The sequence below is a fragment of the Vidua macroura genome, chromosome 11 (assembly GCF_024509145.1).
Source record: "Vidua macroura isolate BioBank_ID:100142 chromosome 11, ASM2450914v1, whole genome shotgun sequence".
NCBI lineage: Eukaryota > Metazoa > Chordata > Aves > Passeriformes > Viduidae > Vidua > Vidua macroura.
The window spans coordinates 77500-212407 of record NC_071581.1 but is presented as its reverse complement, the minus strand read 5'-3'; the positions used below and the strand labels follow the sequence as shown (position 1 = coordinate 212407).

Genomic DNA, 134908 nt, shown 5'->3' with positions numbered 1-134908 from the left:
CAAGTGAATGATTGAAACCAGATTAGCATTATTATGGATCAGAACTGCTCCAAGAAAGGACAGAGGAGTTTCTCCCTATGGAATGTGGTTTGGGTTACCTTATATGGGAAGGAAGGAGAGGTTACCAGTGGCTGAAACTAATGACTTATAGATCAGAAATTATTTGCAGGCAATTGCACTTTCATTCACGGATCTTAGATGAAAAGGGTTGTTACCCCAAACATCTAGACTTTCACATGCACCAGATAAAAACAGGAGATTGGGGTCTAATAAAATCCTGGAAAGATGATACAGCAGCATGGGAAGGTCTCTTTCAGCTACTTTTAACAGCTGAAACAGTTTCCAGGAGTGCAGAAAAAGAGCGGTCTCACGCTTCTCAAAGGACCAGTGGAAGCTCCTCCCCAAACTTGGACAGTGGTATGTGGCGGTGCATTGCTTTCCCCGGCCGCACGCAGCCTCTGAGAGCCTGGCTATGGCGCTGCTCCTTGGTGTGGCCGGGGTCGCCGCTTGTTCCCGGGCACGGCTTCTGTGCACCGGGAGGGTGGGCTGGCCGCTCGCTGTAACCGGGTGCTAGGGAACCGGCGAGGAGGCGAGGAATGACCAGCTCTTCCGTGCGGGAGGCTGAAGCTGTTTATTGTTGCCGCAGGGCTCCTAGGTGGAAGCGCGGTCCGCTCCTAGCGCCCGCATGGAAGAAAACGGCGCCGAGGATCCGGCGGCGCGGGGTATTATTTGGGGCAGGTCAAGGGGAACCGGGGCCCTCCCGCCCAGTAGAGACAAACGCTGTGGCAATGACGTGGACCACAGCAACCAACAGGGATGGGACTGGGGCGGACCCCGGGTTCCGGGGCAAACGGGGTTGCGGGATCAGGGTGACTGGCAGGGAACTCTCTGGACGGGACGGGAAGTGGTTGCAGGAGTGACGGGGGGAAGCTCCAATAGCAGGCAGCCTGGAGCGAACCACCACGGGGAGGGGGAAACATGGGGTGTGCGCGGGGTTACACAAAACTCGGCTAGCTAACATAGATCAGAGCCCCTAATCTGAACCCAAACTCCGGGATGTTGCATCCCGCAACAGTGGTACGGGGAAGTGACCCTTTAATCTTCAAAAGATGATTTATTAGTGAACGGTCAAGGGCAAAACTGGACTGACCTCTGTATTTGCCACCAGAGAGACTTTTGCTGCAGTGTGGGCTGCAATCCCTCGGGTGTTGAGCAGTGGGAATACAAATCAAACCAGACCTTGACAAAAGAGGAATAGGAAATGATGTTCTAAGACTCTGGAAATTGCTGGATGGAGGATCGCAGCTTCTGTGCTTCACCTCTACATCCTTGCAGTGTGCCGTTCTAGTGCACAGAACTAGAAGAAAGAACAGGAAGCAGGTATGGGTAACACAGAAGGTAATCTTTGATGCTGCAGTTATGCTCTGAGGTTTGCATCATCCGAGCAAGCAGGGATGGAACTGCTGATGGGAGGTGAAATGAACAGGGCTAATGCCTTTATTAATGTTCAGCTCTTTATTAAAAAGATCAGCTGGGCAGGGGGCTCGACGCAGAGCTCGCCCCCGCGGTCGTAGCTTTCCCAGGCAGCCGAAAGGAAGGAGGCGTGCAGAGTCGGTCACTGGAGTCCTGAGCAGCAGCTGTCCTTTACTCCTTTCCTTGTGGCACACCAGTGGCCCGAGGATGAGGAGGCGTGAGCGTGCAGAGTCTGTTGCTGAAGTCCAGAACAACAGCTGTCCCTGCTCCTTCCGTGGTGGCAGCACCAGGGCTCTCTGTCCCTATCTCCCTGCTTCTCAGAGCCTAATATAGTCTGTTCCTTCTTAGGTGATGGCAACAGTTAAAAGCCAGTCAGGGGATGTGTTTCCCTCTTCCTCAGCTAGGGCATTTGTCTAGACTCCTCTACTGTGTTCAGTTTTTGATTTATATTCTTTTTTCCTCCTAAAAATACTCCCATGATCCTAAGGGGTTTCTATTTGCATGTTAGTCTCAGAGTGGCAGCGTGGAGTGGAGGGGTGGGAGGCCGGTTGTCCCCAGGTAGTTTAGAGAAAACAAACAGAGCAATTAGCTAATTAGCATTTCAATATCGGTACTTAGCTAGAGTTAGTAGTTTTCTTTTAGTGTTGCCATGGGAACTAGGAAAGCCCTGCCCGCGTCTCTGGGGAACACCTGGAAACTGTTCATAACAGGAGGCACTGCACACAAGTGTATCTACAACTTACTGTACTTGAGTTGGAGCAGAACTATGGACAGCAACGTGAACTGACAAATCAGGAACTTTACAATAGACTGAATTTAACACTGACCTAATAAAAAACTGATTAATCTTATTTATAACTACGTCACAAAAGGAACCAGTTTGTGCTGACCAAACAGGGTAATTAAATCAAGGGCTTCAGCAAAAAAAAGGATAATAAAAGGAAAGGGTGGATTGTGAAAGATGAGGTGATATTTTGCTGAAGCCAAAAGGTTGTTAGGTTAAAGAGTGAAAGGTATTGGTTCTATGTGGTGTTGTTTGGACTGTTTGGATTTGTTCTGGTTGGCTCAGTGTTGGTGCTGGAACACCATGACCTTCCCAGTGTGCATGTGCCTCTTTATTATATTAAGAAGAAATAGCCACTGGTGTCCCTCTGAGGGAATGAGGGAAGATGACCCTCTACTACACGGGCCAGAGAAGTCAGCACTTGGGTTTCTCTACAGAACAAGACAAATCCTCTCTGCACCCTTTGGCAGCTCCAGCTGCTTGTCTGCAGTCTATTTAATCTTAGTTTTACATGAGATGTGGTGATACATACTCTGGAGAACTGAAGACTGCTACGGGATTGAGGAGGGAGCAGGACATCTGCTACTGTGGCACATAGTCTTGGTCACACATCCCACCTCAAGCTGCTGCCACTGGAACCCTTCAGCCTCTGCTGAGTCCCAAAGGGTGACCCAGACCACCGGTCATGAGTTTCCCTGGGAAACCAACCTTCCCCAGGGGCTTGGTTTACCCTTGGTGAACACTTCCCCAGAAATGGCTTTTCCTTTAAATACTGCTGTTGGAAATTGGAGAAAGATCTCCAGTTGGGGCCTGCCTGCATCCTGCTAAGGGGTGTCCTCATGCTATGGAAACACTTCAGCAGGACAGAGGTGTCTGCTTATTAACTCCGGGATAGAAGCAGCAGTTTTTAGCCTGGATGGGTCAGCCGAGGAAGCAGGAACTGCCGCACGATGGCATTGTCTGCTGCAGAGAGAGCAGAGGCTCTTCCAACGCAGAAAACTCCGCAGGAGCCTTTTCTGGGGGCAGAGCGCAGTGTGAGCTCCTTGCACTCGTGTTCAGGATAAAGTTACACTGCCACTAGACTGGACTAACCCTCTCAAAATGGCTTTTTCCTGATGGAGGAATCTCTCTGTTCCCAGCTCCTGGCTGAGGTGTTTGAGCAGAACAATCAGAGCCTGGCAGGAACCTGCTCTTGCAATGCCAATATTGTATGAGGGGGGTGTCGCCTTACACTGAGGGAAACTGCGAGCAGCTCTTTTAGAATTAGGCGGTCAGGAATGAAATTAAGTCAACTGAGACAAACATTTATTGGTAAGGAAAAAAACAAAGAAGAGTTACTCTACTAAAGATGGCTAGAAAAGACAGAGCAAGAGGAAGAAAAATGGGAAAGGAATTGGTGGGAGAGAGAGACAGAGGCCTGGCTTGGAGGTGGGGAGGGCTGGACACAGGTGGCTCAGGGACACAGAGACGAAGCAGGCAGGACGTCAGTCAGGGATGCAGGGAGACAGGACAGATGTGAGGGCAAGCAAGATCTAGTGAGGGCCTCAGCAGGCTGGAGTCAAAGCAGAAACAAGACACAGAAGGCCCCCAGATTCAAAAAGCAAGTCTCAAAGCCCCCCCCCCCCCCCAAAAGCAAAACGCAGAGTCTCCAAAGCCCCACCCACCCCCCCCCCCCCCCCCCCCACTCAAAAAGCAAGTTTCATAAAAACCCCATGGCTTGTGTTGCAGTTATTTTTATGGCTCTGTCTCCTCCCAAAGTCTGCCTGCTGACAGGAGTGCACTGGCCCAGTCCAATGTCCCGCTGCAGTCCATCGGCAGAGACCTTTTGCCATGGCTTGCAGGGTGTCTCTGGGGTACAGTGCCTTCGGGGTTCCCCTGCTGACAGCCTGTCCCGTGTGACACATGAACCGGCTGCCAGGCAAAGTCTCCCCAGAGACAGGGCTTTCCTCCGTCCTCTCCTCATGCCTCCTGGACGGGGCACCTCTGCAGCCCCTTCCCCATGTGCCTCTGACAACCAGGGTTGAGATAAATCACAAGTAAATTGGCTCCTCACACAGGGTAATATGCTGTCACTGGTTATGACACTGGTGGATTTGTGCCACAGTTTCCCAATTCAAGGCCTCAATTTTCTCTTGTTCTAATGATTTAAGGTTACCTCCTCCCTTGTAACTTCAGTTGTTCCCTTTCTGATGTTGCTTGCCAGCAGCAGGGGATATGATCACTGTACGTGTCCATGAGAATCTTTGATAGAATTCTTGACAGCTCCCTCTAAAACTCGGCAGGACTTGGCTCTGTGTTTATCTGAGGAGGCCTGGTTCATGTCTGCCTGCTCATCCAGGGAGCAGTCTGATGGTTGTGCTGTTCAGTTGTTTCTGTAGAGCTTTTGAAGTCTCCTGCAGGCCTCAGTCTCCATAGCCCTGAAGCTGGAGCATGACTGGAGGAAGTGCGTTCTGTGTCCCTGATACTTCTCGCCCACAGTTGAACTCATCAATTCCGGGAGGCTGGACAGGACAAACGCAGATCCGCACCAATGTGGTGAAACGTACATTCTCCCTTTATTGTTTGTAAGATGGCAGTTTATATACACTTCAATATAGTTTACAATTGTGAGTACAATCTCATTGGCAAGCAAACATTGTTTGTCTTTGTCTTAAGGTGGTTAAAGTTTCACACTGCAGACCTATACTGCTTCACACCCAGAAAGCTCAATTACACTGTGATTACCTTAACATAATTTCTAACTGCGCTACAGACTGAATTTCCAACTGCGTCAGAGGCTTCAAGGCCTCACCAAGGCCTGTATCTGAGGCCTAGGCTGGGGTAGGTCAACCTTCTAAATATAAATCATGCCCTCTTTCTCTCAGAAATCCTTCTACCCACAGTACCTCAGACCACTGAACACTTCAAAGATCTCTTTCCTGTCCTAAAGGAATGTTTCATTTGGATAGGGCACACACTTTCAAAAGTAGCTCACAAACCTTTTTGAACAGCTTCACATGGATTTTCTTTTTTGATGCGCTTGCTTCCCATGAGCTGATACCAGATTCTTTTCTTTAGGGGTGTTTGTAGGGCACTGCCTTTTGTTTTCCTTTCTTCATGTTCCTACCCATGCTTCTCTCTCAAAATAGAGAAGGTTCAACGCCCCTGCCACCACCACCTTGTTAAAATAAGAGAAATAACCTGCACTGTTCACTTTCTGGAGCACTGTTTAGCTTCTTCTAGCTAATAATTGCTTCTCTTTTAACTTGATTAACCCAACGGTAAATTTAACTTTTCTAAACTGAAGAAACTAAACCCTTGAATTAAAGGTTTGAAAGTAGTATAAGCCTCTTCCGTCCTCCTCCTAAGGGGGTGCCTTCAAGGTGATTAGAGATCCAGCCTCTTAGTGCAGAAATTCCTTTTTGCACTACACATGCTTCATAATCCCACTGATTTCAAGGTCTCTGGGGAAACTTGGGTGACATTCAGCAAAAATAATTCTGATGCTGCAGCTCAACCAAGATAGTCTTGGTATTTGGAGCTGATTTAGTAACACAATCCCCCTTCTCTAGCTGAGATTCCAGATACTAGTCAGCATCTCCATGTTTAAAGAGAGATGCTGGCTTGCTACCTGCCATGAAAGGACATTGCTTAGCTCATGATTAAAATATGAAGCCAAAAGGTTTCTATATCTTTTTCTTATGTGGGGGAAAAAAATATCTCTTTTTATAGTGCAAAATACCAATACCCATACCAAACCTCAGTTTCCTTTGTCCTGACTTCAAATCCCATGTTACTTCTTCCTAACTTTTATTTTTGGCTGTATATATAAACTGCATTTTGAATTATTTCTTCAAAGACTTCAAATGCCAGCACTTGTACTGTGATTTTACAAAGACGCTCTTGCTGAATTCCAAATTCTCATCTAAAATGGTTTCCAACTTTAATTTAAATCATCTGATAAATTAACCAGCTAGATAGAGAATTACCTCAAAGTAAGAGGAAATTGTTATGAACAGTTTCCAGGTGTTCCCCAGAGACGCGGGCAGGGCTTTCCTAGTTCCCATGGCAACACTAAAAGAAAACTACTAACTCTAGCTAAGTACCGATCTTGAAATGCTAATTAGCTAATTGCTCTGTTTGTTTTCTCTAAACTACCTGGCCTCCCACCCCTCCACGCTGCCATTCTGGGACTAACATGCAAATAGAAACCCCTTAGGATCATGGGAGTATTTTTAGGAGATAGAAATGAATATAAATCAAAAACTGAACACAATAGAGGAGTCTAGACAAATGCCCTAGCTGAGGAAGAGGGAAACACATCCCCTGACTGGCTTTTAACTGTTGCCATCACCTAAGAAGGAACAGACTATATTAGGCTCTGAGAAGCAGGGAGATAGGGACAGAGAGCCCTGGTGCTGCCACCATGGAAGGAGCGGGGACAGCTGTTGTTCTGGACTTCAGCAACAGACTCTGCACACCACGCCTCCTCATCCTCGGGCCACTGGTGTGCCACAAGGAAAGGAGAAAGGACAGCTGCTGCTCGGGACTCCAGTGACCGGCTCTGCACGTCGCCTTCCTTCCGGCTGCCTGGGAAAGCTACGACCGCGGGGGCGAGCTCTGCGTTGAGCCCCCTGCCCAGCTGATCTTTTTAATAAAGAGCTGAACATTAATAAAGGCATTAGCCCTGTTCATTTCAGAAATCAAACTGCATGCTCAGGAAGTAGTTGTGGCCCTTCCATTTTACCCTGAAAGAAAAAAAGATTTATCCAGAGTGCCCAAGTTTTCTTGCAGGTTTTCTTACACTGGATAAAAAAGATCAAGCAAATGATAGTTTACATGGGTATCCAAGTGTGTTATGTCATACAGGGAGATAGCAGGTGTGATCTAAACTTCCGTAGAGGAAGATAATTTCATGAGGACTTTAAAGGCCTCTACTGATGTCTCAAAAAGACAGAAACTCTTGAAAGACACAGAGATCACAATCAGGCAGTGCCAGGGCATTGTGGCAGTAAGTTGTCCTCATTTTCACCCCTTAACTAGGACTTAAAAGTCTTATGTGGCCAAGTTCTACCATTCAAATTTAAATACCTTCTCTGATCACTTGTCTAATTCACAACTTAGCAATATTCTAATCCATCTGCACAATTTCTAGAGGGAGAAGAATAAGAGTGCTGCCCCTGTACAACAAGATGTGTTTGCCACAATGAAAGAAGTCTGAGAATGCTCTACGGGCTCTCATCTCTTGACCTTTTGCACTCAGAATTTCCAAACACACTGACAAACCCTGGAGTTTATTGGACCACATCTGATTTCTCAAAAGACTGGAGCACTGAAGAATGTTTTTTCTTGGTTGCAGCCTGGAAGGCTTGCTATGCAGCTTTTACATTAATTTTGTCTCCAGAAATCACCTTTATCTAACATTTAGCTGATTATTGATGAAAAGCACATCTGAAATTATTCTAATACTTCTTCCAAGGCCCTAAATAATGTCCAGGTGTTAGAAACATAAATTACTTGTTGGTAGAATTGCTTTAAGTCTAGAGCTTAACAGGCTTCAATGACCTCAGAGCTGGGAGAGGTTAGCCAAGCTTGGGAAGAAGAACGTGATTCTGATAGCAGCCACAGAGAATGCAGAATTTACAGGCCACAAGGACACTTTGAAGAACTCCCAAGATAAGGAGGAAACTAACAAAGTCAACTCAGCAACCATGCTAAAATCAGCTCCAGCTGGGTAGAAGGCAATTCAGCCAAGGGAATATTGCAACCACCAACTCACAGCCACCGACCCAAGAAACCCACTATCTGAAAAGAGAAAGACTGAGCATGAGACTAATTAACATGGGAAGCTAAAGAATCATTTAACCAATCAAAGGCAGAATACCAGTTAATAAGAGAACCAGGTAGCTTTTAGCCAGTGAATGCTGATGCCTTTGTTTGCTAAAAATGGGGTGAAGTTTTGATGGTCAGAGAGCCAGCCTCTTGTGGCTTACCCCCCAGCTCCCTACTTTGCACAAACAAGAGCAGAAAATAGAAATACCTCGCCTTGGGGTGTGAATTGGCACCGTGCAGTGGGCAGTGAGCCCACACTGGGGTGAGAGAAGAAACAGAATGGCACAGTCAGTCCTCTTGTGTAGTTACACTGCTGTCAGGAAATGGTCCAATTTCGGACTACAATGCCTTTTTTTCCATTATCTTCCAGTACGGTGAACTACAGCTACAGATGGAATAAGTACATAGAATCACAGAATCGTAGAATGGTTTGGGTTGGAAGGGGCTTTGAAGGTTACCTCATTCCAACCCCCTGCCATGGGCAGAGACATCTTCCAGTATCCCAGGATGCTCCAATCCCCGTCCAACCTGACCTCGGAAACTCCCAGGGTGGGGCAGCCACAGCTTCTCTGGGGAACCTGTGCCAGGGCCTCACATTCACAGGATTTATTCCTGGTATGAATTCTAAATCTACTCTCGGTCAGTATGAAGCCATTCCCCCTTGTCTTGTCACTCCAGGCCCTTGCTAACAGTCTCTCTCCATCTTTGTTGGAGCTCCTTCAGGTACTGGAAAGATCCAGTTAGGTAGCCCTGAAGCTTCTCTTCTCTGGACTGAATAATCCTAATTCTCTCAGCCTTCCCAAAGTCATAAAACTGGAACACTTATCCTAGTTTTATTATAAATATTTAGTACTGTGCCATTATCAGTAGTATAAGCTTACCCAAAGAACTTCACTAGTATGCTTAACTACAAAATAAGGAACTATTTCTCTAGGTGAACGTGGCATTAAGATTTTTTGGGCCCATTTCCTAACTTACGAGTTTACTTACTAAAATCAGTATAAAAATAAGAGAGATGTGGTTTTGGTTTTGCTGTGGGTTAACTCTGACAGGCAGATAAACCCCATGTACTTTCTCATCTCTCCTCTGCAGTGGGGTGGGGCAGAGAGTCAGAAGGACAACACTGAGAAAACTTGTGGGTGCAGATAAAGACAGATTAGTAAGTGAGGCAAAGCTTTATGTGCAAGCAAAGCAAAACAATGAATTTATTCCCTGCTTCCTAGGCAGGCAGATGTTTGGCCATTTCCAGGAAAGTAGGGCCTCAGCCATAACTCCAAATGTCCCCCTTTCCTCTCTCTTTCCCCCAGCATTGCTTGCTCAGCAAGATGCCTTGTGGAACAGGATTCACCTTCCATCTGGTGGGGTGTCCCAGCTGTGTCTTCTCCCAGCTCCCCGTGCACCTCCTTGCTGCTGGGGTGGTGGGAGAAGCAGAAAAGGCCTTGACACTGTGTAAACTCTGCTCAGCAAGAGCAAAAACACTGCTGTGTTATCAGCACCCTTGAAGTTGTAAATCCCAAACATGGCATCACACCAGCCACTGTGAAGAAAAATAACTCTATTGCAGTAAAACAGAATACAGGTTCTGAACCTTGCCTGCAAACTCAAATGCATTTATTCAGTGAAAATCCCTGTTTCTACCAGCCCAAGTGAGATGTAACCTAGAAGCTATGTAATGAACAATTCCATTAGCATCTTAAGAGTGCTCAGAGGAACCCAATCTCCGAATAATTGGTGTTTATGTTTGGTTTTACGGGTAATTTTTTTCCTCCATAGGGAGAGTAGGAAAAATACAGGGAGACTAGAAGAGAATACAGCAGCATGCTAGGTTGGTTTATTAAAATCAATGAGTTAGAAAGCAGTAAGTAGCTATGGAATTGAGGAAAAGAGAATATTAATAGACCATGATAAAACACTCCACAGAAAACACAGTAATGCTAAAGAGTATCCTTTTCTTTTCTGCAGAAGGCCCACCACAGAGGGCACAACCAGGGTGGTACAAAAAGCTGCATCAAGAGCCTGTGGGGGAAAGAGAGTTCTTTGTGTTGCAATGCCTATGGAAATTCTGTGCAGTGACACTGCTCTTGTAAGAGCTGTAAATCGGTACAATGCCTTCAGGTTTAAATTCAAGCTAGAAGCATCCCTGCTCCCAGAGCAGCAATCTTTCTGTTACTGCTCTTGGACTGCAGCTTCAGAACAGGCAAAACAGACCTCAGCTTAGAAGACTAAAAGCTCATTTTGGTTTCCCTGAGCAGATTCAGGAGCCACCTGTATTATACATGTAAATACTTAACAAGAAAAAAATAAGAGCCTCAAAAAGGCAGAACAGCTCGGTAATTTGTAGAAAGTGACTTTGATCAGAAATAAAATGTGCTAATAGATCGGTCTGAAGACGGCATTCAATTTTCCTGATGATATTGTGCACTGTACTGTAACAGTGGATAACAATTGGACATAGCCAGTAGGATAAGTGGATATGCTTTTCAAACTTATTCTTAGTATTCATTGAATTATTCACTGAATTCTCATCCTTCTGTACACTTCAGCTCTGCTGTAAACTTCAGAGACATTTTTTCACAAGCCTCTAACAAGTTACTCTGGATCCATAATTACTGAGAGCAAATTGAGTCAAAATGCCAAGTGGGATTACTCTTTCTCGAAGCCTGGAGTCACACAGAATGAAGCAGTACTTAAATCATCGTGTGCATCCCATACACATAACAGTCCACTTACTGACCATTGCACTTACAAAGGGAAATTCAACGTGTGCAATAATTTTTTACTTTTGCTACAAACTACCTTAAAGAATAAGCTACAAATAATATCTTGAATCTGTTTAAATTCAGGGATGGCATTGCAATACCCTAAAAATTTCTAGGGGTACCCAGTGCTGGTGCAGAGAACTGTAAATGTGTATTACTAGTTGTTATTCATATTAAGTAAAAATGGCTCAACTCAGCTTTACAAAGCAGGAAACGAGTCATGGAGAGTTGAAATGATGGAGTTGGGACAATGTAGCCAGTCTGCTTTTTGTGAGAGAGGCTCTTAAGCAGTGGCAGTAGTAATGTACTCATCTCCTGTAACTTTGCTCCCTGTGATCTACTATCCACCTGTGCAATTTTTTCTGACCTTTCTTTTCCTACATTTCTTCAGTTGAGTAGCGAAAGGAAACACAGAACTTCAATGTTACTACCAAAATAATGTATATTTTTTGCAAAATGAAAAGTACTCAGAGCTATTAGAAAACACAACAGAAGTGTTGGAATGTATAAACAATAGAAGATATTGAACAGTATTTTTACATTCTACTACATCGGCCAAATAAATGGATAGTAGGGCTTGAGGAACAAGGATATAAATGAAGTTTTGTTAAAAGGGCTTATTTTGGTCTCTATGTGGTAACTGTCATCACCATGATGTAAATACTTCCCAATCCATTTCAGGTTTCCTAAGTTGTATTGTTTTGTGATCAGCTATGATTTATTTAATTTCTGTTGTACTCATCACTGAATTATCTGAGCACAATCTCCAAACAAGCCAAATGGTAAAGCAGCAAAGGGCCATATATTGGCTTTGCCAAATCCTCTGTGAGTGCTTTCCTTTCTTTTCCTCTTTGGTTTAAAATGCAAGACATTTTCATTACTTCTGATGACGGCAAGGAACTCTAAACTGCATCTGCTGAAGGGAACTGTATAGCTCTTTTTAGTGCCTATGATCAGAGAATTGCTTCGTTGCTGCTATGATTCATACAGAGCTTCACCAGCAAGAGAAAGCCCCTGGCTAAGATAAATAAAATAATACTATTATCTTCATGCAATTCAACCTTAGGAAATGGAGGTCTCTTTCATTTTTAAAAAGCCCAAACAAATAAATCTAGCATCCTGTACTCTTGGAGATTCCTTTGGAAATATCTTTATAATACATTCTACACAGGGATACAGGTGGGAAAAGACACAAAACCAATTTTCCTATTGATAAGAGACGTTGTGGACTATAGGGCATCACAACAGCTTAAATAGGTGTTCTGAACATGTTTCATAATATACATCATTTCAACATAATTTCTTTCAGATTTCTTTTTGGCACTAGACAGAATTCAGTGACAATAGACTGTAAAAAAACCAATGTTTTGGAACTCAATGTGTTAAAAACTGCCTTGACTATGCATTAAAGCAGCCAGAACATATACATCACTTATGATTTTCTAATTGAATTTGTAACTACTAGAAAAATAAATAATTTAACCTAACAAAAATGTTTATAATACTTTATTCTAAAAGCAAAACATGATTTATGCTCCAGAGAAAATTACTGAGATAAAAATTGCATTCTAACTAAGGATTTGTTTTTGCCATTTATGTGTTACTTCCTTTGAGCAAAGGGATTAGCCCTTAGTCAGGTCTTCTTGTTCCTGTTAAGAATGGAAACTGATACAAAGACATCAAGTCCTTCTTGAACACAAACCTCATTGTTCTTCCAAAATGAAGTGGTGTCAAGTACGTCACGAGTATCTAGTGGGGGATATTTCTTTTGCACAATAGTCCAAGGGTTGTTTGGTTTGGTTTGGTTTGGTTTGATCTCCACACAGCATCAAACCTTGCATTTAGCTCATCTCCTTCACTTTTTGATCAACCTTCCACTGAGTCTTTGTTTCCAGTAGCAACTTCAAATGCTTCCTCTAACTTCCTCCAGAAGTATGGCAATACTACAGTCAGATTTATCCTGAATGGCTGCTCCACACCATGAAATTCAGGCATGAACCCTCAAAACAGTATCTGATGCAGTCATATATAGGTTCCTTGGCTGAATGAAGGAACTTTATGTTCTGAAAGTAAAAGATCTGAATCGGGAGGAAATGTTGACTGCAACTGGCAGCATTTATCCACAAGTACACTGCTCCATTTCCCTTCCTTTCTGCACAGCAGTTTAAACATCACTTTCTCGAAGAAGAGATATCCCCAGCTTGATCAGCAGGTACAGAAGGTGATGAAAGAACTCTTAATTCCCTTTTGCTCAGGTTCTCACAGCATGTTCATTAATATTGTCGCTGCTTGTCTATACTCATCAAATTGAGTTCTCTGTTTTCACCTTTACAGGTCCAATCACCGGCTGCTGAAGTCAGTGGAAAGCCACCACTGGAATGCTTTTACTGAAGGCTTAAGTGATATGAATGGCCATCCTGCAGCCTGTCTCTAGGGTGGTTAAATTTACAGTCCACTGTCAGAATAAATCCTGCTTTTACATCAGTGTATGCTTCTGTACTGCGTCATCAAATATTCTTAAAGAAGTGCTCAGGAATTAAATCAAACTAATGGAATCATATTATGCAAAAATATCTGCTACACATTACTTCAGTTGCCACAATTGACCTGTGCAATTACTGGTTCTACCATACGTCATGTTTCTACAAAATGGCCATCCTTCAACATTTTGACTTGCAAACAGTACACAGTTAAGGTATTTAGGATAAATTACTTTTGGTTCAGGACCAAGGGGTAATAGAGATAGCTTTAAATCAGTATGGGGAGGCTTAATCAGAAGACTCACAAACCATTGCAAAACAAATGCAGTTTGAAGGCCCAGATTCACTTCTCTGGCTCTTGCAGACTGCTGGAGTGATGCGAGTGAGCTATCCCCTAGTCTCTTCATCATTCTGGATGTCACTTAGTTGCCATATGTTATCTGCTTTACTTGCCCCAGTCACTCTCTGCTTCACCATTCATTTGAGTCAGAACTGTAACAAGATGCCAGCAGAGTGAATCTTTTGGAGACAAGTGCATGTTATTCTTTATTCAGCTGCTGCCTGCTTGGTCATGCATTCAAATGGCCAGATCTAAAGTGACAAAACCTTGTATTCCCCATTACAGCACTGAAATAGCCAAGTGCAGGGAACAGGGAAGGGATATTCATGATATTACCACGGGAGCAAGGGAGAAAAAAGCTTCCTGATCTTTAAAACAGTTGGATCTTTCGACATACTGATACTTGGACAGAAGTGAATGGCATTGCTTTAATATGTCACACATAAAATTCTTGATGGTGCTAATGAGCTGGTTCTGAGTCTTTGTCAAAACATATCTTAAGGACAACTTAAGTGGTTTTTGAGGCATCAGACTTCACTTTTGAAAACATCTGCTTGAACTTCTTGAGGTAATGGACTTATTGAAGCTTCCCCGAGGTTAGTACTATTTCTCATTTTCTCCTAACAAGTATTTATTTACTGCTTCATTTATGGCAGGCTTAGATGACAAATTCTCAGAAATGGCCTTTTAAAAATACGTTATCTAAAAGTTTTCACAGACTACAGAGGAAAAAAAAAAAAATTGCAAAGGAATAGGAAAATTCTCACCATTCTTCCGCTATCTCACTTTGTTACTTAAGGAAAATGTTTTACCCCATTATGTGTTATAGCTAAGATCCTTCCAACAGTTTTGGCTTCCTTCAAATACTTGAACACAGAATACATGACTCAAGATTAAATAAATGCACATTGTGAAATGAAGGGGTATTGATGAACTCTGACCGCTACAACTCCACAGCCTAAAGAGAGGGTGGTCATAATCCCCAACAGATGACAGAGAGGTCCTGAAGCTTCTTAGGATCTCAGTTGCCACCGGCAGGTGTGGTTTGATGGAAGAACTGTACCCACAGGGAGGTCTGCAGGATCACTCGCTACACACACAGCATGCTGCAGTGAAATTTGGAACTCCATAAATACATGCATCATTTTAGGCTGATTTACTCAAACCGTGGGGCCATCCACAAATTGGTACAGGGATCTAATACTGACATCATGGAACCACAACTAGTGATCCCCCCAAAATCCACGCTCGGCTGCCCCAGGGGAGGCTGCAGGCACTGCCCCTCATTAACACATGAGGCTTTCTGATGTCCAAGCCTCTTTAGGCACCCAAACCAAGACAGTCCCAGGGAGCTCTGGTGGATGGGTGCCTTGCAGGACACCCTGTGCTCATATTAAAGGATTTAGCTCCCCACAGGAGCCAACAAAGACCAGCATTGATCACCAGCTAAAGAGCTGTTGTATAAAGGCTTAAAAGTGCTCTACAGCAGAGTCTCAAGCTTGTGTTTCTTGCTGCAAAGGTGTGTGTCAGTCGTGAGGCAGCTGCCCGCCTGCATGGTTCTTCTGACGCTAAGAGTGCTCACTGAGCTGGGCCCAAGAAGAGCTTCAGGACAAGGAACAGGGAAGGTGTGACTCTGCACACTGGGCTCCCCAGCGAGGATCAAGACCCGGGCATCTCGAGTGAAGATTTAATCCACAGTGCCACGAGCTCTGGGGCACAGAGGGTGGCTGGTCCAATCAGACAGCCTGGCCTCACACTCAGCTCAGCGGGCTTTGGGCTCTGCGCTGGCCTAAGGTGACTGTTCAGCCTGGAGAAGAGACTCAGTCAGGGGTGATCTTATCCCTCTCTACAACTACCCGGAAGGAGGGCGGAGCCAGGTGGGGATCGGGCTGTTCTCCCACGTAACAAGTGACAGGGCTTACTAAAGCTGTACCAGGGGGAGTTGAGGCTGGACATCGGGAAGAATTTCTTCACAGAAAGACGATTAGACATTGCAATGGGCTGACCGGGGAGGTCGTGGAGTCCCCACCCCTGGAGGTGTCGAAGGACTGGACGTGGCTCTCAGCGCCGTGGTCTGGGTGACCAGGTGGATACGGGTTACAAAGTTGGACTGTGTGATCTCAGAGATCCTTTCAACCGGCCTGGTTCTGTGATTCCGTGCCGGGGGCTGCTGCGGGCGCTGCCCGGGCCGGCGGGCGCGGGCGGCGCGGGGGCGGCGCGGGGCGGAGGGCGCTGCGCAGCCGGTGCAGTGCGGCGGGCGGGCCCCGGCGGCTCCGCGGCCATTCCACACGGCGGCACCGGCCTCGCACGGCGGCGCCGCGGGAGCCGCCGCAGCCCCGCCATGGCCAAGGAGGGAGCGCAGCGAGCCGAGGAGACGGAGCAGATGATCGACAAGGAGGGCGGCAGGGAGGCGGCCGAGGGCGGCGCGGGCGGCAGCCTGCGCGCCGGGGACGCCAAGGAGATGCGAGCCGTGGTGCTCTCCGCCTTCGGGGGGCTCAACAAGCTCCGCGTGTCCAAGAAAGCCATGCCGGAGCCGCAGGAGGGCGAGCTGAAGATCCGCGTCAAAGCCTGGTCCAGTATCGCCCCTCGCCCTCTCCTTCCCCCGGGGGCGCGGGCGGGTGCGGGGTGCCCGCGCTGCCACCCCGGGCATCCCTGCGCTCGGAGCGCGCCGTACGAGCCCCGCAGCCCCCGGCTCTGGCGCCGATTTCCCTCACCTGTGGCTTCCCCGCGGGGGAGCCCCGCTCCCGGCAGCCGCCGCCCCGTCCCTTCCCCGGCGGCGCCGGGACCGCCGGCTCAGCGCTGAGCTCCGGGCTCCCGGTCCGGGGCGGGCAGCGGGGTTTGTGTGCGCTCGGCAGCAGGTGCAAAGGGAAGAAGATTGTCAGTGGTATTTCACGCTACCAGCTAGGAGAAAAGGGGGGGAAAGCCTGGCCAAGTGCCTTCGGGGTTTGGGTTTCTCTGAGAAATGTGGATGCCAGATTGTGCGTGTTGCTCAGCACCTCTTTCCCTTCTGACACACTGGCTGTTGTTTTTCTTCCGGGAATCACTTACTTAAGTCAGCATCCTTTTTCATCGGAGCTGCTGTGGCAGCGTGGCCAGAGCTTGAGATAATTTCCCAGTGTTAGTCCCTGTGTCCAGGTGACAAGTGGCTACGGTCTGGCAGCATCCTGAAACGAGCTTTCCTAGATGGCTTTTTTTTTTTTTTTTTTTTTTTTGACAATCAGAGCAGACTGTTCTTTCTAGATTGCTGGTTCTTAGTGCACATGTTCCTTTGTGAAAATAGGATTAATTTTTTTGAGTGACAGAAGCCACATTAGGATCTTACTACACAACTTGATGTTTACCAAAGAGTGAATTAATTTTGCCTAGGCAAGGATTTATCTTCTGTTGTCCTTTTCTGCTATGTGAAAACATGGTGCTTCTGGAAGATAAATTCCAAGGTGAAGGCCAAGATGTTTACTTTAGAAGGAACTTGTGTTTAAAATGTTACCGGTATGGGGGAGTGAGCTTGTTTTGAATCATGTATCAGTGGATCTGCTTCAGATTTGGAATATCCTGGTAGGTTAATGTAGCTGAGTGTCTTGATCTGTTCAGATGCTGTACTTTCCATCCTGTTCTTAATGGGGCTCATAAAGTTTGTGACCATTGTGAGTATTCCCCCTACCAAGGTGTTGCCTATGAAAAATAGTGATGTCCATTAATCTGCATGAGTACTAGTTAATAATGGACTGGGATTTTTTGCATTCACATTTGGTACTGGGGATTTTTTTCTTTTTACTAGCCACAATGGGAAATGCAAGAAATTCTGTGCTAAGTGAATAGAACTAATGGTTCTGTTTCCTGAGTGGTTTTTCTTCAGCCATTGAGTTAACAAAAGTTAACATGCAAAACTAAAAATGTTATTAGCACATGGATATATTCCTCTAAATGTGTCAGGGGTTTACAGCATTTTCCCGTACCTGTATGAATTCCACTTTCATGAAACCAGTATCTGTGTATGTATCACAAATAGCAAGCTACCTACACAAGACCACTTGGCTGTAAAATAGAATTGTGCAGGCATAGCTGCAGCTGCTCTCCAGGGCTGCAGTGTCTGTAGAGCTGTGTGAGTTGCACACGTGCTGTTTGACACCAGAAGACCGGCTCAGCTGCTCCACAGGTAACTGCCAGGTTGCACGATGCCCCGTGTGTCTTGGGAGCTTCCCTTCATGCTGGAGAAGCCTGCAGGCTGGAGAGCATCTGCTTGTCATTCCTGACTGGAAATGGCCACAGGGCTGAAATGTCACCAGGTCACCAAACTGTGCTTCCAGGCAAGGCAAAATCAATTTGCTGATCCTCTTGACCCAAGCCTGTAAATGCAGAGGATTGATTGGGATGATGATGGACATGGGAGACCGAGTGAGAAAGGGGTGGGCTTTGCCCAGGGCACATGTTGATGTGGGCAGTGCTGAACACATGCAAGATGGGTTGTTCCAGTCATCAATACTTCTTACAAAACGCGTATTCTGTTGAATCAGTTTTGTAGTTGATGACCAGTAGAGATGATGATGATGATGATGATGATGATTATTATTATTATTATTAGACTCAACAAATTGATGGAGGAAAGTAAGTTTTATTTGAAGAAGGATATGCACATGCTTGATAGATAGTATATGCCCATAGAAGAGCAAGTTCTGTGTGGTCTCTGAATTCCCCGTGGGTAAAACCAATTGAATCACATGTTTAGACCCCCTTAAGTTGTATGTATACACTGTGTAGTATGGTTCTAGAATTGGAGGAGATGGAGGAGATGTTGCTATTAGTACTAAGCCAAATGAATAATTCTTTTGAAGGTCTGGAATATCAGTGATCCAATTGAAAATGTGTCAGCTGAGATGAGTCATGTGTTAGGCTTATTCAGTGACTAAGAAATGGAACAGCCATCGATGACCAAGATGAGTCACAGCTTGTGCATATTTCTTGAAATAATTTTTGATTGATAATGATGAAGCAGTTGAAACCCCTGTGTTTGTTTGTACTGTAATTTGCAGGCAGCAGAATGTTGGGATACAGACTGTTTAAAAGATGAGACAAGTAGCTGGAGTGAATGGAAGCCATATTTCAGATAGGTTGTGTGAATAAGCAATAGTGTCCTATAATTACCTCCCTCTGTTGTTCTTTTTTCTCTTATAATTATTTCTTCCTTGTGCTGCTGTACATGTGCATTATGAGGAATGAGGCAGAAGTGACCCTTCTGACTCTGTGACTGTGAGATAAAGGCTCGTTATAAAAATGGAGCAGATAAAAGAAATCCTAACTGTAACAGAGTAGTGGAAGAGAATCAATGTTGCTCCTAAAGGCAGTCTTGTTTATATGGTGTTGGTTTCTGCATAAAAAAACATGAGACCTGATAATTTTAAACCTTTCCCTTATGTATAGATATGGCTGGGTTTGGGTTTTATTTTTTGGTTGGTTTTTTTTTTTTTAATTTTAAGATTGGGCCGTTTGCTGGCTGTGGTTAAGAGGAAGGATTTTAAGAATGCAAAACTCAGGGTCCTCTTGTTTGCTCTGTGGCATTTCATTAATTTCAGTAATTAATTTTAGTGGATTTTTACCGTGAGATAAGATCAAAAGCAGCACCTCTTCAAACCAACGTGTCATGGAGTGGTCTTCATGATTTGGGATTTTGCAGTGGAAGGTACTGGGCATCCTTGAGTATGTGGGATGGAACAAGGAGAAACAAATTGACTGTTGCCACACTTAAGAAAAGGGAAATAAAAATGCAGCAAAACTAAACCACAAGTATAGAGAATAATATTCAAGGCCCTCAAAAGGACCTGGTGTAAAGGTAGAGCATTGCAGACTGAGACAGTCAGATTCAGATTCAAGGATAATTCCATATTTGATAAAGTCAGCCTGCAGTAATGCACAGTTTGTGCAGGTTACAGAGACATCCCTGCTCTGTCACAGGGAGGTTCTTGCAGAACCCCTATGTCAATGTATTTATCTTGGTAATTCATATCCTTCCCTATCTTCATTTGCATCCAGATCTTGATTTAGGATTAAAAACATGCTCTGTACTGTTTGTCACTGGATTGCTTTGCATTTACACTTCTCCCTCTGCATCTGCCCTTACTTAAAGTTCAGGAGTCACTTTCTCTGGCTGCTCATCAGAACAGGCTATCCTGGTTTGCACTAGTACAAGAAATAAATTGTGCTTAATCTCTAAACCTACCACTCTTCATGAGACATATTTTCTTGTGATCCTCTGTGCAGTCAAACTTTTCCTGAGTGTGCTGTTGATTGAATCCCAATGAAAGAGGTGGGTATCTTCAGTGAAGTTACAAAACTTGCCATCCATCTTGGGTATAGGACCTCTTGGGTATTCAAAGGAAAGAAAAAAAAAAAAAAAAAAAAAGCTGAGTTGACCAGTACACCATAATCATGCTTTCAGATCTACTGATCTTCAAATTTCTCAGGTAAAATAAAACTTCTGTCCTTCCTTCGACGTGGAGAAGAATAGGAACAAATGCATGTATGACAGCAGCAGGGATGCCACAACATGTAAGAATAAAGGAGATGAAAGGGAATGAAGAAGAAACTCTCTATAAAGTGACTAGAAATTATTAGAAAGCTTGGTCAACACTCCATGGTTCAACTAGTAATTAAAATAATAAGAACGTGTGACTTGATTATTGTTTACCTTGTGTAGTGTTTTTTCTTCCCTTATCACACCTGTTCTAGTGTGAGGTCTTGTAAGTTCATTGTAATAGAGATGAACTCCTGATATAATGTTGCTGCCCTTTATCCCCCTTTGGGGAAAAAACAGATGGAAAAGAAATGGCACTAGGACAGAACTGAACTGCCAGTACTATGTCATTAGATGCAGAATTGAACATGTGCCTTTTCAAAACCTGACAATTGACTTCATGAGAAGGAATCTATTAGTGATCATTGTCAGCAGCAAAGAGCAATGGTCTTTGCATATCCACCTGTCTCCTTCTTGCCTACTTGTTATGACACCACGGGGTGTGTTCGTGCCCAGGTTCCCTCATCACAGTCCTGCCTCCATCTGCCTTTTCTTGCAGGAATGTCGGGAAAAGTTAACTTTTTGTAAAATGCTTGCAGTGTGGAAAGATGCATTTAAAAGACTGTTGCTGAAGTTAATGTACACAGGCAGAGGTTGCCATCATCAGTGCTGTGAGGTTTCTGGGTTTGTGGTTTGTTTTGGAATTTTTGTTGGTTTATTCCTCTTCTCCAAACTATGGTGGCCTTGCAGGCATTTTGCTATTTGGAATTTCTCTTTCATATCAGCGTCACAGTGGCAATGCAGGAGGTGGTCTTACCCACTGGATAAGAAGTGACCTTTCCAAAATAATTTCAAGTTTGCCAGCTTAACTGTGTGAAAACCCCTCTTAACCTCCCATATGGTTGATATTATAAGCTTTGTGTATGAGTATGGTGAAAGTTGTGGGTTCAGGTTGCTCTTAAACCCTCCACCACAATTACGCATGCTTACATTTGGTGGGATTTCCTTCCCCCTCCCCAGTGACCTACATCCCATGAATGCCATGCTGTCGTCGTGCTAGGGCTGGGTGTCTGTTCTGCCTATTAATTTGTTGGGTCTGTTCAGTCTGTCTGTGTCTTGATTAGTATCTGACTAAAGCTGCAGCTAATAAATCCTTGTGCCCATCAGTAATGTGACGCATCCAGGCAGTTGCTGGTATCCCATGTGTGAGTAGGACCGGCTGTGTGCTTGGCTGACCATAAAAACAGGGCTGTGTTTCGGAACAATGGATCAATGCTGAAGTGTATTTCAGCTAGTTAGGAGTTTTAAAGTTTTAACTATGTCATTAAGGCCAGCAGTAATCAATATATGCACATAGTAGATAAGTGGTGCCTTTTTTTTTTCTTTTTTTTTTTTTTTGGTAGCTGCCTAGAAAACCACAAAATTTTCTGTAATAAAATTGCATACAAAAAACAATGCAAAAGTGCTTTAGGATTTTTGCAAAGCTGAGACTGCAGGGAAAGACTTGTATTTTTTTCTGAGCATCAGACCTGAGGACTTCAAAGACCTTAATAACTTTTGAAAAAACATTCAAACGTGATCCAGGAAGGCACAGTTTTAAAACAAAAGCCTATCTGGTAACTTCGTAAGTTCATGCCAGAGTTTGGACTCCCGCCTCAGACAAACACAAGATGCATTCCTGGGGTCACATCAAAGGTTAGGAGAGTTAGATCATGTGGCTCCTAGCCCAAAATAACTATAATGTGTGAGGCTTGGGCTTTTCTTCTTAAATTGACCTGGCTTTACTTGCCAGCTAGTAGTGCATTTGTAGCAATCACAGCGTTTCACTGTCTTGAATTCTGAAATGCCCTGTGTGACTGCTGAGCAGTCTGGGGCTGCTGGCAGCTGTGGTGACCTGGCACGTGCGCTCCCTGCCCAAGGCTCAGCATCCCAAGAGTGGGAATGTCTGCTGGGTCCCATGACCCTGCAGGGCCCAGCTTTTTAATGCTGCCCTGGAGTTTTCTGGCTGTCCCATCACTCGGGTCAAGTTTTCCTTCTCTACTTTGATCTGTGGTAATAGTCTTGATTTTTTTTTTTCCCCCTGTGTTTTACAGTGGTTTGAACTTGTCGTGGTTTGACATGGAAGTGAATTTTTTCCAGGAAGTCGGGTCAAACCAATCAGTGGTCAAGTTTGGATACTGGCACCTGGAGTGACCACTGAAAGTATAGACACGCCTCTGAGAACACAGGGGGTTAAAAGCAAGAACTCCCAGGAGAATTCTCTCTTTTGGTTCCGGTCGTCAGAGAGTGCAGACTCCCCCCCTGCCCAGCCATGGGCTGGGTGGGGGAGGGGAAGCCACGCAGCCTTGTCCAGGTAGGCCGAGGGGCTGAGGGTCTGGAACCGAGCCAGCTCCTGTGGACAGAAGGGTGGAGAGAAGCGAAGATGCCTTTGCCCCCCCCCCCCAAGAGGGAAAGAGACAGAGAGCCTGGCGGCACCTAGAAATTTGCCGGCAGAGGAGAAGGAGAAGGCGGGGGGGGGGATGGCCAGCGTGGGAGGCGGAACACCGGACCGAGATATCAGCCGTCCAGGGAGTCTGAACTTTTAACCCTTTCCAGGAAATGAGGGCTTTGTAAAAGTATTACTCCTCCTTGATTTGTAGTGGAAGAGAGTAAGTCCGGGACCTGAGATGTTAGAAGAAGAAATATTTAGGTGGGAGGAGATGATGAAGTAGCTTTTGGCTGGACTTTTCTTGTTAGCCATGGACTGAACCAAACTCTCCTGCAATGGAGACTGCATTTTAGGGGGATGCAGTGGTGACCCAGGGAGACCTGTTTCAGCTTTGAACAGCACAAGAACGGCGAGAAACGAAGAAAGCTGAAGAGGGAATGGTGATACCCTCTGTCTTCGGGAAGAAGATGAGTCCTGTTTTTGGACCCCTCGGCCCCGGGGGAAAATGGGGGGGACTGTAGTCCCAGGATGAGAAACTGAACTGTTGTATCTTTGGGTCTGTGGCAAAGCATCCTTAAAGGAGCCCTATGAGCAGTCTGTCCATGCACGGTGGTGAGAGCACTGTGACATGGAATGGAGAGTGTCACACTGGCAAATTTTTTTTTCCGGGCGGTTGCCATGTGTGACAGGGAAACACAGGGGGGCAGCTGTGTTTCCTGGGGGGTCTGTGGTGCAAGAGAGACTTCTCTCTCCCTTGATAGTTTGAGTATGGATTACCTGAAGGGTGGTAATTTGATCAAGAATCCCAGGTGATGGTTCATGGCTGAGTGTTTTTAGAAATTGGGAAGAGGAGGGGTGTTTTAAAGGGTCTTCATCCTAGATTTAGTTTATGTGTTTTCTGTATTAGTAGTAGTTTAATAAAGTTTTTTTCCTTTGTTATTAAGCTTGGGCCTGCTCTGCTCTGTTCCTGATAACATCTCACAGCATTTATTTAGAGAAGGTGCATTTTCATGGGGACGCTGGCATTGCACCAGTGTCCAACCATGACAGAACTTTATTGATTTGATGGTGCGACAGGGGAATATTGACAACCCTCCTAAGACTCCTCTTGTTCCTGGGTTTGAATGTTCTGGAATTGTAGAAGCTCTTGGAGACAGCGTGAAAGGATTTGAGTTTTTTTGTTTTTTTTTTTTTCCAAAGTGAGAGTTATAAGTCTCATATAAATAATCACCAGTTCTAATCCCCTCTGCTCTGCCAGTGACAGCAGCCTTCACCACCCTGCTGAGATTTGAAAGGTCAGTTTTTCCTTGCTGCTTCCCAAGCATGAGAATGACCTCTTGCATTAGTTTCTGAATCCACCACTGTCATCTCCTTCAAATCCTTCCTGAAAGTCACTTGTGCCATGTGCACATCCTGATGGCTAAATAGGAACTGGAAAGCGTGAGTGATGTACTTTAACAAAATGAAAGAAATTAAGTTAGCTTGTTAAGTTTCCTTTCTTGGCCATGTTTCCTGTCATCACTGTTCTTTTACTCAAAGCACAGGTGCTGATGATTCTGGTTCCAGCTTTTGATCTTGCGTTAACAGAGTCCTGTTTACAGTAAGCTTTGCTTCTTAAAACTCTGTGCATTAATGAGGTGCAGATTAAATTAGAATTATGATTCTGGATATGGGACATTGCTCAGGAGAAATATCTGTTTCACCTGACAGGTTGTGATAAATCTCAAATAGTTGATGTATATAATAAAGCTTTCATAAGTGGTTATGGACTCCTTGGTATCTCTTATGGCATATAAGCAGCATTTTGTCCTGCCTCCTATTCTACTATTGATATTAAACATCTATATTCACTGCAAACTTGCATTTTATTGCCTAAGTAGGTTGAAAATTTTGGAAATAAATCCTGAGTTAATACATGTCAATTCTATCTTAGTTATTTGCAGACTCAGTCATGTCAAAAGCTAATCAAATTTTCTGAATTCCTATTAAAACTGGATCTTAAGAAGATATAAGTATTTTTATCTAAAGACAAAATTTTTTCTCTTCTCAAACAGCTAAAATTTGAAGGTAATGGCCAGTTTAGTTTCAACTACGGTTTCAGTGATGAGATCTTCTTAGGGGATTTGTCTCAGTTCCCTTCCTGCCCCATCTCTGCCTTGAAACAAGTTGTAATCTTTCGATATATTTTGTTACAAGCAACAACTGAATGAGAATTTTGCTGTTTGAAAACCTTTGCTGCTTCAGTAGTTCTGCTCTAGCATCTGTACTTCATAGCTGTGCTCCATATCGAAGAATATTCTCTGAAAGGAGTCTAAAAAGCCTCTGCTCCAGATCAGTACTCTCATTTTTAAAGTTCTTGCTATTTTTAAAGGGCATCATGGGGCTACAGCATATGGTGCTTGTTTGAATAACACTGCACCTGACTGGATATACTGTGTCTCTTTATAAAAGTGACATCTTTGTTGTGACTGTGGAGCATGTCTGTGCACGGGTGTACTCCCTGTAACCGAAACAAGCTGTCGTGTTTTATTTTTCACACGTAGCCCTCATAGCCACGGTTGTGTTTGAGTGATCTAGAAAAGGGTCCACACTCAGAGTGACAGCTGTGCATGGGTATGAATCCAGCAGCAGGAGAACATGCCATGAGGATGATGGAAGAACGTTCTGTTGGTTTCTTTATGGAATTCTTGCACAGAGTAGGGGCACACCAGATGCTTGGTGTCTCCTCGACATATGTTGTTACCTCTGTCCACAGTAATGGCAGAGATTGCACCCTGTGTCTTCTGACCTCCTTTCCCCGGGTAGATCTCTTCCAGTTCAAGCCTTTCTAAAATAGGTGTAATGCTTATTCCTTCTCCCATTAAAAGAAAAAGCTGCTTTCTGATGATGACAGCTGTATCAGCCCTGATCTCCCTCCAGTTTTGGGGATGATTCTCAAGAAATGAGGTCTCATCTGACTTGGCTCTGAATAGTGTCTGTGGTAAAATGTGGTATTTAATGTTACCAAGTGCCTTGGGAATCACCAAGAGGGACTTTTCTGCATTCTTTTTGGTAATCATTTATGATTTTTGGCAAGGATGTAGGGCATATTAACATCTGCACTAATTAATCCTAGCAGACTTTCTATTTTAGATGCTTCTCTACGAGCAAAAGGGAATCACAGAGTGATTACCAGTGAGGCATTGTTAATTTGAATGTTTTTCAAAAGGAGGAGGCATTTCAGTGAAATTGGAATGACAGCTCTGTTTCAGCATTCTCATTCTAAAAGCGACAAGCCTTCAGAACTGTCAGCAGCACCTCAGCTTCGAGCAAACCTGCAATATCCCAAAGCAAAAGTGATGACTCAGGAGACCAAAATGTGCTTGTGCTGTAAACGTTTGCCTGAAGGCAAAAGTGTTGTGCTTTACTCCATACTTGTAGTTCCTAAAGCATTAGAGAGTATTTGTAGAATGTAAGAGAGCATCAGGCAGATAAGGAAAGTTATTTTAGAGGGACAGCTGCTGTTAGTTTTAGTTAAAACATGAAGGCCTGGAGTTTGATGCTATTCCTGTCTTATCCTGTGGCTCCATTGCAGAGCTCCTTTCATGGTTCAGGTTGTTGTTTTGGTGGTGTATTCTAGAAAGGCAAAGGGTCTAAGGCAAGATAAAAGATGCCATGGGGTTGTTGGTGGTGAGGAATTATTGAGAGTTTGTAAGAGTTGTACCTGTGAAGATTTCAATACACACTGGCCAAACATTTGCTCAGTGTGGCCGTCCCTTGTAGACCCCTTGTAGACCCAGCAGCCCAGTTTCTGCTTTGAGGTGAGTGCTGCTTTCCAAGCCTGTTGTGCCCTGTTGTTACTCTTGTCCATCTGAGAAGGGTCAGTGTCTCTGCTTTAAAAATCTCAAGCTGCAATGAAGGCCATATACAAACCGTTGAGCTTGATGTGCCTGGACCTCTGAAGGGTTCCTAGGAGCAGCCAACCGTATCTAACATTTGCAGAAAGCCTTTTTTTCTCCGTAGTGAATTGTGCTTTCACTACCATATATTTTCAGAAGAAACTGAGCAGAGAAATGTTGCATTGAAAGATAATATTTCATTGCTCCTTTAAATCTTGTCAAATTCACTTTGTAGATTTAACAGTACCTTAAAATCCAAAGGTATATTTTTGTTCAGTTTTGTTTAAGTCTTGCCTTTTGTACTTTGGCTACTATTTATAAAAAGAAAGCTCTGAGGAGGATTTGGGTAGCATACCTGCACTCTAGCAAGGATGAGGGAAGGTTCCTGACAGGGCATACACTTTTCATTTGCAACTTGGAAATGCTATGGTTTTTTTTCAGCAAGTAACAGGCAGTGAAAAACCAGATGCTACATGAAGACTTTTCCCACTGAACCCACAACTTGGGAACAAAGCAAACCTCAAAGAGACAAAACCACCACTGACACCAAAGAGTCTAAAACATATTATCCTGAATCCTGTGGTTTCTTGGTAAAATCAGTTCTTAAAAGGCCTCAAAAAGTGCATGTCAAACCCTAAGATATAACAAATATTAGTGATGGGATAAATAATTAGAGATGGGATAAACTTTAAAAGAACCACTGTATGATATAGATCAGTCAAAGCCTGGAAAGTCTGTGAAGTAAACCAGAGAAGGTTTCACTGAATTTGTTGCATCTTTTCAGATTTACTCCAGCTAAAGTCTAGCTCATTTGTTTATTCAGACATCTTGATGTTTTCCGTGTCCCTCATCTCTGTCCCCCCTCTTTCATGCCAAACCAGGATGGTTTCTGCTCTCCTGACCCTGTCATTCCAGGCCTGTGACTCCCAAGTGGTTCAGAGCAAAACCATTCCAGATTTCATCCAGCCAGCAGAATTCCTTTTCCCACCACCTCAGAAACTAAGATGTGATTTTGCTGTAAAAATACAGAAGGCTGTTGATAATTCAGCATGGAACACTGCTGATACTGCTCAAAGCACAAATGCCTGCTATTGTGATTTGACATTGAAATGGACTGCCTAAGCCTTGATTCCACTGAAATCAAATCATCTTGCCACTGATTTCAGCAGAACCAGACTTGTATGTATAAAAATGCTAGTTCTTATTATCCCAAAACAGACACTTCATATGCTGTAGGAAATAAAACCATTTAGTTAAAATGCAGCTGAACAACATGTATTGCTGCACTGCAGATGAAAGACCCCTCCCTATAAAAAATAGAGGTTTTCATCCCTGAAGGCAAAGTTGACATTAGAGATTCTCATCCCATTCTAGTGGCTTGGCTGCTCACCATCTGCTGCAGAACTATGGTTAAGCACTCAAGCTCCTACACTCCTGGGAAGCAAACACTTCCAGCACAGACATTTTTATCCAGTTACTCTTCTTTCAAATATGACTCAAACATTTAATGCAGACAATACACCGACCTTTGGGGCAGAGAGGATAGCATAAATGCTGCACTACAAACCCATTTTGTACCTAATTTTATTAGGAGAAAGATAAAATTGTATTGTTTTACATGAATTATGGCAATGAGTTACTCAGCGGTGGAATCTACAGACTAGACATCTTGTACTGGGGCTTGTCACACAGCCAGCAAAAGCATTCTCATCTATTTAACAAAACTCCATTTCCAACATTATTTTTAGGATCGTATTTCCCCTGTGCTAATTAACTGCATTCACACTTATATCACTACAAAATACTGTTTAATTTATATTGCTTAATTTTCTTCTTCTACATGCACTGAAACAAAACAAACAAACAAACAAAACAAACAAACAAACAAACAAACAAACAAAAGATATGCACAAAATAGCTTCCATATTTTTTCCTGATACTTTGACAATTAGTTTCTTCCTTTGACTTGTACCCAATGCAGCACTTTTATCATCAGTTTTATCATCATGGCACAAGATCGATCACCTTCCATTAAGATCATCTGCTCACCAGCCAAAGACAGTCCCCATCTTAAGAAGCTCACTATCATCTGAGAGAAGGAAAAAGAGGCTTCCTATTAAAAAATTAAGACAGAGTAAACATTGAAAAAATATTTGCTTCTTTTTGCTTTTAAAACAAGGGAGAAATTCAATCTGCCTTTGCCACACAGTCATGTCTCTATTAACAGTCATAGATTGTTCCTCAGAGGGGATTTTCAGTCTGTCCTGTAAGCCCAGCACTGAGTCCCTGCACACATATTGTTACACAGGCAGAAGAACTCCTTCTTAAATGAGACATGGGAATGGAACTCTAGTGTCAGTTACAGCAAGGTATCACAACATGGCCCAAAGTTATCCCTAGCCATGACTAAGAGGGATTAGGTCAATCCTTGTATCACAGTTCAGGTTTGTCAGACAGGTTTGTCCTCCCTTTGGATGGCAAGTAAGGAAGTTTATCCAGAGATGTTCAATAAAACACACATATTACTATCAAGGCAGCAAATCTGGGAACCAGATATATTATTCAAAAAGGAAAAAAAAATACCCTTTTTTTACCTTCAAATAGCACTGAAGAAAACAGTAGAAAGGGAATAAAAAAATCAATGCCATACAATATATGACAATATATACAATGCCATGCAACATACAAGTTACATCTAGAACTGTCATAAAAATTGGTCACCACATAAATTATTTGTTGGATATCAATTGTTACTCCTGTCTCTTAGATACTACTTTTGAAATTCCCTTTTGCAGATCTCCCATTTCTCAGGAAGGTGCTTACATGAAGTTTCTCTTACAGGACTACTTCAGTTTTGAAGTTTTCACTGTTCCATTAAGTCCTGGGAGCTATGGGAAACCTGCCCCCTCTCTTCTCAAAGGCTGTTGTACACAGGTGCAGGATGCAAAAGTACACATAAAAGATCTGTCATGATCCAAATTAGCAGGGAAAGACATGGAAATGAAAGATTAAGTTGATCTTTTTAATTTCTTTCTGAAAAAAAAAAAGTCCACATAGAAGTATAAATTACTTCTCTGACAATGCTTGGGAGGTATGTAGCTCCACATATGTGGGAGCTATATCTGCTTTCTGTTAACTTTCTGATGATGGGCTGTCTGAACATGCCTACACAGGAATAAATGCTCTAGTGCTCTTCCAGCATATATGGGGACAAGGATCCAAACCAGCTGCCCCGTGCTACATCATGGCATTTATCTGCTCACTTCTTCTGAAGATGCAGAGCTGTCAAAGTATTTGATAGAAACAAATTAAGATTGTTAATTACCTCACTGCCTCAATGCTAAACCTGAATGGTTAATGTCATCAGATGCCAGTTTTTGGGAATTACTATTTCCTCTATGGTTGGAACAGATCTTGTGTGACCTCGTAAGTCTCTTGGTAACTTTTTGCTATTTTTTTCAGTCTTTCAGACATGTACAAGTATTATGTTAAAAACCTATCAAAGGTTTATTTGTGATTTTCTCTTCTGATTGACTACAAGTCTGACTCTTCAGGGCTTCTTTAGAGAGAAAACCTGCTGCACTTGGGTCCCCTGCGTGCCCCATCAGCCCCACTGGCCATGGCTGCTCTCACAGGGGGTGCAGTGGCTCCTTTCAAGCTCAGGACTGGGCTCCCATCCTTGTCAGAGCCCTGTCCACGTGCACCTGTCCCCATGTCCCCAACTTGGAGGAATCTGTCGTGTTGCTGTGGGCTGGCCTGGTAAGCACTGGACCTGATCTGTGGATTGACTTCCCAGCTTGAGCTTGGAGCTGTGGCATCACCATGACCCTTCCAGGTGATCTGAACTCCTGGTTGATCCCAGTCCCCTCCCCAGACCTGTTTCACTCACCTCAGCCCATGTGTTACCCTGCTTGGCTCCTTTAGGCAGCAGTTGTCCCCTGCTGGTCCCTGGCAGCCAACTCCTCAACCTTTTCTAGCTTCCAGATAGAAAACACAGCTTGAGATGATGGATTTTTTAAAAATACAGTTAAACATAACAACATACTGTGTGTTTTAAATCACAAAGCCTTTGCTTTGAGCCCATTGACACAGCTGTGATGGGTCTATTATACCCCCTAGCTGTCCAAAACTCATTTTTCTTTTAGCAGCTTGTCTTGTTTTTCCTGAGCAGACTCACTGTATGCACCATATTATCCATACAAAAACTCTGCTGCTACAGCCTCTTACTGGCAGCATGTCTGTGGAATTTTTTGAACTGGAAAAGGGAAGTTCTCAATGTCCCAGTTTCTGGCTATGACACCTGGACAGGTCTCCCTTCTGCCACTCTCACACAATTCCTGTTAGGAGATGAGAGGCAGCAAAGCTGCATATGAGGGGTTTTCAGGTCCAGTTTACTCTGTGCCTCAATCATTTGAGCTTCTTCAGCACCATGAGTGAAGCTGGACTGAAACCTTAACACAGGCCTGAAGGTTCAGCTGCCTTCAAGAGGGATAGTCCTTAATGCAGAGTTCTGTGCTTTCCCAAATTGGACCCCTACTGATTAAAAGGCATTTTTGAAAAGCCAGTCATGGTGGGTGATGTTTTACAATGGAAGCTGTTTAAAAAGATAATTAAAAGAAAAATTGCTATAATGAAAATTTAACATGTCTAAAAATAACCAAAATTATCACAGCTGTCTTCCATGACTTTAAGTTTCTTCTTTTCTTAAAAGCCAAAATATTAAAGGTTTTCCAGCTTTACCACACAGTGCTGCATTTTTAGATTTGTGGACAGACTGAGTGATCTTCAGCCAGCATCTGAACCCACGGCCTCCCATTCTGGTTTCTCTTCATTACCGCTACATCACATCTTCTACAAAGTCGGATTTTCCCAGTCAGTGCTGCATGGCCCTTTCTGAAATGCACGTTTACAGCAGCAGCAATGCACAAAGAAAGACAAGTAAATTGCCATGTCACGGGAGGGCATCGCACAGCGTTACGTAAGGGGGCTCCCTCTGAGTTATTAGCTTTATGTCAGTTTTGGCATACACTCAAATGAAACGTGCAAAAGACTAGATGAGGAGTGAAGAATGAATTGCCCTCATTAATATTCAACCATGGTTTTTAGCTTCATTATGACCTGCTCTTGTGAAGGGCTGAACAGAGCGAAAGCCAGTCGCTGTGTCCACTGTGCCGTGACAACTTACGTGGCTCTGATTAACAGGCCTGCAAGACCCTTTTGGTGACACACAAGGTCTCTGCTCTGAGCCAAGGTGCCTCAAGGAGAGCTGGAAACAAACCCAACTTGTTCTCATTGAATAACATACTCGCTGTCATCATCGGAGTGAATAGGGAATTAATTTTGCTGAGTTTGGGGCACACAAGAGCAGTGCAAGTACAGCAGTGTTTCAGACTGGAAAATGGGATAAACATTTTTAGATGAAACGAGACTGTTTATAAATTAAAAATGTGGATTTTATAAATCTCTTTCAAGCACAACAACTTGACATAAACAAGCACAAGCCTTAACTATTAGATTTTAAATATTAGTATCATTTGAGGGTTAAAATTTAGATAACTAATTAAATTAATTCTACTCTTTAAACAGTCTGTTGCATAAGTTTAACTATCAGTGAATACACATCTTAAAGTATATGTAGATTAACTACAGTAGAACTGCACTAATTTTCAACCACTCAGATTTGGGTTTTATTACTTTTCCCACAGATCAAGACCATTATATGACATAGGGGAAGCATGAAGAAATGTGTTTCATGAAGGACCTTTTATATAACCTACTTCTCTCTGCGTAATCACAAAACTACATGCTCATTTTTCAAATTGTGGTCAGATTACAGGTGATATACAAGTAATTCCAATACTTAGGCCTGAAAACCTGGGGCATACTGACTGGAGAATAGGAGCAGGCTGTCAGTGGAAGGCTAATGAATTCAGAAATGCTGAGAGGTGTGCTCTATTTGCTTAAATCCCTTAAAAACCTAACTGACGTCAATGAGATGGCTTCTAGCAAATATTTCATATGTAGTCCCATGTTAAATGTATGGGTCTACGTAGGACAAATCTGTATTTCCCATATGACCATGTGTAACAGCAAATTTAAATTGTACCCCTTTATATATTTTACATAAACAAAATTTGCCCCTTCACCAGATTAAAATGGTGGCTTCAGAAGGAAAGCAGGGGCAAACACACTTGTTACAATGATGACTGGGGTTTGCACCTTTTCTAAACACTAACAAAGTATTTTTGAAAGGACAAGTAAGTCAGTTTCAGAAATATCACCACTGAGAACTTACTCTTTTTCAGAATTACTTATTTTTTAAAAATTTGCCTAAGGGGGCTTCATGAGAAATCTCTATTATTGATTAACACCAGAGGATTTGCTTGAGAGTAATCCAAAGACAAAAGTAAGAAAACTCCATCATCTTTCCAGTTTCCTGTCCTGTTCCAGTGACAGTTGTCAACTGCCATGAAGCAGCCATGTTTAGTTTTATGTTAGCAAAATATATGTGTTAAGAAGATATAAAATCTGCCATTCTGAGATATAGGTTGTGTAAGACTGAAGAAAAGCAATGACCTAAATTTGGGTCATTGTATGCAGGATAAAAATGGGGTGCACTGCTCTGCATTTCTGGACATTTTGCTGCCGAGGACTCCAAAAGAAATGTGCATTCAGGGCATAACCCCTTCATTTCAGTTAAGGGAGGACTTTTTATTATCTCTAATGGGGATAAAAGTGATCTATGTTGAAAAAAGATATTTTGTGTCTGACAAAGGAATTGAAATCTTAAGAATCAGTTACAGAAACTTTCTCTTTGCTCCCTCCGCTGTCTTAGGAAACTGCTGCTTTTCGTTCTTTTCTTCTCTCTCCGACTTCCTTGTTTTCGCCCGGTCCGCTTTCCCGGAGCGCTGGCCAGGCGCTTCTGGGAGCCGCCGGCGAGAGAGAGAGGCAACAAACACCTTTGTGGGTTCGTCTGATACGGACAGAGCTGTTTAGAGAGCGTGATCAAGACCGGGATAAAGAGACTCAAGAGGTTGGACACTTGTTGTGCAGTCTAAAGTAGGTTGTATTTGCCCGATCGCCGCACGTACAAGTGACCACGATCAGGGGTCCAGACAAAGGTTTTATAGGGGAAAATAAGAGATAAGGTGAAACCAATAGAACAATGCCCAGTGTGAATACATTACAGGTAAAATCCAATGGGAATAACTCCAGGGGGAAGGATGAATGCACGTAAAAATACAGAATAGAAACTCCAGCTTTAGGTTTAGGAAACAGAAACTCCCATCTCAAATTCACAAAGCCTTTTTGCTCCGTTTGCGTAGCTGCACACTGCAACAGGAAACTGTGCTGAATTGGCTTTTCACATTGTGGGCAAGCCTGCACAGCCAATGGCACTGGAGGTGGGTCCCACAGCCAGGGCCTGTAAGGAACACAAGTAGCAGCAGTAAAATCTTTCTAAGCCAGTTCCTACAAAAGTGTCTCTTCAATATTCAACATCTCAACAGAAGGCATTGGCAACACTGAAATAGATGGGTTTATAAAACTGAGATCTAGAGATGAGCTATCTTCACTTGAATGCAGTAGTTGCATGGTATTGTAAAAGGAATCTTTTTTAAATCTTATTAAAATGCATAGTCCACATTTTTCTTACATGCTGTCATGGGAATATGGCACTTTGACTAAGAGTCAAACATGGCTTTGCAGAATAGAATTATGTTAAGAATTAAAAATAGTGATTATGAAGAAGAGTTTTAGAACATTTCAAAGCATGGACTCTCTGTGGTATGTATTTTTATACTGGCTTAATGTCTCAAGCAATAGAAGAATCATACTAAGGTAATACAAGCAATCTGAAATCCACTGCAAGCAGTTCTATTTTAACTCAGCAATTCACACCGAATTCTTTCACAGCACAGAGAATCAATTCAGGAAAATAAATATCCAAGGAGAAATATGGATTTAATTGTTATTGCTGTTACGTTGCTAAAATAAAACAGCCGTGATCACACACTCAGATAAAGCCATTGTTTAACAAATATTTTTATTAAACATCTCTGTAGTGGAGATGAGTCCAGCTCCCCAAGAGCAGAGCAGGCTGCTTCCCAGACCACCCATTGCTCCCGAGGTGAAAGAGCCCATCCAGCTGTAGGGGGGTGGGGGAACGGGATCAGACACACTGCACACCATGGCAGGCACGGAGCAGCTCCTGTTTGCTCACAGACGCGTTGAACTGCAACAACTGCAGCTTCACGTGCAAGGAAACAGGTCACAATCTTCTACCAAATCATGCATTTGACCACCAGTGATGGCAGCAATGGGGCTTCTTGGAAGGCGTGTCCCCAAAACTGGCAAGGACTGTGCAGCCCAGGGCAGAGAAGACTCAAGCACTGAGGTCAGCTGATTACAAGAGGCAGAGGGGGAAAGCAGGCACAGAGGGAGGTCAGAGGTACAGCAGGAGCAGTCGGGAAAATAAATTTGCCACGGGTATACAGTAAATAAACTGTGTGTCTGAGCTGGGAATAAAATCCAGAAGTCCTGATTCCTTGTCTCTGCTCTGCTGCCCCAGTCCTAATCAGATCCTCTCTCAAAATGACTTTCTAATATAAGACAGTCCAGGAGACGGAAACATTTCTCCTATCTACAAACCAAATGTAGCAAAAGGTATATAAAGGTTTCCCTTCAAACAGTCACTCCACCATTTCCGTTAGGGCCTCACAGACTTTGTTAATAAATACTGCACTTTTCCTCCATGCTGGCCATCAGATTTTCTGAGCTTGAAAAATGTATCATTCATCTCCTTCTGAACTGGTGTCAGGATATTTTCAAGAATTATTCTAATTTAAAATCCAGGTAATCTTCTACAGTTCTGACATCCAGCAGTCTGTGTTTCCTAGGGTTATTGATTGTTTGTTGTGGTTATCAGCTGAGTTGTAAAAGCAAAACATTTTCATGCACAACATTTATAAATCTCCAATACTGAATGAGATTTATATCACTTTTCTATTTCAGTAAAGTAATAAAGTCTCAGGCCAGAGAGAAAATAGATTAGGAAAGTATGAAGGCTCATATTAGTGAAATTTTCTACATTAAAAAACTACACCATCTAAAGCAGTACATAAGGAGACTGAAATTTGTGTAACTGCTTCTAGTCTTTAATTGTAAACATGCACTGTTTACCGTGGAATGTGCAGTGTGGTTTTTCCAAACATTTTTTTTTTTTTTTTTTTTTTTTTTTTTTTTTTTTTGCAAACCAATTAAGCAGCTGGTCTTATCTAAGAATTCAAAGTCCAAGAAAAAAAAAAAAATAGATTTAGGATGGGCATGGGCTTACTGAAAGCTAGCCATTGCAAAATGTGTTGATCAGTTTGTCTAATAACCCATCAGCCACTGAATACAAGTGCTGAGTTTTAATTGAAGGTTTTAGCAGGCACTAGGAACTTGGAGCCTATGGATCAGGTCTTCAGTGGTACAGATCAGAGCAGTTTTCCTGTAAACCACAATTATACAAGTTTGGAACTGGTGTAAATATTTTGCAGAATCACAGAATAGTCCGAGCTGGAAGGACCAGCAGGCATGACAGAATCACTGAATTCTGGAATGGTTCAGGTTGGAAGGGGCCACGGGCAGGGACCCCTTCCACTATCCCAGGGGGTGCTCCAAGCTGGGGCACTGCCAGGGATCCAGGGCTGCTCTGGCCACCCTGTGCCAGGGTCTCACCAAGCTTCGTTGTCACAAATTTCTTCCCAGTATCTCATCTACACCTACGCTCTGTCGGTAGGAATCCATTCCCCCGTGTCACAGGATCGCAGAATATTCTGAGTGGGAAGGGACCCACAAGGATCAGCAAGTCCAGCTCTGAAGCGAATGACCCATATAGGGTCCAAACCCACAACCTTGGCGTTATTAACGCCATGTTCCAACCAACTGAGCTAACGTCCTGCCGCTACACGCCCTTCCTTGGAAACGGCCCTTCTCCGTGTGATCATCCAGCTCCCGTCCCTGCCCCAGCAATCCCCCCTGAGCATCCCTGGCAGCGCTGTCCGAACGCTCTGGCAGCCTCGGGGCCGTGCCCATTCCCCGGGGAGCCTGGGCAGTGCCAGCACCCTCTGGGGGACGCAGGACCTCTCCCCGATGCCCGGGCTGAGCCGCAGGCGCTCGGCCGCCCGCGCCGCTCCCTTGGCCGGCGCTGCCCTCTCGCGGCACAGCCCGGGCTCGCTCGGCAGCGCCCGGGACCGAAGCGCCGCCGCACGGCACATCCAGCCGCCCGCGCCCGCCTTCCGGACGCGAAGAACTAATAGGAGATGAGTTTAGTTCAATTAAATGCGTTATCAGCGGTCATGCAGTGTTTCTGGAGGACCTTTAAAATGATCGCAGCAGTCTCAAGGCCGGCCACTCCGAACTGTAATAGAATGTAAACCTGTTTAACAACTCAGCTATGGAAACAGCAAAATCACGTCCTGAGAAAAGGAGTTACTGATTCAGTAGTTCTGGGAATAGATGCAAGGCCAGGAGCACCGTTGTTCTCTATGGACTGGCTGCTTTTACCAAGCTATCAGTGCTGATCTAATTAATTTCCAGTCTGTTTGTGTGGGCTACACTTAGTGGGTCTTTCAGCATTCCTATTATCTAGAGCAGGGCAAGAGATTGAAACCTGATTTGGTTTAAAATTAACACTTAATTTTAAAAAGATGCACTTGGGGTTCCCATATGGAACAAATACATATACACCTAAACTTTTTTGTTCTTTCCTATGGGAGTATGTTCGCATAACTTACAACAGAGAAGCCATCCAAGGATGCCAGCTGGCTACATTCTATTTTCATTATTCAGCAATGACAAACGGCTGTTGTAGCATGAACATTTTACCTGTGAGTATTTTTTTTTCTTCAGAATGTGACAATAAAACAGGTGATTGTGGTGTGTGATTACTATCATGGTTCTGTGAAATTTACTGAGAAGCCTAAATTCATTTGAACCAATATGATCTGGGAAGTAGTTTCCAAATAGAGTAGGCAGAGACTTCTTAAACCAGCTTAAAGTTTAATGAAAGAGTAAACATGGGCTCTAAGCAATAATGTCACTGCTCATTTGTCACTCTAATATTCCCCATGCAGCCAAAACACAAAAGTAAGTCAGTGAGAAGAATTTTCTACAACCCTTTTCTGAAACAGAATTAAACAGGACTTTAGAACTGGGTTCAGTTCAGGTCAGATCTAAGAGCACAGTGCCTAAAGGAGACACAAAGATTTGCAAGTTCCAATGTACAGTTTCTAGAAATGTGAGTAATAGGGAATCAAACCTTCCTCAAGTAAAAAAAATCAGGGAGTTATAAAATTTACACAGCAAACCTGGCCTTCTAATATCCAGAACCAAAGCAAATATATTCCACGTGAGAATATTTTCAAGTGGCCTGTTCAGAGAGCAGGAAGGAAAAATCCAAGAAGGAGTAATGCCAAGAAGGAGTAATCTCTAGCCAAGGTTTTCCTATACAGAGATTAAATACACCAAAAAGTCCATCATACAGAGAAGAACAGGGTATTTTGAAACAGGGCACAGCTAAGCTGTGAGCTACAGATCACATGAGATATGCATACAGTATTTATTTTTTCACTATAATTTCAGACACTGTGCTCAGTTTGACTGCTGAAAATGGTAAAGTGAGAGTAGTGTCAATAATTAATGCCTTGATTAGAAAGAGGCTTTAAACAAGTAGCTGCATTCAAGCTGTTGATTTCAGCAAAACTAGGCTAAACTCTGTTTAAATGTGGAAAACTACATGAGAATCAACCAACAAACGTGTCAGCTAGAAAGGCCCACCTTACTCTAGGAATTAGAAAAGCAAGGCTTTTCTCAGGATATGGAGCTCACAGGCGTATAGGAAATACAGTAGGGAATTCATTGAAGGAAGGTTCTGCTGACTACATCAAATAGGGGTCAGGTAGCCTCAAGGCACTAACAGTTCCCAAGAGAACTAGTATTTAATGTCTCACTTAAGATGTGGATATGCCCATTAATCCACTGGAACAGATTTTCTACATTATCCCAAGTGTCACCAGCCACAACCTGAAGAGCAACTGTGAGGCTACAAAGAAACAAGAAAAATCTCCTCTCATTAGCTACTGTGCTCCCTCACCAAGAGAACACTAAACTAGTTGAATTAATAAAATATACTCCATCTAGTAAGAACATCCTGTAATATGTTGCATGCAAGCTGGTTTTAGCTCATTTTGCAAGTAGGATTAATTTTTAGAACTTTCAGGCTTTCATGTTAATCCCAGATAATAGTGCAGCTTTGTAGATTAATCAGATTACAGGAAATGTCAGCATGATTTGATTTTAAATGATGTGAAGCATGTTACTGGAACTATCACCCTCTCGTTTTATGAAAGGATGACCTGGAAGAATGATAGACAGGGTTCACCACATCTCAACAGCTGCAGACTTCTCCTTCAAGATCCTTTTAAAAACGGGCTTTGTCTGCTTTATTTTCTGACAGCAAGTTATAACATGAATTTTTAAAAGACATGGACTTCATCACAACAATGGATTGTGTAAACACTCTGTAAGAAAATGGTATACAACCTTACCTTTTACACATACACCACTGATTTACCACCGGCTACAACCAAATATCTGATGTGTGTTTGCAGTTAAAAACCCCACCTCAGATTCTACATAGTCCTTCCCATTAATTTGACTCATGAGCTTCTCTTTTGCATCTCCCTCCTTCCCCACATCTTTATTCTCATTGGTTACAGCAAGGCTCAAACTCATTTTATTTCTGGTTAATCTGATTAGGTAAGAACCTGGGATCGTGATGTCAGTACATAAGCAGAAGGAAGTAATGCTTCCTGCAGGAAAGATGGCAGTTTTGACCTTCTAGAAGCAAGTCATGGTCTGACTGAAAGATTAAAATAGAGCAAGCCAAACTGCAGTAGTAACACCAACTCATTCTGCAAGAGCATCCTTCAAAGAGGGATTATGGCTCATGGACTGCAGGTAAGAAAGCATAAAGTCCTTGTGTTTGGTTATTTGCCTGAAGGGAGCTTTGGCTGGGGGGGGAAAGGTCAGCTTCAGCAAAAATAGCAGAACATTAGAAACACTGGCTAATGAAAGGCTTTGGTTCTTATATTTGCTCAGCAGAAAAGATGGCTTTCAGAGCAGAGGCGTCTGGATAGACTCACTTTTCTACAAAGGCATGACATTATTTGACTTTAGCATACCTATATTCACATTCTTTCATTCTGTGCTGATGGAACAATAGTTATTGATTTCTCTACTGTACAAAATTGCTCTACTTAGTTTTGTTGTTTTTTTCCACTTAAACTCAGAAACTTACATCAGTAATTGGACAGATGAGACTGAAACTAAATGAGACAACTAATTCTTCAAGTTATAAACTCATTATTTAAGAATTTAATGATTTTGTATGATAGTTGAGTAGATTGCTTTATTATTATGGGCTGTCACTGTATTATTCAGTATATGCCAAGGCAATATTCAACAATGCAAAGGCTTTAATGAGCCTGTAAGGCAGGTTGCCGTGGTGATGTGGTGCTCAAACGGATGCAATCCTTAAAGTTCTGGTTTTGAACTTTTCATTAGGCTTTAAAAAATGCTTCACACAGAGGCTATTGTTGTAGAAGATCTTGTTTGTACCCAAGATTCTCAATGAACAGAGTTGTTAAACCAAGTAACAGCTATAAAGCTGCACTGCTGGAGTAGCTTTAAGCAGTAATGACTGTGCACACCTATATGCCTCCAGATTACCTTTATTTCACAGTTACATCCACACAGACAAACTCATCCCTCACTTGAGTTGAAGCAGTTGTGCTGTCACTAATCAAGTGCAGCAGGAAGCTCAGCTTTGGCAAAAGGCTGATCTTTAACTTGCTGTGCAGAAGAAATGCTGTGCATTTATAAATGCAAAAGCAGACTGTAAAGCTGAAGTCCATTAAATACTGCAATCAGTATCACAATTAGGCAAAAGAAGCTGCTCAAATTGCAGGGGGCATTATCACTGCTTTTAAGCTGCCGTTAAGTAGAATGCAATAGACATGGGAATCTTGGAGACAAAATAAACCAAAACCCAACAACAAAACAAACAGCACCTTTTTATACTGGCGTCAGTGACTATCCTTAAAGGTGCTTTTTTTTGATACTTCAAATGATAATGATGTTTATGTGTACCAGTAGTCTCAAATAATCATTGTCTTTAACCAATGCTTCTATTTAAGTCAGAATCTCATACCCTGCCTGTGTATTCATCACTAGCAGCCTCCCAGAGGGAGAAATTCGAGCTGTACAGATGGGTTAATCGAACATCAAGCCATGAGCAGCTCTGCACTCACTAAGGCTGCTCTTGGTGCTGTGGCACAGCCCGACCCAGCCAATCCCGGTGTCACTGCCAGCGTCTCTCCACAGCCAATGAGGCAGGAACAAACCCGATCTAAAACCAATGCTGTACTTATGCTTTCACTTCACTGACTTCAGCCACGAAGAAAATAGTAACTAAACCAGGCAGAACAGAACTGCTGCCACCCACCCAGGGCTCAGCTGCGAGGTCATTCTGCATGGTCTTGGACCATTAGGGCCAATCAATTTTGAGTACTTGCAGAATATGCTTAGTCCAGCCAGGATCAGCTTCTATATCCATTGCCTTGTGCTACTACAATCTGTTTTCTGAAATTTCCTTTAACACCTGTCTCTAGTTTTATCTTTAAATGCAGGAAGCTATTTGTGGCCAATTTAAAATAAATGGCAGTAATTGGTTATTTCATTTTTGGCTGCCATGAGTTTTGCAAGTGATAACCTACTACTGTTTCATACAGTCCATTTTCTTTTCTTCCTAAGCACTTATCTCTCCTATGCCAAAGAAAAGGAGAATTAAAAACAATTCATCTGTCTAAAGAGTTTGCAGGTGTTAACTTGTGGTTAGCAATACTTTATGCTATTACTGCCGAATCCACAGCTCTGAGCTTTTAGCAAGATGCTTTACTGAGTTCTGTGGAAGGTAACTGGTATGTACATAACCTATTTTTCACCGTTGAAGCTTTGAGCCAGCTCTGAATTTTTCTTTCAGTTAATTCTGTATTTTTAACAACAGCAGGGCAGTATCAGGTGTGACAAAATCTCATGAATTTGAGGGTGTTTTCCTAATTTATTTCTAGAACTTATATATTAATCTTACTCACAATTCTTTCTACTTCCTTATATGTTGCCTTGCCTGGTTTTGTACCACCACTTAATAAATGAACAAAGCATCCATCAAGGTCTTGAAGGGAGGTAGAATCCAAAGACACCAATCTGTCTGGGGCCAGAAGAGAAACCCAAATGGAGATTATGGCTCTTCTAGACATGCAGACATCTCTGGGTGCAACAGCCTGAAACCAGCATGTTGAATAAAGAACTGTAACCCAAAATCCTGGAGGCAAAAGGGTTAAGGTCCAGATCTGTGGGATGTAGCCCTGGCCAGTCCCCAGCCATGATGAAGAACACTGCTCCAGGGCAAACAGCATAACTGCTTCCCACCTGTGGGCACCCTCTGCAGCTTCCCCTCCTCCCACTGCCATCCCAAAGCTTCTCCTTTGGGGTGAGCCATCTCCCTTGTCCTCTGAGACAGCTAATGGTTGGAATGTCAAAAGTTCAGCTGTGAATTCACTCTTAGGAGGCAGAGCTTTCTCTTTTACACAGTGGAAAATGATGATCAAGGTAGAGCAGCACCTCAAAGTCACATGCTGACCTGTAATCTCAATCTCCTTGACTTACATTTTAATTTTCACTTATCTACCACATGAGCAAGCTACTGAGCTCTGCAGAACAGCAAATGGAACAAGAGGGGGGGTTGTTATTGCTTTGGGTGGCTTTTTAAAGGAGTTGATGATGGCCAATAATTTATTTCATAATGACTGGGGCAAAGTACTTGTTTATCCATTCACAACTCCATTCACAACTCAGCCACCAGCTCCTGAGTTATCAGATTGTGAACAGTTCTAGCAGAAAGATCAAAAACTCTCAGAAATAGTTTTATTTTGACATATTATTGGGGTGGAGGAATTTTTTCTTCACACTATCAGAGACTGGAAGCTTTTCCTTGTACGGCTTTGTTGCTAGTTTTAGACTTACTTCCCTTTCCCTTGCAGATAAGAGATGAGGAAAGCGGCTACAACAAAAATCTGTTTTGCATTCCAAAGCATTATGAAGAAGATTTAGAAAGAGTCTTCATTCCTCATGGACTCATCCTGGACAGGTATGAGGGTAAACAGAAAAGATTAGGTGCCAATTTTTGTCCCTCCAAATGAAAAGACTGAGGTCCTTGCCCTGTGCAGCCCATGAGAAACATGGAAACCCTGCAGCCTAACACTTCTGTCCTGAAGTCTAGTGCAAGAGGGAGTTTATGGAGAGGATTCCTCCACAAGCCCAGTTAAGCTTCCATGTTCCCTCAAGTATCTTTAAAACTACCTATCCCGCAATATTAAGGTTTATGGGTTAAATCAGCTTGTGCTGCGCAAATATGTAACTAACTTTCCTATGACTTGCTGTGGTCACAATTTGCTAGCTATAAAAACATAACAGCAAGATGAAAATTTTTACAATTTTTACTTGAACATTGCTTAATATATGGACAAACAACTAGATATACAGAACACTTTCCAGAATTCCTTCTATTTTTTTTTTTTTTTTTTCTCACAGGACAGAACATTTGGCTAGAGATATCATGCAGGACATGGGAAGTCATCACATTGTTGCACTATGTGTCCTTAAAGGAGGCTATAAATTCTTTGCTGATTTGCTGGACCATGTAAAAGCACTAAATCAAAATGGTGATAAATCTGTGCCTGTTACCGTGGATTTTGTCAGAATAAAAAGCTACTGTGTAAGCAACTTTCTTTTCTTTGGAAAATTGACTCTCTCCATAGACTGGCATTCTAAATACTGGTAGTTTGAGTTTATGTATATAAAAATTGAGTTGATGCATACATCCTGTTCAAATTACATACTAAAAAGGAACTGATTTACTGATCTTCCCCAAAGGGTGGATATTACACATTCACTGGAACAAACATATAGCAGAACACTCAACAGGACAAAGCCAGGGGCAGATCTCATACTCCCTCCTCTTGCAAAAAGCAAGAGCAGCACACCTTTCAAACAAATACAGGATAACACTTTTGGGCATGTTTATGTGACTTCCATCTCTTCTTTCTCCTTCTAGAATGATTCACCTGCAGAAAAAAATCAGTTTTGTTGGAGAGGAACTGTCTGCACTAAATGGGAAGGTATGAATTAGCATCTTCACCTTTTAAAGGGAAACAACTGGTCTTGTGTATTTTCCAGGAAATCCATCTTTATTAAGATTTTGATACTGCATACTTCCAGCCACTTAACACTGATTTAAAATGTTGGGCTTTGAAACAGTGAATAATTCCCACTGATCTCAGTGGAAACTTGAAGTGATCAGTAATGGCTGCTCCCAAAGATCCTATTCCCCATTTAATCTCAGAATGCCCAGAAGTGAACCATCCTAAACTGACTCATTCAGTGTGGCTCTAGAATACAAGTGCTTTACATAGAGCAATATCTACATCTGACATAGCTGCATTTATCACCACATTTTAAGCTTTCATAAATACTTACAGAAAGGCTCTTCGGAAAGCGCCAAAGTAAAGTCAGTAGTAAAAATGACAATCTCCTCTGAAAATCAGTGCAACTTCCTTGTAACTGAGGGTTTTAGTGTGCTTTTCTTGTCTGTATAATGTGCTGAAAATTGGCATTTAAGTATTTTCTTTTCTTTCCTTCTTTCCCTATGTAATCTCTTCCAGAATGTGTTAGTAGTAGAGGTAAGTAATGACTGAACGAGGGGTGGAATGACATGGATTTTTTTCTCCCTTCTTTTCAAATTAATACATATGACATATAAAATAATAATTAATTATGTTACTGGGCTGCCAGGTTGTCATGCTCTAATTTAATCCACTGACAGTCTGGTTTTCCTTTCAGACTTGAAGGATAATTTTTTTTTTTTTTATCTCTTTCAGGACATTATTGAGACTGGGAGAACAATGAAAGCACTGCTTTCAAAAATAAAAGACAAGAAACCAAGGATGGTAAAAGTTGTAAGGTACAAGGATATAGCCACTAACTAACATATTCAACTCATTTGAGTGAATAGTCAATGTATGCTGACAGGTGCTTGTTTGGCTTGAAGTTTGGGGGGGAGGAAGCAAATGCAGGAAGTAATCCTTATCTAGCTGCTGAAAAATTAAGTGTTTTTTAAACTGGGAAATTTACCTGTGCACTACCATCTTCAACGCTCAAATTAATAAAAAAAGGTTTTACGGTTCTTTCCGTGTAGTCCATAAAGTCTCATGGATTCTGTTTCTTACTTTATGTTTGAAGGAAATTAATCTCTTTCCATAGGTTTTCTAACACCACCTCCAGTTCTCTCAATACTAGAATGACAACACTCAGAATATTTCTTAATATACCGTAGAAGTTTCCAGAATCTAAGAGTCTGACAGCACTTGGAAGATGACTTCATGTAGCATTTTAGATCTGCTTTTAGTCGATCTCTAAAAGGAATTTTGTGGAATATCCCTGCTTCTGTCAAGTAACCGCAATGCTTTATAAAAACAGTTGAATTAAGCATCAGTTATTCAGACAGTCCTTCTAGTGACTGTCCAGGAGGTTCTCAATTTCTTCTGAAGTGCACAGGCAAACCAAGAATAGAAATGATTTTGCAGAAGAAATTGTCCTTTTCTCCCTCCCTCCCTCCCTCCCTCCCACCCCACTAAAATCATTACCAGCCACTTGGACATGCTTCCCCCTCTGTGCTATTCTAGTGTCCTGAGACATTGCTGCATGGAAGGGGAAAGATCAGAGACACAGGATTGAAGGGAACTGAATACAAAGTCGAGCCACTTGGACATAAAGAATGAACCTAGATCAGAGCCTTTGCTTCTCCCTCCACTATGAGGCTGAACACTACTTCTTTCTGTGCAATAATCTCACTGTTTTAATTTAAGTGCATGATTTTAGAATCTTAATGGGGAGACATGGCAGAATGGAAGTTTACAACTTCGAGCGAGACATATTTTAAAAACCAACCTTCTCTGCTCTGCCTTACAGCCTGCTCGTTAAAAGGACACGTCAGAGTCCAGGTTACAGACCAGACTGTAAGTATCATGTTTTTCTAGTATTTTTTTCCTGTATTTTCCAAAGCACAGTCTTGTAATTTCACTTCAGGCAGCACATCTGACAAATGGCACATAAGTTTCATGAAGGCCAAGAGAAATGGGGAGAAACTACATAACAGCTTGTGATCTAATGACTAGCTACACCATCCTGAGGCCTCATGACCACCTTCTTTATTTCCTGAGCGCAGATTTAGTTACTTGATATACAAATTTAACTATTCAGATAGCAAAAACAGAATTAAACCTTAATTGTGTTTTGCTCTGCTTTGACCCCAGAGGGCATTTGTTTTGACATTTGGCATTATTAAACTTGCCTTGTTTCCAAACTGAAAAGTCCTACTGAATCAAAGTTCATCTCCTTTCACTCAAGTAAAATCTCACTCCTTTTCTCCTCTCCCAGGACTAACTCATAACTAGGTTTTAAACAATTATTTTGTTAATAAAAATCATTCTCTTAACACCTTAATTATATTACTGATTGACGGGAATGGTTTAGATTCTACCATCTGTCATCAATTTGCAGCTCGGATTCTTAAGGAAGCACCCTGAAAGAGATGACGCCTATTTCTCTTAGCTCAAGTATGTGTTGAATACCAACTGTGCACTTAAAAGCTATTTACACCACTGAAGTATAAAAAGAACTGTATTTTCTTACAGATACAGGCTTTGAAATTCCAGATAAATTTGTGGTTGGATACGCTCTTGACTAGAATGAATACTTCAGAGATTTAAATGTAAGTACATGCACATTCCTCCACTGCCAGGTATCAGGTACCTACCTACCACAGGTACCCAGCAAGAATATTTGCTTCTACTCAGAGCTTCTCAACAATTAAAAAACCTTCAATTCCAGCTATAAACTTCCATTAAAAGAGCAAAACCATTTTTAAGGTGACGACTTGGTAATGCAATGTAGGTGCATAAGAAATGTTTGTGCTTCACCTTTTTATAATTCTACTCCACAAGTCTCATGGCTCAGCCATGCTGCAGGACATTCTGAACCCCCAGGATGGTGAGCAGCATACAATCTGCGGCCCAAACTGAAAAGAAAATAATTTGTAATTTGACTTTAATTGGATATTTGTCTGTCTTCGTTCAATCCTATGTTGCTCTTCTGTCACCAAGTCTTTAAAGTGGCTGTGCAGGGGCTCCGTGTGAAGGTTTTCCATATACTTACAGATAACATGTCTGTAAGATCTCTCTTCCCTTATTCTAGTACAGCTTCCTTAGGCTGCACAGAGTAGTAGACTTGGAAACATCACAAACGAATAGGATTGTCAAATGTACTTCCTTAATTCTGGTTAACTCGGAAAGTTTTTCACTTCTAAGTCTTCTTACTAAGACAAGCCAATTCTGCTGAAGACACAAACAATCTGTGCTATTGCTCAGCAGCATGAAGGCAAATGCAGTAATTTAACAAACCAAGTTCTTCAGGAAATATCAAGAACTTGGCTTTCTATATGGGTTTTTATATGATGCCTTGTGTAGGCTGACCTGGAACAGAGGCTGGACAGAGCTAAAGAATAAAGTAGGGACTTGCTAAAAGGCCTCAATGGATCCACCTCGGGCAGCACAAGAGCCCAGCCAGGGCTGCACCCAAGATAGACCCAAAACAGTCACAAAACGCACGACCGGTCACAAGGTCTCTCGCTTTGATCAGTTCTGGCCCATCTGCATATTGGAGTTAATTGTCCAATTCCAGCTTTAGCCCATGAAGTCCCACCCTTCTTGTTTTTCTCTCCTCAGTCCACGTTGTTTATGCTCTTGGCCTGGGATTTGGATCAGTTGCCCTTGGTCCCCAGCTAGAGAAGGAATTGTTTTGTCTGCCTGCTCTGTGCAGAGAGCTCACCATCCCCTAATATGAAGCCCAGACCCACACACTAAAGCAGCACAGAATCTGAAAAATGTAAAACCTAAAACCTAAGAAATCATATATATTACAAACTTGGAAAGAATATTGAAATATCAAGTTTACTGTAAGCGGGAAACTTGCAACAATTCTGGTTCTAGTGTGTTTTTATTACAGTGCTAGGAATACAACTGAAAATCAGTCTTGCATTTCATTTGAAGATGGATGTTGATAAATACTGTACATTTTTCTTTTAGCACATCTGTATTGTGAAAGAGAATGCCAAAGAAAAATACAGGATGTAATAACGTCAGTCTTCTGGAGCACTGATTCCTGGCTGCAGATTAGGTGATAAACCATGACACCAGGAAATGACTTCTGCTACTTGTGTGTCCCTAAGAAGAACGAGAAGCTAAATGTCAGCGCCCGGGAGCTGCAGCTGGCAGATTGCCATGGGGCGATGCGCTGAACAGGATCTGTTCAGAGCCGGGCTTTTCCCGATGTGGAGCAGCCTGGAGCTGGGGCCGAGGCTCCGGCGATATCGAGCGCTGCCGCCGGGGCCGTCCCGTTCCGGGCCCGGGAGCGAATTGCTGCCGCTGTGCCCGGGGACCGCGGGGGCACCAGGGCTGGAACAGGCAGACCGAGGGCGGCTCGAGGGGGCACCGAGGCGGGATGGAGCGGGGACCGAGGCCCGCCCGGCCGCAGCGTCCCGGCCCCGGCCCGGCCTCACAATCGGGTGCCGCGGCTGCCGGGTAACCGCGAGCCGCCGTCTGTGACGGCGCTGCGGCCTCAGCTGCCCAGAGCTCGCTCCCGGCTGGTTGTTCGCAGCCCCGGCGCGTTCAGGCGGCTGCACTCGGCGATTCGCCACGCGAATTGTTCGCGGAGCATTGGTCTCTGCGAGCGAGTCCAGTGGATTCGCGGAGAATTGGTCTTTGCGAGGACTCCTGAATTCCGGTGGAAGGTAAAGACTGACTCAAGCTGTACTTTCTGGTTTTGCCACGTCTGTGCTCTAAAAGAGAATGTCAAAGGGAAATACAGGATGGGATAATGCCAGTCTTCAGTTCAGTGGCATGTCCAGCTGAGTGGATGAACAAGATATAGTCTACTGATGGTGCTTTTTAATCAACATTTCCTAAATATACTAGTCTATACTTTTTTTTTCCTATAATATTTACTTAAACGGTTTAAAGGTGAATGAGTTCTGTTCAAGTTTCAGTGCGTTTTTATGATCTGGTTATTAAAATTATTAAAGGAGATGCCCCTGAATTAAGGTGCAAAATGAGATCATATGTCAAAGTTGATAGTCTGGATTTTATGTAACAATAATTGTGAAGAGAGAGAGGAGAAAGAAAAGAAGAGGAAGAGAGAGAGAAAGAAATAGAAAAAGGAGTGGGGAGGGAGGGGGCTGGAAAGAGGGGAAGAAAGAGAGTGACAGAGACAGATTTAGTAGAAAACATCACCATTCCATGGATCCCACCCAACCCACGAAATCCTCTTCTGGTCTTCTCTGTGGTGAGGTCCCACAGAATGTAAGACTCCAGGGGATTAATGCAGATTTGGGCAAGGTGGGACTGCCCAGGTACCTCCCTGGGGTGGGGCAAGTTGGACTCTGTCTCTTGCTCCTTTTCAATAATATCAAATCTTGAGCACCAGTATATCCTTGGAGTCTGCCGTGAATTGGGTTCTGGATTTTCAGGTCTGTTGTGTTACGTGGCATGCCATGCAGTCATCTGGTGCAAGGCCTCAGGCATGGGTCTGGGGGCACTTTGGAGGTCTTTGATGGGTTATGACACCCCCTCAGCTGCCCCTCATGGGAATGTGCCCTGGATGTGGCCTTCTGGGGGTGGGGGGTTTTAGAGCTGAGCCAGTTTGTGTGAGGGAGGATGGGTGTCCACTGCATCTTACCAGAGCTTACGCTGCACACCCAAAATTTCCTTCTTCCCCTCTGTTGATGGGAGGTTTGTATGCAAACCTGGCTTCAGCAGACGAGTCTGTGGCTATGACTTGCCCAGCCTGAAGGCAGGCAGAGCTGATTTTCAGGACAGCTGCTGGGTTTGGCATTGTTGTGGATACATTTTTCTCCCTCAGCCTTGTTCACTTCTCCCCAGACCTGAGCTACTAGGACAGTTGTGTCACCTTTATCTTGTCTCAAGTTCCCTTAGGCAGCTTAACTCACAGTCCCAAGTTCCAGTCAGGAGGCGTTTTCAGGGAAGGGTGGGCTTGGGTGGTCGCAGCTTCTTTATGCAGTTTTGTCACAATGGGCAAAAAGTCCTTTATCTCAATTTTTAAGCCATTAGCCTTAATATTCCATAATAGTCTTTCACAAGTCCTGTGAGGAGCAGCTGAGAGAGCAGCGGTTGTTTAGCCTAAAGAAGAGGAGGTCCACTTGAGCTATTTTTAAGTAATATTTAAGCAACAGCTTTGTCTGTTCTAACTATTATTAATGTTCAGCTTTTTAGCTCCAGGTTTCAGAATGAGCCATCTTTGAATTGCACAGTGTAGCCATATAGTTCAAATAAAGTTAAACTAGAGGCCTAACAATACTAGCTACTTATGCCAAACAAGCACTTAGCTACTTTCAAATCATATAAAAATTTTAGCACCAATATATGCCTTGACTCTGCCATGAATTGGGTTGTGGATTTTCAGAGTTCCATTGTTGCTCCTTCCAGTTTTGCTGAGGCATTGTCGCTCATCTGCAACATCCTCCTTCCAAAATGGCTTCTGGATCCCCGAAAAAGACACCGAGCCCTCGTCTTCTGCTCAGGGAAAGACTGAAGCCTGAGACTGTGAGTAGCCACTGGGGCTGTGTTAAGGCTGGAAACTCCCCTCATGTCCCTCCTCTCCCCGCCCCTGTTGTCAGCAGCCTGTGAAGCTGCAGACCCCCTCCCCACCTCTTTGTGCCGTGCTCCTGGCCCTTGGTGGGGGCTGTCCTGGTGCAGTAGGGAACGCTGTGTGATGTTTCAGGGACAGTCCAGCATCCTGCCTGGCTGTGCCACCGGAGCCAAGTGAAACCAATGTGCAGCTGAAGCCCTGAGCATGTGCTTCTTTCCCTTTCCCTTTGCCACAGCAATTCCTTCTGTCAGGCTGGGCACTCACCTGTGCTGCTCTGACCAACCTGCCCTTGGGCACCCGGGCACGTGGGGGAGGGGGAAGCTCCAACTCTGCCCAAAGCCTTGAGAGACACGGCTGGTCCCAGCTGGAAGAGCTTCCCAGCCAGCTGTTCTCTCTCATCTCCTGTGTGGGCGCAGATCCAGCCCTGCAGGCAGCACTGGAGCCAGGGCCACAAAGGTCCCTTGGCCGTCTGGAGCTCACTTGACTGAAGATGCCCCACTGCTGAGGCTCTCTCCAGGAGATCCCTCTGTTTTCTTCTGTGGAGGGGCCTGTGAGCCCAGAGAGAGAAAACAAATGCTAATGAACAGAGAGAACGAAAACTTGGGCACATTCCTGTGCACCTCACTCTTGGTACAACTTTGCTTTCTTGCTTCTCTTGGATTCACCCAGCAGTGCTATCTCCTCGCTGTGAGCTTTGAGTGCTGTGCAGGGATGGAGTTAGGGGAGTTCTGAGAGCTCCTCCCCACTCTCTGAAAAGGTCACTGCCTCAATCCAATGAGGAAACAAATGCCCAAAGAGCAGAAATCCCCAAACATGTCACATCAAATCACAGAGAGACTAATGGGACACAGCCATGTGGTTGGAGTATGTGTATTGCACTCTGTATTATTAATTTATTGGTGCTAAGTATTTCAGCAGGTAACTTCCAGGGCTTCCAGAACTGTCCTAGTGCCTAGCGATCACAAATTATTCACCAGTGCTACTTGTTCAGGAAAAGCTTTTCTGAAGCTTTTCTGAACAAGCACATTTCTGATGCTCTTGCTGATTTGGTGTGGGGTTTTTTGTTTGTTTTTGTTTTTGTTTTTTTGTTTTTTTATTTTTGTTTTTTTTTTTTTTGCCTTTCAGCTGCTTCCCTCTAAGTTCCAGATTCTCAACATGAAGAAGGAGGATACTCCCCACGGCACTGTGGGGAGTATTCTGCCCAGAATTAGCCCATTTCTAGACATGAGCGAGACTCGCCCAAAGGTAGCCTTTTCCTGCTCTTTTCCTTTCTGTTTGATGTGAAGTTTGAGGAGGGTGTGTGATTGTGACAGGCTTGCCTCCAGCAAAACACCTCAGTGTCCAGGTCCTGTTGTCATTGTAAACTGCTGGTAGTGGTGGACTGGGAGTCCTGATCTGCACTAAGCCGACACAAACAACCTCTGCTGAAGCTGCTGGGGTGTGCTGGAGTGTAGCTGCCATTGCTAAAAGAGTGGGGGGAAGGCTAGGGACACAAAGGCACAAAATTGCCATTTGCCATTCTCCTGCTGAAGTAGCCACCTCTTACTTTGGTGTGGTCACCATCAAATGCTCGGGGTCATAGGATTCCCTCCAGAGTGGCAGCGTTGGCCTTTGAAGGCCGAGGACCTGCAGTAATTACTGCAGATTGAACAAAACAAATTGCATTCATGCTCTGGGTTGGAACAATGTGTTGGACCCTGCCAGGCTGTTAGATTTTGCAGGCTGCCAGATGTAAAGGAGACTCGCCTCCCCTTCCCTCTCATCCTACTTCCTTTTGGTCAGGTCTTCAACCCTGTCCTTCTCCCAGCTCACAGCAACACCCAACAAACCAACCTGAACAAATCCAAACCACAAACAACACATAGAACCAACAAATTCCATTCTTTCACTTAATAACCTTTTGGCCTCAGCCAAATATCACCTCATCTTTCACACCTCTTCTGGTACTGTTCTTTTCTTACTGATGCCTAAGTTCTAGATCAAAAAAAAAAAAAAAAAAAATATTTGCAGTTGTGTGGGCCTTTGTTTCCCTGTCTCAGAGTAAAGGACATCCCAAAATTGGTTCCCATAGAGTAAATTCTTGGGTTTTACTTACTCCATGAGTGCTCAGTCAGTGCCCCAGTGGGCACAGGGCTGTGCTTAAGGAAAGTGCTGCCTGGCACTCTGGAGAAGGAAACCCGGAGAAATACATGCCAGAAGAGCAGCTTGGCTCGAGCCTGCTCTGAGCTGATCAAGCAGCTCTTGCTCAGCTCAGAGCAGAGGTGGGTGAGCCACTGTTACCCCAGTGTGGGCTGGGCAGACGTGCTCACGCAGAGTCTGTACTTCACTGGGATCAGTGTAAGATTGTCCTTCATGAACCTTCCTCCCAGCAGCTGAACCTCTCCCTGCTCTCTCTCGCCTCTCCAGCTGCCACCAGTTGCCCTGAAACAGAGCTTGTTTCGGGTTTCCCCACCAGAGATGGTATTTCAGAACTTCGTCGCCCATGAGGTCTCTGAAATGGCACTGTCCTTCATGAATAAGGACAAGGTAAGTGCCGGCACCTGGAGCTTTAACTCTGTGCTGGAAGAGGAGAGTGCTGTTATTCCCAGAGTGTACAGCAAAGCAAGTTATCTGCTGCAGCACATGCAGAAGAAAATGTCTCAGCACCTTTGTTCTGCAAGATGGTGGAAATCTTCCTGTGCTGGGAATTCTCCCCTGATTTTGGCCATGCGTTGATGGTATCTATCCCAAAGGAGTTTCCTTCTCTTGAAAACTCTGGAGTGATAGGAATGTTGAGGGTTCTTACCTGCTCTCAAGCTTTGCCTTGACTGTATACCACATCCTGTGTCTCCTTGGTTAATCTTGGTTCCTGGTAGGAATCTCTGTCTCTCTCAGCCTGTTTGGCTCCCTTTGTGCAGCTCACAGTCAAAGCTCAGGGGCTGAGTCTTCTCCACTTTATGCTGGAATCACTTCTCATTAATGGCATTGGCACTGCAGGAAGTGTGCTCTGAAACAGCCCTGGAATCAGGCTGATGTAGCAGATGCAGTGGGAGGCCTTTAGGTGCCACTTCAGGCTCCTGCTAAACTTCATTCAGCTCTGCTCAGCTTTTCCAAAAGCAACATGGTGCTCTGCTTTCCCTTTGGAGAACCACAGCACATCCAAAGCCGTGTGCTCCTGGAGGTTTTCGCTTTCACTTGTGATTGTTTTGCAGTTTCCCAAGAGAGTTGAGAGGGGAAAAAGCTGAAAAATGTCACCAGTTGTGTTCCACTGTAAAGAGGAAAATGGAGACCATTTGAATTTCAGTCAGGGAAACATTTTCCCAGATGAGCCCTGTGCCAAGAGTGGGCTGGTGGGAAGAGACAGGAGGGAGCCAAAATCGCCTGGGTTAGACTTTTGGAGAGCATTTTGGTGCTCAGGGGTTGATATCTGTGTGCTAGAAAATGCATGTTTGCTGTGTCTGTGTGTCCCAGAGGGCAGAACCTGGCCTGCTGGCTGCAGGTAGGAATGCCCAGCAGCCCAGCTTGCCTGCACAGGCAGCAAGAACCCCTGGAGAGCCAAGATTGGCTTTTAATACTGGAACCACACTGCCAGCCAGTGCTGGTCATGTTTCTCCAGGCAGAAAGTGCCTTTGAAGCCCACAGTCGATAGGCACAGCCTGTCTGTGTTTCCATCGCTTTTGGCAAGCTGATTGCTCTCATGGTTTTATGATTCTTCCTTGCTGCTTTACTGCCCATTTAAATTCTCTTTTGCCATCTCCTTGTTTTAGGGATTGTCTTGCTGTGTTCCTTCTTTTGCTTTTCAGGTTTGCTTTTATTCCCAGCAAGGCCACAGTGTTTGGTCTCCTCTCTTGCTGCTCTGCCTGCATGACTCTATCCCCAGAACGTCCCTACCCAAACCTGATCTGTTAAAAGGGAATTTCTTCCTTCCCCCAGGATAATGTGCTGTTTTGCCTTCAGGCAGCACATTCCCCCTCTGGAACACGACTACTGCATGGCTGTGTGCTGGCAGAAGCCAGCAGGTTTTTTGGCCTTGTTGAATATGCAGATGACTTGGTTCAGGTGCTCTGTGTCCGTCCTGCTGGTGCTGACCTGCTTGGCCCTTCCTTCCCACCACGCACTGCCCTACTGCCCCTGGCCAAAGTGCTGGGCCCAGACAGAGGGGATTCAAGTTCACCCTTGTGAATTATGTGCCTGTACCTCCACAGCTGAAGGTGCTTTGGAAAAGGGGTCAAGGACAGATGTCACCAGGGCACGGACAGCTCTCCTCTCGTCCTGTTTCTACAAGTGGCAAAATCATCGTTTCATGTCTTTCTTGCAGATTTCTGGGATGGTGAAGGTCTGCATGGAGAGCTCACCTTATTTCGAGCTGGCGTGCCCCAGTGATGTGTACCACATCGTGCCACCGGGCGCGTCTGCCCGTGTGCGCATCCGCTTTACCCCTGATGAGATCAAGGTGAGCCTGGAGGAGCCAAAACAGAATTACCTCCAAAGCCACTGTTTTCCCTGCACCCTGGGTACAGCCCATTCCATGCTGTGAGCTTGGCTCCAGGCTGTGGGCAGGCAGCCTGCCGCCACTCGTTGCTTGGCACGTGCTGTCAGGCACTGCACCTGGGCCTGACAGGCTCTGCTTCCCCTCCCTGCACATTCCTGAGCATTCCCAAGGGAAGATGCACAGGGAACAGTATGAAAATGACAGAGGGGTGCTGATAGATGTTCGGCCATCTCTAGGTACAGTGGAAGGGCTTTAATTATTATGGAACACACTAGAGGGGCAAAGAGGTCGGAGAGCTTTCCTCCTTCCTGACTGGCAACAGCTTCCCTGCCTCACCCTGGGCTGGAGCAAAGACAGTGCTTTTTCACACCCTCTGTTCTCCAGCCTTGCAGCTGTGCTGTCCCAGAGCACAACTGACCGTGATACAGCTGCAGGGCCAGGACAGAGGATGTGCTGTGCCCGTGAGCCCAGCCTGGCACAGGCACACTGGGCTCTAGGTGCCCTTAGTCAGCAGGAGGTTGGTGAGCTGCAGGGGACTTGGACACCTGCCTGAAAGAGCTTGTATAGGGCAGGTACAACCTGCAGGCAGAGCTGTGAGCCCAGAGCCTGTGGCAGTGACACTGCTGTGGCTCTGTCTTCATGCCTGTCACTGTGGTGGCTCTGTCAGCTGGCACCCATTCCGTGCCAAACCTGCTTTTGTGGGGAGGTTTGAACACCAGTGCTGGGGCCCTGGCAAGTCTGATCTCAGTGCTGTGATCCGGAGGCTTGTTGATACAGAAGGGTTTGGGACATGGCATGGAAGGGAGGAAGCCTTGCAGGAAAGCAGAGAGAGGCTCTTTCCAACAGCATCCTGCCACCTCTTAGCACTGTTCTTCTCCTGACTTGCCTGGAGAGGCAAAGTTAGAGGGGAGTTCTGAGCCAACTGATCTTTCTACACCAGGCCAGAGGTGCAGGATCTCTTTGGGTGCAGCTGTTTCCTCATCTTCCTTCTGCTTCTTAGAGTCAGTTTAACACTTTGTCCTATTCTCAGACAGTGGGTATATAGAAACCTAAAGAGGAATGTCCTGTGTTCCCTAGCTCCATGTTCCTTAGAAGGAACTTAGGAATTATTTTACATCATTAAAATTTAGAGTAAAAATTATGGTGGCCTAGGGCAGTTCTTTGTATGACTCAAGTGGCACAAGAGCTTAATGCCACTGAGATAGGTTTTGCAAAGTGCACTGGTGTCTTTAAAATGTGACGTGTTAGTAGAATTTAGTGTTCATTTTAGGGTGGAATAGGTAACCTGACACCTTGAAGGGTTATAGAAATGATTTTTCTTCTGCCACGGGGATGGCACTAAATGCCCTGTGCTGAGCTAGTTTCTTTTCCTGCAGGATTATTCCCACGAGCTCGTCTGCATGACTGCAAAGGAAAGGATAGTTGTGCCAATTCGGGCCATTGGTGCCAAAGCTATCCTGGAATTCCCTGACCACCTGGACTTCCTGAAGTGTCCAGTCAAGTACAGCACCCAGAAGACTCTGCTGGTTCGCAACACTGGTAACCTGGAAGCTCATTACCAGCTGAGCACCCAGAGGTGAGGCAGCTCATCTCTTTTTGTGCAGAGGATATCACCCTTGGGTGATAACAGAGTTGGGAAAGAGCAGCAAAAGGAACCAGAGCATCGCCGCTGCTGCCCTGCAGCCCTGGCTGGAAGTGAGCAGGATGGATGGCATCTGCTCTTGCTTTCAGTGTTCTTAGCAGGATGCAGCCTTTGAGCTTTCTCTGTCCCAGATTTCCTGGAGGGTGCTGGAACATGTTAGTAGCTGGCTTGCACCCTCCTGAGCACAAGCAGCTTCTGAAATGCTTACTCAGCACTGTCAGCCAAATAGAGCCATTCTCTGGGAGGCCATGGGCACGTGGCTTTCCAGTGGTCCCCTGAGCTGTGCTGCAGGCAGCCGGTGCACTTCCTGTTACTTAAAGCTGACCTGATTTCCCTTGTCAGCTGAGGGCATCAGTCACCTCTTCTGTTCCATGATGAACCTTTGAAAGCCAGTTTAAAATTTCAAACAGATGATTTAAATCTCTGAATAAGGTTGTGCCCCCTTTCATTGAGATTTCTTTCTAAATACTCTGAAGTTGCTGTGTTTCTGCCGTCTTTTCATTTTGGTTTGTGTTAAATGTTTGCCAAAAGATCATGAATTCTTCTTTGGGAACTTTCCTGCAGGTCGAGCTCCTCTAATGCCTGTCAATATGCCACATGCCCATAGGTACATGCACAGGTGTATAGGAAAGAGGAGATGTTTAAGGAATATGTGAAGAGCAGTTGGGCTGATTTAGGAAAGTACAGAATAACTTCTGCTGGAGGGGACCTCTGGAAATCATCTGAGCAGACACACTGCTCAAAGCAAGACCAGTGTCTGGGGATTGCAAGGTGCCATTGGGAGATCTGGACCTGTCTTGAGATGCCATACAAGAAAACATACAAATGGACCTAGTTAAAAAGTAGAAGAAAACAACCTATTAAAACCCCCTCCATACCTTATCTTTTCTGCCTGTTGGGTGCAGTAGTGATTCACTGAAAGGGCACATCTAACAGGATGAGAAGTGTCTTAAGGAACAGCTCACAATTTACAGATAAAAGGCCAAAATTTAGCCTGCCAGCCCCATCTCTTGGCAGTGGTTTTCATTTGGTTATTACAGTATGAGGGATGTCTCCTTCACAGCTCTTCTATCTGTGGGCTCAGGGAACAGCTTAGTGATGTTGGCTGAAATTCAGAGGAGTTAAGTTTAGCTGTAGAGCTTGTGTCCTTGGGTCTTGGGGAGCCAGGTCTGTGTGAGAGATGACTGCTACAGCAGTAACATAGGAGTCTGCTGGGTACAACCCAGGGATGTAGAAGATGCAGGGGCTGATTTGCACTCAGTTTTTCAGTCCTGAAACTGAGTCCTGGACTTGGCTGGATCTTCTTCTCCTGATAATTTGAAAATAAGAAGATACCTTCTTTCTCAGACAACCCCTGAAGTCACCCCCAGGAATGTTATTCCCATCCTGCCATCTGAGGGCAGGAGCATGTAACATGGGGCAGCAGTGGGAATGGAATGGAATGGAATGGAATGGAATGGAATGGAATGGAATGGAGTGCTGAAGTGTGGCCAGGGATTCCCTTAACTGGCAGTTTCTCTGTCCTGGTGAAATCCCTGGCAAAAGAATAAGAAAAAATCCTGTGCCTTGCCCACACCAGGCACTGATTGCCCCAAGCCCCAGCAGAGACCTGCAGCAGTCCTGGCATCACTCCCGGGGCAGATGCAGGAGCACGTACACTAATCTGGCTCTGGGGCTGGTGGGGCCTTGTCTTTCCTCCCCTCCCTCCAAAGTCTCATGTCCAGCACATAAACATTGCTGGCCCAAGGCTTCTCCATCAGCCAGTAGTGATGTTCCCACTAGTGGTAATGGGAACAGGCCAGGCCCATCCTTGCAGCAATAGATCCTTAATGAGCAGAACCTGAAGCAACTGACATGAATCAAGTTCAGCTTGCCAGATGTTCTCTTTATTTTTGTGTGTGATGCATTCATCACCAAACTCCCCAGAACACACTTCTAAGTGACAGATTGGCCACCAGCAAAGCACCGAGGCCAGGAACTTTTGTTTCCTCAGTGGGGCTGTAGAAGAGCACAAAGCCCAGCAGCTGCTGGGCAGAAGCACATTTCCCTGAGCTGTCCCTGAGCATCAAAGCACAGAGTCTTGCGTTTGTCAGGCAAGAGCTCTTTACCTGGTGACCAATCCTAATTGCTCCTGTTAAATCCAAAGTGCACCAACACGTTTGCATCATTATTTCCAACACATTACACAGAGTTTCTCTGCTGGGCCAATCAAACAGATACCAGCCTGGGTGACGACCCACAGTCCCAGGCTGCATGGCTGGTAAATAGAAAGCTCCTGTTCTGTTTCCTTGATGTGCTTCTGCTAATGGTGCTTCATTTAGCTGGGACCAGATCCTTCAGATTGTAAATGGCATCCTCCTTTGGGTTTCCATGTCACTGTGTTGCTCTAATCTGCATTTGCACTCTTTCAGAGTTTTGACTGCTCCTTTTCTTAGAGCAGCTTTCACTGAAATGCTGGTAAAATGTGCCCTTTTAGGCTAAATCAGGACATTTTCAAGGTAAAATAAACCAAAGAACCACACTGCAAATTCAACAGTAGCTATTCTTTGGTCTTCAAGGAGAAGTTCCTTCTCCCTGTCTGATTCCAGGCTGTAATCTCACAGGACAGGTAGTGCCCTAACATTTGCATCTCTTGCAATGAGGTTTATAGGCAGCAGGAAAAGAGAAATTCCTGAGGCAGTGAGTGTCAAGTTGTGCATGCAGACAGCTCTGAACCCTCTCCGTGCTTTTCACAAACCATTCTCTGATGGGATTGCTGGCAGTCGGACCCTTGAGTCTCATTGCAGAGGGCTGGATGCAGAGTATGGGGGAGATGAGGTCCTTTTACCCACAGGATCCTCTGAGGGCTGGATCTGCTCAGAAGTGGGTCAGTGGCTGTTTCTGATCCTGCCTGTTCTGTCTGTCTCCTGCTGACTGGTTGGTTTGCTCCCTGCTTGCCCAAGTGAGCTGAAGTGAGCTGCACTGCAGAAGGAATCTCATGCCCAGGTGTCCCCCCGAGTCCTGATCCCTCTCTCTGTGTTGCAGTCCTTTCTTCGTGGTTCCAGCCACGGGAACTCTGGGCGCTGGTGACAGCATGCAGGTGACAGTGGGATTTCACCCGCTGACGAATGGTGACCATTTCGGGTCCCTGGTAGCGTGCTGCAACACAGGTGAGTGCTGGGCCCTGCACAGGGCACAGGACAGTTCTGCCCCATCACTCCCTGTTGTCCCATCCCCCTTGTGCTTCCATCAGCCACTGAGCTGAGCAAAGAGTCCCCCTTGCTTTGTTCCAGGTGAAGAAAGGATCCACACAAAGCTCCATGGAGAAGCTGTAGATCTCAACCTTGGGTTGAGCACAAGTTCCGTGGAGGTTGAGAAGACTTTCATCACCATGTCAAACCACACAACCGTGTTCATCGAAAACAGGAGTAACATCACAGCCCACTTCCAGTGGAAGACTTTTCTTGATGAGGAAGACGAGAATGAAGTGAAGAGGAGGTTGGTTTGAAAGATGCATTTCAGTGAGAGACATGGCCCAAGACTGAAACTAACGTATGGCCTCAGGGGGCTGTTGGTGCTTTTGAATGGTTTAGGCCAAGTAAACCATCCCTGGCACGAGGGTGTGTGTCCCTGGGCTTCAGGAGCTCAGCACTTAGCATTCCAGTTCCATTTATACTCCAACCATGGCATTTTGGGAAGGAAAGGTTGATTGCAATGACTGGATTTCCTCAAGTTCTAATTGAGCTTTTGCCTCTCTAATCATCTTCCTACATGACCTGGCAACATCCTTAAACATTTCCTGAGTTGCCAGCCCCTCTTTCCAAAGGTGATGCACCCTCTTTTTTTCCCTTAGTTCCTTCAAAACCTCCTTGCCCATCCAGGCTGGTTGTCTCCTCCTGTCCTGCTGTCAGTGAAGCTTTTGAGATCTCAGAGCAGAGAGGACTTTTTAATGAGATTGTGCAGGATCCTTTCCCTCTCATGACATTTACTACCATGCACTGGGATGGGATCATGCAAAGGTCTCTACAGGAGTTTGCTGTTCCCTCCTGCACAACAAAGTCCCTTCCCCTCTCAGAGCCTCTGTTTTCATGCATATTGCATATAAAACCTTGAATGTCGCTGAAGGGCGGCAGTGCCTGAATTCATCCATTTCCTTTGGAAGTGCTCTGGGATGCTCATGTGAAAGGCAGAGTAGGGAACAGGGCAGGTCCAAAATGGCAGAAACAAAGAGTGATGCTGGTAACACGTAGCTGCAACCCAGCTTCCTCTCCCCTTCCCAGGGGGTGCTCCATGATCTTTATCTGCCTCCCCCGAGCAACTCAGTGGTAGGAAAAGCCAGCTGAGGTGGCTGGTGGATTCTCCCTCAGTTTTGGCAGAGGCTTTGAGCCAGGAGGTTCTCTTGAGGGCTGCTGGCTTTGGAAATGTCTCCTGAGCTTGCAAGTGTGAAGTAAAACTACCTGCTGTGCCAGTGAACAGCAAGTTATCCTCTGATCCATGTGGGACCCCCATGGCTTGGGGTCAGCCCTTGCTGGGGAGCTGCTGCTGCTCCTTCCCAAGTGCTTTGCTCTCCTGCACTCACACTTCTCTCTGCAAATATGTGGCTTATTAAACGATCTGCTGGCCTTGTGTCTCCCTGTGGCTGCAGGCAGTGTAATTCGCTGCGCGTGCCAAGTGAGGTGTGGGTGGAAACTTCCATGGAGGAGGAAAAAATACGGAAGGTGAAGGGCTTTTGTAAAGATCGCATTGGCATCCTGAAGAGCGTGGTCGAGGAGGAGGTGGCAAAGGTGCAACAAGACCCCATGCTGTTCTCCGATGAAGTTTTTTTCATTGAGCCATTGGTAAGTGATAGCTGAGAACCTCATTTTCCTCCTCCTCCTCCTCCTCTTCCTCCTCCCACCCACCCTATCCCCGCCCCCCTTGCCCCCAGATGCGGTCACTCGGCAGATCCTCAGCTGGCTGGATGTGCTGAGAGGGAGGACATGGAGTTTCTGGTGTGGCTGCAGAGCTCCCTGCTGAAAGCATTTCTGCCCTGCAGGCTCAAGGCAGGGCTGGGAGCCTGACAAAGCCGAGCTCTGCTGCCAGGGCTCGAGCTCAAGGGCGCTCCGTGCGTGTCCTTGCAGTGTCCACAGGGAGCAGTTATTGTAGGCAGGGGCTCCCCCGACACGTGGTGCCTGGGGTTCAGCAGAGGGTGTTGGAGCTCTGCCAGTTCACATACTGACCTGAAGCTTGCAATGGTTCGCTGGGAAAAGGAGGCCAAATTCAGCCCGAGGTTAATCACAGAAATGCCAATCCCCTCCTGTAACCACGCCTTGCACTATTTCTGAGTGTCCCTCCCAGTGTCATCTGAGAGCCTGGACACAAGGCTGGAAGGTTTAAATGGGCCTTATGAGTTCTCTTGCACACAGGGACAGAAAACCTTTTCCTTTTCTGTTTGTGCAAGCAAACTGCCACATCCTCCCACCCTGATTCTGAGTACTGGCATTGTGAGAGATTATGAATGCCTGGTGTCTGCACAGTGCAAAATCCCTTCTCATCTTGGAGTAAACCCCAGAATAATCCCAACCTCTGCATTCTTTCAAAACAGGTTAACTAATATTTGTATTTCAAGGAAGGGGATCATGTTCCCTCCTTGGCTACTCCTATGGCCCATCTCAGGCCAAGAGCCACCAGTGCACAGTGGCAGTTGCATCCCACTGTAGCTGACAGCAGCAGGATGTGACCAAGAGCTTGTGTCAGAGCAGTAGGAATATTGTGGAGAGTGGGAGCTGATCAGCTGAGCACTGAGAGCTTCCAGCGGTGTGCTGAGCTGGGTTTGGAGTGCTTCCTTGGGCTCCTTGAGTTGTTCACTCATCACTGATGCTCTAAATAAAGGCTTACAGGACTGTGGTTGAAAACAAGAAATATGCAGTTTGAAGAGAAATGTTTTGCTGTCCCTTTCTGTTTTAGGAGGGAGAAATTGGGCCGCATTGTTCGGCCGAAATCAAGGTGACCTTCAAACCCCTAGAGGCACTGAAGTACCAAAGTATGGCTTACTGCAATATCTCAGGTACAGCTCCTTTCCCCTGCTTCTCTCACCCTCAGTGCAGCCATGGTGCAAGCCTGAGCCCACTGGGCTCCCCTGTAACTGCTGGGAAGAGTCCCTGGTCAGCAGGGCAGTGCTGGCACACCCCACTGGCCCTGCAGCTTCCAGGGAGTCTCCCGTGCAAGGCCAGGGCTCAGAATCCTGTGTCTGGGTTACTGATCCCAAAACCACCCAGGCAGTGCAGGGAGAGATTTTCATGCCATGGCTTTGCCAGCATTTCCTCAAAGGCCAAAGAGCTACAGAGCAGAAGAGCTTTAGTGAGCAAGCACTAAGCCCCTCTAGAGACCACTGACCTCCAGGATGGGTCCATTTGACATGGCTCCATCATCAGGTGGTAGGAGCTGAGTTAGAAATGGGCTCCCTGACCCTGGATCACCTCCCACTGCCCAGACACCACCAGACCAGAGGTGCCTGAGCCCCACTGAGCCCAGGGTGTTTGCAGAAGGAGCACCCTTGGCCAGCAGCTGCTTCTGTCCCTGTGTGGGAATTGTCACCTTGCAGCTCAGTCTGTGGAAATGAAACACAATGCTGAGTGCCAGAAGTTGAGGACTTTGGCAACAAAGTCGTGTGCTGCTGGGCCAGGTAGTTTGGCGATTGCCAAACTCTTTATGAGCTTTGTGCCTTCACTGAATGGATTTCAGAGCTCCTCTAAGTGCATGGGAAGGAAACCACATAATCATAGTATGTTAAGGATGGAAGGGACCTTAAAGCTCGTCTAGTCCCAAGGCCCCTGCCATGGGCAGGGACACCTCCCACTAGACCTGGTGGCTTCAAGCCCCATCCAGCCTGGCTTTGAACACTTGCAGGGCTGGAACCTCCACAACTTCCATGGAGAACCTGCTCCAGTGTCTCACCACCCTCACAGTAAAATAATTCTTCTTAATATCTAACCTAAATTTCCTTTCTTTCAATTTCTACCCATTACTCCTTGGCCCGTCACTGGAGGACATCTGAGATGTTTTAAACTCAGCAAACTGGTGGCTCAAATTGGAAACCAGCCCCAGGAATGGGTTAGGAATTGCAAGTCAGCCCCAAGGGATATGTCCTGAGGGAAGAGAAGGGTCCTTATCTTCTCCTGCAGCATCAGGAGCTGGTTGCATCCAGCTCAGAGTCAGGGACTAGCACGGAGGCAGCCTGGAAAATGCAGTGTAACAGAGGGAATTATTGTACTGAAATGGACATCTCTCCCCAGGCTGTGAGAGCAGGATGACCCTTCGCCTCAAAGGGGAAGGCCAAGGACCTTTGCTTGAATTCAGCTGTCCTTCACTGAATCTTGGGAAAATTCTTGTTGACACCCTCCACGTCTATGAGGTGAGCAGCAGGGCTTGGGATGGATCCTGATGGCTCCTGAGGCAGCAGCAAGCCTGGTGGAGCTGTGGAATTCCTGGCAACCTGGGCAGTTGTGAGCAGGGAATATTTGATGTACTGGTCAAATCTAGGGGGGTCAGAAAGGTGTGTCTGTTGTTCATGAAGCCCCACTCCCTGCTTTTGGGCAGCCTTCCTTAGGGATCAGCTGGGAGGCTTCCTGCAAAACAACCCCTTGGCATATGAAACCTTTGTACTGGGCTGTTCAGAAGCAGCTGGAACACACTGGCTGCATTTAAGCTTCAGTCCACTGCAAACAGCTTCCAGTCAAGTGTCTCCTGCTTATTCCTGGAAGTCACAGGAAAGTCATCCAGCCTCCTGGCTGAGTGCTGGCCCTTGCAAAGAGCTTGGGAGTTCTTTCTCTTGCTGACCAGTCCCTCACCACACTTCAGCCTTGGTGCATTTCTGGCTCTAGAAAGTGAAACGTGTTCCTGGGAATAAAGCAAAGGATTTTTCTACCTCTTTGCCTCCCCCACAATAGTGTCAAGTTTGCAAAAAAAAAAAAAACAAAACCAAAAAAAAAAACCCAAAAAAAACCAAAACCATGAGAAAGCAACTGAAAGAGGTAGAAAATGAAGCACTACATCATGCCAGACACTTTCAAAAGCTTAACTGTGGAAGGGAAAGACACGCTTATTTTTCTTACCCAAAGATGGTGCTGTCTATACATTGAGATGCTGATGCCTCATTATCAATGTATTGTTTTCATGGTATGAGAAAAGGTGAATGAGTAGATGGTACTGTTGGAGCTCTGCTAACTGGGGCAGCAGCAGCTCTGTGGTGATTCACTACGCAGCTGCAATCACCCCACGTTGCTCTCAGGGCCAGGTCTGAATGAGCTTGGTGATGCTGACCAGAGGTGGACTGCTCTGTGTCCGTGGGATAACCCCAGGGTGACTGCAGTTATGTGGAGTTACCACGGCTTTGCGTGAAAACCCAAAGGCAGACCTTGTCCTCTTGTATTTTTAAATTTCTGCCATTCAGCAGCACAAAGCATCCTCTGCCTTTTCTGGGTGTTAATTGCATCATTAGAAAATAACTCACAAGAAGGGAAGATTCCACATGTATTTCCATTTTGCTTTCTTGCTGCTGCAGGTGAAGCTGATTAACCAAGGAGCTATTGATGCTCCCTTCACCTATATCCCTTCAACCAGGAAGGGATTCTGCTTCAAGTTTGCACCTGAGGAGGGCATCATTGCACCAGGTGGGATCCAGACTATTCAGATCTCCTTCAATGCCACCGTGTTGGGGATGTTTGAGGAAGAATTCCAGTTCAGTGTGGCTGGATCTCCTACACCTGCCATCCTGACCATCAGGTAAGGACTGTGGGAGCTTGGTGGGCACATCTGTAGCTGTCCCTGGGACATCCCCCAGCTACCTCATTTTGGGGTTGAGCAGAGAAAAAAGGTGTTTCCTGAGGTCTTAATCACTGCTCTGATCCTGGAATTACCTTAGTGTGAGGATGCCTCCTGCCCTGGGTGGTACCCAGGAGCTGGAATGACTCCTCCCTGCAGGGATCTCCCTCTGCCTTGGGCCATGGCAGGCAGTGGGATGGATCAGCTTTGGGCAGTAGCTGCTCTGGGATGTCCCCCCTGAACAGCCAGCAAGGCCCCCAGGGCTTTGGAGGTTGGCCAGCCTGGGTGATTCTGCACCAGCAGCAGTGTTTGTAGAAACTTCCATTAATAATCCATCCCAGATGGGCAGCAGCCTCCTCACCTCACCTCTCACAGCCATGCTGTGGGGGACAAGCCGTGCTCTCAACTCCTGTGCAGAGAGTGCCTTGGTAGCTCCTTTCCACAGCCAGGCAAGGGCTGATGTGGGAGACGGGGAACTGTGCAGCAGGAACTGTCCCAAGGACTTGGGCGTCGTCCTATGGGCTAGTGCCATTGCAAGACATAATCCTGGCCCAGCAAAAGGGGCAAGGGCTGATAAAAGGGGAGGCAGAGCTCAGTCCTCAGGACCACAGCACACGAGGGCTTGTCCCTGCTAGCCTGAGCCACGTGCTGCTAGGATCATGTAGGGTAAGCAGGAGATCTGATGCTGGCTGCTCTGGAGCTTTGGAGCTAGGCTGTTGCTGTTGGGAGGCACTGGGTCAAGGCAGTAAAGAAATTACAGCACTCTGCAGTTGATTATACCAGTAAGATAAGGGAGATGGATAAAAAAAGAACAAGCAAGTTATTACTTAGCAAGAGAAAAGTGGTCAGAAGGTCTGTCCATAGTGGAGAAACAATTATGCTGGCTTTGTTTTTGGAAGAAAAGTGCTGCTTTTTTATTTTGGAAAGCAAGAGGGAACCTTTCACCATCAAATAATTGATTCTCCTCTGTCCCTCCCCCAAAGTGGTCATGGGATGTTTCTGCATAAGCAGCTTCCTCCTTGAGCAAAGGCAGGTGTCTCTTGTTGAGAGGTGTAGAGCAGAGCCAGTGGCAGTCCTGTGAATATAACAGAAGGCACAGCTCGCTGGTCCTTGATTTTTAACCAAAAGGCAGAGTGGGCGTTGATTGGCATCAACCATGAAATAAACTCGTGAGTGTTGTGCAGCTTCAAGTGCTGATTTTCAGTTGGTGACTTTTGGAGTCTGTCTGCTGAGTTCAAGGACACGTCAGGTGGTGTGCTAGATTCAGGACACCCTTGTTTGGTTGTTTAAGCTATTGCTCTTGGCTGTGCCAGCTGGTGCACTGCTGACAAGCTGGTCCTTTCCTCTAGGAGTCATCTGTCCACTGTGTAGAACTGTTGCTGCTCTTTTCAGAGCATGTTTGGGGCTCCCCTGGCTTCATGTCTCAAAACTCTGTCTGTAATGATTGTGTGGGTCAAACTCTCCTGAGAAAGCTCCTCCATGGGAACAGCAGTTACAGCTCAGAAGTAGCAAAGCAGGGCACCTGTAGCTGGAAAGTACAGAAGTTTGTGGGGGCACCTTTATGTCCATCACATTACAGATGGGGAAACTGAGGCACGGAGCCATGTCTGGGTGTGTGTTCAGGGTCCTTCATGGGACCACCAGCAACCCGGGGGCTTTTCCTGCCTGCCCTGTGCCCAAAGCCCTATCAGTGGCTGTTGGCTGCTGGCCACTTGGCTTTAGCTGCCTCCACAGGGGCGCTGTGCTGAGCACATGGTGCTGTGTTGATTTGAACCCCACCGTGCCCTGACACCAGGTTTTATGCCCCCAAGCCACGACTGCCAGACCTTTGCAATTCCCTTTAACCAAGCCATTTCCTCCTCTGTCCTCGCTGTCGCAGGGGGTGTGTCGCTGGACCGACTTTACACTTCAATGTCGATGAGCTCAGCTTCGGGGACATCTCCTTTGGTGAGTGTTCCCTGGGCTGGGACACAGCGTGAGGGATCTGTGTGTTCCAAAATGGAGCACTTGAACATAAAAGCATCCCTCACTCATGTTCTGCCACAGCAGCCTCTTCAGGGTGTGAACTCCAGGGCTGCTGGTGCCTCAGGTAGCATTCTGCCGTTGTGAGATCAAACAGAACCAAGGCATAGAAAGTCAGTATTTTCTGCTGTCTCTGTCCTGCTTTAAAAGACAGATGTCTGCCAAGGAAGGTGGGAGTCTTCCTGGAGTGGAAAGATGACCCCCTCCCACCAAATTATTATACCTTTGAAAGTACAGGGCTCACAGGCAAAAAAAACATGGGAAAAAGGAATAATAGTTCTTTACCAGAATATATCAGGACAGCACAGACAACAATGCAAGAACAGACGTTGCCCACCCGCCAAGTACCGTTTTTCCCCTTTGGTGTAGTTATGATGACAGCAGGAGGGGCTGTGGGCTCTGGCAGGGCAGGAAGGAAGGAAATGCTCCTTTGGCGAACTCACGGGCAGAGGGGATCTCGGCACTGGCCGACAGCAGCAGGCAGGAGCGGGGAAGGCAGGCGGGTTGGATCCCAGTGCTGAGCCGCAGCCAGGGCAGTCCCGGGGCCAAGCACACAACCTCCCACAGCAGCACACGGCCGACCTTCGACCCCCGAGCGGGAGGAAGGGAAGCTCCGCTCCCTGCTGAACCTGAGGTCAGGTCCGACCTCACAGCCGCCCACGGCATCGCACCACAACTCCCAAAAACCCCGAATGGAAAAGCCCACCCCCGCAGCCAAAACCCCCCAAAACCCCTATCCCCCTTTTTCGACCAAGGGGAAAATTCACTACGGAGCCTAAACCCATAATAATGAAGTTCATTAACATTTTGAGAAAAGTAATTGCCTTTCCTGAGCTGCTTCTTCCCCAGCCTGCATCACCACGGAGGCACTTGTCAAGTTGCCTTTTGAATAAATGAAACAAGAAAGGCAACAGGTAGAAATATGGTTCTGAAACAGGAGATTCATCCTGCTTAATCCAATTTCATTCCTGAGGTCTCTTCAGCTGAAGGCAGCTGTTGTATCTTTGCTTCTTTTTAACTGTTGATGTCAGTCTCATTTGAGGTTTTGACATCTGTGTTTGTCCTTTTTGTGCCTCTCTTACCTCCCTGCTGGAGTCACTGCTGGAGCTGGCAGTGGTCACTGTTGATGAGAAGCTCTGGGCTGTAGCTGCAGTTGTTTTTTCTCCCCATCTGTGTTCCAATGCCTCTTGGTGAGCAGGCCTGGGGAGAAGTCTCCTCCCCACAGAGCTGGCCAGCCCAGCCAGATGTCCACTGCAGAGCAGGTTGTGGCTGCTGTCCGGGCTCTGCAGGACATCCCCACTGTGCCTGGCTCTATCTCTGACTTTCCAGTATGGAAAGCAAATCTCAGAGCTAAACTGGGGTAAACCCTTGCAGGCAGCAATCACAGTGAGCAGCATGGGTGTGATGTCCCCGTTTGTTGGGTGGGTGGGACATGGTTCCTAATTGCTAATCTCAAAGCAAGGCTCGGGTTTGCCTCCAGTTGAGTGGGCTCTGAGCTGTCACGTGCTCAGTCTGTTTGGCCCAAACCAAGAGCTGCCTTAAGGATCCTGCAGAGAGGAACTGCATTAGGGTGCTTTGCATCATGTTCTAGTTCCTGACTACATCCTCACTTTCTTTTGCTGTAGCTTCTTCTCAGTGATGACTCACTGTTTATAGATCTTGAAAACGGTGGGAGTGTTGGCAGCCTTAACAGGGAATTTTACAGCTTGAATTCTCAGAGTAAATGTAAATGCTCGGTCTGGGTGCACACTCATCTCTGAGAAATAACTGGCACTGGTTTGGGGCAGGTGAGGGAGCTCTTCCCCATCACAAAGAGAGAAACTTGCAGTGTACAGCAGGGCTAGGAGTGGGCATTTTCAAGGCTGCAGTCTGGAATCGGTGTCAAAGGGAACTAAGTGACGGTTAATTCCTCATGCAGCTTCTGGGTGAGCTGTAGTTCAGCTAATAAAGAGCTAAACTCCAATGACACTTTCATCCTACCAGGATATTCACACCAGGAGTCATGCCACAATTGGTGCCTAAATGGATATTTGTGTCCTTTCCTAGGCTTTCCCTACACCAAGAGCTTTCGCCTGACTAACACCTGCCCGGTGCCCGTGACGTTCAAGCTCCGCATGTTGGACGATGACACGCAGCCTGCTGTGAATAGCTGTGATCAAATACACAGCGACAGTGACCCATCCGGGACGGAGGGAATTCATTTTTTCCCGGAGCCAAGAGAGTTTACAATGAATCCCATGCAAGGGACCATCCTCCCCCAGGGACACCGGGATATCAAGGTATGGGAAGAGCCCAGCCACAGATGCTTCAGCACCAGGGCTGAAGCTTCACCGGAGTGTGGGAGGGCTTTAGCTCTGGTGCCAGCTTTGAGCATCGTGTGAGTGAGAGATCTGCACTGGTGTGAGGCCTCTGCTAGCTGGGTTCCTCGGGATGTTCCTCAAGGAGCACTGTTTTGTTTCCAAAATCTCATTTCTCCTCTCCCGGGGAGCAGAACAATTAGTGTTCACTGCAGGGATCTCCAGTGGAGACAAAAAAACTGCAGCCATGAACTGCCCAGCACCTGCTGGGCCACACTTTGCCCTCAGATTCCTGCTGTAAAGCTGAACTCATTCTGTTTAAGTCAGATTTCCTCTGCATCTATGTCATCGTAGACAGATGAAAAAGTGGCCCCTTAATTTGAATGCAGTGGTGTGTAGAGCTTTAGTCTAATGTTTCAATTTGGCTGACCTATGCCCTGATAGCAAGGTGTGTTTATCAAATCTGATCTTGCCAGAAGGCTTTTGTTACTCTCAGAGACTGTGCTCTACACATGGACCAGGAGAAGAATTAAGGCAAAATCCTCCCTCAAGAGCTGGAGGATATCATACGTGAGTAATGAGCTTTTGTAAGGAAGAATTTACTGCTCTTCTCTTCCACAGGTGACCATGTGTTCCAAAACCGTGATGGAATTCTGCCGGAAAATGCTGGTGGACCTGGAGGGTATTGGCGAGGGAGTGGCATCCCTGACCATCACAGCCAGGTACCAGCCCTTCCCTGGCCTCCCCCAGCCACTGCCTTGCACAGGCTTTGCTGGCTGCAGCTCCCAAGGAGAAGTGCTGTTTAATGACCTCATGTTGTGCCCAGCTGGACATGAGAACAGCAGTGCTTGGACAGCAGCCTGTGGTGCAAAGCACCCCTGCTCCCAGCCCAGCACGGTCCTGGGCCCTTTTCTAAAGGGACCAGGAATGATATCATTTATTGGCCTGGTTTTTGGTGCTTGAGCTGGAACAAATTTCCCGAGGGCCTCCTCTCCTCCTTCCTGCAAAAGGTGGAGTTGTGCTGGGTTGTGACCACCCTGCATTGGTTTGGGACACACCAAGCAGCCTGCTGAGAGTCAGGGTCTGCTTCTGTTAATGAGGGCACCTGGCAGTGGAGAAGTGGCTCACAGCAGAGTGGTGAGGGTAAGATCTTACAAGGGGAAAACAGCCCTTGATGTGGCAAGTCAGCTCTAGTTTTTCTCCTTCCCTCTGCTTCCCATTTTGAGCTTTAATGTTCTCAGACGTAAACCAAAAGTCGTTCTTGCTGCAGCAGAATTCCATGCTGCTCTGCTGCTGTGGGCATCAGTTTAATGACAAGAGGGATGCAGTTCCCTGGTGCTGTTCCCTGTCCCAGGCAGAGCCATCCAGTCAGTGCCTGGGCTGCCATTTTGTAAAGCAAGTGCAACTGGGGACAGTCAGTGCATGGACCTGTGGAGTGAAGGGACCGAGGGAGCTGTAGGACCTGGGAGGGGGTGATCCCCCCCCTCTGTAGGGCAGGGGGTGTCTCGTGCCCTCCAAGGCTGGGGCAAACAGCTGAGTTGTCAGGCAGGGCAACAGCACCGTGGGAGAGAAGGGAGTCATTTTTCCTGAGACACTAGAGTCGTGTGTTCCTTGAGCCCTAGTGAGCACTGATCCTTGTTGGGAAGGCTCCCCCAGAGCTCACGGATCACTGGGACTGCTACAGGAGTCCTTGCAAGCCTTCTTGGGTTAAGGAGGGGCTGAGGCAGCTGTGGGACAAAGTGCTGTGCCTGGGGCACTTGGCAGCCTCTGGGTGCTGCCTCTCAGGGTTTGCCCCTCCTTGACAAGGCATGTTTGAGTGGGAAGACTTAGAAGGCAATTATCACTGCAGGGCTGTTAAATGTCCATTTGACAGTGACAAATGTGTTATGCTCCATTTCACAATCTTTGGGAGCAAACGTTCTCCATTCTCTCAGTATCTCTGATTCCCCTGGGGTCATCTCTTTGCCCAGGTGTCTCGTTCCTGAGCTGTACGTGTACCCTCAAATCCTGCTGTATGGTAAATGCCAGCTGAAGGAGCCATATGAGAGGAAGTTCATCATTGGGAATCCCACTGACCTTCCTGGCTGCTACAGGCTTATTCCCCAGGTTTGGCATCACATCCACCGCCTCCTCTCAAATATTTCTGAAGAGAAAAAAAGGTTTTAGGGGGGAAAAGGGTTTGGATAAGACCTTGCTGGCTTCTTTTCAGTCTTAAAGATCTGCTGAGAACAGGATCCTACCTGAATGTAAACTTTAGGATGCAGTTTAACCTCCTGAGGAAACAGTTTATGTTCTAGTCTTCAGGGTGTTTTCTTGTGGGAGATCTTAGAGGGTTGTGAAAAGCTGCTGCATCTACAGACACCAGTGCCTGTGCTGGCAGCCTCCTTGCAGGACCCCCTGAGAATGCTAAGCCTACAATTCTTGCATCTTGTTTGTGCCTTTTACCTTTGTCCTGGGGATTTTTAAAAAATGTGTGTAAGTTGCTGTTGCAGGGGTGTTCAGGAGTCTAAAGTTTCTTCAGAGGTCCCTCTGAAGTTGCATTTGATTCTGTCCCTTCCAGAAATGCGAGGAGGACTCTCCTGTGCTCTACTCCAGCCCCAAACCCTATGGGATTGTCCAGCCTCGCAGCACTGTAGAGATTCCAGTTATAGTCAAAGTCCAAACACTGGGCGAGCATCGCACCAACGTTCTTGTCGGCGTGTTCGGGGATGAGAGAAACCCACGGGTGAGCGCAAGGGGAGATGTGTGCCTTTGTGCAACTGCTCCTGGCAGGGTGCAAAGGGCACAGGGATTCTTCCGGGGAAAACAGGCACAGGCTGCTGAGGAGAAGGACAGGAGGGATCGGTGGCACAAACAGCTCATGCCTTATAGGTGGTAATCTCAGTGTCTGACACAGAAGGTAGTTCATCTAAGCTGGAATCGAGGATGATTTTAGTTAATTATTCTTTAAAATGCTATTAACTTTGGAAACATCTGTTTTAAAATGTCATCTCTCTGAGCACAAAAGAGGATGTCAGTAGACTTCTGGGAACCTTGAGCTTTCTGTAAAAGAAGGGAAAGCTGGCATCTGAAGAGTAGTTGCAAGGATTTAAACTTCTATTAAAACATAAGGAAATGAGGATGCCAAATTCCCTGGATGGCATCAAACACTGAACCTGGGCCATTGTGGCACTGCACGTAAATCAGTCAACAGGAAGAACAGGCAATGCAGGCTGCGCCAGGGAGCCTGAAGTTTGACAAAACAGTTGCTTTCAACTATCACGCTGCTTCCCTTCAAGAGGAGGGTTTCTCCCCACCAGAATAACCAGTTGTTTAACTGTCAGCCTGGTCTTTAAACTAGAGATTTCTTGCAAAGCTCTTACCTTTGGGCCAATAATTTGTAGTTTGAAAGGTTCTCTTACCTTAATCCTTTTAAATATGGAGGTGAATATGTAATTTTCTTTTTCCCCAAAAGCCCAGCATTTCAGGTGGAGAGTGGCAGCTGTCCCTAAAGAAATAACTTGAGCAGGGTTGAGCTGTTTAAGCTTTGTTTAGATTTTCCTGTTGTGGTTTGTTTCGGTTTTTAAAAAATCTTTCTTGCCTGCTTCCTGGAACAGAGAATAGAACTACAGAGCTCTGGATGCCTGGCAAAAATCCGCCTAAGTGATCGCAAGATAGACTTTGGCGAGGTCCCATTATTACAGCCTACTTCACGAAGCCTTACCCTCTTGAACAATGGTCTCGTCCCTGTAGACTTCAGGCTAGAGATCGTAAGTATCTGTGGGGCTGTTTTCCAGGGAAATTGACTGGTCAGTAGCAGCCATGACATGGTTTTTACATGCAAGATTTCCATATTGCCCTGTGTGAGAGGAAGCAAGATACTCCAATACTCCATCTGAGCGAGGCAAGAGGAACCTGGCTCTGGAGTGGTGTTAGCTGGGGCATCCCTCAGTGAAGTCAGGTGCAGAGATGTTGGAGCAGAAATTAATCTGGATTGTGTTGACAAGTTCTCCCTTAATTTTATCCTTTGTCTTTAGCTGTGCGTGTCACATTTTGGAGCTCCAAGACCAAGAGAAACCTGTGGTCCTTTGCTCCCCAGAGAACGTGGATTTCCCTATGGTTCCCTGTTCCATCTACATTTGCTTTGTGCCAAACTGCTGTTAGTAGTAGAGAGCAGGGTGTGAGGTCTGTCCTCAGACTGCTCGTGGGGAGGCAATTTTCACACCTCCTGTGGCTCAAGCCAGCCAAAGATGTGTGGGGGTTGTGCACCCCCACAGCCTGTGATCTCTGTGCCGTTGAAGAGCATCTTTGGGGACCAGCTGCAGAGAAAGGCTGTTTAATATTGGAGGCTGCATAGGGCAGAAGGAGCTGGGGCTGCTCCCCTGGCAGGAAGGGCTTGTAGGCTGGGCCTGGGCCTGGGGCGGGGTGGGATGTCTGCTGGAGGGGGAGATCTGTGAGAGGCCTGAGGTTTGTTCTTCTTCATGCTGGGTGTGTTGGACTTGTGGAGTTGGTTAAAACCTGATCCTAAGGACTTGTTTGTGGCCGTGGGTAAAGCGTCAGGCCGTGTGGGAGAGTCCAGCCACAGCCTCCTGGGCCAAGGAGGAGGGGTGTGAATTTTCATCTTGCTGCTTTTCCAGCTGTTTGGGGGATAAATGTTACCCTGAAGTGAGGGGGTTTTTCCAGGGCAGTTTTCCCTGACTCCACAATGGAATTTTGCTTCCAGCCTCTGCAGGGAGCAATGCACCTTAGCTGGGTGGTTGTGGTGTGTAAAGGATGGGTTTCACATGCTCCTAGCAGGGCCAGACCTGCAGAGCTGTGTCTGTACAGCTGTGCTGGTGCAAGGCCTTTCCTCCCTCCCCGGGACAGCTTCCAGCTCTCTTGCCCAATCCGTGAAGTCCATGAGAAACCAGAGAACAGGAGTTCTTGGGAAGAGTGGGCCATGCCCACGGAGCACACGTTGTCCAGTTTGCTTTCTGCTTCCTGCTTTCCTGCTCTGCTCTAACCATTTGGAGGTGACTTTTCCAAAGCAGAGGGCACTGGGACATCTCTCTACAGCTGATGATTGGCGGGAAGTGAGGGCTTCAGTCCTTGAGGGGATGTTGAGAAGCACTGATGGCCCCTTGGGAAAGAATAGTTTGGTGTTGGGGTTTTGCTCAACTGGTTTTGCAGAGATATTCTTCAGGCTCTCAGCAGTATCCTCCAGCCATGTGGTTTCTGCAGTGGGATTTGAGCAGTCATGGCTTCCTCTGGCCTTGAGCCTTTGTGAGAAGCCAGGAGAGAGAAAGCAGCTTTCCTTGGCCCACACTCCAGAGAAAGACTGGGGAAGGCACACTCTCCTGAGGATAAGCATCCCTTGGGTTGGGCAAAAGTGGGTTAATTGGGTGAGTCCGTTAAAGGAGGGGAAAATGCAGGTTGTATGAGCTCTGCTGTTGCCCTGTACTGTAGCTTAACTTTAGGGAAATTAAGCCTTTAGGATTTTTGTCCTCCTCTCTTTGGTCTTTCTTTTCTCCTATCCCACAAGACACCAGGGTGGATGGTTTCCATCCTAAATGCATATTATGCTTGTCTTACAGGATCCCACACCCCACTGCTTTGCCGTTGAGCCCGAAGAAGGAGTGATCCCTGCTAGGGGCAAGGTTCCTGTGACTGTCACAGCAGCCCCGAATGACACTCGGCTGTTTGCTGGCAATGTCCAGCTGTTCATTGGGAACAGCCTTTGGACCTCCTGTGTGCTGGAGGTTTTGGGCACTGGCACCACAATTGTCATAACCAAGCCATTAACCCCAGAGCTCAACTTGGGGACCCATTCAGGTAGGAGATCTCTCCACTCCCACCTCTCCTCCTGTCTCAACATGGAGCAGTTTTGCTGTAGTTTGTCAGGCAAGATCTTGTTCAGTGCTTAAAGCCCTGACTCCTTCCTTGAAGGCAGAGGTTCCTTTAGAAACATGTGATGGCCAGTTGAGAGTTGTTAGACACTCTCAAAAGCCACTGACAGGGAAACCAGTTGCTAAATTGCCACTGAATTGTCTTTCGTTCTAATACATTGATGTCCTCACTTGATGAAGTAATGATCTCACAGGCTGCCCTGGAGCAAAAGGTTCCCAAAATGGTGCCCAGATGAGGCGGTCCCTCCGTGTGGCTGAGGGACCAAGGGAAGATGGCATCACATCCTTCCCCTTCCCTTTCCCCTCCAAATGGCACCTTCCAGGCAATCAGGGGCCCTGGGAACAAAGAGACAGGAGGGTGACAACCCTCACCTGAAGGCAGGAGCCCACAGAGCAGTTCCAGAGACAGAGTTGCCAGCAGAGTTTGCAAAGTTCGCTTCCAAACAGTTTCTAATTGCAAAATGAAGTTTCTACAAATGACTACCAGTGCTGCAAAACCAAGGCTGCTACGAATGAGAGAGGCCCTGCTGCCCTGGTTTCCTCTCCTGGAGCAGGCAGACAATTTTTGCCAGCTTGCTGGGGTCATCCAGAAACTGCCTCTGAGCCAGCTTTTAGACATGCCTGCAATCATAGCCCCACACACAAGGTCCCCAAGTGCAGGGTCTCAGAGATTCAGTCACAGTTTCAGGCACAGATTAATACAAAATACAGCAACAGCATGAATCCTCCCAGAACAAACATTTTGGGGGAAAACACCACGTCCTGTTAGCCTTGCCTGGAAAATGCTACATTACCACTATAAGCATATTTCTCTTTGCAATAATGACATCGGAAGGTGTCACGATCCGCTTATTGCGGGGTGTCGTGATGGTTCTTTTCACCGATCCCAAAAGTGCAAAAAAGGCAAACAACAAGGGACTGTCAGTTAATCACAACAAATGCACCTTTATTAGGGGCCAAAACAGTAAATGCGATAGTGGGGATCGGAAAGGAGATAAAAGGAGAGAGAGAGAGAGAGAGAGAGAGAAGAGGGGTATGGGAATAGCTACCAACACAGGCGAGATCCTCAGTGGTCTGGACGATGGGGATCCGTCTGTCGTGTCGGGGAAGTCTTCGAAGTTCTGGTCGACTCGCGGGTCCAATTATAGTCCACAGAGGAGAGAGGGGGGAACAAGTGTAATAATGAAAGTCCATTGTAATCGCCCCGAGGGAACAGGTGAGTCCACAGAAACCACCAAAGCAAGACGAATACAATGAAGAATAAGTCCATTTGAATCACTGAAGGGAAACAGGTCATGTCATTAGTGGTCAGACCACCAATTTCCCCTCCTCCCTATAGCAGGGGTCTCAGTCTCAGTCCTTGGGAGGAGGGTTCTCATTCTTTGTTTGTCACAGTGGTAACGAGGCAGATGAGGGGTCTTCAATGTAGGACCATGGGAGTCACCCCCAAAAGTTCGTTTGGCTTAAGAACGGAGATTAGAAGCAGGCTGCGCATCAGGCTGTCCCGTGCTGGGTCCATGTCAGGTCTTTGCCAAGTCCTTGCCAACTCCTTGCCAAGTTCTTACCAGGCCTTGTTGGGAACAGCCAGCGTGACGGTTCAGTGGTTCCAGCTGTGCTGTGTCCTGTTCTAAGCCGGAACTGCAGTGGGGGAAGGGATTCTTTCTCGTGGCAATCGGAAGGCAGAATGGAAAATGAGGGGCTTCAGACGGGCTCTTACACCACCCCGTGACTGACGATTGCCTTCGAAATATCTTCATCAGCAGGGTTCCATGGTGTCGTCCTGGAGTCTTCAGGACTCGTCAAGTGTTGGCAGCACGTCCCAGGGAAAAGAGAAGAGGAAAAGGGAAAGAAGAAGAAACAGGAAAACTAAAACAATCACAACATATTAGTAATTAATCAATAAGCAAAATACAATCAATATTAATTAAATCAGTAAATAGTTAAACAATAAATTGCTTAAATAATAATTGATATTCATCAATTAAACAATAAATTGATCAAATAATAAACCAGTATAATCAGTATTAAACAATAATCTATATTACTCAGTACAATTTTATAATTAATAAACAAAAAATAATTAAAACAATGATTAAAACAAATCATAATAGAAAATTATGTAAAACATATCTTCTAACCTTATAATCTTCTTGTGTCTACAGTTCTGGGAACATCTATAGTGTAAAGGATGTCGGCCAAGTGGTGTGCATTAATTATAGATGTTAATTTTGTTAATCGTTTCATCATTCTCCAATTTACAATAAGCAAGATTACTGATAAAACAAAACCAATCATAACTAAAATCAGAAGGACAACAATGGGATGGCACAATTTGTTCAGGATACCGGTGGCAGTGGGTGACCACCCGAAAAGGGTATCCCACCACTTGTGCTCGGCATCACTTTTCACCCTTTCTACAACACGATGTATTTCTTGCACATGATGATGAACAGTTACCAGAGTTTTCTGTCCATTCCCCTTGATTTTTCCTAGGATCTCTATTAGATCTTGATGAAGTAATAATTGCTTTACCAGAGAAAGGTTCATCCCAATGGGAGTAGGCAGTAGCTTGTGAATCAACGTGAGATTGGATTCTAAAAGTTCATGTGAAGTAACTGGAGCTACAAAAGAAAAATCACATCCTGCAATTTTAGTAAAGTTGCAAGCACAAAAATTTGAATGATTTTTAGTAGCTACTACTGTACTTTCTATAAATACAGTATCACAAGCGGTTCTGAAGCAGGCACACCCATTGCCTGTATATACAAGGACTGTTTCAGAAGTCTCGTTAGGATGGATGTCAAAATGACAGATATTTTGTTCTGTGTCTAAACAGATATCTTGAGCTATAATTGCATTACCTTCACAGATAAACCCTAGTTGTTCTCGGATAGTACAGGACTCTAAATTGACAGTTTGCCATTTGTCATTAATTTGACGGGCCCATTCTCTATGTTCAGAGGGATAGAAAATGGCTCCGTCATGATTTAATCCTAGTGCAATGATAGGGAATATCAAATGCACCGAGGCATTTCTTATGGTCAACACAAATGCTGTGGCTGTGTTTGTGTTAGGGTCATAGGTAAAATTCACTAAATTCCACCAGGATTGGAAATCTCTTTCAAAGTCAGTGGCACTGTCCCAGACTATTTTCCTAATTTCAGTAGGAAAAGTGCCTTCTTCACCTTCTCTTATAATTGAGGCAGCAACTGACTGCATCCATAATTGGGCCTGGATACAGCTAAGAGCTAAGGAAACGTTGCTTTGTGTGGCATTAAGTGCATCAATTATCAATTTGCTACCATTTACATTTATCTTTTCCCAATTTGGTAGAATGTTTGATAGCAACCACTGATGTGTTCCCAGGGCCGATAAGGACGACTGCAGTGGTTGTTGTATTTTGGTCAAATCTTTAGTCGTGGAGGCCAATTTATTCATTAATACTTCTGAATCAATACTATTTAGGATTCCCAGTCCCGTTCCCACGACACCAGTTATGTCTCTTTGCACCCGGTTTTTAGGAGGGTTCCACTGTCGCAGCCAGGTTGTCCAACCCTGAAAAGAGGTTTGCAAAAAGGGTGAACAAGCTGGTTGTATTTCTGAGACATTGTTTTGCATCAGCAATTTGACTTGTTTAAGAGACCATGCCGGATCAAATAATATCTGTTGTTGGCCAGTTTTCCTGATTATATATGGTCCAACTTCAAAACTTTTCGGGGTAAGCATAACGGGTGACTGGGCTCGAGTGGTGGTAGTGGTGGTGGTATAAACCATAGTAGATTGAGCTACAGCATTTATTATAAACTTAAAAGAAAGCCCTTTGGTGTTTTTTCCCCATAAACAAACCACTTCTGCAGTCTGTGTTAGTGTAAAATTGTGCCAACAATCCTGTACGCTTGGGTGCATGCAGACCTTTTTGTGCTTAAAGAGATCCTTTCACTTTTTCTGCATGCTACCACAATTATTTCAGACCACGGTCACTCAGCTGGTTTCTGGCCATGGGGTTGTGGTAGGATGCAGAAAAGTATTACCAGTTTTATCATGGATTAGGTGGTCTTCATGTCCCTTGGAGTTCTTCTGAAAAAGTAAACACAACAGAATTCTGCCGCCGAGAGGCAGAAAAGTTAGAATGATGGAATTATCCAGCATGTATTTGTCCAATGCTCTTTCCCTAGAGCACCAGAGGCTTCCCATGCATATTTATTCAGAGGGGGTTTCAGCACAAGTGGTACTAGTCCTATAGTAAGAGAGGTCCACCAGAACAGGTTGGCCAGGGTCATGAGCTGGATTATTAGGATCATTTGGTACAGAGCATAGGAGTCAGTGTAGATGCAGACCAAAGAGGAATTCTGTGCTTCTCGTTGAAAAACACTCCAGACAGCTATCAGCTCCCCAATGTGTGCACTACCTTCTCCCTCTGTAATAATTTGCTCACCAGAGGAAAAGTGGAGGGCTTCTGCCCTATATTTCCATACTTTTCCTTTCCCTTTAGCAGAAGCATCAGTAAACCAGGAGTTTGCTGATTGTTCGGGGCAGAAAGGAGGGTTTACTTTGATTACAGAGGCAGGTTTGTCCAAGCTCTCAGTTTCTTGGATTGCTAAAGTTTTTACAGATCCTTCTGTCATTGAGAAGAAGTTACAGTAATGTTCAACCTGAGCATACCACTTTCTCACTAAGGCCCTCTGGGCCACCCCGTCAGGAGGGGGAGTCCCACTAGTGACTGTCTTAATAACCTTGAAGGGGCCTCTCAATACAATTGGTTGTTTTCGTGCAATTTTTTATACTTCTATGAAAGCTAAGATAACCATAAACAATCCTTTTTCCCAGGTAGTGTATCTTTTCTCAGCATCTTTGGAACCACGGGAGTAAAAACCAACAGGTCTTGTCGGACCCTCAGGACCCCGCTGCCATATGTGTACTGACAGCCCTGAGGAGGCAAATCCCCATTCCACCTGGAAAGGATCTGTAGGATGGATAGGGGTCACTGCTTGATGAGCTGTTGCTTCAAAAATCAGCAATTGCAATGCTGACTCCTGAGAAAGACTCCAATCCCATTTCACCCCTTTCCTCAACAAGTCATAAAGGGGAACAAATGGGTCCTTCTGGTTACTAGGAAATCTATCTGGTCTTTCTACAGGAGATACAGCTGCTATAGTTTTTTGAAGGAGAATTGCTGTAGGTTTGAGTAATTCTGGAAGCCCACAAATTAAAGGGGTCATTATCTTGGGCTTCACAGGTAATTGCATCAGGGATTCAAAGCCAGGAATTCATTTCTTTTTGTGAGTCATTTGCAGGCAAGCAGCTTTGTGCACATTTTCCAAGAGTTGGTCGGGGGTACTAATTCTAGCTATGGGATCTCCCCTTTCCAAGGGGCTTGTTCCCCCGGCCCAAAAAGCTGCACGCTGTGTCAGGGACCATGTGTCACGTTTATCTCCTGTTGTTAAGAAGACACCATGTCCCCAATACCCACTGGCTTCCTGTTCAGTTAATTTAATTTGATCACCACCAGTGAGGGACACCCAGAAAACATATTCTGTTTCTGATTCATGTGGAGGGTGTCCGTATTCCCTTTTAAGCTTAGCTAGCTCGGTGGCAGTGTTTAGTTGTGATGGTATGTGTTTGGTTGTGATGTGAGGTTTGAGATCATCATCACTGAGATAGCGATACACTGAGATAGTTTTAATCAAGGGTCTCAAGTGATGGCAGCAATGTTCCCCACAATTACTTGCTGCTTCAAGTTCTTGATGAGGATAGATTTGTTTAATGTGAGGAGTTTCCTTCTCCTCAGGCTCTGTAGAGGAATCAGCATTATGTGATTTGTTAACATGTTCCTCTGTTAAGGCAGCTCGCAATGCATAGATCACATTTTTTGCTTCATATAACTGTTTTTGCAAAATTTCAACTAGATTTTGAAGGGAGTCTATTATAGCATGTTCCTCACTTCTTCGCTCGAAGCGATTTTCTATAGCTGCCATAAGACAAGCTCCCAAAACTGAGCATAAGATAGTTTTATTTTTGCCCAGTTTGAATTTTGTTTCATGTTGTAATGAACACACTCTATCAATAACATTTTCTAAGTTAAACCAATTACTCTGTGCCCATTTTTCTCCTTCCGTAGAAGGTCTGGCATTGTGTTTGGCTAGTAGTGCATAAAATTCAGCTTTAATTTCAAGGCTGAGATTGTCACTCATTTTGTGAAGGGACCAAAACCACGACAGGGAGGTACAAACTTAAGTTCCACAAAACTACACAGCCCTCGCTGTGTCGCCCTTCGCTTCCCTGGCTGGGTGAAAGGACAATAATCTGCCTGGGAGGCTCTGCTTAGTTTCTTCAAGTTGTCCCTTCCTTCCCAGACCAGATACACAACAACAACAAAACAAGTGTCCCGCCTTTTGCACTAGGGGATCCTTTGTGAATTTCCAAAGACAGTGTGGGTGCCTTTTCAGCTGCAACCCTTCTGTCTAGACAGAAATCCTGTCTGTGACACCAATTTTAATGTCACGATCCGCTTATTGCGGGGTGTCGTGATGGTTCTTTTCACCGATCCCAAAAGTGCAAAAAAGGCAAACAACAAGGGACTGTCAGTTAATCACAACAAATGCACCTTTATTAGGGGCCAAAACAGTAAATGCGATAGTGGGGATCGGAAAGGAGATAAAAGGAGAGAGAGAGAGAGAGAGAGAGAGAAGAGGGGTATGGGAATAGCTACCAACACAGGCAAGATCCTCAGCGGTCCGGACGATGGGGATCCGTCTGTCGTGTCGGGGAAGTCTTCGAAGTTCTGGTCGACTCGCGGGTCCAATTATAGTCCACAGAGGAGAGAGGGGGGAACAAGTGTAATAATGAAAGTCCATTGTAATCGCCCCGAGGGAACAGGTGAGTCCACAGAAACCACCAAAGCAAGACGAATACAATGAAGAATAAGTCCATTTGAATCACTGAAGGGAAACAGGTCATGTCATTAGTGGTCAGACCACCAATTTCCCCTCCTCCCTATAGCAGGGGTCTCAGTCTCAGTCCTTGGGAGGAGGGTTCTCATTCTTTGTTTGTCACAGTGGTAACGAGGCAGATGAGGGGTCTTCAATGTAGGACCATGGGAGTCACCCCCAAAAGTTCGTTTGGCTTAAGAACGGAGATTAGAAGCAGGCTGTGCATCAGGCTGTCCCGTGCTGGGTCCATGTCAGGTCTTTGCCAAGTCCTTGCCAACTCCTTGCCAAGTTCTTACCAGGCCTTGTTGGGAACAGCCAGCGTGACGGTTCAGTGGTTCCAGCTGTGCTGTGTCCTGTTCTAAGCCGGAACTGCAGTGGGGGAAGGGATTCTTTCTCGTGGCAATCGGAAGGCAGAATGGAAAATGAGGGGCTTCAGACGGGCTCTTACAGAAGGGCAGCTCATCAGACACCATTTCTGGTCCACATTAAGAGCTGGAAATGAAGACAGTCTCCAAGCTATTAACACCTCAGGTTGCTCACTGGGAGCAATCTGATGACCAGGGAAATAGCGATTCCCATACTATTTTCCATCCTGCCTTCTATTCTAGCCACCTTCCCTGTATTCGTCGGTTCGAGCTAACAAATAGAGGCAACCGTGTGCATTGGCTCTCGTGGAAAGCGAAATGCTACAGCCCACCTAAGGGGAAGGACCAGAGTGTCTCAGCCCTCAGCAGCCCCAAAGATGCTTCCCAGAGCCCCAAACGTGCCGCCCCCGTGTTTGAGGTGGAGCTACCGACGGGGACACTGCAGCCAGGCGAGTCTGTGGACATGGTGCTGCGAGGCTTCTCCCACATCTCGCAGGTGAGGTCCCCACCACGGGCTGAGCCTGGGGAACCATCAGATCCCCTCCCCTGGGCTTGTCCCACATCCCTTGACATTTGCCTGGGGAAATGAGGAGGGGCCTTCACAAAACTGGTTTAAGACCACACGTTTCTGTGGCAGCACCAGTTGCTTTCCCTGCTGGCCACCACCAGACCAGCTAAGACTTTACTGTGATTCCACAGCTACCAAAACCCAGTGCTGATCCCAAAGTAGGGGTGGAAGGAAACACTGCTCTTTTGGGGCAAGCAGTATTGCATGCTGAGTCAGCAAAGAAGGGCAGAGAAATAAGTTACACTTAGACTAGAAGCCCAAAAAGAAAGTGAATGAAACAAGTGCCAAGTGCTTTATCTGGGGTAAGCACGGAGTAAAACAAAAGCCATGTGAAGGGAGGGAGTTTCTCACAAGTGCCTTTTGTGGTTATTGGGGTGCAGTGTTACAGGCAATTGAGCACAGAATAAATAAGCTGCATCACAGGAAGAAAAAGGGGCAGTGACTGTAACTGTGGCAGGAATAGGGCCCGTGGTGGGTGGTGGGTGCTGAGCCAATTCAGGGCATTTGCAGGGTGCCCTGCCACCACCCACTGCTGCCAAGTGACTCTTGCATGCAGGAGGTGCAGGATTATGTGTTCTGTGAAGCTGCCATTGGGATAACCAGCCACAAAGAGAAGATAATAGAAATAATCATTACCTGCAAGTTCATTCACCCCTCTATAGAAGCATCAGCCAGTCAATTCTCTTTCCGGGTGGAGAAGGTAAGTCTCTGGATTGCATCCTGGCATTTAAGAGCATGGCTGAGGGGGCTGTGTGCTTGTGTTAAAGCCCCTCTTTACCCTTCCTGAGGCACTCTGTAAAGTGAGTGAAGATGCTTTTAGAGATGAGACTGGTATTTAACGTCCCCAAAGTAAAATTGCAGTTACAGCTGCACTGCCAAGGAGATGGTGGCACTTCCAGAGAAATGCCAGTTTCTCTGCTCACTGTAAAGGGAGGCTCTGAGGATCCTCCAAGGCCCGGTGATGTCTGTACACTGATGCTGTAGGGAAGCTGGGAGAAATGGACATTCCTGTGAATTCCTCAGGCTGACAAGGAAAAACCCATCATCTCCTGTGTCTCTTTGGCTTCTCTGCTGTTGGCATGGATGCTTTGTGGTATAGCTATATGGTACAGCTCTGTGCAGTTTCCTAAGCCTCAGCTGCTTGTAAGGACCCCCAGACATCCTGCAGCTGCAGTGCTGATAACACTGAGGCAGAGCAGATGCCCTTTAGTCTCTGGATCCCAACTCCAGCATCATCTTTCTGTCTCCTGCAAGTTGTCTGAAAAAGAGAAGATGGTTCATGATTTGGTTTCTGTAGTTTCAGGTGTCTCCTCTGGTTGCCAGGCTTCCACTGAAGTACAGAATCCCTGGAACAGGCAGTTCAGATGTAATTTAGAAGCTTTTCAGCTCTCCCTGATTCTGCCTGGGTTCTGCTCGATGCCACACACACAAACTGATTTATTGCATACTACGGCACAGCACCTGTTTGATATCAGTACATCCAGAAGTAGTTCCCCAAAGTCTCTGGTTTCTCTAAACCATGCAGGAAGCCCAGCACAATGCATAGACAGGAAAGAAGAGCCTGGGCTGATCATAGCTTTGAGACCACAGACACCTTGTCCCTGTAGCAGGGCTGCAGGACACATGCTGCAGGCAAACTGCTTTTTGAGGCTGCTAGAGCCAATAAGGTTGTGAGAAATGACTCTGTGCGTGTGAAGATCATCTAGTGCTGTTCTGCCCAATAGAGAGACAAATCTGGAGGCAAATGGTCTGGATTCACTTTCTGCTTTAGATCTTTGTTCAAGCAGCCACCTCCTCTCAGGGGCCTGTTCCCTCATCTGTACGTGGGAGTGTTTCCCTGTCCTCCAGAGGATGCTGTGGTTTCTAAAGATGAGAAGCATCTGCTATAAAGAAAAACCTCCTGGAAGGGTAGAAACAAATAGAAAGGGTAAACAGAAATGTATGCACTTCTGGGGCTGAAAAATGTGAGATGCAGCAGAAGCAGAAGGAGGTCTGTGGCTGGCTGAGGCTGTTTTTCCTTCTCTCCTGTTTCCATAGAAACCCAGTGATGTCCTGACGCTGCAGTACCAGCCTTTGGCTTTAAAAAACACCTGCCTGCTGCCACTGGACCTTATGCTGGACTTGGAGCAGCCATTCCTGGTCTGTGATGAGGACCAGAAGCCCCTCCCTGACGGCCAGGTGAGCAGCCCTGGACTCCTGCAGTGGGGTCTGAAGAGGAGGGATGTGGTGGTGCCTTTCTGTTGGGAGCTCCTTGAGTCAAGAAGTTTATTCTGCAGTATCAGCAGTGGGCTGGCCTGAGCTGCATCAGCAGAGCTGCTGAAGGAATCAAAATCTTATGTGAATTGAGAAGATCCATCCTGGCTTTAAGGCACAGGGAGAAGGGAGCAGGCAACTGGGTCTGGGCAAGCCATGCAGTAAAGGTGTCTCCTGGAAAGCATGCCAGCTCTCCAGCAGCCACCCCCTTGTATTGGGGCTGAGCACAGAAACGTGGGCCTGAGGGAATCCTGGACTAGACTGTGGTGCCTGCAGTCAGACCCCTGCTGATAAGAAATGAACTATGAACTGAGAAGCCCATGCTGGGGTCACACTTTGAGCATTTGCTGTTTCATGCTGTCGAGACCTTGGGACATCATGCCACAGGTGATTAATTACTGTTTGTGTCCTTGCAGCCTGTGACAGTGGGTGTAGGGGAGACCTGTCATCTCTACATCGCATTTGACCCAGCTTATAAACTGGATTTTAAGAGCTGGAAAATAGAGAAGGTTCTGAAGATAGACATGGTCAGGGGCCATCCTTTTGTGGAGCGTATCACCCTTCGGGGAGAAGTCCACTTCCCAAGTCTCCGAATCCAGCCCGGCACCCTGGAGATTGGCTGCATCGTGGCTGGCACTGAAGAAGTGCGTTCTCTGAAGATCACCAACCGCAGCCCACTTCCCGTCGAGTACCACTGGTCATTCCATTCGGACAGCCAGGTGAACAAGTTGAGGTATGTGCACCTTTGTCCTCTCCCTGAAGCTCTTCTTGCTGGTGTCCTGATTGTACTTGGCAAAGAACAAAGCTGTTGGCCTAGGATCTGACAAATAACGCTGACCAGCCGTGGTCAGGCTGGATGCTCAGGGAATAGGTTTTCCAGCAGTTTGGTGCTGCCTAGCCCCCATAGGGGTTTCCCCTGGGAAGGAAAGCTGGGGTGAAAGCTGCTTTCTCTGACCTCTGTGGCCTGAGGCAGTGTCCACCTTGATGAAGGGCTCCTAGTCCCAGCTCCCACAGTGCTGCTGGAGGCCCTTCTGGCCCCTCTGCTTTGGGATGGGTCCTCTCTGCAGGAGCTGCTCTCTGCTCCTTGCCTTCCTCCCTTGCACTGTGCTGCAGGATGCCCAGAAAGTCCCAAGACCAGAGAAAGAGCCACTTAGTGCCTGGGCTGATGCTGAACATCTTGTTACCTTCCCTTTCCTTCTTTGCTGAGACAACTCCTTTAGTGCCAGGACAATTTCATTCCCAGGGGTCAGTGTTCAGTGGACACCTTGGATTCTTCACTCCCTTTTTTTGTGACCCTTGTTACTCATTTTGACTTTTCCCCACTGCAACATGTCCCTTATGGGTTCTGAACTGCTTGGCAGCAGGACTTGCTCATCACATCATCTCCTATCCCTGCCTCCCAGAGAGTTTCTGCTTTAGAGTGAAAAATGTCATTGTCTGGGCATCATGGTCCTGGGAAGTTGCCTCAAACCATTCATTCAACTAAAGACAGTGGGCTAGATGATTAGGGATCTCTCGGGGGCTATGATGAGAGAGCCCCTCATCCAGAAATGAAGCCCAGCCTTAGATAACAGGCTACATAGCAAAAGACAGTGATTCTTTGGGGAGCAGGTCATTACAGGCCCTGAATGCCTGTCTGGGAACGGAGCATCCAGGTCAGGTTTGACTGTGTGGGGAGCACTTGCAGCTCAGCAGGGTGACAGGCAGGCACGGCTTGACTGTGTCCCTCACGTGGCATTAGAAACACAAGCAGAGTTACCCTGAGCACCTGCTTCAATTTAAAATGGGGAATGTGACCTGAGTCCCCTGGGAGTGTTGGAAAATGTCAGCCAACCCCCCAGCAGTGTCAGGGAAACATTCCTGATAAATACCTGGTGGAGCTGCAGAGTTTCTGGCATTGGGCACTGGGGGGGTTGTGCTGGCTCGTCACTGGCTGGGTCTGCCCCTTGGTGCCTCAAATCTCACCTTTTTTCTTGCCTTCTCTGTCTTTTCCTCTCTCACTGTGCTTTTTGCATCCCCACAAGGTGTTAATCCCTGTCCTCTCTAGTTGCTCAATGCAATCAGTTGCAGCTGCTGCACTGCTGCTCCCTCAGTGTCATCCCTGGGCTGCCCTTAGAACAGACCTGCTCCAGCCTGGATTGGGAAGGGCTGGATCGAACCGTTTGTCAGGTCAACGTGCCAGCACCCACCCAGGGGCTGCATCCTGAGCAGGAGCTGCTCGTGCAGGTGTCCCTCCCTCCCTCTGCAGGTCCCTGTTCATAGTTATGTTGTTTTCCAGATATGAGCCTTACCCACCTAAATTCAAACCCCAACCACCAAAGGGGAAGAGAACCTATTTGGGTTGCCTGTCATCTCAATGGAGACAGTTCAAGATTGGAAGGGAGGAGGCAGCCAGAGCCCTGAAAGAATTGCAGGATTTTAACCAATCTTTAGGAACAGAGGTAGATTTTCTTGTACACCTACTGCTTGTGTTGCCTCCCCAGCCTGCCACCAAGCCTGCCACCAAGAAGCCATGCTCGTGCTGACCTCCCTTTTTGCTGCCCTGCTGTCCTGTGCCCTGACAGTGGGCTGGGCAGCAGGGCCAGTGGCTGGACATGGGGTGAGTGGGAGGGAGAAACAGGAGAGTTTTCCTTGGAGAAGCTCGCTCAGATCCTACGGGCCTGTGTTGAGTGTGGGATTTTTGCCTTGTTTCCTTCACAATGTAAGATGAGGCTTTTAGCTGCAGCATCATGGTAAGACCTCCGGCTTCCTTGCCAGAGCAAGCTGTGATGAGTCCTGATCTCCATGTACCCTCTTCCCAGCCCAGCCAGACTACCTGTTTCCAGGTGTCTGCTTTCACCCGAGAGCTGGTATTGCACTGGTGGCCCTGAAGCTGTCTTATAACCTGAGACTTTGCAAAGTGGCTGTCTCTTCCTCCCAGCATAGAAAATGGCTTGTTTTTCAGGTGCAAATACAACTGCCTGAACCCCCTCGCTTCCCACGAGAGTTGGTGGGATTCAGGCACTCCGTGGACATGCCACACACTCCCCTCGAAGTGGAGAAGGTAAGAGGGAATCTGTCTCACTTGCCCATTGTCAGTGTGGCAAGCAGGGCTGTAGCTCCCAGTCCCACTGGTGGCCCTCAGCATTGGCCACAGAGGGGCCTCACGTCCCTCCAGGCCCATCACAAAGTGCTGCTGGAGCCACTGGTTGCTGGAGAGGCAGTGCAGGACATGTTGTAGGGCTGCCCAAGGACGCTGTGCAGCACCTGCGGAGGGCATTGCTCCCCCTGGAACTCATCAGGTGGTCCATAGGAAATGTTTGCAGGAGCTTTTGCTGTAGCACCTTGAGAAAGCAGCATTTAAATCAGAGAGAGAGGGGAAGAGCCTCAGGAGTCAGATGAGCTGGGCCTTCGCTCAGCTCCAAGAGCTCTCGTTCTGAGTCTCCTCCTATTTTTTAACTGCTTTCTAAAAGCAGTTAAGAAATGCTTTTTAAAGGCAAGTTGTGCATCAGAGAGAATTTCTACTGCCAGGAGACATCCCAGTTCACTGTAATGTAATGTATTAATTAATGTGTTGATCTGTGAGTATGGGAGAAGATTTTCCCCATGGTCCCTCCACTGGTCAGTGGCATGGATGCGGGATGAGATCAGGGTGATTCTGGCTGTGTTTGGGGAATAGGCCCCTCCAGGTACAGCTACACTTTGCTCCAAGATGCTCTTCTGCATCCATTTCCGTGCTCAACACCTCAATCTCTCCTGTCCTCCAGGCTTTCAGTATCGTGCCAGTGTCAGGTGTGCTGCAGCCGGGAGAGAGCCAGCAGGTCTCCTTCACCTTCTTTGGCCACCTCAACACCATCTGCAATGTCACGGCGCTGTGCCACGTGGAGGGAGGCCCCACCTACGAGGTGGTGGTGACCGGAGAGGCCTCACGTGTCAGCTACTCCCTGAGCTCCCGGGAGATCGACTGTGGCTCTCAGGTACCACACACGTCCCCTGGCACAGCTCCTTCCTTGGGACCACGGCCAGCAGGTTCCTGCCCACCTTGGTCCAGGGCTCCCTTCCCTTCCCAGCCCCTTTGTTGGCTCTGGGGCTTGGAAGTACAACCTTTGAGGGACACATCTGGCATCCAAGCTGGTTTAAAATGGCCATCTCCAAGCCTCTCCAAAATGCTGGGAGTGCCTCTTTTTCAGGGTACCTAAGACTGCCTCCTGGGGCAGGCAGGGTCCCAGTGGGGGTGCTCTGAGGGGTGTGTCCCTGAGACGTCCCTCTGCTCATCCATGCCTAAAGCCTGACCTCCAAGGAAATGCTCTTGTCTAAAGCTCTTGCTTAATCCACACAACAGTCAAGGGAAGAAGTTGGGCTTCCAGTCACTAGATTTGGAGAGACTGTCCCAGAATAATCCCCAGTTCACTCTTGTCCAGCTGAAAGCCTGTCACCAGATGACACAAGGAAAAACGACGCACCACAGCTTTGGTCACGATGAAGAGACTAATTTATTTTCTCTGACTCCAATCTTTTATAGTTCTCAAAAGGTGCCAGTGGATTGGAGGGTGAACGTGCCACCTCTCCAAGGACACTGGACAACCTACCTGTACATCAAATTTCTCCGCCTCTATGAAAGAATGCAAAACAATAGGTTGTTTACAGAAAGTTGTGTGGGAAAGTTCTCTACAAGAATGTAAACTCAGAAGGCTTTAGAAAACTCTTGAAAATCAGGGCGACAAAAGCCCACAGATATTCCCAGCTGCTGGCCCTGTGTTGCCCTGTGTGAGTCCCTTGTTGCATGTATGTTGCTTGCCAATACTTGCATGCCTTTTCTTCTGGAATGCCTCGGTGCTGTCTCTGTTTCTCCTGGCTGTTGGTGACCCCTCAGAGTGCAGAGGGCCTGTGTCCCCTGGTTCATTTATTGCTGGCCCTCCCATGGTTGTTACCAGACCTCTGTGTGCTGCCAGAGCTCCCTGGTCCTCTGCAGGTGCCCTGTGCCTGGGGGTTCCCCAGGTTCCCAAGTGCTCATTTCTCTGTCCCTGCTCCCATGATGTGTCTGCTTCCAAGCCCAGGAGAGAGGAAGGAGATTCCCAGCAGCAGGCCTGGGTCTGTAACTTCCTGCTCCTGTGCCTTCTCTCCAGATGTTTAATGAAATTCATCACCGCACAGTCACCCTGGCAAACACTGGCAAGCCTGAATTCAACTGGGTGCTAAAGCCTAGCACTGCCGACCAGCGTCTGCCTGGCGTGTTTCTGGTCAAGCCCACCACTGTAAGTAGCACAAGGGACTGACCCCAGCCCTGTGCCAGGTGGCCCAGGAGAGTTAAAGGGAAAAAAGAGGGGGTGGGGTGGAAAGGGGGAAAAAAGTCAGAGGGGAAAACCCCAAACCCAGCTCGGACAGAGACAGGGCTGTAAGCAATTTCTGCTGGGGTCAGAGCAGGTCAAACAAGGGCCCTCCTGATCGACTCCCCCATGGCCTTGCCTGGTGGGTGGCTCTGCTGTCAGAGGCAGACACGGGCGGGAGGCACAAGTGTGCTGGTGGTCACTGTCCTGTCCCGCTGTAAGGGGAGTAGAGGAGAATTCTTTTTGATAGATTTCTCGGACGAAAATAAGGCACAAACGCAGCAAGTATTGTATCTGAAAACTGTTCATTGATAAAGAAAGGGCATGGTCCCGACCAGAGGGGGATAGAAGAGGGAGCAGAGAGAGAAAATGAGAAACGGAGAGAATAAACAGAGAGGACAGGGATAGAGTGTTACTGCTAGAACGCTGGGGTGCTCTGTCGGGTCCTGCTCGGCAGATGGAGCATGTGCAGTTGTCCTAGTGATGGTCATTTGTAACTTTTCAACACATTCAACAGGTTTCCATTCCTTCATTGGTTAAATGTTAATACTACATCAACTCTTCACCAACACTGGTATCACAACACAACGTTCTCATTAAAAGAACTCTCAACTTTAGTAAAACTTCTTTTACAAAAGTCAGCATTATAGAACACACGGTATTTAACAATTGTGAAAGCCAACACTGTAATATGTTTATCACAAAGGTGAAGTGGTCTGATGGTTTCTTCTAGATGAGAACCTGTCTCCTCAGCCTGTCTGTCCCCTGAGCCATCCCCCATCAAACACTGGTGCATTCCCTCCCTCTTCTCCTGTCCCTGCAGGGCTCCATTGCACATGGTGAGAAGCAAGTGCTGAAATTCTCTTACATGCCGGGATTACCAGGAGCCTTCAGCAGGACTTACCAGCTTAAAGTGGGTGACCTGGACCCAGAAAATATCTGCCTGAAAGGAGAAGCGTCCTTTCCCATGATCAGGGTGAACCTGCCCTGGAACATCAAAGGTGAGCACAGCCTGTCTGCCCCCAGAAAGGGCCCCTCTGGTTTTGTTCCCTACCATATGCCCATAGGGCAGCTCATGCCAACCTCCACCGAGCCTGGAGGGTTGCAGGACTCCCAGACCAAGTCAAGCCCTCTGGTTGCTTCATGAGTCCTGAGCAGAGGATCCCATGTGGGCTTTGTCCCAGGAACCATCCTGCAGAGCTTGCCAGCACATCTGGCAGGGTCCTGAAGGATGATGGCTAGACTGAAAGGCTTGGGAAAGCTGTAAGAGAGGCTGGCAGGGCTTCTGACAGGGTTGGATTTGTGTGACATTGCAGGGGATGAGATTCAGAGAGGAACAGCAGCATCCAGTTTCCATAGATGGCTTGAGGGATTTCTTTCTGGAAGAAACCAGTGTTGGGAGGCGGGGACTTCCCAGCTTAAATGGGACTGGCACTTTGCTCACACTCCTCTTTGTGGATGTTTTCTTCCTTCAGGAAATGAAAAAGATGAGATCACTAAGAGTCAGACCTCGAAGACTCGGGATCCAAAGACTCAGGGCCTGAAGCCCCACATCCCTCGTTCTGGCATTGTAGTAAGAACAGCTGCAGCCCCGTTTAGCACATGCCACCCTCCCCATATCACCTGAGCCCCTGGTAGCCCACAGCAGCTCCCCGGTGCCCTGATGGCACCTGGGACCTCCCTGCCCACCGACAACCTTGTGTCACTCCAGCATTGCCCCTAGGGCTGCCACTCTGCTCATGGTCTCTTCTGGGGCTGCACCAGCTTCCTGCTACCCTAGGGAGAGGTCCTGAAAGCCATGCTCCAGGGATGGAGTTGATGGTGCTTTCAAGGAGATGCATGTCATTGCTGGGGAGTTTGTTGGTCCCAACCCAAGCCCTGCCAGATTTACAGACCCAAACAGCGGCTGCCTGATTGTGCCCTGGGGCTGTGCTGGCAGTGCTCATCTCCAAGAGGCACCAGCTTCTTCTGGTTCCCTTTCCAGACAGTTTTTGTCCAAGCTGCCTCGGTACTGGCTGGGGGCAGGCAAGTATCTGGAGCTCTGGAAGGTTCCTGGCTGGTCTGTCTGCCTGGCCAGATCAGCTTTGCTAACAGTGTCTGGGCAGGCAAAGATGCTGGAGTTACTTCCCTGGAGATGAAGTCCTGCCTAAAGAGAGCAGGAGGTGTCACAGACACTGAGCAGCCAGACAGGAGGACCCCACACCCCCTCTCAACGAGAGCAGGGTGGGATCCTTTCTCAGGTGCAAGCTGGGCCTTGGGAAGGACCTTTGCTAACCCACCACTGTCTTCCCTTTCCTCAGTCAAACACTCAGCTGCAGATAGAGATGATGAGGATGCTGATAGAGAAGCCTTCTCTGGAGCTGCAGAAAAAGCTCCCATCCCATGCCCTGAAGAGCAGGTTCACTGACAAGGGGCTGTGCCAGCGTCTTGTCAAGTGAGTAGGGCCTTCCAGCCCCATCTCCAGGTGCCCCGTGGGGAGCACCCAGCCATGCCCCCTTCTCCTGAGAGCTCCTTGTGTCTGCAGAGCTGGGAATAGCCTGGACTGCAGAAAGGGTCTGGTCCCGGCGGCTGTGACACGCTACATGGGAGCGGCAGAGTGTCCTCCCTTCCCCAGCACCACGCTGAGCTTTGGACTGCTCAGCTCCCCACAGCTGTGGGGTTCTGTCCCTGGAGCTGGGGGAGCCAGTGCAGACCTTCAAGCCCTTCCAGACAGCATAAATTCTGTTCCTGCTGACTAGCTCTGAAAGAGACAACTCCCAGCTGATGTCTTGGTTCCAACTAACAGAACACACTAAACAAAAGGAGAAGGGAACTGCACATGTCAGAAACCCCTTTGAAACCCAAAATCAGATGGTTTGAATCCTGGTGGGGTGGCAGGGCTTATCTAGGTGACTTGGTCCCTCCCTTTGCACCATCATGATGCAGCACAAGCACGGGAGGCTTCAATTCAGGAAGAAGATGCTCTGCAGAACAGATCATGTGATCTGGTTGCAGAGCAATGAAGATTTCCTGTGCAGGCAAACCTTATTCCTAGACCCCAGAGCAATTTCACGCTCAGGCTGTACACCAGGCTAGGCAGTTCCACTGAGACCAGTGGAGGCCCAGTGGACTCACCTATACTGGCTTTTCATGGCAGAGGAGCTGTGGCCAATGTCCATTTTAAACTAATTGTATTTTCTGGTACCATCAGTAGCTGATAAAACCTAGGACCTGCACTCCTCCTGACTTCCCAAAGTCATTGCCAGGTGGTCAGGCCATGGGTTTCATGGGCTTGAGCTGAGATTTTACAGCAGTGAATAAAGAAATTGTCACTGCATTTGTATCCTCTGTCCACTTGGACATGTAGCCATGCTTAAGGACTGTGGTTTAAGGACTGTCCTTACTCCTCCTTGCAGAGTTAACCTGCTCGAGTATGTCCTGGACATGGGCCCTGTCCTGAAGGGTTACACTGAGACACACACTCTGAAGATCACCAACCCTGGGCAGATCTATGTGTCCTTCCAGGTCATTGTATCTGTCCTGCAGGACACAGGTAAGCAGTGCTGGAGACACTTCCTGTGGCCTTGAAGGAGGTGTCTCAGACAGATTAGCTGAAGCCACTGAACCTGGGGAGGTTTCTGAGCTTTTTCTTCTCAGTGCCCCTGCTGGGAGCTTTAGAGGCAGAACTCTCCTGGCCAGCCATGCCCAGGGACCTGGTCTGCCTGTGACTGCCCTAATGCTTCTGTGCAGGGGCCAGATGGGCTCATCACCCTGGTCACCTCTCAGCATCTTCTGCCCTTGGCTCCCACGAGCATCAAGTTTCTTTGGGCACTCTGTGGGCTTGTTTTGCCAACCAGTGGGTTCTGCTGTGTTTTGGAAGTGCTTTGTTTGGAGTTCACACTGTCACAGCTCCTGTATTCAGCCTTTATTGAGGAAACAGCCTGTGAGATCCTCAGGTGGATCAAAAGAGGCTTCCATAAGAGGCCTTGAGGCAAGGCTGCGCTTCCATCACACTGTGCTCACTGTGTCTGAGGGGTGTTCAGGAGCACTCTTAAGTTTTTGTCCAGGTCACAGCACGGTGTGGGGCTTTCCCCAGACCTCTCAGCCAGGACACCTGTAAGGCTTTAACGTGCTTATGCACATTTTGTGTTTCGTGTCTATCTCAGCTGCTTTGTGTTCATCTGTTCAAGGTTTCAGTGTGGACCTGAACAAGATGGAGGACCTGCCCCCCAACCACACCGTGGAGTTTGAAGTGCGCTTTGAAAGTGCCCACCAGCCACAGCGTGACGTGGATGTGCTGCTGCCCATAAAGGTACCACAACTCTTGGGACAGGCAGCAGGCTGGGCACAGCAGCAGATGTCACCTGCACCCTCCACTGAATTCTCTGTCCTTCTCCAGGTGACAAAAGGCCCCACGTATAACATCCGCCTCCGTGCCACTGTGTCTGAAATGTCGCTCGACCTCTCCAAGAAGAGACTGCACTTCTCTGACATCCTTGTTGGGCAGTGCCAGGTCGAGACCATCCGACTCTACAACTGGTTCCGAGTAGCCTGCAAATGGTCCATCGAGCGTGTTCCGAAGGTAAAGCACAGGCGATGTTGAACACGTAACTTCTTGGTTGGGTTTTCTTTGTGACTCTTGCCCTTTCTGGTCCTGTGGCTGCTGAGCACTTGGGTCTACAGCGTGTTTGAGGAAGCTTATGAGGGTCTGGATCAAGGCTGGTTTGCCTGGACCTGTTCCATTAGCTGATGCTTTGCTTTTCTGCCATCTTCACCCATTCCTCCTCCTCTGACAACAGTAGTTCCCTATCTGCTTGCCCTGTCTACAGGGCTTCCCTCCAGCTCTGGGCTTTGGGGCCACACTTGGTTTGGCTGTGGGTGCTCTCAGCACCGTAGCAGTGTCTCAGAGCACGAGGAGACCTCACACAATTGTTTTCTGTGCCCAGAACAATCACCTCAAATACATGACAGTACGTCAGAAGCGGCAGGCGCTGGAGGATGAGCCCTGTCCCTTTGAAGTGACGCCCTCCAAAGGAACCCTTGGTGCAGGAAAGTGGCAGAACTTGCAAATCCAGTTTACACCCGAGGCGGAGGTGAGATTGGCAGGTGTCAGCCCAGGAAGCCTGTCTGGCTATCTGGAAATGAGGGCCTGAGAGTGTGGTGCAGAGGTGGTATGAGCTCTGCCTTCACAGGGAGCTTTCTGCAAGTCCCGTACTCTGCGTGGCTCAGTTCAGCACACAGAGCACTCCCATGAGATGTGCTTGAAATGCCCGCAGGGAGCTTGTACAGAGAGCACCAGGGCTCTGAGGCTGCCCCTCAGCACATGGGGGGGATGTGTCCAGCTCCCCTCAGCCTCCCCCTTGCCTGGCTGTGTTTGCAGCTGCAACACTTGGTGCAGAGCAGCTGCCCACTCACAGAGGATAATCCTGGAATGGCCAGTCTGGGCTCATCCTGCTGCAGGACTGACAGACAAAACAGCCACCACACACCTTCCTGGGCATGGCAGGACAGTCTCCTATAGTGGTGTGCTGCCAGCAGTCCCTGGGGCTCTGGCCTGCCTGCACATTGCCATGCAGCTGGAGATTCAACTTAAAGGATGGAGCATTCCCAAAAGTAGTTTACCTGTGACCGCTGGGTCTCGGAAACTGGCAGTGTGTACCAGCATGGACACAAGTGCTTCTGTGCCCACAAACAGTCCCAGGGATCTTTTAATTGCTCAAGAGATGTAACCATCTTCTGTCTGGCTTTGACCAGAGCCGAGCACTAAGCAGAGAAGATGAGCCTTATTTCTAGCCAGCGAGAGCTCATTTGCCTCTCTCCTGGAGCTGGTGTTTGCCTGATGCAGCAGTGCCAGGACTGTGTCTGGACACTGTAACCCCGAGGGCCCTTCCCATGAGCGTTGCACTCCTGCGTGACCAGGTGAAAACACCTGACAGTCCGTCGTACATCCATCTACTACCAAATACCCAGTTACAGTGCACACCAGGATTCATCCCAGTTACTCAGACCCAGACTACTACAGATGCTGTAGTCCCTAGCAGAAGTTTCCATTCACCTTGGAGGGACTGGTAACACCCTGACCTTGGGGCAAGCATTGTGGTATTTGGGGTCCTGTCACCTGGGACTTCATGGATGTGTTTTCTGCACTTTCCTCTTTTCAGAGCTCTTACAGGAATGAGCTGGAGCTTAACATTTGTGGGAGCAGCAGTCACTTAAAGCTGCACCTCTCAGGAGAAGGTCTGGAGCCACGGTTGGAGTTCAGCCCCCCAGCACTAAAGATGGGATGGATGCTGGTGGACAGTGATGGGCTGGAGGCCACAGTGGTGGTGAAGAACCCATGCAACTTCCCCATTGAGTTTTACTCCCTGGATTTTGATGAGCAGTACCTTGAGGAGGAGAAGGTGAGAAGGCAGATCGGGTCCCCACGTGCATGCTGCCCAAGCTTCACAGCACTGCAGCATTCCCAGGCTTGTGCCAGGGAGATGGAGGCAATCCCCAGGGCAAAGCCAACTCTGCTGACATGCTGTGGGAGGACCTAAACTAAAGAGTTCATGTTGTTGGGAGGAAGGGAGGAGACAGAAAATGGGTTTGTTGAGTCTGTGTGATGAAAGGCAAGAAAAGGAATCTTGCATATGGCTTCTCTTCCCTACACACACAGATCCTGCGGATGGCAGTGGGGTCCGAGTATCAAAAGTGTTTTTTTATGCCTCCACGTGCCGTGGGTGAGACGCTGCCCCCAGAGGTGCTGGAGGACCATGAAGCACAGAGGAGGCCGAAGGCTCAACAGGCAGAGCTGAAGGCCATGGCAGAGGCCAAGGCCAGGGCTGAGGCTGAGGCCAAGGCCAAGGGCAAGGCAGCACCAGGTCAGAAAAACAGTGAGGGTTTGGCGGTGTCTGTTTTGACTGTGGTCACAGCTGGGACTCCAGCCCATACACCCTGAACTCTCTGTCACCTTGCTCTCCAGGGCAAGCCCATGCTTTTAGCAGCTGCCTGTTCCCCAGCTTGGTGGAGGAACTCTTGGCTGAAGGGCTGTGGCATCCTCTACCAACCCTGAGTGTAGACAAAGCAAGCTCCTATCTGCCTGCTATAGACTGGGGAAATAATCAGGATATTCCCTTGTGTCCCTTAGCCACAAAGACTAGGACTGGAGCAGTTCCTCAGCCAGCAGGACTAGGTCTAATATCACTGGCTCTTTTATATTTGCACCTTCCTAGCAACAAAAGAACAAGCTCATCTTGCTTTCACCAAGTCTCCTTTCCTGGGATCTGAGGAGATGGGGAGGATGGTGAGGATCAAATGTCGGCAGGAGGCTGACTTTTCCCCCTGGTTTGCACTGCAGCACATCGCAGGACTCTCACATTCTGTCCTGAGTCCATGCTGAAAGTGACTGGCAGTCCCATCTCTCGGGCTGTCATGCGCCACCTGGGCATTGACCCGTCTTCAGAGAGGCGTGAAGCGCAGCAGCACAGAGGGATTGTTGTCATCCTCCATGGGCCACCCCGGACAGGTATGTCAGCTGCATCCCAGGGCTGCAGGGAGAGGGGCAAGCAGGAGGAACGCATCCTGGTGGGCCATGGTGCTTAAGGCAAACTCCTCAGCTGAACAGGACATGGAGATGATCCTCTTGGCTCTAGACTTCAGAGCTTGTACCCACGCTGCAGCTGCCTCCCCCATGGCCTCCCCTGGAGGGACACTTGCTGTCCCACTGCCCTTTTAACTTTGAAATCTTGTTGGAGATTTTTCCAGGGCCTGTAGTCCCTGTAGTGCCTCCTGTGCCAGTGTCACCAAGCAGTCCCCCTCTCTCTCTCAGGAAAGACAGAGATAGCAGCAGGCCTGTGTCAGTATTATGATGCTGCTTACGTGTCCATTGACACCGTGGTGAAAGAGGCCATGGCCAACGATGGGAGCCCAGCAGGGCTCTGTGCCCGGGAGCTCTGCACCAAGGCTGCCATGGAGACAAAAGACAAAGACAAAGGTAATGCTGGCAAGGACCCAGAGCCAGTGCTTGAGAAACCCACCATGACTGTCCACTTCTGCTTACTCAGAGCAGCAGTTTTTCAGTCCTTGGGTCTCTTAGGGGAACATGGCTGAAGTGCATCACTGGCTAGCCTAACAAAACAAAAAAAGGAAATCAATTGGAAGGGCTCAGTCAGAGGTTCTTTTAGAGCCCCCTTTGCTGCCATTCTGGGCACATGTTCGTTTTTCTAGGGGTGGTGAAGCATGCCTGTCTCCTTCCCAAATATTTTATATTTCCTCAAAGCTGAATTGAGCTTGCTCCTCATGCACAAGGAAAAAACCTTCTGAAGTGGCTCATTAAGCACAAGAGGACTGACTATGAGTGTAACCTCGCAAACGAGAGGAAGGGAAGGACAGCCTCCCAGAGGAATTTCCAATGAGAGACATGCTCCAGATGAGCTCTTTTCTCCAGAGATTTACCTATGCCCACTGTCAGGTTACACAGCTCCTGCATGTTGGGCTGTTCTCTATGTGAGACTGGAGACTTCTACGAAACTTCCTGGGCAGTTGGTACCCTGAGCTCTGCAGGGTGAGGCCAGACCTGGCTCGGTGCAGGGGGAAGTTTTGCATTGCTCAGTTTTGAACCTGGCTGGGTTGGGAGCTGGTGGAAGGGAGAAGAGTCTGGGTCCCAGCTGGGCTTTTCCCACAGGAGGATTTAGCTTCAGTGGAGACAGGTGATGCAAGTGGGGCAGGGCTGCAGGTCTCCACATGAGAATGCAGGATGGGTGCAGTTTATGGCAACAATGCTCCTGGAGGACGAATCTTTGGCTCGATCCGCAGGGGAACTGCTGTGCGAGCAGCGTCGCCTGCGTGCACAGTTGTTAGGAGGGACACAGCGCTGGCTTTAAAATCAAATATGGGATGGTGTGCTTTACCTGCTGGTAAGAGAAGAAGGGAAGGAGCTGCTTCTGGGAAACAGTGCTCCCAGTGCCCAGCAGACTGGGGAAAAGTCTGGTTGTGCCCATTGCAGTGAAAGGTGCCTGCTTGCTTTCCAAAGCCCCTCTGAGCCATCTGTCCCCTGTGCAGGTGAAAAGTCTCTGACCAAGAATAAAGAAGCCTCTGGGGAAAAAATCAACAAGAAGGATGCCAAAGGCAAGACCCCTTCAGCACAAAAGAAGAAGGAGCCAGGCAGCAAACTCGACAAAAAGGACACCAAGGTAAACATGATCTGCCCTGGTTGATGTCTGGGACCTTTGCATTGTCTTTGAGATGGGCAGGGGCTGCTTACAGTGGAGGCTCTGTGCCAGCCAGGGCCTGGTATGTGGGTCCATAGTGCCGTGACTTGGGCTGGGAATGTGCTCTGGCAGACAGCTCCACTGGCTCTCAATGGTTTGCTGGCAAAGTGCAGTCCTGGCTAGTGTGGCTGCAGGCAGTGAGCAAAGTGCTGGGAGGCTGCACTGGGGGCTTGCAAGCCCAAGGCATTGTCTGCTGCCCAAGGCATGGGCCCTCCAGGACCATCCCCTGGAGCCCGCAGCCTGCACTGCAGGGTTGTTCTAGTTTCCACCAGGGAGGAGCCCCAGCTCCAAGCCCAGCAGTGGGAGTTGTTCAGGGCTTTCCACCGTGGTTTCTTTTCCTTACAATGGTTCACATTGCAGTTCACAGTTTCCACTGCTCCTGCGCCGCAGCAGCTGAACATCAGCAGCAGTCATGGGGAAGAGCTGAACTGCTTGAGCTGTGTGCTGCCCGAGGACCTGCTGGTGGACATCCTCAGTGAGAGGCTGAAGGTGTGTGGGGTGGGGGAAAAGGAGACATTCCTGCTCCGGAGAGACAGCACTGGCGTACAACTCGGAGAGGAGGAGGTCTGTACGTGCTGCTGGAGGATCCTGGACTGTGTGCAGGGAGCCCTGGGGCAAGTTGCAGCTGACCTTAGTTGGCAGAGCCTAAGGACAGATCCAAGCTGCTCTTGGAACAAGGATAGCTGGTGACATCTGGGTTTACGGTGCAGCTGCGAGCCCCCCGCGTGCAATGGCTGACTTGCTCTTCCCTTTATTCACAGTGTAAAGACTGCTACAAGGGAGTGGTCTTTGATGGCTTGGAAAGCCTCTTTGCAAGCAGCCTGGAATCTTCTCTTCTCTGTGTACTCAAAGCTGTCAAAAATCGTCATCACATCTTCATATTGAACCTGCATCAGGATTATGCTTCTTGGAAAGCCAGGGTTGAAGCTGAAAGAGAGAAGAAAGGTGAGATATCTCCGTCCCTCTCAAATCTTCTTTCTCAAGCCCTCAACCTTATCTCTGTGTATCTGGGTTTGCAGCAGAGCTTGTAAGAAATGTTTTTATTAATCTTTCCACCTTCTGCCTCAGTGTAACCAGCACTCCTCTCAGAGTTGCAGGAGATCGGAGGTTTTAAGACTCACCTTAATGTCTGACATAAAAGCTTGGGCACAAGTGCAAGCTACTGTAGCTCAGTGACAAACAACTCTCCTCAGCCTTGTTGCACTTAAGCCAGGCAAAGCCCAGGACCTCACTGCCTGGCCATAGTTTGGGGGATTGTCTGAATTTTGGAGCAGGGATATGAGCTCCCCAATATCTCCTGGTATGACAGGCTGGGTCAGGAAAAGCTGTGAATCCTTGCAGCTGACCCAGAGCACCCAGGTCTGTTTGCAGTCACTCATGGTTTCTCCTCTGGTTTGTGATAAAGAACTGCAGTGGGAAAAAGCTATTGAGAGGAAGAGAAAACCTTTATTGCAAATGACTGAGGATGAGTATGACGCCCTCCCTGAGAAGAAGAAAGCAGAAGTGGATAAAATATTCCTGGAATGGGCGCGCATACGGAGGAAGAGGTGAGTAAGCCTTCCATGGGTTACTGCTCTTCCGTGGGTCATTGTCCCTGGAGGGCTTCCCTGCTCCAAGGACTCTGAGCTCAGAGGTGTTGGATAGCAAAGGCCGGAAGCAACACAGGGATGGCCACTCTTAGCTCCCTGGCTCCCAAGAGAAGAAGGACCTTCTTCTGTTGAGAAGAAGTTCCTTCTTCTCTATTTTAGTGGTGAGCCCTCCTGGCTTAGATGCTGCCTGCAGGGACCTGGGCTCTGGGCTTGCCTTGGCACTGCCTGCAGAAGTGTCTTTAAGTCCATGATGTCGATTGGCACCTTCTTCATCATCTCCCTTCACCAAAACTGTGGGATTGTGGTATGGGCAGGTGTGGGGCACAGACCAAACCTTGGTTTGGATCCTGGTCCTGCCACAGATGAAGTCCTTGCAATGCCAATCTGCCAGGGTTCTCCTTATGGTGGGACACCACCCATAAAAGCTCACGTCCTTCAGGCTCCCCTTCAGCTGCAGCAGTAGGCAAGCACAGGAGAAGCTCTGCTCCAGCAAGGCAGCCCAGCTCAGGCAAAGTGTGCAGCTGGGAGGGGAGGCTGCTTGAAGCAAGCCTGTGTATCAGGACTTCCTTCAGCCCAGGCTGAAGTTGGTTTCATGGGGAGGAGACGGAGGGGGCTGCTTCAAATAGCTTCCATGGCAGACAGCACTAGTTTGCCTCAGTCACAGCAGGTTCCAGCAGGAAATCTGGCTGACAAGAGCCTGTCTTGCAGGAGAGGAGTTTCTGCAGCCTTTGCTTTCTGACTGATAGGATTGGTCTCATTAAGGAGCAGGCTATGCCCAGGGAGAAGGGGGCTGAATGAGCTGAGTAAGAATTGTAGGAGGGATAAGCAGACGTTAGCAATTTGTGATCTGCTTTAAACTGGGAAATCAAAGAGACAAAGGGCATTTTCAGGCATCAGCACAGAGAGCTGGTGGATCAGCCTTTGGCAGTGGGCTGGAGGTGTCTGGCTGTGCCTTAAGAGGGAGGTTGCACAGTCAAGACCTTATGATGGCAAGGCTTAGGTTTGGCTGGTCCTGGAGGTCCCCTTCCACCAATCCCCTCACTTGGGATGTTCCCAACCTCTGTGGGTTGAGGAAAACTCAGGGAAATGGTCTCACGGTTCTGCCTGGCCTCAGGGTCAAGGAATGAAGTGCAGGGCCAGCGAGGACTAGTGAGCCCGAGTGTCTGGTGGTGACTCTCAGTCATGTTTTCTATTTTGTTTGCTGAAGGCAACTGAAGCAGCTGGCTCAAAAGCTTGAGGAGGAGGCAAAAGCCTTAGAGGAGGAAGAGAGGCGGAAGGAAGAAGAGAGGCAGAAGGAGGAAGAGAAGCGGAAGAAGGAAAAGAAGGGTGTCTCTGTGGGGAAGCAACCTCCAAAACCAGAGAAGGGGAAAACCAAAATCCCAGAGAAGAAGGAAAGCAAAATCCCAGAAAAGAAGGAAACCAAACCCCCAGAGAGGGAGGAAACCAAACCCCCAGAGAGGGAGGAAACCAAACCCCCAGAGAGGGAGGAAACCAAACCCCCAGAGAGGAAGGAAACCAAACCCCCAGAGAGGAAGGAAACCAAAATCCCAGAGAAGTGGAAATACAAAGCCCCGAGGATGAGCAAAATCATAATCCCAGAGAAGGGGGAACCCAAAGCCCCAGAGAAGGGGAAACCAAAGGCCCCAAAGAAGGGGGAAACCAAAATCCCAGAGGACCTATCTGAGATGGAGAATTTGATCCTGAGGTTTCAGATCTATGAGTCATCACAGCAGAACGTTGCAGAGCTTTCCTCCTACTGGGACAGGGTTCAGGGTACCATGCAGTTACCTGTGATCCCAAAGGAAAACAACTCCCAGTCTTCACCTGTAAAGAAAGGTCAGAAGACCAATAAGCCTCAGGAGAAGGTGGAGAAGCCTGAACAAAAAAGGAGTCTTCAGTCATCTCAGCTGGAGATGCAAAGCGAAGTTGCAGAGGGGGCAGTCAGAGACGAGCATGTCGGGGTGCCGTGCCTGGACATCCAGGTCTCAGATCCAAAGGCCACGATCAGGGAGATCCTGAGGGATGGGACGCTGCCAACGGAAGACGAGGTAACACCCTGCGAGGCTCAGATCTTGAGCTTGTCGTGGTCTTGGGCCCTGGAGCATTGTGTGATAATGGCACAGAGCCTTGTCCAGGTCCCTGATGATGTTCCACAATGACTCTGTATCATCTGTGTGGATGGGGAAGTTATCACCATCCCTCAGATGGGCAGGAAGTGGGAGTGCTCTGTGTACAAGTATCCCATCTGTTCAGAGTTTCCCAGCCTGGAAGTCATAAACGGCCCCAGGACAGGGCAGCTCACAGCCATTGTTTTCTTCAGCTGAGTCACTTGGGAGGTTTCTCTCCCGGTCCTGCTTGTAGCTCTTGACTCTGCTCTGGAGCTTGCTCACCCCACTGGGCATAACAAAGCACTTGTACTTCATGTAAATTAAAAACCCCCTTGTCAGAAGCTCAGTGCCTTTAAAGAAGGAGTTGTGAGGATGAAGGTGACAGAAGTATAAGCAGGGTTTTCTCTTCTGTTTTAGGTGCTGCAACATGTGGGACTGCATCCCGACGGGCCTCCCCTGCCCCCTGCTGCTGTGCTCTCCATAGTCGAGTACCCAGAGGAGCGGCTGGCCTCTGCAGAGCGCGTGGAGCCCTTCGCCATTGTGGCACCGGGAGGTGCTGCTGTGGAAGACAGTCTGGTGGGTGCTCCAGTGGTGCCAGGGCAGGGACCAGGCTAGATGGGGACATGGGGGACAGGTTGGATGGAAAAGGATCATGGTGGAGAGGTAGTGAAGATGTGATGGGGCCCTGTGTCTGGAGGTCTCCTTTCTGTCAGGGATGGGACAAAAGAGACAGCTCTGCTGGAGACACAGCAGTTCTGTAAGACAAGAGGGGAAAAAAATCACTTAAAACCATCAACTTCCTTTGAGGAGAGGGTCTGAGTGAGGGGGAGTGTCCTAGGCAAAACAAACACCAACAAGGAAGACCAAGTCCATGGGCAGGTGGACTTATTTATTTATTCTCTCTTCCGTTGGTGAACAAACCCCCAGTTTGCTTTCCAGGATAGGGATGTCTCAGGGCTCACCTCTCCCTCCCTTTTCTCTCTCCCCTTAGGCCAAGGCCCCTGATGTGAAGGGCAGTTCTGCCGAGGGCCGACCAAAGACAGGTAAAGCAGCCAGCAGAGACAGCTCTGCAAAGGAGAAGCAGATCTCCACACGGAGAACAGAAAGTCCCCGGGATTCCTCTGCAACAAGATCCAAAAGTACACTGGAAAGTGCCTCAGTCCCCACAGAATTCCTCAGGTGAGCTGCACGGGAGGAGGCGATGCCTCTCCTTCTTGGTCCTCTTGCCAAACAAGGTCCATCATCCCCAGCTCCACAGCGACCCCGTGCCAGTGCCTCCGTGGGACGGCGAGTGCACCCTCCTTGTTTCGTTTGCTCCTCAGCAGCGTCTGTAAGCCTCCTCTTTAATTGCCAGGCTGAAACGGTACCGGTGGATAGTGCCTGCCCACGGTGAGGTGGAACTGAAGGTCCAGTTCTCCGCCAAAAAGCCAGGGAAGTTTGAGCAGACACTGAGGTTTGAGCTCGTGCAGACAAAGCGCCAGTACGAGCTGCCCTGCCGTGGCACCGGCCTGTACCCCAGCATCAGCCAGAACCCACGGTAAGGCTGGCCCCTGGCAGCCTCCCACACCACAGCTGCCCCTGAACCACAGCCAGGGCTGCCCCTTGGGGCTTCTGGCCTGGGCAGATCGTGCTGCCTGAGGTCACCCAGCACCTCCTCCTGTGCTGGGAGCTGGGAAGGCAGATGGTACCTCAGCCTGCAGGAAGGGTTATGGCTTTCTGACTACATTTCCTGCTTGGAGCATCTCATAGCTCCTCCTTCCCCACTTTCCTGCCCAGGGTGGTGTTTCCACAGTGGAGGGAGACCATGGAGGAAGATGAAATCATCTTCAAGGAATATGTTGAGAGCACAAAGCAATTCCACTTTGGGCCGCTGCTGTGTGGGAAATCAAGAGACTGGTATGTGCTCCCTGCTGGGCCTTGTACTTTTCTGGGCACACCTGGAGAGACAGGCTGTCCTGGTGGCACAACCCAGGGCAGTCCCCGGCAGAGTCCTGGGAGACACATGGGTTTGAAGGACCACAGATGTGTGAACCTAAGCAGATATAGGCAAATGAGCCTTGGCGGAGCTGCTCTGCCTGCCCAGTGGGTGCCTTGGTGGCCACCTTGGTGGCCAGAGCCGCATGCTGCTGCCAGTCCAAAGGTGACTTGGGGGACAACTGTTGTGTCCCCCCACATGTCAGCTTCAACCCATAGGAAATGAACTTTAGCGGGGTTTTTGAAGTGCTTTGAGCTCTGCAGGTAGCCTGATCGAGCAATTATTCTGTAGATGGTTTTGTAAACCTTTCATTAATCTGTAATTATGAATAAGATTTTATGGTTGACCTGCCAGTGGGTGTCGGGGGGGACGTACAGCAAGAATTAAATTTTCCTGTAATGACATTGCATCCTCATTGCTGGATAAAGTCTGCCTAAACACGTTGCCATTGAAGCTATTGTGTACTTCTACTTTTACTGTTGCTTTAAAAAAAAAAAAAAAAAAAAAAATTCACATTAAGTTCTTGTCTCCATGGGAGTTCTGGAGGGCTAGGTCTACTTTGACACCCCAAGGAAATGAAATTGAAATAGTTTAAGAAAACAGACAATCTTTAGCCAAGTTGATGGATGGTCTGGGATTTCTGTTTGCCTCTTTAACCCTTGCACTCCAAAGTCATTTCCACACCTGAGAGAAGGGTCATTTGTTATCTTTTTGCATTCCTCTTGGGAATTGATGCTTTATATTTCTTTCTCAGACTTTGAGCTAACCCATGAAATCCAAAGCAGTTTCATGACTTTTATGAAAGAGATTAGCTAAACTCTTTTTCCAAAAGCCTTTCTTTATACCCTGCAGGGAAGGCACCCCAAGGAAGAAGGGAAAAGAACTCATGTGCCTGGTGTACTGTTATTTTTCTAGGCACCTTTGAATTTACGTTGTATTAAAAACTCTTGAAGTGGCCTGAGCATCATCAGGCTTCTGGGCTGGAGGCACCAAGTCCAGGGGAAGGCATCAGAGTAAAGCACGGATGAGCACACGCCCATGCCCCTGACTGGGATCCATTTCCCTCCCTTGTTTGTTAGAGCAGGGTCTTCCAGCACCACTTCCTCGGGTGCACACGGTGCTCTCCTCGGTGTGTGGCAAAGGCAACAGTCTGCTCTGCAGCCTTTTCCCCTTTTCTGGACAGGTACAAGGCCCAGAACTGTCCCGGCAACTCGGAGAATATAACCATCCTCAACAACTCCCCCATGGACGTAGAGGTCCAGTTCTCCTTTGAGAATGATGGGAAAGCAGAGACGTTCCTTTTGGACCCTCCCAGCATGGCACTGAAACCAAAGGAGAAGCAGGTAGGAGAAGGGCAGGCAGGGCAGGCACCGTGGAAGTGCCCAAGGGCTGCTCCTCCTGCTCACACCTAGAGCTCTTTGATTTCTTCCTGTGGGGTTGGGTCCAGGAGCTGACCATTTGGGCATACCCCACTTCCCCTGGCTTCCTGGAAGACAAACTCATCTGCAGCATTGGGAAGAACCCGGACCCAGTGGTCTTCAGCCTGTGCTGCCATGGGGTGCACGTGAAGCTGGAGGTCAGCCCCCTGGAGCTGTCTTTTGGCAAGCTGCTTCTGCACAGGTCAGTCATCCCACAAGCACTCCAGAACTTGTGACAAAGAGAAAACGTTTGACTCTGGTTTCCAGGGCACGGATGGAGCTGCTCCAAGTTGCATTCAGTGGCGAGGCTGGTGTGAGCATCCAGCAGCTGATGCCAAGTGCCTTCCTGTCTCTGCAGGACTGACAGCAGGACCTTGGTCCTGAGAAACGACAACCTGCTGCCCATGGCCTGGCAGCTCAATGGGCTGGATGACCTTGCTGAGGACTTCTCCTTGTCCCAAGATAAAGGCACCATTGATCCCCGCTCAGAGTTTGAAGTGGCAGTGCATTTCAAGGCCAGGCAGATTGGCAGCATTAAGAAGACCCTCCGACTAGAGGTGAGAGGGACTGTGAGCAGCCGTGTGCTCCTAGGGACAGGGTCAGGAAGAGCTGCACCTGACAGACACAAGGGTGCTGTGACCCCAACTTCTGCCTCTGCACAGCGTTTGCCAGAACGTGCAGTGCATCCACATCCCCCCAGATAACCAGACACTGCATCCTGAGCCTGTACCACAACCACCTTGTCCCTGTGAATGGTTGAAGGTTGTTGTCTGGTTGTACAGACTGCAGCGTGATCTCGACATTCCTCCTGGACTTTGTCTGAAGCTCTTGCATAGTGCAACAAACTCTCCCTGTGGGATTTTGTTCCCCATGGTTTAGGGGCTGCATTTCAGAGAGGGGGCTAGGTGATTAGAGAGGGTTGTCAATGCCACCTGCTCTGAGACACCTCACACTTCTTGTGCTTGTTCTTACACCCCTGTGCCTCCCAAGGATGCTTTAGCAGCAGCATTCCCTGCTGTAGGAGTGCAGAGTTGGGCTGATAGGGTTTTTTACTGCAGGAGAATCCCACTGGGGCAGCCCATGAGAGGAACGGGTTAGCAAAGCTTGGGAGTCCGCCAACGCTTGTGAAGCCAGGGAGGCCACAGGGAAGCAGCCAGCAGAGACAAGGACTTTCAGGCTGCCTACCAAAAGAATAATCTGAACAGTGTTTGTTTCTTGCTGCCTCAGGTTTCAGATACAGAAAATGTCCTGGGGATTGTTCAGGCTGAAAACATCAAAATCTCTGCAGAGGTCTATGAGGTTTCTCTGAGCATTGACATGCCCAAAGGTCAGTGGATGCCTCCCAAACAAAGCAGTCCAGGTGCACTGCATTACCTTGGGAGGTGGGCGACCAAAGCACTGGGATGGGATGGGATGGGATGGGATGGGATGGGATGGGATGGGATGGGATGGGATGGGATACAAGGATGGCATGGATACATGCCACAAAGCACGTACCCTGCAACCTGCATGAAATAAAGCATTGTCAGGGAACTGACAGCCTTAAGTCTCTCCCCTCTGAACTTTGAAGTGTGCAGCTTCATGTGCAGATTGGATTTGGGGGCTTTGAAATAACAGTGATGTGAACAGGCAGTTGGCAACGCCCACAGGCTCAGCACAACATATAAAGTAATTGGATTTGTGCTTGGAAGCGAGGAAATGGGAGCCGAGCTCCTTAGCTACTAAGCCTGCAGATATTTTGAGTGAGAAGAGAAAGGGCAGACAAGTAGCTGGAAAACACTTCCAAGAATGGAAACTTGCTGGAAAGGGTTTTGTGCCGAGACCTCCATGTAGCTTGTGGCCTGTTGTATTCTGCAGCAGCTCACAAATACCGTGTTTGACCTCGCTCTGTGGCTTTTCTGCAGGTTCAGATGGAAGCTTGGAATTTGGAACCATTAATGTCCTGGATAATGTGAAGAAAGTCCTGAGGCTAAAGAACAAAGGGGTATACAACATTGAGTACAGGTGAGTCCAGCTGCCTGGTAGTGAGCATTTCCTTGGGTTCCCAGGCCTGCATTCTCCCTCTGTCAATGGCTAGAATCTGTTTCCATGCTGGCTACCTCATGGTAAATACAAAACCTGGGCTCTCTAATCTCAATTATTCTACCAGAGAATCCAGCCCCAAACCAGCAGTTCTTCACAGCTCAGCTGCACTGACTTTCTTGGATGGTCACCTCCTTTATCTTTCTGAGACTCTGTAAAGAAGTGAATGAAAAAATTTCAATGTCAAGGTTTCTTGCAGTAACATTGTGATTGTCTGCACTCTCTGTCAAGATCCAGGATTCCCTGAGCAGAGCTGGATTCTCCCTTTTTTTTCTGGTCCTATGCAAAGTCCTGGCTGTGCTGGTGGCACCTATATTTTTAACTGCAGAGATCTCCATTCCTTCTCTTTCTCCCCAGTTTCACGCTGAAGGGTGCAGTTCCCGGGATGCAAAACGTGGCATCCTACTTCACTGTTGAGCCTCAGTCAGGCATGCTGACTGCCTCCCAGCCTGGTGTGAATATTGAGATACTCTTCCACCCCACAAGTGAAATCCTTCTCAAGAACAAGCCCATCCTGTACTGCCAGGTGAGCTGCCTGGGCCAGGCTGTGTTATCACACGGTGTTTTGGGAGCGTAAACAGGACAGGTGTCTAACGGACACCTTTAACTGGAGAATCCTCTCTCCTGCTTACACAAACAAAGTCTTTCAAAACCATTTGGGAGGCTTCCTAAGTGGAGCTGAGAATCTGATTCTGGAGGAGGTGCTTAAACAGGGAGGGCTACACTGGAGGCCTGGGGTGGAGGCTGGGGACTGGGGTAGAGGCTGGCCTCTTTGCTTTCTTTACCACCCTTCCTGTGGACACAGGTGATAGATGCCAGCTCAGGTGAAGGAGGCCAGGTTGTCACCAACATCCCAGTGATGGTGTCAGCAAAAGCTGAGTACAGCAAGTACAGCATTGAGCCTGCCTCACCCATCGACTTCGGTGCCGTGATCAAGGGCACCAAGGAGACCCAGACTGTCGTGCTGGAGAACAAAGGCATGCTCGGCTTCAAATTCCGCATCCACCGAGCACCCAAGGAGGCATCTGCATTGGAAAGCAAAAGGTACGAGAAGCCCTGCACCACCCTTTCTGTCTGAGGAGGCACAACCCCCCCCATGGCTGGTATGTGGCAGGCAGCCACGAGACCTGGGCTATCGTCCATTTGCATCCCTGGCTTGGGGAGAGGGGGCAGAAAAAGGCCTCGGTATCCGCATGTGTAGTATGAAGCTGGTGATAGAGCTGCTCGGTCCAGCAATGGGAGCTGCAGGCTGCTCTCTGGGAGCCATCAGGAGCACAAAGGCTTTCCTCTGTGAGGAGGAAGGCCAGCTTTGGCCTCAGAGAAAGGCAGGGGAGCTCAGCATGACAGATACTTCTGCTTTCTCCTCTCAGTTCAAAGCAAGGGGAATCTGCTCCATCGCCTACAAAGCACTCAGCAAAGAAATCAAGCTCCTTGACACAGGTGAGTGACTCCTGCTCCCCAGCGGTGCTGCTGCAGGGGATATGAGAAGATGCTGCTGTGCCCAGGCTGGGGGCTCATCACCATAGGGTGGGATGTGGTCTGCAGGATGGAGTCCAGTGTCTGCTCAGTCCCCCTGGCAGTCCTGTTCTCTGGCTCTTGACCTGGAGTTGTGGGGTCAACAGAGGGGAGCAGGTCCTGTGTTTGGTAGCTGCGAGCCAGCATAGGTCTGTGAACACCACAGAAGCAAAAACATCCCCCACTGAACTCCCAGTCCACAGAGCTCAGACAACATTGCTTTTTCTTCTTCCCAGTCCCCTACCTCTCTCCCGTCATTTCTCACCGCTATTTCTGCTCTCCTGTGTTACCTATGGAGATTGAAGGATCAGAGCTGCCACCTTCATTCTTTACACTCAAACTCCTTTCTCTCTGCCACTTGGGACAGATTTGCAGCTCCTCTTGGCTTGTTGCTCTCAGCCTGGGGCTGCCTTTGGGCCATGGATTCATCCTTCCCTGCCCTGGGACTGGGTGCTTGGGCCCAGCTGGAGGCCAAGGCAGGACATTCTCTTTGCTGGGGTGCTCGAGGCACAGCTATTAGCCATCAGCTTCTCCTGGAACTTTTTCTGCAGGGTCACCTCAATCTTGGCATGTTCACGGTGTCCCCCTGCTCCGGCTCCATCCGTCCCCGGGGCCAGCAGAAGATCACAGTGGAATGCCTTGCAGAGCAGGAGGGGACATGTGAGGAGCAGCTCTACATTGACATCCTGGGCAGAGACCCTAAGGACAATCCCCTCGGCATTCCCTTTACCTTGATTGCCGAGTCCTGCGTCCCAGGTACCTACTGCCCACAGTTCCCTTGGTCACACCTGCTGCTGATCAGCACCTACACTTGCTGCTTGGATAGAGAGGCACGCTAGCCTTGGTGTCCCACCTTAAAATCCTCAGAGGTTCCAGCCCTCTTCAAGTCCACCACTGGACTCATCCCTCCCAGGCTGAGAGGGATGCATGGAAGGATAAAAGGAAAGCAATGCTCTCTAAGGCTGAGGTTGACTGAGCTCCATCCTCACAGCCAGCTCCCCCACCCAAGGCTGGGTTTAGCAGTCACCCGGGCAGAAAGGGCTTATCAAGCCTTCTGAGAGGCCAGCAGGGTCCAGATAAACCCATCAGGGAGGCTTCTCCATGCTCATCCCTCCGGTGTGTCCACAGGACTCATTGAGGATGTCACGTTAATCTTCAAGGAGTACCCGATCTGCAGCAGCACCGACCTCAGACACAAGATGCAGTCGGTGAAAGGCACGGGCCTGTTTGTCAGAGATGAGAACAGATTCATCTTCAACAATGTTCTGGTTGGGCAAGAGGCTGTAGCTCATTTCAGTATCTATAGTGCGAGCAGTCTGCCATGTGACGTGGTCCTCTCCATCACACCCCTGCCTGGAAAGGTAAGGACAGGAGGCCAAGGTGGTGGTTACCCTCTAAGGGCCGCGTGAGAGCCTGTTTTGGTCTCCAGATGCTTCCAGATTGCTTCCTGTGGCCCAGACTAGGCTAGCTCAGTGCAGGTCAAACTGCAGGGGAGAGCAGCAGAGCCAGGGAACAGTTGTGTGGAATTCTGCATGTCTCGGGCAAGGCTTTGGCTCACACCTCTGGGTCTTCAGTGGGAGAATGGAATCCTTCTGAACCTCTCTTGGAAGCACACGCAGAGAGGGGATGTTATGAACTGACATGCCAGGGCTAAAGCAGAGCATTTCCTCAGGCTCCCTGGCTTTTCCTCCTCCTTGAAGGCCAGTTCTAGGTTATTTGCAGGGTCTTCCATGCAGTGCCCATCTCCCATATAGGCTGGGGCAGCTGCCAGCGCTCAAAACACACAGTGCAGCATTCCCTGGGAGGGTGAGAGCCTGCCCAGGGAAGCAGGAAGACACACTGTCCTGGGCTGTTCTCAGTAATGCATTTATGTACAAAACTGTGTCATGTTGAAAGGTGTTTTCTCCTAACATTGCTCTCTGGGTTCCCCCAAGGAACAAATCCCTATCAAAAACATTTTCAATTTGGATCCAGTCAAGATGTCCGTTCCTGGCTCATCTTATGCCATTGCTACGGTGACCTTCACCCCGCCAGATGAGCAGAACTACAACTGCACATTCACGGCTTCCCTTGTCATCGCAAAAGGGTAACTGACCCTATGAAATATTGGGGGAGGCCTCACTGATAGCTGCCTCTTCCCTGGGAAGGAACAGACCTCTTGTTAGCACTAATGCTTTCAGTAGCCTTAGGCAGAGTACTTGGCATGAGATGACCTGGGAGGCAGTAACTCTTAGAAAAGAAAAATTAGGCTGATGGTTTAGCCTGTATGAGGAACTACAAAGACAGGCAAATAATTAGGTGGCCAACCAGAAGTTACTGAGATGTGCTGCAGCTGAGCTGGGGGTTTCCAAGGACAAAGGCTTAGATGAAGCAGTTTCTGTACCAGCAAGTAAGCAGTGACAATTTCCTCTTTGTTTCTGTAAAATGAGATGATCCTCTGTGATTACCTGGCATTCATTAAGCTGTTGTGGAGTGATTGGAGCTGGTATGAAAGAGGAGCCTAGTTCCTCTGCCCTGGGACCTGTGTACTGGGGCTTTGACTTGCCCTTCCTCAACCCTTTAGTGGCTGAATTGGAACAAGGAAAGTCTAACTGCTAATAAGCAATTGCTTTTTTACTGTTCTTGGAAATGATCTTTACTGATGGTGACGATGATGTATTTTTGCTTTCTTGCTTTCATGCTGTGCTTTTGCTTGTTGCATAAGTCTCATCTCACTGCAGCCAGGGGATTTTCCATATCTGATCTGGTGCCTCATTTACCTGCTGTAGTGCATGATTCAATTAAGTGAAATTATTTTTAACTGTTATTGTGGAAGGCTCTGGCTCTTTGGAGCAGATTCCTCTTGCCAATGGCCCTGAGTGGATTGGGAAGAGGCTGGTGGGGGGGCTGTGTTGTGGGGTACAGGGGCACCAGGCAGGGAAAACACTCTGGCCCTTGCTGCTTTGCTTGCCCAGTGAGAAATGGGTTAGTGCCAGCTGAAATTGTTTCTGTGCCTCTCCTGCAGCTCTGTGAAAATCAAACCCCAAACCCTGACCTTCACCATCAGCGGGAGGGGGCACGAGCCGCAGCTGACAGTCGTGTGCCCGAGTGCTCGCAGCGAGAGGGGAAACGCCGTGCTGCGCTTCAAGAGGCTCCGGCTGGGGGATTCAGAGACGCTGCCCCTGGTCATCCGTAACAACGGCAGCATACCTGTCAAGGTGAGGAGGACCTGCTCAAGGGATGGCCTGGTTTGGGAACAAGTGCTTGTGGCACAGGGGACGGGTCCCAGAAAACATGGCAGACCTGGGAAGAGGTGTCAGAAATTCTTTTTAAGCAAGTGACTGACATCTGTTCTCCAAGAAGGGAGTTCTTGGAAATTTTCCATCCAGTCTTTCTTCTTTAAGTTGAACACAAGAAAGATGGTGGAAGTATTTGAGATATATATCTATATATCTATCTATATACATACATATATATATATATATATGTATCTCAGGTCACCTTTTGTTCTCATGGACACGTGTGATTTCCCAGTTCACTACATTTTAAGTAGACTTAGATGTGGTTTCATTACCTTCTACTCATTACTTTCTGTCCTGTTTGGTTCTGTGTCAGTTCTATCCAGATGCCTCTGAACACCCTTTTTTCTAGGCTGGTTTGACTTAACTTTTGTGCTAAGTGCTGTTTGTAGTGGGAGAGGTGCTGGGTTCCCATGCGGGACCAGCAGCACTGCGGTGTCAGTCCCTGTGCCATCCTGTACTCACCAGTATCGTTGTGCTCTGGGTTCCCTTTTCTCAGTTTATGTTACACCTGGAGGATAAGCATGGAGCGTTCTTCTTGAAAGGCAGGGCCTCCACACTCAGGATATTCCACACTGAAGATGTGGAAGAGGACTCCGTTGGAAACGGTAAGTTCATTAACCATGAAGTGTGATCATGCACGGAGGGAAAACGTGTGCCCTGCTCTTGGCTTCTCTGAGCAGCAGCCAGATGTTAGGCACAGTGTCGTTCCTCGGGCTCTCTGTCCCCCAAGCTTTTCTTGGGGCTTTTCTTGCAGGGTTTCCTCCTAGCCAGTTGTAGGAAGTCTTCTGTTCTTCTAGACATGGTGGGTTGAGTTGTGGGGGACTGTCAGTACCTCAGTGGACCCTCTGAAGTATTTGCTGCAAGTGGGAAGGTACCAGCCTGAACAGACACAGCCCTTGAGCACACAGCCAGCAGAAGCCAAAAGCACTCTTTGGCTCAGCTTTGCATATGGCTGGAGCTGGCTGGAAGCAGATGGAATGAGGGCTGGGCATCAGCCTGCGGTTAAGCTGCTTAAGTGGTGATGTGTCTGGAGGTGGCAGTCTTGTGAACATAGGAAGAGGGTCTGGAACCACTGGGGATAGAACCTGTGCTTAGAAGGCAGCTGGTTTCAACCTCTTATTCCTCATATATCCTATGGAACTATTTCCTCTGTACAGCTGTATCACTTAACTCTGATTTCCATTGCTGTGCAGAGAGCAAGCCCCCGAAGAAGCCTTTCTTCCTTCTGCATTGCGGGCAATCGACAGAGTTTGATGTCATTTTCAAACCCACGCGGGCTCGACGTCTGGAAGGGGAGATTTGTCTCTTCATGGGGGACATGTGCTCTAACAAAACCCTAGTAGAGCTGGTGGGTGAAGGCCACAAGGATGGATTCACCCTCGATGGCCTAGAGGAAGACACAACGGAGGGGAATGCTGAGAGCAGTCTGAAGAAAGACATCATTGATGGTAAGAGAGGAGAAGCTGCCAAGGTGGAGCAAGGAAGAGGAAAATGTCTGCTCATGTGTGTCCTCCCTCTAGCCAGGCCTGGGCTGTCACCCACGGGACTTGGTGTCCTGTGGGCATGGCAGCCATGCACGCAGAGCAGTGTGTGCTGTGCTGCACGTCGCTGGCTTGGGGATGTGTCAGGATGTTTTCCTGAAGGTGGTGGGATGGGGAACTGCCTGGGGAACTTCCTTGCTCCAAGCCTTCCTCCCTCTGGGAGGAAGTATTGAACATGCAGGGGTCTGTTCACGTGAAGGGGGCAGGTGGAGCTCCCTGCATGCTGAGATCCCTTGCTCTCCTCCTTAACAGCTGTCAGAATGAATCACCTCCAGTTTGGGGACTGTCTTGTCGGGAAGCGCTGCAGCAGGACCTTCACCATCACCAACCACACCCGTAGGAAGGTCATGCGCTTTGAGTGGGAGGCAGACGCCCCATTCCAGTTCTCCCCCAAGGTGAGCGTGGACTGCTCTGCCTTTTCCCATTGCTCAAGCCCTGCCCTACTGTTCCCAGGAGCTGGCAGGGAGTCCTCACGTACCACTGATAGCCCATTCCAGTGCCATGTAGGAGAGGCAGTCGCTGGCTTGGCTGGGCCAAGGCTGCCAGCCTTGCAGAAAAGGCTTCATGTTATGGGAGGTGGCACCTTCTGGTCATACTTTTGTCTATCAAACTTCACATAAATCCACTCTGAGGTGCAGATTCCTGGCACAGCTGCTCACCACATCAGTCCCTTGTGCTGTCAGTCCTGCCTTTGGCAGTGCTTCCAGTTTGCTCTTGACTCCCTGATTCTCCCTAGGTGGGACACCTCCATCCTGGCTGTGCCAAGGACATCACAGTGACTTTGAAATCAGATGTCCCAGCCACCTTCAGGAGGCACCTTGTGAAATGTAAGGTGACCAAGATCGACTTTGAGCTGCCACAAAGGGAGGTTCCTGACTGGGATGACCGAATGTGCACTGTCTCATGGAAGAGTACCACCAGGAAAGACTCGGGAGACAAATTCCCTAAAATAGAGAAGGTAAGAAGCAAAATGGCAAAGAAAGCCAACCCAGCTTTTACAAAAAAAAAAAAAAACACCATAACACCATCACTGCTGGCTGAGCAGCTCCTGCTTCCTCTGGACATTGGACAGCTGTGAGGTTCACCAGCAGTGCATTCCAGGGGAGAGGTGGATGCACAGTGACCAGACACACTCACACGAGAAGGGGAAGCCTTTTGACAAGAGACCTTCAGCCACACACAAGCCATCAGTCTGTGCCACGAGCACAGGTGTTGCAGCCCATGTTGAATGGGGGACAATGTTTTATGATTTTATCCCATTTTATGGTGGCAGAAATTTCTTCATCTCATTTGGTGCCTTTTCACCAACAAGGAGTTAAGTCTGCTGCACTCTGTCTCTTCTTTTAAAGTGGAGAGAAATCCACTTCTCCTGCACATGCTGGTGAACTCCAAGTTTTGTCTGCCTGGATACCAGAGAATTTGGTTGTGGTCTCTGTATTGTGTGGGATATCTGTCTCATCATGGAGTAGCCCAGGCACGGTATGACAGTATGGAGGAGTCCGGAGAAGGATCATCTCCAGAGACTCTTGCTTTTATTGTCACTATTGCCACGCACACTCATCTTGGGTGAAGGCTCTTTCTGAGTTTCTGGACCATTTTAAGGCCTCTAAACCATCCTCTTTTCTATCAGAATATCTGCAGTTGGAGACTTTCCAAGTGAGATCTTTCACATCCCAAAATGCCCATCCCCAGCTCCCAGCAGTGTGGCTGTTGCTCCACACAAGACATCTGGAGAGCACTTTCTCCTAAGACAAGAAGAAAAAGGTGCTTTCTAGAACTCTTCAGTCTTGGGGTTCTCCATCTACAGAGCTCCAGCAGGGGAACTTAAACCAAATTTTGAGACCTGCTGGATTTATAGGGGACCAGGAAAAGAGTCAGTCCCTCTACAAGGTTGAAGTACAGGGACTGGAAACCAGCTGTAGTCTCCATGGGGATATTAGCAGCTGTGGTAGTGACTGCTTTGATCACTGGGTAGAAACAAGTACTGTAAGCAGAGCAGTCCCAATTTTGTCATCTTTCCAGGGAAGTAAAAGTGAATGGTCCTTTCTAGTCCCTCTATGAGGCTGATCTTGGAGGCCAGAAGATCCCCTTCTCAGCCAGACCTTCTGGGCTCTGCTCAGTGATTCCTCCCTTCTCTGTTTGCAGGTGGTCGAGATAGACCCAGAACCGGCTCACACTGTGGTGGAGGAGAGCAGCCAGGAGGCCGAGGTGTACCTCAGTGCCGTTGCTGCCCACAAGCAGTTGAAGCTGAAGACGATGGTGGTTCAGTTCAAGGATACCCAGCCCTCCCAGACAAGGACAACCACGTGAGTGCTGGAGGCCAGGCAGGGCCCTGCGAGCAGGAGCTGCCTTTGCCCAGGGCTGGCCTGCTTCCCAGAACTCTGCCCCAGCCCAAAGCAGCACAGGCCCATTTATGTGCACGCAAAGCCAAGCAGGAGATGGTGCTCAGGAGAGGTTCAATGCTGCCATACCTTTCTGCTGAGAACAGCCATGGGTTTGCTTTCACTGCGTGTCACCTGTCCTCATCTGCTCAAGAATAAGTTTGCAGTCAAACCAAGGCCTAAAGTCCAGAGCAAGCCCCTTAGCTTCGGTGTCCTGGGCACCATGTTGGCCCTTTCCTCTTAAACATCCAGACTTGGAAATACTGTTTTGGGCCACCCAGGACAGCAGTCTGAGCGTGGCAGGGTTGCCTGGGGAAGAAGATGCTCCTCAGCAGAAAGTGGTACCAGGAGTCCCTCAGACAGTGTTACTGTACTATTTGCTTTATATTTATTGGACCTTTTTTTTTTATTCCTCCTTTTTGCTTTTCAGTTTCAAAATTCACAACGCAGGGAAGGAAGCCCTGGAGTACTCCTGGGATTATGCCGCAGATAGAGAACCAGTGAACAAGCCATTCTCATTCACTCTGATGCGTAAGGGCATTTCACCCCAAAACATGAATTGCTTTTTCATCCTTGTCCACACGTCCACTTTCATCAGCATCTTCCCAGCTGCAGCTGCAGAGTTTTCTCCTTGTCCCTCTCTGCCTTTCAGCCTTTTCTGTTCTTGCTCTGCCACTTCTGCTCTGCAAAGGACTGACCCAGGATCTGGGGAGAGCCACGTGCTGGGTCAGGACTGGGAAGGGGGATATCAGGTCATCTCTTTGAGAAGTCTGAGACTGGGAAAAACAGTTGTGTTAACAAGTGACCTGCCCTGCAGCCACTGTCTGTGTGCAGTTCCTCACTCCAGGGCAAATGCAAAGTTACTGTCTAAAAGCAACTCTCACTGTCTAAAAGCTTTGGCACAGGAGTGTGTGCTGCAGGCAGAGACTCTGCTCCAGACGCCCTATTTCCTGCTGGAATAAAGTTCTTGGCCAGAGCTGCTCCAAGTGCATCCCAGCTCTCCCATCTACGTGCAGCAGGAGGCAGAGTTGCTGGAGCATAAGTCTTTGAGAGGTGTCCTCTTCCTGCAGGTCGGTTCCTCTCCGATGAAACTGTAAAGCATCGCAGAAAGCTGCTGCTTAGTTACTGGTGGGACCTGGAACATCCTCCTAAGATAGTTCCTAAAGTGCGGCAGCGGCGGCCTGACAGGAGGCTGCGGTTAGCCAGATTGCGGCAGCAGCGGCGAGACCGGCAGTGGCGCTGGGACTGGATGTGGCAGTGGCAGCGGCAGAATAAGGAGATGCAGGAACTGAGGCTGCAGCTGCTGCAGGAATTGGAGCAGCAGCAGCGGGATTCCGAGCAGCAGCAGCAGCGGGATTCCGAGCAGCAGCAGCAGCAGCAGCGGGATTCCGAGCAGCAGCAGCAGCAGCAGCAGGATTCCGAGCAGCAGCAGCAGCAGGATTCCGAGCAGCAGCAGGATTCCGAGCAGCAGCAGCAGCAGGATTCCGAGCAGCAGCAGCAGCCCAAGCAGCCAGATCCTTCCAAGAAGAAACACCGCTCAAAGCAAAAGCATGTCTCTCTGCAGCCTGTCAGTTCCTCCCTGGAAATCTTCCCAGATTTCACCCATGACGTGCCACTGTTCTCCATCAACCCCTCCTGTGGCGTCCTTGCTCCTGGCCAGAAGCAGACCTTTCATGCGCAGTTCTCCCCAAAGTGTGTGGGGAAGTTTAAGGCCACCGTGCTGTGCAGGTGGGAAACATCTTTGCCAACTCATGCTACTGATGAGTATCACTGAATCACAGGGTGGGACAGGGTGGAAGGGACCACAGTAGGTCAACTGGTCCCACTTCCCTGCTCAGGTGGAGTCATCCCAGAGCACAGGGTTGTGTCCAGAGGGCTCTGGAATGATTCCAGTGAGGGACACTCCACACCCTCTCTGGTCAAGCTGGCACCTGCACAGGCAAGAAGTTCTTCCTCAGGTTCAGGTGGAATTTCCTGATCAGGTTCTGCCCATTGCCTCTCGTCCTATTGCTGGGCATCACCAAGCACAGCCTGGTTCGTCCCCTAACACCCTCCCATCAGTCCCTCTGACTGGGATGGGGAGGTGGGCCTGGAGCCAGGCAGCCCCAGAGAAGGCAGCAGAAACACCCACATGAGCACGAAAAGATCATCATCTGGCCTTGGTAGGGAGACACTGGGAAAAGACACTGTATGAAACATTAAGCACCTGGAGGGTTGCAAAATCTGGAACGAGAGATCTGGGGACCAGCCAGTCCCTAGCTCTGCTTCCTTTGGGACAAGCAAGGCCTGCTTCTCTACATGGAACCTCGTGTGCTGTAGTTGGTCCCCAGGCACTTAACTGGTCATGTTCCTGTCCTTGCACCTCTGCAGCCTCCATGCAGCGAGTGCAGTTGTTCAATCTGCTGCTCACTGCTTGCACAGAGAGAGGATGCAACACTGTGTGCTCTGCAAGGAGACAGAAAAGCGGCTGGCTGGGAATGTTCGTCAGGCTAATACCAGTCCCCTTCTTCCTAGGATTCCTAACCTGAAGCCAACTCAGAAGAGGGTGCGGGTGATTTTGAAAGGCACAGCCCGGGAGGAGAAGAGTCTTGGTAAACCTGAAGAGTCTGTGTTACAGCAGACAGAGCAAGGCCAGACACCCAAGAAGCAGGTGCACGGGAAACTACCACCTGAGTGACAGCATCTGTGTCAGCTGGAGCATCCGGCAGGAGCCGGCAACATCATCTCTTCTGCTGCTGATGGTCTCCCACCCTTCACCGGAGACCTCTGCAGCTACCCTTCCAAGCTCCAGTGAAGACCTCTCACTTACCTTTTAGTTACCTAAGTTAATTAACTAATTGTTAGTTGTTAATCAATTGTTCGTTAATTGTTAATTAAACAATTGGCAATAAATCGTTAATTGTCAGATTGTCTTGGTTGCAAAGACAGGTATCTGTGGGACCTCTCTGGAATGGAGAATGTAGACCCTCTTCCCTCCAAATTATTATAACTGAAATTAAGGGGCTTTCAGGCAATGATATGGGAAACGGAGTAGCAGTTTTTTACTAGCATGTGTAACAAGGCAAATAAACACCACCACTGGCAGCAGCAACAAACAGAACCAGATACCAAACCACAGCCTTTCCTCGGCTGTAGGCACTTCCCCTTTGCTGTAGTTCTGGTCACAGCTGGGCAGGGAAGGGAGGCAGATAATGAATAAAGCAATTGCTAGAGAAATTTTAATTAAGCTACACCAAGGAATACACTGGTGAGCTCAAGCACTCAGTGTGATCAATTCTTAAGAACTTTTTGCTGTGAGGGAGTCTATACAGTAGCCAAACACTGACTGAGCAATGCTCAATTTGTTAAAAGATAAATAAAGTGATGAGAAAGCACCCTAGTGAGGGAAGAGCCCTAGCCCTTAGACCCTTTCAAAACATGCAAATAGATTACACTGAGTTCCCCAAAATACAGAGATGGAAATATCTTCTTGGAACAGTTGATCACCTCACCCACTGGGTAGAAGCCTTTCCTATCTCAACTGCAACTATCTCCAAAGTGGCTAAGATGCTATTAAAACAAACCATTTCCAGATATGGGCTAATTGAAAGAATAGACTCAGATAAGGGAACACACTTTACTTCAAAAATGTAACATTCTGTATGTGTTGCATTAGACATAAATTGGAGATTTCATACCCCGTGGCACCCTCAAAGCTCTGGATGTGTGGAGAGAATGAAAGCTATTCTTAAGAACCATATTACCAAGTGAATGATTGAAACCAGATTAGCATTATTATGGATCAGAACTGCTCCAAGAAAGGACAGAGGAGTTTCTCCCTATGGAATGTGGTTTGGGTTACCTTATATGGGAAGGAAGGAGAGGTTACCAGTGGCTGAAACTAATGACTTATAGCTCAGAAATTATTTGCAGGCAATTGCACTTTCTTTCACGGATCTTAGATGAAAAGGGTTGTTACCCCACACATCTAGACTTTCACATGCACCAGGTAAAAACAGGAGATTGGGGTCTAATAAAATCCTGGAAAGATGATACAGCAGCATGGGAAGGTCTCTTTCAGCTACTTTTAACAGCTGAAACAGTTTCCAGGAGTGCAGAAAAAGAGCGGTCTCACGCTTCTCAAAGGACCAGTGGAAGCTCCTCCCCAAACTTGGACAGTGGTATGTGGCGGTGCATTGCTTTCCCCGGCCGCACGCAGCCTCTGAGAGCCTGGCTATGGCGCTGCTCCTTGGTGTGGCCGGGGTCGCCGCTTGTTCCCGGGCACGGCTTCTGTGCACCGGGAGGGTGGGCTGGCCGCTCGCTGTAACCGGGTGCTAGGGAACCGGCGAGGAGGCGAGGAATGACCAGCTCTTCCGTGCGGGAGGCTGAAGCTGTTTATTGTTGCCGCAGGGCTCCTAGGTGGAAGCGCGGTCCGCTCCTAGCGCCCGCATGGAAGAAAACGGCGCCGAGGATCCGGCGGCGCGGGGTATTATTTGGGGCAGGTCAAGGGGAACCGGGGCCCTCCCGCCCAATAGAGACAAACGCTGTGGCAATGACGTGGACCACAGCAACCAACAGGGATGGGACTGGGGCGGACCCCGGGTTCCGGGGCAAACGGGGTTGCGGGATCAGGGTGACTGGCAGGGAACTCTCTGGACGGGACGGGAAGTGGTTGCAGGAGTGACGGGGGGAAGCTCCAATAGCAGGCAGCCTGGAGTGAACCACCATGGGGAGGGGGAAACATGGGGTGTGCGCGGGGTTACACAAAACTCGGCTAGCTAACATAGATCAGAGCCCCTAATCTGAACCCAGACCCCGGGATGTTGCATCCTGCAACAGTGGTACGGGGAAGTGACCCTTTAATCTTCAAAAGATGATTTATTAGTGAACGGTCAAGGGCAAAACTGGACTGACCTCTGTATTCGCCACCAGAGAGACTTCTGCTGCAGTGTGGGCTGCAATCCCTCGGGTGTTGAGCAGTGGGAATACAAATCAAACCAGACCTTGACAAAAGAGGAATAGGAAATGATGTTCTAAGACTCTGGAAATTGCTGGATGGAGGATCGCAGCTTCTGTGCTTCACCTCTACATCCTTGCAGTGTGCTGTTCTAGTGCACAGAACTAGAAGAAAGAATAGGAAGCAGGTATGGGTAACACAGAAGGTAATCTTTGATGCTGCAGTTACGCTCTGAGGTTTGCATCATCCGAGCAAGCAGGGATGGAACTGCTGATGGGAGGCACTGCACACAAGTGTATCTACAACTTACTGTACTTGAGTTGGAGCAGAACTATGGACAGCAACGTGAACTGACAAATCAGGAACTTTATAATAGACTGAATTTAACACTGACCTAATAAAAAACTGATTAATCTTATTTATAACTACGTCACAAAAGGAGCCAGTTTGTGCTGACCAAACAGGGTAATTAAATCAAGGGCTTCAGCAAAAAAAAGGATAATAAAAGGAAAGGGTGGATTGTGAAAGATGAGGTGATATTTTGCTGAAGCCAAAAGGTTGTTAGGTTAAAGAGTGAAAGGTATTGGTTCTATGTGGTGTTGTTTGGACTGTTTGGATTTGTTCTGGTTGGCTCAGTGTTGGTGCTGGAACACCATGACCTTCCCAGTGTGCATGTGCCTATTTATTATATTAAGAAGAAATAGCCACTGGCGTCCCTCTGAGGGAATGAGGGAAGATGACCCTCTACTACACGGGCCAGAGAAGTCAGCACCTGGGTTTCTCTACAGAACAAGACAAATCCTCTCTGCACCCTTTGGCAGCTCCAGCTGCTTGTCTGCAGTCTATTTAATCTTAGTTTTACATGAGATGTGGTGATACATACTCTGGAGAACTGAAGACTGCTACGGGATTGAGGAGGGAGCAGGACATCTGCTACTGTGGCACATAGTCTTGGTCACACATCCCACCTCAAGCTGCTGCCACTGGAACCCTTCAGCCTCTGCTGAGTCCCAAAGGGTGACCCAGACCACCGGTCATGAGTTTCCCTGGGAAACCAAGCTTCCCCAGGGGCTTGGTTTACCCTTGGTGAACACTTCCCCAGAAATGGCTTTTCCTTTAAATACTGCTGTTGGAAATTGGAGAAAGATCTCCAGTTGGGGCCTGCCTGTATCCTGCTAAGGGGTGTCCTCATGCTATGGAAACACTTCAGCAGGACAGAGGTGTCTGCTTATTAACTCCGGGATAGAAGCAGCAGTTTTTAGCCTGGATGGGTCAGCCGAGGAAGCAGGAACTGCCGCACGATGGCATTGTCTGCTGCAGAGAGAGCAGAGGCTCTTCCAACGCAGAAAACTCCGCAGGAGCCTTTTCTGGGGGCAGAGCGCAGTGTGAGCTCCTTGCACTCGTGTTCAGGATAAAGTTACACTGCCACTAGACTGGACTAACCCTCTCAAAATGGCTTTTTCCTGATGGAGGAATCTCTCTGTTCCCAGCTCCTGGCTGAGGTGTTTGAGCAGAACAATCAGAGCCTGGCAGGAACCTGCTCTTGCAATGCCAATATTGTATGAGGGGGGTGTCGCCTTACACTGAGGGAAACTGCGAGCAGCTCTTTTAGAATTAGACGGTCAGGAACGAAATTAAGTCAACTGAGACAAACATTTATTGGTAAGGAAAAAAACAAAGAAGAGTTACTCTACTAAAGATGGCTAGAAAAGACAGAGCAAGAGGAAGAAAAATGGGAAAGGAATTGGTGGGAGAGAGAGGCAGAGGCCTGGCTTGGAGGTGGGGAGGGCTGGACACAGGTGGCTCAGGGACACAGAGACGAAGCAGGCAGGACGTCAGTCAGGGATGCAGGGAGACAGGACAGATGTGAGGGCAAGCAAGATCCAGTGAGGGCCTCAGCAGGCTGGAGTCAAAGCAGAAACAAGACACAGAAGGCCCCCAGATTCAAAAAGCAAGTCTCAAAGCCCCCCCCCCCCCAAAAGCAAAACGCAGAGTCTCCAAAGCCCCACCCACCCCCCCACCCCCCCCACTCAAAAAGCAAGTTTCATAAAAACCCCATGGCTTGTGTTGCAGTTATTTTTATGGCTCTGTCTCCTCCCAAAGTCTGCCTGCTGACAGGAGTGCACTGGCCCAGTCCAATGTCCTGCTGCAGTCCATCGGCAGAGACCTTTTGCCATGGCTTGCAGGGTGTCTCTGGGGTACAGTGCCTTCGGGGTTCCCCTGCTGACAGCCTGTCCCGTGTGACACATGAACCGGCTGCCAGGCAAAGTCTCCCCAGAGACAGGGCTTTCCTCCGTCCTCTCCTCATGCCTCCTGGACGGGGCACCTCTGCAGCCCCTTCCCCATGTGCCTCTGACAACCAGGGTTGAGATAAATCACAAGTAAATTGGCTCCTCACACAGGGTAATATGCTGTCACTGGTTATGACACTGGTGGGTTTGTGCCACAGTTTCCCAATTAAATTCTCAATTTTCTCTTGTTCTAATGATTTAAGGTTACCTCCTCCCTTGTAACTTCAGTTGTTCCCTTTCTGATGTTGCTTGCCAGCAGCAGGGGATATGATCACTGTACGTGTCCATGAGAATCTTTGATAGAATTCTTGACAGCTCCCTCTAAAACTCGGCAGGACTTGGCTCTGTGTTTATCTGAGGAGGCCTGGTTCATGTCTGCCTGCTCATCCAGGGAGCAGTCTGATGGTTGTGCTGTTCAGTTGTTTCTGTAGAGCTTTTGAAGTCTCCTGCAGGCCTCAGTCTCCATAGCCCTGAAGCTGGAGCATGACTGGAGGAAGTGCGTTCTGTGTCCCTGATACTTCTCGCCCACAGTTGAACTCATCAATTCCGGGAGGCTGGACAGGACAAACGCAGATCCGCACCAATGTGGTGAAACGTACATTCTCCCTTTATTGTTTGTAAGATGGCAGTTTATATACACTTCAATCTAGTTTACAATTGTGAGTACAATCTCATTGGCAAGCAAACATTGTTTGTCTTTGTCTTAAGGTGGTTAAAGTTTCACACTGCAGACCTATACTGCTTCACACCCAGAAAGCTCAATTACACTGTGATTACCTTAACATAATTTCTAACTGCGCTACAGACTGAATTTCCAACTGCGTCAGAGGCTTCAAGGCCTCACCAAGGCCTGTATCTGAGGCCTAGGCTGGGGTAGGTCAACCTTCTAAATATAAATCATGCCCTCTTTCTCTCAGAAATCCTTCTACCCACAGTACCTCAGACCACTGAACACTTCAAAGATCTCTTTCCTGTCCTAAAGGAATGTTTCATTTGGATAGGGCACACACTTTCAAAAGTAGCTCACAAACCTTTTTGAACAGCTTCACATGGATTTTCTTTTTTGATGCGCTTGCTTCCCATGAGCTGATACCAGATTCTTTTCTTTAGGGGTGTTTGTAGGGCACTGCCTTTTGTTTTCCTTTCTTCATGTTCCTACCCATGCTTCTCTCTCAAAATAGAGAAGGTTCAACGCCCCTGCCACCACTACCTTGTTAAAATAAGAGAAATGACCTGCAATGTTCACTTTCTGGAGCACTGTTTAGCTTCTTCTAGCTAATAATTGCTTCTCTTTTAACTTGATTAACCCAACGGTAAATTTAACTTTTCTAAACTGAAGAAACTAAACCCTTGAATTAAAGGTTTGAAAGTAGTATAAGCCTCTTCCGTCCTCCTCCTAAGGGGGTGCCTTCAAGGTGATTAGAGATCCAGCCTCTTAGTGCAGAAATTCCTTTTTGGACGACACATGCTTCATAATCCCACTGATTTCAAGGTCTCTGGGGAAACTTGGGTGACATTCAGCAAAAATAATTCTGATGCTGCAGCTCAACCAAGATAGTGTTGGTATTTGGAGCTGATTTAGTAACACAATCCCCCTTCTCTAGCTGAGATTCCAAATACTAGTCAGCATCTCCATGTTTAAAGAGAGATGCTGGCTTGCTACCTGCCATGAAAGGACATTGCTTAGCTCATGATTAAAATATGAAGCCAGAAGGTTTCTATATCTTTTTCTTATGTGGGGGAAAAAAATATCTCTTTTTATAGTGCAAAATACCAATACCCATACCAAACCTCAGTTTCCTTTGTCCTGACTTCACATCCCATGTTACTTCTTCCTAACTTTTATTTTTGGCTGTATATATAAACTGCATTTTGAATTATTTCTTCAAAGACTTCAAATGCCAGCACTTGTACTGTGATTTTACAAAGACGCTCTTGCTGAATTCCAAATTCTCATCTAAAATGGTTTCCAACTTTAATTTAAATCATCTGATAAATTAACCAGCTAGATAGAGAATTACCTCAAAGTAAGAGGAAATCAAACTGCATGCTCAGGAAGTAGTTGTGGCCCTTCCATTTTACCCTGAAAGAAAAAAAAGATTTACCCAGAGTGCCCAAGTTTTCTTGCAGGTTTTCTTACACTGGATAAAAAAGATCAAGCAAATGATAGTTTACATGGGTACCCAAGTGTGTTATGTCATACAGGGAGATAGCAGGTGTGATCTAAACTTCCGTAGAGGAAGATCATTTCATGAGGACTTTAAAGGCCTTTACTGATGTCTCAAAAAGACAGAAACTCTTGAAAGACACAGAGATCACAATCAGGCAGTGCCAGGGCATTGTGGCAGTAAGTAGTCCTCATTTTCACCCCTTAACTGGGACTTCAAAGTCTTATGTGGCCAAGTTCTACCATTCAAATTTAAATACCTTCTCTGATCACTTGTCTAATTCACAACTTAGCAATATTCTAATCCATCTGCACAATTTCTAGAGGGAGAAGAATAAGAGTGCTGCCCCTGTACAACAAGATGTGTTTGCCACAATGAAAGAAGTCTGAGAATGCTCTACAGGCTCTCATCTCTTGACCTTTTGCACTCAGAATTTCCAAACACACTGACAAACCCTGGAGTTTATTGGACCACATCTGACTTCTCAAAAGACTGGAGCACTGAAGAATCTTTTTTCTTGGTTGCAGCCTGGAAGGCTTGCTATGCAGCTTTTACATTAATTTTGTCTCCAGAAATCACCTTTATCTAACATTTAGCTGATTATTGATGAAAAGCACATCTGAAATTATTCTAATACTTCTTCCAAGGCCCTAAATAATGTCCAGGTGTTAGAAACATAAATTACTTGTTGGTAGAATTGCTTTAAGTCTAGAGCTTAACAGGCTTCAATGACCTCAGAGCTGGGGGAGGTTAGCCAAGCTTGGGAAGAAGAACGTGATTCTGATAGCAGCCACAGAGAATGCAGAATTTACAGGCCACAAGGACACTTTGAAGAACTCCCAAGATAAGGAGGAAACTAACAAAGTCAACTCAGCAACCATGCTAAAAATCAGCTCCAGCTGGGTAAAAGGCAATTCAGCCAAGGGAATATTGCAACCACCAACTCACAGCCACCGACCCAAGAAACCCACTATCTGAAAAGAGAAAGACTGAGCATGAGACTAATTAACATGGGAAGCTAAAGAATCATTTAACCAATCAAAGGCAGAATACCAGTTAATAAGAGAACCAGGTAGCTTTTAGCCAGTGAATGCTGATGCCTTTGTTTGCTAAAAATGGGGTGAAGTTTTGATGGTCAGAGAGCCAGCCTCTTGTGGCTTACCCCCCAGCTCCCTACTTTGCACAAACAAGAGCAGAAAATAGAAATACCTCGCCTTGGGGTGTGAATTGGCACCGTGCAGTGGGCAGTGAGCCCACACTGGGGTGAGAGAAGAAACAGAATGGCACAGTCAGTCCTCTTGTGTAGTTACACTGCTGTCAGGAAATGGTCCAATTTCGGACTACAATGCCTTTTTTTCCATTATCTTCCAGTACGGTGAACTACAGCTACAGATGGAATAAGTACATAGAATCACAGAATCGTAGAATGGTTTGGGTTGGAAGGGGCTTTGAAGGTTACCTCATTCCAACCCCCTGCCATGGGCAGAGACATCTTCCAGTATCCCAGGATGCTCCAATCCCCGTCCAACCTGACCTCGGAAACTCCCAGGGTGGGGCAGCCACAGCTTCTCTGGGGAACCTGTGCCAGGGCCTCACATTCACAGGATTTATTCCTGGTATGAATTCTAAATCTACTCTCGGTCAGTATGAAGCCATTCCCCCTTGTCTTGTCACTCCAGGCCCTTGCTAACAGTCTCTCTCCATCTTTGTTGGAGCTCCTTCAGGTACTGGAAAGATCCAGTTAGGTAGCCCTGAAGCTTCTCTTCTCCGGACTGAATAATCCTAATTCTCTCAGCCTTCCCAAAGTCATAAAACTGGAACATTTATCCTAGTTTTATTATAAATATTTAGTACTGTGCCATTATCAATAGTATAAGCTTACCCAAAGAACTTCACTAGTATGCTTAACTACAAAATAAGGAACTATTTCTCTAGGTGAACGTGGCATTAAGATTTTTTGGGCCCATTTCCTAACTTATGAGTTTACTTATTAAAATCAGTATAAAAATAAGAGAGATGTGGTTTTGGTTTTGCTGTGGGTTAACTCTGACAGGCAGATAAACCCCATGTACTTTCTCATCTCTCCTCTGCAGTGGGGTGGGGCAGAGAGTCAGAAGGACAACACTGAGAAAACTTGTGGATGCAGATAAAGACAGATTAGTGAGGCAAAGCTTTATGTGCAAGCAAAGCAAAACAATGAATTTATTCCCTGCTTCCTAGGCAGGCAGATGTTTGGCCATTTCCAGGAAAGTAGGGCCTCAGCCATAACTCCAAATGTCCCCCTTTCCTCTCTCTTTCCCCCAGCATTGCTTGCTCAGCAAGATGCCTTGTGGAACAGGATTCACCTTCCATCTGGTGGGGTGTCCCAGCTGTGTCCTCTCCCAGCTCCCCGTGCACCTCCTTGCTGCTGGGGTGGTGGGAGAAGCAGAAAAGGCCTTGACACTGTGTAAACTCTGCTCAGCAAGAGCAAAAACACTGCTGTGTTATCAGCACCCTTGAAGTTGTAAATCCCAAACATGGCATCACACCAGCCACTGTGAAGAAAAATAACTCTATTGCAGTAAAACAGAATACAGGTTCTGAACCTTGCCTGCAAACTCAAATGCATTTATTCAGTGAAAATCCCTGTTTCTACCAGCCCAAGTGAGATGTAACCTAGAAGCTATGTAATGAACAATTCCATTAGCATCTTAAGAGTTCGCAGAGGAACCCAATCTCCGAATAATTGGTGTTTATGTTTGGTTTTACGGGTAATTTTTTTCCTCCATAGGGAGAGTAGGAAAAATACAGGGAGACTAGAAGAGAATACAGCAGCATGCTAGGTTGGTTTATTAAAATCAATGAGTTAGAAAGCAGTAAGTAGCTATGGAATTGAGGAAAAGAGAATATTAATAGACCATGATAAAACACTCCACAGAAAACACAGTAATGCTAAAGAGTATCCTTTTCTTTTCTGCAGAAGGCCCACCACAGAGGGCACAACCAGGGTGGTACAAAAAGCTGCATCAAGAGCCTGTGGGGGAAAGAGAGTTCTTTGTGTTGCAATGCCTATGGAAATTCTGTGCAGTGACACTGCTCTTGTAAGAGCTGTAAATCGGTACAATGCCTTCAGGTTTAAATTCAAGCTAGAAGCATCCCTGCTCCCAGAGCAGCAATCTTTCTGTTACTGCTCTTGGACTGCAGCTTCAGAACAGGCAAAACAGACCTCAGCTTAGAAGACTAAAAGCTCATTTTGGTTTCCTTGAGCAGATTCAGGAGCCACCTGTATTATACATGTAAATACTTAACAAGAAAAAAATAAGAGCCTCAAAAAGGCAGAACAGCTCGGTAATTTGTAGAAAGTGACTTTGATCAGAAATAAAATGTGCTAATAGATCGGTCTGAAGACGGCATTCAATTTTCCTGGTGATATTGTGCACTGTACTGTAACAGTGGATAACAATTGGACATAGCCACTAGGATAAGTGGATATGCTTTTCAAACTTATTCTTAGTATTCATTGAATTATTCACTGAATTCTCATCCTTCTGTACACTGTACACTTCAGAGACATTTTTTCACAAGCCTCTAACAAGTTACTCTGGATCCATAATTACTGAGAGCAAATTGAGTCAAAATGCCAAGTGGGATTACTCTTTCTCAAAGCCTGGAGTCACACAGAATGAAGCAGTACTTAAATCATCGTGTGCATCCCATACACATAACAGTCCACTTACTGACCATTGCACTTACAAAGGGAAATTCAACGTGTGCAATAATTTTTTACTTTTGCTACAAACTACCTTAAAGAATAAGCTACAAATAATATCTGGAATCTGTTTAAATTCAGGGATGGCATTGCAATACCCTAAAAATTTCTAGGGGTACCCAGTGCTGGTGCAGAGAACTGTAAATGTGTATTACTAGTTGTTATTCATATTAAGTAAAAATGGCTCAACTCAGCTTTACAAAGCAGGAAACGAGTCATGGAGAGTTGAAATGATGGAGCTGGGACAATGTAGCCAGTCTGCTTTTTGTGAGAGAGGCTCTTAAGCAGTGGCAGTAGTAATGTACTCATCTCCTGTAACTTTGCTCCCTGTGATCTGCTATCCACCTGTGCAATTTTTTCTGACCTTTTTTTTCCTACATTTCTTCAGTTGAGTAGCGAAAGGAAACACAGAACTTCAATGTTACTACCAAAATAATGTATATTTTTTGCAAAATGAAAAGTACTCAGAGCTATTAGAAAACACAACAGAAGTGTTGGAATGTATAAACAATAGAAGATATTGAACAGTATTTTTACATTCTACTACATCGGCCAAATAAATGGATAGTAGGGCTTGAGGAACAAGGATATAAATGAAGTTTTGTTAAAAGGGCTTATTTTGGTCTCTATGTGGTAACTGTCATCACCATGATGTAAATACTTCCCAATGCATTTCAAGTTTCCTAAGTTGTATTGTTTTGTGATCAGCTATGATTTATTTAATTTCTGTTGTACTCATCACTGAATTATCTGAGCACAATCTCCAAACAAGCCAAATGGTAAAGCAGCAAAGGGCCATATATTGGCTTTGCCAAATCCTCTGTGAGTGCTTTCCTTTCTTTTCCTCTTTGGTTTAAAATGCAAGACATTTTCATTACTTCTGATGACGGCAAGGAACTCTAAACTGCATCTGCTGAAGGGAACTGTATAGCTCTTTTTAGTGCCTATGATCAGAGAATTGCTTCGTTGCTGCTATGATTCATACAGAGCTTCACCAGCAAGAGAAAGCCCCTGGCTAAGATAAATAAAATAATACTATTATCTTCATGCAATTCAACCTTAGGAAATGGAGGTCTCTTTCATTTTTAAAAAGCCCAAACAAATAAATCTAGCATCCTGTACTCTTGGAGATTCCTTTGGAAATATCTTTATAATACATTCTACACAGGGATACAGGCGGGAAAAGACACAAAACCAATTTTCCTATTGATAAGAGACGTTGTGGACTATAGGGCATCACAACAGCTTAAATAGGTGTTCTGAACATGTTTCATAATATACATCATTTCAACATAATTTCTTTCAGATTTCTTTTTGGCACTAGACAGAATTCAGTGACAATAGACTGTAAAAAAAACCAATGTTTTGGAACTCAATGTGTTAAAAACTGCCTTGACTATGCATTAAAGCAGCCAGAACATATACATCACTATGATTTTCTAATTGAATTTGTAACTACTAGAAAAATAAATAATTTAACCTAACAAAAATGTTTATAATACTTTATTCTAAAAGCAAAACATGATTTATGCTCCAGAGAAAATTACTGAGATAAAAATTGCATTCTAACTAAGGATTTGTTTTTGCCATTTATGTGTTACTTCCTTTGAGCAAAGGGATTAGCCCTTAGTCAGGTCTTCTTGTTCCTGTTAAGAATGGAAACTGATACAAAGACATCAAGTCCTTCTTGAACACAAACCTCATTGTTCTTCCAAAATGAAGTGGTGTCAAGTACGTCACGAGTATCTAGTGGGGGATATTTCTTTTGCACAATAGTCCAAGGGTTGTTTGGTTTGGTTTGGTTTGGTTTGATCTCCACACAGCATCAAACCTTGCATTTAGCTCATCTCCTTCACTTTTTGATCAACCTTCCACTGAGTCTTTGTTTCCAGTAGCAACTTCAAATGCTTCCTCTAACTTCCTCCAGAAGTATGGCAATACTACAGTCAGATTTATCCTGAATGGCTGCTCCACACCATGAAATTCAGGCATGAACCCTCAAAACAGTATCTGATGCAGTCATATATAGGTTCCTTGGCTGAATGAAGGAACTTTATGTTCTGAAAGTAAAAGATCTGAATCGGGAGGAAATGTTGACTGCAACTGGCAGCATTTATCCACAAGTACACTGCTCCATTTCCCTTCCTTTCTGCACAGCAGTTTAAACATCACTTTCTCGAAGAAGAGATATCCCCAGCTTGATCAGCAGGTACAGAAGGTGATGAAAGAACTCTTAATTCCCTTTTGCTCAGGTTCTCACAGCATGTTCATTAATATTGTCACTGCTTGTCTATACTCATCAAACTGAGTTCTCTGTTTTCACCTTTACAGGTCCAATCACCGGCTGCTGAAGTCAGTGGAAAGCCACCACTGGAATGCTTTTACTGAAGGCTTAAGTGATATGAATGGCCATCCTGCAGCCTGTCTCTAGGGTGGTTAAATTTACAGTCCACTGTCAGAATAAATCCTGCTTTTACATCAGTGTATGCTTCTGTACTGCGTCATCAAATATTCTTAAAGAAGTGCTCAGGAATTAAATCAAACTAATGGAATCATATTATGCAAAAATATCTGCTACACATTACTTCAGTTGCCACAATTGACCTGTGCAATTACTGGTTCTACCATACGTCATGTTTCTACAAAATGGCCATCCTTCAACATTTTGACTTGCAAACAGTACACAGTTAAGGTATTTAGGATAAATTACTTTTGGTTCAGGACCAAGGGGTAATAGAGATAGCTTTAAATCAGTATGGGGAGGCTTAATCAGAAGACTCACAAACCATTGCAAAACAAATGCAGTTTGAAGGCCCAGATTCACTTCTCTGGCTCTTGCAGACTGCTGGAGTGATGCGAGTGAGCTATCCCCTAGTCTCTTCATCATTCTGGATGTCACTTAGTTGCCATATGTTATCTGCTTTACTTGCCCCAGTCACTCTCTGCTTCACCATTCATTTGAGTCAGAACTGTTAACAAGATGCCAGCAGAGTGAATCTTTTGGAGACAAGTGCATGTTATTCTTTATTCAGCTGCTGCCTGCTTGGTCATGCATTCAAATGGCCAGATCTAAAGTGACAAAACCTTGTATTCCCCATTACAGCACTGAATTAGCCAAGTGCAGGGAACAGGGAAGGGATATTCATGATATTACCACGGGAGCAAGGGAGAAAAAAGCTTCCTGATCTTTAAAACAGTTGGATCTTTCGACATACTGATACTTGGACAGAAGTGAATGGCATTGCTTTAATATGTCACACATAAAATTCTTGATGGTGCTAATGAGCTGGTTCTGAGTCTTTGTCAAAACATATCTTAAGGACAACTTAAGTGGTTTTTGAGGCATCAGACTTCACTTTTGAAAACATCTGCTTGAACTTCTTGAGGTAATGGACTAATTGAAGCTTCCCCGAGGTTAGTACTATTTCTCATTTTCTCCTAACAAGTATTTATTTACTGCTTCATTTATGGCAGGCTTAGATGACAAATTCTCAGAAATGGCCTTTTAAAAATACGTTATCTAAAAGTTTTCACAGACTACAGAGGAAAAAAAAAAAAATTGCAAAGGAATAGGAAAATTCTCACCATTCTTCCGCTATCTCACTTTGTTACTTAAGGAAAATGTTTTACCCCAATATGTGTTATAGCTAAGATCCTTCCAACAGTTTTGGCTTCCTTCAAATACTTGAACACAGAATACATGACTCAAGATTAAATAAATGCACATTGTGAAATGAAGGGGTATTGATGAACTCTGACCGCTACAACTCCACAGCCTAAAGAGAGGGTGGTCATAATCCCCA

The 134908-nt window shown here is 47.1% G+C and overlaps 1 protein-coding gene and 1 pseudogene across 1 annotated transcript; both read left to right on the top strand.

Annotated features, from left to right (window-relative positions):
- The first annotated feature begins 39445 nt into the window (after positions 1 to 39445).
- Positions 39446 to 47814, top strand: LOC128812626 (hypoxanthine-guanine phosphoribosyltransferase-like; annotated as a pseudogene).
- A 2367-nt stretch (positions 47815 to 50181) lies between these two features.
- Positions 50182 to 120867, top strand: LOC128812974 (hydrocephalus-inducing protein homolog). The gene is made up of 66 exons (XM_053987704.1): positions 50182 to 50298; positions 51470 to 51589; positions 52751 to 52870; positions 54642 to 54776; positions 56192 to 56391; positions 59482 to 59606; positions 59730 to 59934; positions 61082 to 61274; positions 62383 to 62482; positions 63711 to 63829; positions 64979 to 65199; positions 67118 to 67185; positions 69307 to 69539; positions 70179 to 70279; positions 71528 to 71663; positions 72118 to 72282; positions 73154 to 73306; positions 75110 to 75274; positions 82987 to 83211; positions 83840 to 83983; positions 85321 to 85567; positions 85936 to 86269; positions 87815 to 87977; positions 88481 to 88579; positions 89283 to 89492; positions 90642 to 90770; positions 91666 to 91843; positions 92318 to 92415; positions 93143 to 93276; positions 94238 to 94374; positions 95012 to 95133; positions 95221 to 95403; positions 95768 to 95914; positions 96983 to 97222; positions 97480 to 97684; positions 98161 to 98328; positions 98632 to 98796; positions 99864 to 99994; positions 100433 to 100561; positions 100834 to 101017; positions 101478 to 101619; positions 102869 to 103709; positions 104187 to 104345; positions 104761 to 104948; positions 105124 to 105306; positions 105546 to 105665; positions 106928 to 107087; positions 107192 to 107364; positions 107521 to 107719; positions 108390 to 108489; positions 109067 to 109166; positions 109602 to 109770; positions 110050 to 110288; positions 110615 to 110684; positions 111311 to 111515; positions 111888 to 112120; positions 112694 to 112837; positions 113729 to 113956; positions 114537 to 114645; positions 115234 to 115488; positions 115834 to 115976; positions 116318 to 116539; positions 117727 to 117887; positions 118393 to 118493; positions 119033 to 119690; positions 120477 to 120867. The coding sequence occupies exons 1-66, from the start codon at positions 50227 to 50229 to the stop codon at positions 120637 to 120639; spliced, it is 11868 nt and encodes a 3955-aa protein (XP_053843679.1). The 5' UTR covers positions 50182 to 50226; the 3' UTR covers positions 120640 to 120867.
- The last annotated feature ends 14041 nt before the right edge of the window (positions 120868 to 134908 follow it).

Bases quoted from the DNA above. Each gene is read 5' to 3' on its own strand.
- LOC128812974 (XM_053987704.1), top strand. From the start codon at position 50,227: ATGGCTTCTGGATCCCCGAAAAAGACACCGAGCCCTCGTCTTCTGCTC. The intron at 105,307-105,545 runs GTAAGGCTGGCC...TTTCCTGCCCAG, and splicing joins AGCATCAGCCAGAACCCACG to GGTGGTGTTTCCACAGTGGA. The intron at 119,691-120,476 runs GTGGGAAACATC...CCTTCTTCCTAG, and splicing joins AAGGCCACCGTGCTGTGCAG to GATTCCTAACCTGAAGCCAA.